The following is a 124,335-nucleotide window of genomic DNA, read 5'->3' on the forward strand; positions in this document are numbered from 1 at the left end:
GGGAAATTGGCTATAGAAGGTACCGACGGACGGGCCGAGTTATGCATTCCGTGCACGATCGTGCCCAGACCGCTCGATTACACTTTAATCCACGTTTGTCCGGATCGGTTACACTTGCGCAGCCGCTAGGGATCGACATTCTTCTCCACCGGTTTTGGGTGATTGATCCGGCAGTTTTGTTTCATCTTCGGCAAAGGTAATAATTCTGTGGCCCCCTTTAGCATCGAAGCGAGCGGACTGACGCTGACCGGATTCCATCCGGATCGGTCGGGTCCAATCGGCACCCCAGTGCTTATCATCGCCCGAAAAAGGGAAGGTGAAAACCCACATTATCATATCTGCTCTTAATTAATTACTTCAACCGACCGACCGATCGCACCGGCCTGATAATTACTGTCACGTACTTGGGCTGGAAGCGTTCCATTTATAGTAGTTGGGCCGCGTGTGCGCCAGCCATAGCCGGTGATTCGCACCACTCGGGCCCGGGTGTTCGGTACACTTGCTTTCCCGGGCTTCAATTAGCCTAGTGAGACGAAACCACAGTCCGCTACAGTTTGCCAGCAGTAACTTTGTTTTACTTTACTCTGCTGCTGGTGGAGTAGAGCGATGCGTGCCAATAATGCATACCTTGGAGGTAGAAGTGATCGGGGTGAATGCATGAGGCTTGATTATTGGTATTAGTTTCATGTTTGAGGACATCCAGGTCTTGTTGGATTTTTGGCACTACTCTTCAGGAACATTTTGTTTTTTATATTGATCAGTTTTAGGTTCAAATTTATTATCCCTTAAAGCAAAAAAATCATTTATCGCTTACCGTTTCCCCCAGATCAACTACACACCACAGAACTGCCATTAGCCGAAGGATTACCGAATGTGTTACACTATCTGTTTCGCGCTAAGTGCTTGTCTTTAATTTCTCCACCTGATCCGTTTAACGATCCAAGGCGAACGGCCCACATGCGTTCGGGGGCTTTTAGTTGCTATTGAACGGAATTGATTAAAATTAATGATATCTCCGCACCCGGTACGACTTAATTGGACCATTTTTGCTTAATCCCCCCGGGAGTAGACCAACCCACCGCGAGCAAAAAGGCAACCCATGCCGCCATAGAGAACTCATTCATTCGACCATTCGATCATTCCGCACACACACACACACACATGTACGAGAAGGCAGAGTTCTTCAGCAGAGCAGTTGGTTTGGTGGTTGGAAAACAAAACCTAAGAGGCAAATGGTTGGTGTTCTTTCTTTTAGCTGCAGCTTCGATGAGAGGGCAATTTTAAATTAAAACAAATTAAACATTTCTCGCGCGCAGACAAATACTGTTCATCACTTTCGTTTCCCGAGGCCGGTTCGCTTGTATTGAAGCTATTTTTTGTATTCCCATAACTGAGCATAAAGGGCACAAGATTCCACACCGCGTGCTGATGCATTTCCGGCAAGGAAGCACTAAGCACTACCATTTGGACAAAGAAAACATAAATCGAGCGTGGACACAAAATGCATCCGTTAGTGCGTTGGCCGTACCGAACCGTACCGAAAACTATTCCAAACTTCACGAACAAAATAGCTTCTTGAAGCCGAAGCCGTTCCAGTAGCCAAAAGTATTACGGGCGCGCCCGCCTTTGTATGGAGTTCATCCTTGGACAGGGAAAAGCCGTGGCCGATGCTTCCACGAAAAACTGCGCTTCATGTGCACATGCTTGCTCCGGCTGCACTCTTAGACAATTTATCGCCTGCAATTAGGTGCGTCGCGTTGTTTGGCTCGATAAGACAGTTAACGTGAAACGCGGCCGTTTATTGCTGGTCGCGATTTGAGCGCTAATGTTTGTTTGCTGTTTTTTCTTTGCTGCTGTTTTTCCTTTGGTCTTGCTTGCCTTGCCTTGCTGTGTTGTGCCAAGGAATGTTAGTGTGTTTCGATGAATAATGTGATGCACTTTCCGCTAGCAATGCCAATCGACGGTCGGCTTTTTGCTGTGTGCAAACTTTTTTTTTTTTGACTGGAATATATTGGCTAGAATTGGTTTTATTTTTGTATACGGACCTGAGTATGTGCAGTTTTATTTGCTTCTCTTGTATTCTATTTTATTCTATTCTTCTTTTCCATGAGCTTTTGAACTTGTATGTAAATTTGTTAAAATAGGTTATAAATTCTGCCTTTAATTCGTATTTGTTAATATTATTTCGATATTTTAAACCCTAACGCCTTATTTGTCGAAAAAACTGTCAGAGAAAATTTTAAAACTAGACTTCAATGATTGTCAATGGTTTGCATAAATTCTCTTAGCCGATACTAAAGCATCATCAATCAAATAAAATAGAATATAAAAAATATTATAAAAAGTGATTAAAGCAAAATTATGCAATTAATAAAACAAATGTTTAAAATTTAAAAAGCTAATGGCGATATAAAATATATTAATTCTTCTTCTTCATTGGCACTACAACCTCGAGGGGTCTCGACCTGCCATTTCTGGCTTTCTGTGACTTAATTTTACCCGTAGCAAAGTAGTCAGCCCTGCTTACGGGGAGGCGGTCTCGATGGAATTTGAACCCCGGTCCTGTCGTGTGAAGACCAGCGCTGCTATCCCCTCGGCCACCGGACCGCCCTAGAGTAGATTAATAGTTATTAAAAATCATAAAAATGTAAGAAAAGCGAAAAATGAATATCTATAATAGTTTACATCCAAACATTTAGATATACTTAATTTTTTTTATTCAACAAGAGACAGCCTTGCCGTAGGCGTCAAGTTGTAATGATAAATAAAATAATAATTAATATTTAAACAGTCAAATAGTAAAAAAATAAAAGTATAATTGAAATTGATTATTTTTTATATTTATTTATTTACTTACTGAATGGACCATTCCTGTGGACGAGAACCTATTGTGGTCTTCGAACCCAGACATTCTGTCGGCCATCACTGATGACCATCCCAGTGACGACATCAGCACGCAATCCGGAACAAACGGTTAGAAGATTCGAAGCTTCATCGAGGGAGTTCGACGCAGAGGACGATGTCATCAAACTCCCGAAGCGCAAAACCACAAAGGCGGCCTCCCGTCCCGAAAACACGTGATGACAACCTGACGACGCTCCCGATTCCCACTTTACCAGCGGAACTTCCCATCCTCTACCAAGTTCACCCGGGATAAGGTGCGTTTCAATGGCAGGAGAAGGAAATGTCTATTACCCAAATAGCATACATCCATGAATTATTTTCTTAGTATTTAGCATAGTCGATAAGATATACGGCTTGGCCGTCACCACGTGAAAAAATGGACCATTTATTTATTAATTAATTAATTAATTAATTTATTTATTTATTTATTTGTTTATTTTTTCATATATTTATTAATTTATCTACTTTTTCGTGTATTAATATCAAAGTAACAAGCCGCTATGGCTAGTGTTAAATAAGTTTAACTCTAAAGTTGCAATTTGCAGCATTTAAATATTATGAAAAACATAATAGAGGTATACCGAGATGAGAGGATAAATTTAATCAGTTTAAAAAAAATAACTCTTAAGGGATTACAATATGATGAGAAACTTTAATTGTTAATTGCAATAAATGTTAGTAAGACGTTAAATTTGTTTCCATAGTCCAGCAATGGGTAAATGTACTCCATTAAATCATTAGATTTATCAAGGACCTCCTTTAAACTCCCGCTTTACATAACAACCGGGAACCGTAAACCATTTACATAAACTCGCTGCCTCTAATCACAATAAAAACCCATCCAGAAATGTGTTGCACGATGCACATTCGGTGGCAACGAACGTCAGCACATTGAACTGTGGTTAAATCTGGGCCGGACCTCTGGCATACGTTCAGAGCGACCCGGTCAACATCTCCCTGTGCATAATGTGACCACTTCGCCACCCGGTTCGCCGCCACTTCCACTACCCTCCCCAGCGAGCTATCCACCGTGCGCGATCATTTTATCAGCCATCTCGAGAGCGTCAACCAACCAACCAAGCTCGTACGGATCGTACGATTGTGCGGATACCATGCCCTTACACAACATTCCACGCCGTGTCTACGGTGCGGGATTTGTTGATTCTAGCAGACTAAATAAAAGATAGCATCGTGCCCTCCCCTATCCCACCCTCAGTCGGTAGACGTGTCGTGAGGGCTCGAAAATCAACAACGACCACACACTCGTAAACATAGCAGAGCGTACGCTTACCATATCCCGTGCGACGCGGCAAGATCGGAAGCGAAAGCTTCAGCACCGTGCTCAAACCGTGCGAAACGCATGCGTCATGTCGGCAAGCTAGCTAGACGATCCATGCAAGCCAGCAAGAATGGGACAGGCCCCCTCTTGAACGCTTCAAGCCGGTCGTGACGGTAGGATGTCGGTATGGTTTCATCCTCACTGGGGCACCCGCAGGATGAAGATCACCGACTCTGCTTCACAGGTCAAACCACTTTCAAGTTCACGAACACGGGCCGAGACCACCACCAGATTGCCACCAGAAGCGGATGTCGTATGACGCGATGCTTGGGGTGTTTTGGTTGGGTTGGGTCCGCATAATGCGTGGAAGGAGGATATTTGATACAAAAAATGCCACCAGACAAAAACCAACTCGGAACGCTAGTCAGCTCGTGGAGGCTTGTCACTTTGGAAAAGGTTCCTGCACGTGCTGTTCTGGAGATACATTCGTGAAGTGTCGGGTGTCCGGTGGGAGAAAATCGTATCGTAGGACTTATGGGACAAATATCTTTACTGTAAGCGGTATATTAAATACTAACAGCACGCATGGATCTCGCACTTGACATTGTCAGCACATTGTATCCGGGGCTAGGTTAGTATTGCGTGCGGTCTACGCGAGACTCTACAACTATTATTTAAACAACCGTTGTGTTCTTCGTAGGGTTTTGCAGATTAGGTGTTTATACTGTCTGACTTGCTTCCTTTTTTTCTAATTTAATTTAGAAAAGTCTAGCACTACTTTCACGATGGTGTTAGGTCAGGTACAGATCGATGATGCCTGAACGCAACTTACTGATATGACTTCCAAACATAAGTTAAAATTTATTAGATTCATAAAACAAGAAGAAGCCTTAAGCATTGTCAAGAAGAACTAAAGCGATACTTCATTAATTGAATTAATTTAAAATTAATTAATTAATTTAAATAGAATTTTTGAAGTTCACTTAAGCTCACCTCCTTGTAACCTAAAGCTGAGGAGGTATACGGGGTGGAAATAGAGATAAAGTATCGTTATTCGAGAATCACTCCAATACAACAAAGTTCAAAAGGTCTAGCCATCTCCATATTTTCCACAAACACGACCACAATGTCTCAATGTCAATGTCATAATCCAGCTATGCCATTGCAGATGATTACCTTCACGGTACAGAGAAAGATCTAATAGGTCGTTAAACCAAAGAGTAGATTAACCTTTCCCTTCTTTGTTGCAATTTTGTTTTCCTCAAGCACTTTTGCTAAAAGAAAATGCATGTACATCCCTATTTATTCTGTGCACCAACCGGCAAACCTGTAAAGTACCGTCGAAGTACCGTTGCAGCCGCGTGAGGTCGCATAATTGCTTGAGGTGCGGACACATTCCTGCACTGTGCTGCAAATTTTGCAACCAAGAAAGGCAAACGAAAGGCAAATGATCGTTGAAGTTAGAGTTGACCACAGAGCGGTTGATCTGTACCGATGATGACGTGCGCGGAGAAATGCATCTTTCATCGTTTTATGCCTTCAACACGACCGTTCGGGATGAATATCTCAAAGATGTGCAAAAAGCAAAAACAATCATAAAAACCGGAAGTGATGTCTTTGAGGCGATCGTATCATGTTGGGGTGGGCAAAATCCACGGGAGTCTCGTTAATTGGGTTAAAAATAATTGGTTGGAGTTAGGAATTTGATCCACCAATAGGGTTGATAGGTTGATTTGGATAGGAAACTTGTGTATTTATTTATATAATCTGCTGCAATTTTTTTAAAGAATAAAAATGTACGAAATTATTTAATCATAGAAGTAATCAGTTTCTGATGCTTAAAAGTCTGTGTTCCGATCATGTTCGTACTGTCACATGGCAAGCGGCACACTTCTATAAGTGATTTGCTTTTTCTGCTTCTCGATTAATTTCCCTTTCCGGATAAACTTCCCTTCTTTTTTTTAACTCATTTTTGATTTAATCTCTCAGGAAGAAAATGATGCTTAGAGTAAAACCATTTTTTCTCATAAAAGCAACACTGCAACATCTCGCCTGGATCGCGATCGTACGTCGGTGCTCAAAGGAAAACGTCACACGACACACGTTTCTTCAAACCGATGGAAAAACTCGCTACGTTGCGTAGTGTAAGATGCATTTTTCCCCAGCAAATGCATCCATGCCGTGAGTGCACTTTGTTGCGTTGCATTCGTGCCGAAGAGTCCGACTCGCGCGCTGCATTCGGAAGTTTCGCAGAGAGTGTGGGCACTCACTTTTACACTGGCGGGTTACACACTGCTCACACCACAAGTTTTGTGGAGAGATATTTCAAAATAATATTAGCTATCGATTTAGGATTGCGATACAGCTCTATTTGAGATCTTATTTTACATTTAATATTAGAATCGATTTTAGACCGTTTCTCGCCAAAAACTTTATAAAAAATGAGTTATACATGTAATTTAATTCTATCCATCAATACGTTCCAACAGGCTATATAGGCAGTAGAACAGATTTGAAGAAGCTTTTTGAACGTTACAGTGTTATTACAACATATAAGAATTGCCCTCAAAATTATAATAAAACACCATACAGTCACGAATAAGTATAAGAGTGTAATACGTAATCCTAATGTCTAATTTCTTCGTGCAGCTTCTCGAATAGTTGCTTATTTCTAGTTTCTTTTCAACGTGCTCGCTTTCCAACGCTTGTCCAGAAAAAAAAAGTTAAACGATACAGCCTTGTGTTGCCAAACATTTCACGCCAAATGCTTCTGGTATTCCCTACACTAAAAATAAAAAAAACTTGATTTTGTGAAACCTTTTTTGCTGCTCCGTTCCTTCCCAAAGCTTTTCGTTACTCTTCTCAACTATTCACACCTTCAGCAAAGCTGTTAACTTGCTTCTGGCTGCAGTTCTTCAGCTACACCACACAACAGCCACCCTACAAGCATCGGACGGCGCCTTACGCTACGCCTCACAATGGGTCACTTTGTGCGAGCAAGCATGGTCACCGGATCGCATAGTCCACCGGTGAAGATGGCCCACACACATATGTTGCGCGAATTCGGGTGCGCTTAGCCGCGGCTGGAAACAGGTTTGGCCGGCAGAAAAAAAAAGACTTGCTAACGATCGTTAACACGGCTCGCACGTTATCGTACGGATGAGTCTCAACCCTCCCCGCCCGATGGGGGGGTGGGTGCTTAACCTTGTTCGTAACCTGTTTGCCTATGAACTAATGCTAAGGCGCTTTACTACGTTCTTCCTAGCGTTCCATGTGTGACAGGTTTAATAGGGCGGTTGGGGTGGTAAGGCACAAGAAGGAACAGCCTGTGGGAGCTTGGAACCGTGGGGACTGTTTTTGGGGGGTACGGCAAGGGAAGCTCTAGTTCAGTGAAGCTAGCAGGAACGCTTGAAGGCATTCCAATCGGTAGAGAAGTTGATATGCAAAATGCTAATGAAATACTGTTGAATGCTGTCACTTTCGTCGAATTTAAAAATTTATTCACAATTCCAAAAGTTTACTTTTGAAACTCCTTTTGATAAAAAAAAAACAAAATTTAAAAATAATATGTATTAATTTACAACACTAATTTAATTTTAATTTTCAAATAAAAAAAAATCATCAATTTTCAATCCTTTTCTTCCATTTCCGCACGTGACAAATGTCCGAAATTATAATCAAGTTATCAGATACCGGCGAAGCTGCTGATCAATCCGCGCACCCGGCTCCCATCAGAAGCAGGACGTCCATTTTGCCGCTATCGAGCTGCAGCATCCAGACGATCCTGCCGGGTTGCTCAGAGCGAGAGCCGTGTGGAAGGAGCTTCGTGTAACTGAGTGGCCTTTGGTTTTGGCCACTTCGGACCGTCACTCAACGTTGCACGACGCACAACGTGCGGTCAGCTGATGAGTGCTGCAGTGTGGACCGCGTAATTAGGGGAGCCAATGTATTTATTCGTTAGAAATGGAATTTTACTGTTTTGCATGTTGTATGGCAGGATGTTTAATGTTTGTGTTGTGTAATTAACTTATTACTTAAAGAAAGAACTATTTCATTTGAAAAATATAATCATGTTTTAAATTATTTATTCATTTTTCAGTTTTTTAACAATCACTTTCTTAATGCGAATTATAGTGTTCTTAATTAAGCGCATTTCATGGAATCCTAGGGAAACGAATAAGGTCGGAATGCATATCCTCATACGCATCTTATCTATATTACAATCAATTACTTGATGTACCAACATAACAATTCAATTCTCACGCACAAATTTATTCTCTAATAAATCAATTAAAACGAGCGAAAAGAAAAAAATACATAACTTAAACCAATCTTTCCTTTATATTTCATTTCCAATTAAGTCGCTGGATAATTAGCTGTTTTAATCATGTTTAGTGTTCTGGACTTACCTCTCAAATTTATTATTTTTTGATTTGATTATTATATTATAAAAGATTTCAACTTTATTTGCATTTCTAGTAGAACGGCCGCTGGAAATATTTTAAAGAAGATATGTTAAAACGTAAAAATGCATTAAATATCGAACGTTATCATTTTATGGGATAAGAGCCGGTCTTTACACGTCAGAACAGGAGAACTGATCAGGATTGCTAGAGGTAAAATCAAGCCAAGGAAAATCCGTTGTTAGTTTTTGACACTACCAAAAAATATATAAAAAAATTCACTCTAGACATTTCCATAAAAAAGATATTTTTTCATAAATTTTCTTTTTTTATAACTTTAAAATAGGAGATTTAATCAAGAAATAAACATTTTTTTAATCAATTTTGAATTCAATGTATAACTTGCCAGGTTTACCACGCAAAAACCAATGTTAAATTAGCAATACGGCCAGGCCGTTCTTTATGAATAAAAAAAAACAACCGATGTTAAATTCATGTGTTTAATCAAACAAATATTCAACAAAGCAACCATTGCCAAACCACCGACATCATCACGCTCTGACAACAATCCGCCCAGAAAACAGTTCCAACCGAAAGACCCACACTGTAGCACGTTTAGATCGTCTTCGCGTAAGCATTTACTTCGGCTTACTACGGCCCATCGTCGGGAGCCTTACTTCGGGCGACACTCAGCCGCGGACACTCAGCCGCGGACAGCTTCGAAAGCAAAACTCATCCCGTCCCTTCCCCATTGCGAGAGTGCATTTCCACACCTGCATCCCTGGTTTGCCGTGAATAAGCGGGGGTAGTTCCGTGTGGGGTGGGGTGTACCACCACGACACACACACGCACGTGCGCTCACAGAAAAAAGGGAAGTAAATGGTGTAGCGAGTGCTCGATCGGGAAGGAAGATCTCAGCCGACACACGGAGTCACACACGCAGCCAAAGGAGGAGACGACGCCGCGTCGAGAGCGCCAACCAGGGTCCCGGGGCAGGGTGTTGGCGAACACCTCCCCCCGTGCCTGTTGGAGGTGTGGTGGGGGGGGGACGAGCGGATGCGTTGCGGTGCAACAAGGGGATGCGGCAGAAGCGGCAGTCGGCACTGTTGATTCTTTTAGCGCGCTACCCTGGCAGTAATCGCACAGTTTTTCCTCGACCGTTCGTGTGTTAATCTCGCGCGCGCGCTCCCGCTACAGACAGTGAGCGTATTCTACTGGCGTCCACGCGTCCGTCAAGCGGTTTCGGTTTACGTGTGAGTGTGTGGTTGGTTTTAAATTCGCATCAAACAGGGAAGATATTACATTCGCGCTGTACCCCGGTGGGAGGGAAAATTCGCGACAACTCTTTGCCTGTTTCCTTCCTACTTCGTGCTTTCCTTCGTGCCGGCTCGTGCGGTTCGGGCATACAAGTGGTTGCCCCGTTTGTTTGGTACGAAATTCGGCGTTCCGATCGCCGATCCGCAGCTAGCGCATTCTGGACTTTGCTCGATCGGCAACGGGTTCGCGTCTCGTGCAACCTTGTCGCGTGTGTCCGCAAAACAGTGCGCGAGATCGACGTGTTAATATCGGAGCCCGGCCGCAACCGTGATCGTGACGTGGTGCACGCGTGGAAGAAGCTTTACCATAGGGCCTACTAAGGAGGGATGAAAGTTGTGGAAAAACCACGTGCTCGTGCAGGGAAGACGTGAAGCAAAACGGTTTTACTACAGCAATCAATCGACGGCACGGGAGAGAGCGAGAGAGCTCAAAGAAGAAGCGTAAGAAAACGGTGCAAGTTACAACACTTCTACAGTTCTGGAAAGCATAACCAGCTCTCGCAGTGTTGTTCGTGTGTGTGTGCGTGTGTGTAGATTGTACTGCGGCGGAAGTTTATCACCGTGTGAAAAGTGCCAGCAGACACGTGTGAGTGAAAGTGCATTGAAAAAGACGCCAAACAAAACGCATCACAGACCGAAACTCGTACAGGTTAGTGTTTGTTTTCGTTGTCGAGTATAGTAGTGTAGATTAAAAGTTTTTTTTCTTCTTCTTGGAGATGCTTAAATTTCATTGCTAACTTGTGCTGTGTTAAAAAAATGCCTACTCGAATATCGCAGCACTCTCGGGCTCATGGCCAACTTGTGTTTTGATAGGTCACGTATCAGTGTTTTGTTCGGGAGGTTTTTACTCTTTTTATTATCTGCATTTTTAGAGCACAATCAATTTATGAACAGAAAATTGATTTAAAGAATAAGCTATAATAAAAGATAAAAAATTGCATCATTTTAAAAAGCGATCAAAAATATAGGAAAAAAAAATCAAATAAATAGAACAAAAGCAACTCGGTTTTTGACGACTCTGCTTAGCTTGTTTTAAGCTGTTAGCTTGTTTTTTGAGTTCTTCTTTTTATTTGTAAATCGATTTATTTTTCTGATCAAATTTTATATGTTTTACAACAAGGCTGATTTTTTACATGTTTTTCCTCGATTTCCATTCCAGTTTTGAGTGTCTTTTTGCTTTTTTTGTGTCCATTGCTTTCTGTCTTACCTAAGTTAAATAGGCTTCCCCGTATACCAAAGGTGGGTGGATGTTATAGGGCATTGGAAAAAAAAACACACACTGTACGCATTCCACCCAATTCCGGACCCAGCTGAGGAATGTTCGGTGCGTTTGGCCAACTTCAGCATGTTTTTCGTAAACACCCCTTTCCGTATCTTTGGCTCACCGTGCAGCTGCAATTTTGTGCACATAACGCGGAAAGAAATAGCCACTCAGCAAGTGCCCCTATTGTGCCGTGACATGTCGACGCATTCGACCGCCAACATGCGGTTACATTTGTTTGCTGATCCGCTTTTTTTACGCCTCGATCGGTTTCTTTCGGGGGTTTATTTTTTTGGGGAGGAGGTTTATTTTTTGGGCATGTCTGCTTGCTCGCTTCGTGCTCCTTGTTTTTTCCCAACCCAAAACCAATTTTTTGGTTTCTTTTCACTTGTTGCAGTCTAACACTTGTCCTGTTGCCAGTTGATGCCTGTCGAGCTTTCTGCTGGGCTTACACTGGCCTTATAAACATAAGCGACAAACAGCAAAAAAAATAAATCGTCTCCGAAACACACCTATCATACGCACAAGTAAGCGCAAAAGGGATGGAAAACTATTAACAAGTGTCTAGCGCACATGTGTGGCAGACGTAAGGCTTTAGTCGAACCAACTGGCGCTGGAAGAAAAAAAAAACAACTTCACTAGCTAGCTTCCCCGTGACAAGACACGGCAAAGATGAGCTAAAAACCCCCACAACGGTCGCCACAAACCACTGGGTACATGTGTCGTTTGTGCTACGGCCTTTCTGTGTTTCCTTCATTAGCGAGGGCTTCTGGTGGGACAGTTTCGCGGCTTTCGGAAAAGAACGTTCATTCACCCTGCGTGTAAGTGCGTGAGTGGTTCGCTGATGGGTGAATTAAAATCAGACCCCCAAACAGGTTTAGGCAGACGTTACTAGAGTTTTTTGGGGGGAGGAACGACTCATCTTACTCAACACTCAGCCCCCAAAAAAGGGGAGATTCTGAGGCGAGAAACAAAAAAAAACCAGACAACCAAAACATAATTAGAAACAAATGTGTTGTCTCCTGCCGAGATCACAATCCGGTCGGGTTTTTGATGATTTTTTGTTTTCTTGAACGTTGAAATATTTTGTAGGACTTCCATGTGTCCTAAGGTAATCCCCCCCCCCCTCCCCAAATATTGCGCATTGCGTAGGTTAGGGCACGGGATGGAACATCTGGTGACATTCCGGCCGAGAGGCGTTACGCTAGATCGGAGATATTCACCAAGAGGGACGGAGGCTTATGCTGTTATTTATAAATATATGTGAACCATTTCCCTGTGTTTCCTACACGCTTCGCGTTCCATTTCATCCACCAGTCTTGTGGTGAGTTTTTTTTTCTCGGTTCGTTCGTGCTTCCATTTTTTTCTTCGTGTTCCTCTACTCACTTGTTTGTGGATTTGTGGATTTGAGTCGCATTCTATTCTTCTTACCGTTTAAAAAGCGCGAATGCTTTTGTTTTGCATTCCCAACTTTCCGTCGCCATGCAGTTTTGCTTTTCCGCCCCCATGTCTTCGGGACGCACACACACTCTCTGTGGGCTATGCTGGACGGAATGATCGAGCAATGCTGCGAAATTCCAAGGAGACAATCGGGAGCACAGCACACAAAACAAACAAACACACGAGTGATGCGTTTCTTCAGATACGATTACTCTCCGGTGGATCATATGCTGTGTGTGCAGGAAACGAGATGGGGAGATCATCAAAATTAAAAAAAAAAATGCGCGTGGCACCGAAGAATGTAGGCAAAAACGGTACAAGATAATTCCCTCGCAGGACTGACTCCGAGATTCCGATTCGACGTGGTCTGGGACGAAGAAATCCAGACTGAGCCTAGCGGATGTAGCGTGAATTATTACCTCCGATCTTGTGTGTGTGAATATTATTAATTTATGTTTCATTTAGATTGCTACCTAAAAATAAGCACACACCGTGATTGGGTTACACATAGAAGGAAACCCCCCCCCCCCCCCTGTGGAGAGTGCAAATAGACGGCTATTCCAATGTTTTTTAATGCTGCGTTCCTAAACACGCAAACCATACCGACGAAAAGTGCAGTGCCATTGCACTAAGTGCGTCAATAAATTATAATCGTTTAAAGTGCTATCTTACACCGGGCATACCGTTTTATCTGCTTAGATAAAACAACTTTTCTCGAAGACACACACACACACGCGTGCGCCATAAAAATGCAATGTATCATGAGCGGTCGCCAGCAGCAAAACCATCGTCTGCCATTTTTGCATATTTGCGGTGTAACGATCGTAACCGTCGTCGTCGCGGCTACTCTGCTCGAGTTGGTCAGTCAGGCAAGGACGGTTCACGCGACCCGATCTTGTCAAAAATGCATTCAGTTTGATTGAAGTTTTTAATTGAATTGCAAGTTGCAGTTTGTGTCGTGCCGGGTTGGGGCCTTCATCAAACGTGGTTTTGCTTTTGGATTTTTCGCTCGGTGGTTGCCGTCGTCTTCGTTTGCCGTCGTTCGGTTGCACTTTACGCGACACGGCTGATGCTCCGGTGGGAAGAAGGGCACAGTTTGGCGACCGGGTGCGACGTGCTGCGTTGTTTTGGGGGACATGAAACTGTCGCACGGTTCGGACAAAGTTTGTCTTACTTTAGCCTGCTTGTTTTGGTCGTTGCTCGTTGTCCAGAGTTTCAATCACTTTGGTATTTTGTTGAGCTTGCTAACGATAGACTCGTTTACTTTACAGGGGGAGGTTGTTATTTATTGTTACAGATACTTTAATCAGATGATCAACATTTTTATGGGTAAAAATTAAAATGAAAAATAAATTTATTTAAAATATAATTTAAATGAGTTTATCGATAAAAATGTTCAGCATAATGCTGGTATCTCGACCGCTGATTTCGAATGTAGGTCCTCAGGACAACGACTGCCATGTGCGTGATGCAAAAGTCATCCGAGTCTTCACTCCTGGGGGAAATGTGTTGTAGTTTTAGCCAAGAAGACTATTCCAAAGTGTTAATACCCACAATAATAGTTGGGTCACACATGTTGGTCTAAGGCTCGAGAAGCAAGGGAGTCGATTTCCATTTCGTTATTCATTTGAACATCAGTGTCATCACAAATGGACAACATTTTCAAAACAATTTGCTGTTATCTAGTCAAAAACCAGAAATTTGGTATTGTAAACTCAAACTTCACTTTCTCTGGGAAATGCTCAAGTTTGTCTGGTATCCCTGATGGATCGTACCGAGTGGATTTTTTTTCCTTGAACCTCAACTTCACGGCTCTTATACCTATGGACCTTCACGTAGAGATAATTTAATCCAATAGACTATGGCCAACCCTGGACCATCTTAAACAATAGGTAATATCTTTGATTAGGTGTTGGACGAGGACGGAACTTACTACCTCTTATTTAGTATGAATTATAAATTACTAATAACAATACTTAAATATATTGAGTACTAGAGGTGGTAAGGTTCTTATTATTCTTTCTTAGCCTAACGACCTTTTAGGTCATGCCTGCCGTTTCTGGCTTACTAGACTTATTGTTAACACATAGTTGGATAGTCAGTTCTCACTATAAGGGAACGGCTCAGATGAGATTTGAACCCCGGTCCTGCCCTATGAAACCAGCGCAGCTGTCGCATCTAACACTAGCCGAATGTAGAGTTATATGTAATGAAAGAGCAAAAATGTTGTCAAGTTTCATAATTTTCGCACTTTATTTTTTTTTGTCAAGCAACTTTGAAAATCAATGACTCGTTCGATAGAAAAATAAATAAATCACACCGCCTTATGATCACACCACAGTCACAATACCTTCCCTGGTGCAATAGTAGCATCGTTAGAACGGAACAGAACACACTGCCAAATGGCAACTGCAACACAAAAAAAAGACAACAACCCCATGCACTGCAACTCACAAATGTAGGTTTCTGGATTACGAGACCACCGTTCCGCGCTGGTTTGTTTTTGTCCCCCATTCTGTGTGGAGCCATTCTGAGGGGGTTCCCGAGCCGAGCAACACATGCACACACACACACACCGTTCGGGCTGGGTACGCACACTCGAGTACAACCAGCAAAAAAAAAACAACAAAACTCCAACCAGAATCAAAACAGCAGCGTGGCCCATAGATGGCATTCCGGGACCAATTTTCCAGCCGGGCTCAGTCGGCCGACGGGTGCAGTTGCAGGCCCGCGCTTAGAATGGTATTCGTATTTCGGAAGCGGGTCCCTCGTACCCCGGTTCCTACCCTATCCATTGCTTCCACTTGCAGTGTCGTGTATTAGATTACAGACTGCTTAGCCGTACCGTGCCGGTTGTAAACAAGCGCGATCGTACTGTCGCTGGGTCGTCTCAGTACGGCAAGCTCTGCGATGAATGGGTACGAACGTTATGAATGCCAAAGAACGAGACAACTTTAAACTAATCTGGTGAAGAGAAGAAAAAAGTACAAAACAAAAACAAAAAGCAGCGCTGCTAAGAAACCGGGAATAGAAAACGATGCTTATGAAAATATTTCAATCAAAAGTGCATCGCAAAATCCGGGCCAAGCTTCGGGATGGAGCGAGAAGCGATGATCGACCGCCTGGGCAAAAAAACCTCCGTTTTCTGCGGATCGGATTACATTAATCGAATGTTTGAGGGATAGAACGTTCGGTTCGGTTCTTTTCATAATTCTTTCGCTTATGGTTATTAAAAGTGTCATGAGTTAATTTTTAAATTTTAGGACTTTTTATGCATACATTTTTATTACTTCTGAGACGATTTATTACTAGAGTTCAATAATAATCGTTCGGTTCTATAGCCTGATTACTTTGTTGCAACAGGAATGCTTTGTAATGTTAGATTGTTTTGAAATCAAACAATTGTTATGCATGCTTCATCGTTTGATGGCGCTCCTTTAAATGTGATGATAAATTTACATTCGTTTGGCATAGCATGGGAGGTGCAAGAATATATTACGGATCGATTTGGTTTTTTATGACAACAAATGCATTAAAGGGCTTTTTGAATCACTCGGTAAAATGTTTCAACCAGGTACTGGAGTATTGCAATCATACAGTGGAATATTGCATTCAGTTAGGGGAAATTTGTGATTGGGCAAAGGAACTTTGTAATAAGCTCTGGATTTAAGAAGTAGCTATTGAAACTATATTTCCGACTAAGTAATATTTAATTTACCTATAACATGATAGTTCACCTTGCATTCATGGGTGAAAATGTCACTATTTAATAATTTCAACAGAGCCAAAACTCATGCGATCAAACATCGAAACAACCTGCTTTAGACGGGCCTGCCAATTCTAACGAAATCGGAAGCAAGCTGTAGCCTTTTGTGCTTAAGAAAATTCTCACAGTTTACATATCCTACAATCCCATCCTTTCATTCCAACAAGGGTTCAATGGTTGCACAGCGAGAATGTAACACATTGCAATGTTCACACCCTTGATCGTAAAACTGCACTTACGATGCACACCGAAGCAATACGATCCGCAATACAAACCTATGCGTTGGGGCCGTTTGCATTGGTTAGGAACCCGCGGCCACGATCGTTTATAATAAACACAAAAACTTACACACACACATACACATATTCAACGCATGGACACCTTCGGAAAAATTTGCACGGCAGTGAAATGATTTATGGCAGCGCTGAAACGTCGCGCTGAACGCGGGGCGCTGTATTGTCGCTTATTAACACACTTGTCAACCACTGCGGCCAGGCGCAAAGGCGGATTGTTTGGGCTGCGTGACTTATTTTTAGCCAAACTCGGTGGTGTTTGCGGCCGGTCCAAAAACATTGCGGTGCTTTACAACACTAAATTCAATAATTTAACAAGAGGAATGTGCGACCCGTGTTCGTGGCACCGGGGGAGAATCATTTTCGAAGAGAAATCATAATCAACGGGGCATAAGAAAGGTATGTTGCGGTTTTACGATGGGAAAAACACTTGCGAAACTCGGGATTGTGAGAAGGAGATTTTTTATGGGTTTTTCAAATTTGAGAAGAAACAATGTGAAAAGTGAAGCTAGCAAAAAATGCCGTGCAATTGCATTAATACTTGAAAAACAGTTTGTAACAATAGCATAAATTGAGAAAAAATCAGAATGCAAAAATCTGGCAACAGATGACAATGAAGTGGAAAAAAATAGTCAATTGTAAACGGGAGATGCAAAAACATAAATTTGTTTTGTTTTCCTTGCGCTTGATGCAACTGTGTATTTGCATTGAGGAGGTTACTTCTTTTTTGTTTTGGGAGAAGTATTGTTTTGACGTGGAACGCTTACTGTGGCAATAATAAAATGGCAAGTAAAAACTAGATCCAGCAAAACAAAACTTGTTTTGCTCGCTTCTGTATGCAAATCGAACATTAAAAAACGATGCTATTCTTCCTCATATCAGCAATGGCAGATTGAGAACGCCTTGACATAGCCTTGGACACATAAACGATTGATGTGCAACTGAACAATACTGAGCTATTGCCAATTTTATCTTGAAGTTTTTTTTTTCAAGTTGATGATATGGTTTTATTTTTTATGATGGTACCATCGATATGATTGCAAATAGCGTAGGAGATTTCAGCATATAGCCATTTTATTATTTTATGTGATTTTAAAGCCTGCTTGTAAGCAGATCCCGAGAGATCCCGCAAGTGTTTAGCTCTGGAAAAGATGAACCTGTATAAGTCTCTGAATTGTATTACACAATGTATTTCTTTCTTCTTTTTTAACCTAAAGACCTCATGGCTCATGTTTGACTTACTAGATTTAATAATTCCACGTAGTTGGATTGTAAGTCCTCACTACTGGGGAACGGTCCGGATGGGATTTTAACCCCGGTTCTGCCGTTTGAAGACCGACGCCATTGTCGCATTCACGACCTATGTCAAATTAACAATGTTTTAGGAACATCCAATAAGAGCATGCTTATTTGTATGCCCAATTACAAGACTTCCAAGTAGTGCCAAGTATTGAAATGAATGTGATTGTAATTTGTGCGCCGTAACCATGTTGTGTTGCATGTACAGTAGCTTTAGCTGTAGTTAACATTTTCGAAAAAAATGTTTCAATCTCAGTCTGTTGACTATTTAAAGAATTTATTGACCTTAGCATAAACAAACTTTTTTTTTAATTTTCTCCCGAAAAACCCAACCCACCCAAATTTCGATTTTGGTTATCGAGTGGTTATCGTCAAAAGAGCCAGGACACTGCAAAATAAGTTGTGCTTGTACTATGCTTTTAATCACTGAAGAGTTACTTGGAAATAGAGAAACACCTCCTGGCAACCAGTTATGATCGCACTTTTTTTCTCTAAAATCTTCGCACTTCCAAAGGAACATGAAAGCATTAAATAGGGAAGAGATTCCGGGTACGTCGAACTGTTGAAGAAATTTTCTGAGATTCTTCTGAGGAAAATATTGAAAAACATTATTCAAAAAGGGAATTTTCCGTCTAGAAGGCTTAGAACATTCTGGACAGGGCTTTCAAGGTTAAACAAAACTCATCTCCCATATCTAAGACGAAATAGTTTTATATACACTCAAAATATGCAGGAGATGACGCTGAGGTTCGTTGTTGTTTAAGTTTGTATTTTTACCGGTGAGCGCATCGTCGACCAGCGAGTCTCCTAACTGATATCAGCTGTTACCAATAGCTTGTTTGGGGTAAACCAATATCAGAAGACCTTATCCAACCAGTTTTTGGACAGGACAAAGTAGCAACAGATCATCAATATTCAGAAAAAAGATTGTGAAAAATACGAATATTTCTCTTTTTACGACTGCCACGGTCAAAGTCTCAGATAGCTTAGGTTCAAAAACCATAGAAGAAGGAATGTAAAAAAAAACTTTTTTTCAATTCAAGGAATTTGTTTCGCAGAAACATGCAGATTGAGGATTTTTTTGCATTTTAATGCATATTTTATTAGTTAGTTTCACTTGTAAATTTAAACAGAATAGTTTGTCTATTTTATGATGTTTATTAGTTTATAGGCTAATTTTATTGATTTTTTTGGATTATTTGAAGGAAGTTGCGTTACATATTCTATTATTTTTAGTATCTATCTTCTTCTTTTTTGGCTCTACAACCTCGAGAGGTCTCGACCTGCCATTTCTGGCTTTCTGTGACTTAATTTTACCCGTAGAAAAGTAGTCAGCCTTAAGTACGGGGAGGCGGTCTGGATGGGATTTGAACCCCGGCCCTGCCGTGTGAAGACCGGCGCCGCTGTCGCCTCGGCCACCGGACCGCCCCTTTTTTTACTATCTATAGTGTAGATAAATTCTTCTTCTTTTTTACTTAAATCTCTTCAGCATTAAACAATGAATACAACAATCAACAACTCAATATTTAAAGTTCATTTTTTTTTAAATTACCATATAATATTAATGCTCATTTTTCTTTTCTCTTTTCAGAACCCGTTAAATAATCCATTCCGGCTTGAATTGTTTCACCCGATGTAGTGTGTTTGTGTGTGTGTGTTTCCCCATGTAAGTGCAGTCTCGCTTCTCCGGCAAACCGTAAGCAAAGTGTCACCGCCAATGCAGCTGCAGTGTCGGTTGCGCGGCCGGCAGTAGTGATTCGCGACGAAAGATGCGCTTCCTCAAATCGGCACCAGTAAACAATGAGCATCCAATCGGCCGAAGTGCATCGAAAACCCGGCAGCGGTTCCGGCAGCGGCCATGCACCGATCTCACGCCCATCGCCTGCCACGATGGCGCCCGCACTAACGCCCAGCACCGTCCCTCGGCACAGTGACCGGCCGGTCGGTCGTGGTGCAACGGTGGCCGGTGGCAAAATGTTCCCGACCCTCGACGTGACGCTGGCGAAGCTGACGCTGCTGATTATGCTGCTAATTGCCGTTATTGACCACAGCGAAGGTAATTTATCTGCTTTTTCAGCGCTGCTCATATGCATCGGGGAAGAAAATATGGAAAGCGAAAAACACTCCATTCATTTGCGGATCAATTAGAGATCGTCGGGTAGGTCGCGAAAGTAATTTTCTCCCTGGTCCGGCCATTTTGTTTAGGTTCACGGCAAGCCTAATCTTTCCTATTCTTTCACTCGACCCTTTTGGAGTGGCGATGAGGCTCGCCGTAAGAAGCGGCCAAAGTCGTATGGCGACCCCAAAACCCCTTGCGAGACGGAACTTTGATTTATGGGTTTTTCGTCGGCGTCGGACCGATAATGGGTGCGACGGGTTTGCAGCAGCAGTAACTGCACTTGCAGAATGCATTCCAGGCTGGCGACAGGGTTGGGCTAACCGGCGGCTCGGCTCGGCTCCCAAAGGGTGTAAAGTAGTACCGTTGCCGTTAGATTTTTGTTTTTTTTTTTTTTGCGTGAGTTTTGTTTTTGCGCCATCCAGCCAGCCAGGTGCTGGTGTCGATCGAAGATTAATTAATTTCTGCTGCAATCGAACCGGGCGATCGATCGAGGGATGCAAAATTGATTCGTTGAGATTCGTTCAGAGGGTTTTGGATCGTGTGGGACACCATCATGGCCAGGCCGTCCATCATGTGTGTCTGTCATGTTTTTCATGCACAACGATAGGACGGGTGTTGCACAATCGAGGAAACACTTGTTTGTGGTTTTGTTTGTCTTTGACATGATCCAGTGAATGAGATGGGTAAAGAGTGATAGAAAATGGCGTAACGCAGCTATGTTTGTTTTTGTGTAGTTGTGTGTAGTTTATTATTTAATTTCCAAACATTGAATTTTCCATTTACGCTAGAAATGCCATATCAACTTGTTTTAGATGTTTCATCAAAGAAAACTATGTGTCAAGGAATGACGTTATGGTACAAAAGTTATCTGATAGTATCAACATTCAATTTAACTCCAACTGTTCTGTACCTTCTGGAATATACGAGAGTTATCTACGGAAAAAGAATAAAAAAGATCATTTAGGGCAATTATTTTTTTGTACAAAGGGTTCCTTATTGTGAAATAATTCCAAATACCCGACTTCGGCCTTGATAATGACCTTCATCCTGCTCCGGAGCTTGGAGCAAACCATGGTAACTTTGTCCCTGGGATTAATTACAATCTGGTGTTGCAGAATATTCTGTCGAAATTTAATTTTTAAAAAATAGTCCAAGGATCTCAGGTCGGCTGAGTTTGGAATATATTTTTCCGGAAAATTTGACGAGAACGTGTCGGTCGAACGCAATACGATCGTCTTCCTTTCTCAATACTCCTATCGCAGTTGTCTATATCATTTCGACTTGATTTCACGGTGTTCAAGGAAGATAGTGCAACCTTCATGAAGATTCAGTTCTTCTTTTGCGCGAGGATAATCATGCTGCACGTGATTTGTTTCAGCAGTTCGGGTGGGTTAAAGATTTGTGCAGAATTTCAACATTTATTCACCTTAAAATATACAACATTTGCTTTTGATTGGCATTTTTCTTGTGTTGACATGTCAAGGCAATCACGATTTTTTAACAGAACCGTTACAGTCAAATTTTCCATAAGCACACATGAGAACGTTGCACTAAATGTGATAGAATTGGGATATCCAATGAAGTTATTGTCCAATTTAAAACAATCTGCATCGATTTTTTCCATTCACTTGAAGAGCTTTTATACAAATTTCAAATGATCATTGTGGGATTTTTCTTTGGAGTTTTATAATTTAAACAAATTCTGTTTTTTATTTTTTTTCTCTATAAATTCTTAGAACTTTTGTTTCACTTATAAAAGCTACAGATAAAAAAGATTACTTTACTTATATTGCTTTATTTAATTTCTGCTAAACATTTCTAATTATAACCTCAAAATGTCTATCTTGTTTCATGTTTCTCGTCTTCATTTGGCACTTTCTTAATAGTAGTATAAATTTTTGATCTGATTTATTTTCACAGAGAACTTACATTTCAAAATAATCTTTTTACAATCTTCATTGAAGCTTTATTTCGTTGGTACAGCAACAGCAAAGTACTTTGTCACCTGATGTATCCAAGGATTTTATTTAAAATATTTGCTAAATTTGCCATGAAAAAATGCAATTTAAAGATAAAAAATCCCCTCTCAAAACTCGAATCCCTAGAAGCTAATCCAAGAACCATCCCAATCTCCTTATGACATCCAGACACGATCGTTTCACGTGCAATTTTGTTTTCAAGGCCACAACAATGTTTACACTCCATGTGTCCAACGCAACAGCCGAATTGAAGCAGCGGACAAGGTTCGCAAAAATACATACCCACCTCGCTCCGCTCGGACCCACCCGCGCACGCTACCCACAGCAGCACAGCAGCGAAAACAGCTGCATCCGCTGCAGTTACTTGCACGTCGACGGCAGCAATAATGCTTATTTTTAGAGTCCATAAGCAATCTAAGCTCGATACCAGCGTCCCTTTTGCTTCGAGCGAAGGGGTTTTAGCGGCTGCCTAAGCAAACAGCGCTCCATACAAAAACCGACAGCTGTGGGGAGCGAGCGTACACGGCCTAAGGCAATGTCCTGGCACGTACGCCTGTCTGCCGTCCTGCCCACATCCATGCTGCCGGCCCTACTGCCCTTTCGGGAAGCCTACGTTGGATGTTGGACTTGTCCAATGCAAACAAAACCGTAAGCCCATGGCCACATGGTCCGGATGGAGTGTAATCACCGGTGACCTTGACACTGTGCCAAACGTTTCGTTCTTGTTTCGGGGCAGCAGCATTTGCTCCAACCATCCGACCGGGGGAGACCAAGACAAAAACACCGGGTTTTAGCCTGGACGAGCTGATCGGTTTTACGTGTTCATATTTGTGTTTGCCATAAAGTGAACTGCAATTGCGTGCGTCCCGTGTCGCGATCGGCCCGAGACATGGCAGCGACAAATTGCTGACAAATGTTCAAGGCCCACGCGAATGGTCGGCCCGGTCGGATTACGTTTTTGGCAGTAACTGGATGCTGTGGGTGAGAGTGGGTTTACCGAGAGTTCCTAAAAGTTGCCTTCGTTCCCACCCATGCTGGTGGTGGGTTTTGAAGGAGGAAGACACAGGGCAGCAATCATCATTGCGTGACGGGATGGGTTTCGATTCGCGGCACAAACCTTGAACCGAATGGTCAAACGTACGCCAACGCCTGCAACCATTGCACAAGGGCAAGGGGTTTTAACTGTCAGTGTGCTTCCGTTCGCGTTCTGTTGCTTGTATGACGGTTGGGCGAGATGCAGTGATGTACACACATGTAGTGCAATCTTACTTGATCCGGGTGGATTTAAAGAGGTCTTGGTAAATGTTGTCATAATACTGTTTCAGTAAACGGCAATGGTTTGTGTAGCAAATGAATCAAGGGAGAAGTAAATTCATTGCAGGAGTTTCGAGAGGCAGTTCGTTGGATTCTCTGCTCAGGCTGAACATGAACTGCTTGATACTGCTCTAGAAGAAGTTGAATCGTTACAGACTTTTCTGGGCCCAAGAATTTCGGTCTTGTCATTACCACAGCGCCAATTTGAGAAAGTGTAACCGAGGTTATAATCTTGATTGTGATGCCCCAGTGCTAGGGGCGGCTAAAATCCCTTCCGGACCGTCCACACGTAATGAGGACTCACTGGCAGGGCATGGCATTATAGGTCGTTAGGTGAAGAAGAGAGAACAGCTCCTAATTGTGCCTACAAATATTCCACTTCGTCCTTTTCTAATTCATCCAAAATAAACTGAGAATTATGTATTTCGTCAAGAGATAAACTCTTCGTTGAAGAATCATATTGGATATTGGTTTTACTCACATGCTATAGCTAGAAACTTTCCAAACTTAGAAATTGGAGAAATAAGTTATCTGACCTGGGGTGATCTGGTGATAGAGTAGCGACGGTGGTGTCAGTCACGTCAGGACCGAGGTTCAAAAGCCATCCGGACCATTCCCTCGTAGTATCAATAAGTCTAGTAAGCTATTAGATGGTAAACATTACTTAGATGGGATGTTGAGGCAAGAAAAAGTTTTCTGACTCTTTTAAGATAGCCTCATTCCTGATTTACGAATGACGTTCATCAAACATTTAATCGTAACATTTTGTCTTGAAGGCACAGATGAGAAACTGTTTTTGTGATCCTAACCTTGAATTATACTTCGTTTAAATAATGGCAAACTCATTTTAATTCCATTCCATAACATTCAGTCAATCTCAGGCTGAGTTTCTCCCCAACGAGAAAGGTCAGCTTGGAATCTATTTTCCATTCAGTCCTTGAAGACTACATCAATATAGCAAATCAGCTTCCTTTTTTTTCGACTCCAACGCACGCAATCAACATACGAGATATTTTCCACAACGATTTGGCCATCAATATGCAACATTCTTCCAGCCACCAAACGTCAGCCGGGTTTTTTTTACACACCACAAAGCACAACCAAAAAGGAAGTGAAAGATCATCGAACTTGTATAAGCCGTCCGCTTCTCCGCTCGGTGGGCTAGAAAAACCGACGCTCATCAAACCTGCAATCAGTACTTGCAGCAGCACGGTTTGGCGGCTAGTTTTTCCTCGAGCACAGAGAGCAAGAACTTTACACTTTCCTTTGGCCCTCATCGTACACAGACTCTCCGCATGTAGATGAGGATGGAACGGAAGAAGTGCGCCACGAGGCCACCGGCCGACGAACACAAATTACTGCCGCGACGGCCACGGTCCTATCAAGATGTGGCTGGAAGATAGGTTGCTTCCACCATCAAAACCGGCGCGACGGACGCGCACACCATGCCGAGAGCCGTACGCGCACCGAGCGGTGATTTGCTCGTAAACAAAAAGAAAGCAAACCGCGTCTGCAGTGTGCTACCATCCCGTGAGGAGAAGCAAGTGAATGTTTTCATGCGCGATTTTGCGCAACATTAACGTGGTTGAGGGTCGTGCCATACCCTGGAGCATTATGCAATGGGCTGAGCGTCTCGGACGTCTGGCACAAGAAGATGGTTACCGTTGGAGGGATCTGTAAGGCGTGCAGTTCGCTTAAAGGTCTCTAGCCATATTTGTGAATCTTATAACAACTAAAATCTATTAAAGAGTGGATTACTTTCTTCAGTTATTAAAATTAGCTTAAAGGCCAAAGTTGTATTTTACAATTAATTCGTAAGCCAAGTCTCAAAACCTTGTACGATTTAAACCTGAGGAAGAATATATGTACTGAACTTCCGCTCTGCATGAACTAAATTTATTGCACCATCTCTCACATCATCTTCTTCTTCGCTACAACAAGCATGCTAAACATTTCGTACTGTTTTAAAATTATCATTCAACTGCAGCTAGCCCCCAGCTCGCAATGTGCCAAAATGGAACATTCCTGTGTGATGTACCTGTTGGAAGGTACCCTTCCAGCTTGCACTCGCACTCTGCCTACCGGGGATTGCGTTTCGAGTAGATGCGCTGGACGATGGTGTGCAAAATATAGGCCAACCCCGTGCTCGGGAGTCGGAAGTTTAATGGCATCATCCATCATGCGGTGTGCTGTGAGCATATAGCACCCCACCAGTAGAAGAGGATGAGCTGGCTCATGCGTCGTGGAGCACCTTTTGTAACTAGGTTAAATGCAGATCAACCAGCAGATTGTCAACATGTCAAGAGGCGGCCTTTCACCCACCGTTCACAAAACCCAAAACCCGGCCCGTGGTCGGATGTTTGGGGTCCCTGCTGGAAGTGGTAATGGTTAAGTACACTCGAGGAGCTAGCTCTAGGAAGGAATGGGCCGTAGGGAAGACGGCGTGGTAAGAGAGTTGTGGCAACAGTGGCACCACTCGCCAGGTACGGTACCGGTATCTGGTAGGTCTAACGGTTCCGTCTTTATTCCTCTGTTTCGTCACATTCGGTTAGTTTCCTTGGCATTTTCCTGTGCACTTTTATGGTGAAGAGCCGTACAAGGTGTTGCTGATTATTAAGTACTTTCGCCGTGGAACGTGAAGCATTGTTACAAGGAATCCATGGCGGGAATTGTTTTTTTTTTCTTTCTTTCAGATACGAATTCTTGAGAAGGAGAATATATGACGTTTTCTCACATTATAAAACTAGAATTTGAGTGAGTTTTCTGCCAAAATACTGTCAAAAAATGTGTATTGTACATTACCAAAATATGATCTTACAGGGTACTCTTCCAAGATATTGATAAAAACAGCTGACTTCTAACCCAAACTGGGGAAATTTTGAATGAATTTAAAGACCTTGTATCACTTCCAGAATGCTAGCTTAGCCAGTCAGAATATGGATGATCATGGAAGTTTGCATGTTTGAGTTAATTGTTACTTCATACTTAAAATCTGATCAGTAGTCGAGTTTTAGTTTCGAACACACAAACTAGACCGTGATTTAAAAAATCCCACCTACCTTCAAAAATCCTTCAAACGGCTTACAAATTTCAAATAAATCACCTCACAGTCAATGCAACCGATCGCTTTCGGATTCGGCACGCCAAATGTCACCATCATCCCCAGAGGCTAAATATTTAAAGAAGTCCAGTCTGAACGGGTCCACCACCGGGTCCGGTTCGTAAGTTCTAAACTCCATCCATTAGCCAACCACCCGAATCGTTCTCCTACTGTGTTTATAGCACTTGCTATTTTTTTCGCTTTGGTTTTCGTGTCTATCTTGTAAATAAAATGTCTGCTCTCGAAACACTAAACCTCGCGAGCGGACAAGGTCGTCAGGATGTTGAAATGCAGCCACGAAACGTACCTTCGCAACTCTCGTTCCATGTAAAGTGTGAACAGATGGACGATTGAGCCCGATTGAGTCGATGGATTGTGGAAAGCATCGTTTTGGCATCCATCGTTGACCACCTATTAAACCGCATCGAAACGGGTAACCGTTGTATTCGTGGCGTGTCAGAAGGATTAAACTCTAAGCTCCGATTAACGCTTAACGCAATTAAAATTTCAATGAACAAACCAAAAACAACAATCATTTATTCCCGGCTCTTCTGTGCCAGATTTAGGCGCGACATTATTAAAAGACAGTTTTTGTCATCCGTCTGGCCAAAGATTAGCCGGGACCTGTGCGTTAAGTGAATTAAACGTAGCGTTCAAAATTGGCCCCAAAATGATGTCGTAATGCGTGTGGAAACTCCAACGGTCTCGGTGAGCTTATACCAAACAAAAAAAAAGGCAACGCCGAACGACCCAGACTGAGGTGCAGACGGAGCTGGTTTGTTGGTTTTCGTTTTCACATCGGTTTTCCTGCCACGCGGGTTTGGTGCGTTACCTTTCCGAGGAAAAGCCGGTTGTAAAATCGGCTCTCCTACCGGGAAGGCGCTGCAGGGGGAAAAATCTGTTTTACTCGAGGAATCCCTCGAGGTGGTCCCTTACTTTTTTGCCTTCCGTCTCGTATACCGTAGCTGAACGTAATTTCTTGTATTTTCTTAATTTTTTTTCGGTGTGTGTGTGTGTTTCCTTTTGTTTTTTCGGCTACTACCTTCAAAAAGCTCTTCGTGAAGGATTTTCCTCAAAGTACAGAAATGCAGCCACAAAAAAACGGTGGAGCTTTATATAGGATGGAAGGCAAAAATATTTCCATCCTCCGAACTCCGCTGCTGCTGCTGCCCATAAAATTCCCGGACATATTTTCCTTCTGCTTTATTTGCCCTTACTTCAAGCACACTTGGCGGACGGTGGGAGATAAAAAAAAAACATGGAAAAAGGCACACAATCGCGTCAGGAAATCCGGTAACCGGTAAGGTTAGGCCCCGGGTGGTGACGATACCGGCGACTGATGATGACAGTCGCCCGTCAATCCCCGGGATCTCGTGGTCCGTGTGGCTCGGGCTAATACAATTACCCGCGCGGGCAACTGGAACACGTGAGGTACGTCACTGACTGGCGCGGAATCAAAAGGAAACAATGGGAAATGGGAAACGCGGTGGTGAGGAAAAGATGTTGAGGAAAACCCCAAAAATCCGCGCCTCTTTTTTTCCCCAGACAGTAGGGCAGAAACAGGACCGACGACGACGACGACGACGATGATGATGATGATGATGATGTGGATGATTTCACGGTCACTCGTCTGGGTGAAGGTTACGTACGCACGTACGTTTCAACCACCGTGGCCGTGGTGGTCTGGCCCCCCCTTTTCCCATGCTAGACATTTTCGGGACGGCGACTTTAATACACCGCCCGATCGCTTTTCCACGGACGAAACCCGTGTTGCGTATTTGTTGTTTGTTCTTCTGCACCTATTTTTTCCGTCCGGAGCTGGTCGGAGGGAAGACGGTACATTTTCGGCATTCTGGATTTATTTTTTCCCTTCCCTGCGTTCGTGGCTTTGACTTTGGCGTTAAAGCACCACCACCACCACCACCGCTACCACCCTTGTGTCTGTCTCAACCCCGGGCCCATGCATTCCGGGGCCGTTATCGGATATTACGGTACGCCCGGCTGTTTTAACACCGTCTGTCTGGCCGGCCTGGTGGTTGTGGATAAGCGGTAGCCACGTGAAGGTGCGGGAGAACTGGAGGCAAAAATCCCGAAAGACGTAATTTAAATATTTACTCCACCGTCTGGTATGTCGGCGTGCTTCGGAACCCCGAAGCGTATTATAAATATCGTGTTATTGATGAATATTTAATATTCGTTCAATCTCCGATTGGAGATGGTTGGCGTATACACGGGGTGTTTTTTTTTGTGCTAGTGTGCACTTTTGGCTGTATGGCTTAGGCAGAATGGTTAGTAAGAGATAGATACACAAAAAACTACACACACACAGAACAAATGTATCGTAGTGTGGAAGAATGCAATTGCATTCAGAGACACCCGAAGGCGTTGATGTTAGACCACCTGGACCAGTTGGGCTGGGGAGTTGATTTTATATTTATGAATATTTGTGCGCCACCTCCGTTTTGGCGAAGCTAGAACTACCTTGGTAATGTGATTGCGAAATCGAGAGTGCAGCAATAGTTATGTAAGAGTTGCCGGGTGTGATTGCGAATCGCCCGGACTATTGTTTATTGGACGCTGAAGGTTACGATTCCTTTCTTTATTACAATGAATTATTTATAGCGATTGCATAAGCGTATCGATAACATTTTATTGGCAAAAAGTAATTGTAGCATAAAGAATTAATTAAATTAGCAAGGGCCAAGTCGCTATTCAATAAAAAAATTTGTTCATTATTTAAGGAATATTTTTAGGGAATATTTACCATAACAATAATAATTCATTTTTGAAATTCTTTTCATTGCGTGATGAAAACAGTTGCATGATGATTTAACAACCGAAAATTCGTTTTTTAAGTTTTGGGGAAAGGAGATATTTTCTCAACTAATATTCTTTTTTCTCTTCGATTGTACGAATTGCTTCATATAGAACAGTGATGGGGAAAATAAATCACAGAGGGGATTCGAATCTCAGACAGTCCTTAACGGAAGTATACAAACACCTTTTTTCGATTTAAAAAAAATACTCGAAGGGATAGCTGAAATCAATCTTGAAGGAAAATTTCAAACACAACATAAGTCTTAAAAAAAAATTACTATCACTTCAATAATTTTTTTCTCCGTTTTTTCATTGATTTAAAAGTCGTTTAGAAATACACGCAGCTTAAAACTTTCTTTACCAACGTAATATAAGAGACGAAAGAAGTCAACGGACCCAAAGTATAAAATATAAAAAAATATATTAACGTAAATATATTTTTGCATAATTTGTTTAAACGATTCCTGTTCACTGCCATGAAATTTGGAGGGAAAGATACTTTCTTTTATATTTAAATTAAAATTATTTTTGATACTGCATGTATTAAGATATTTATTTTATAACACACGACATTTTCAAAAAACTTTCAAAATATGTATTTGTATTGAAGAAGTGACTCCCATCAGCTGTGCTAGAAATGAATAAACTGAGATCCGGCCCTATAGTGTGAAAGTCTAGCCACGCTTCTGTTTTTTCCACCGATCCGCCATCTGATTCAGAATTATCATGGATAACTTTATTATATTACAGGCACGGTCCGGTGGCCGAGGCAATAACGGCGCCGATCTGCACACGGCAGGATTGCAGATTCAAATCCGTGATTCAAATCCAATCCCGACCGCTTCCCCGTACGTTGGGCTGACTACTTTACTACGAGTAAAATTAAGTCACAGAAAACCACAAATGGCTGGCCAAGACCTCATAGAAACGATGGACAATCTTTCGAGCGATGTACAATTTTAGCATTATTATTCCTTTAAATTTTTTCGCGACTCTTTCGTGAGGATTAAATGTTTAAAAAAGTATTTTTTTTAAATCAAATAATAAATTAAATAAATTATTATGCCACCTTTGTGTTTTAAGCTCGTAAATGTTAACTGCTCGAAGTAAATGTGAATTGAACATAAAAAAGTGTTGAAAAAGAAAAAGAGTGTTAAATCGCTACACAAAGCCATGACACGGAGATTTTATTTATTGAATTTAAATGTAAATGTTAACAACAAGAAACTCATTTCTACTGGCACAGCTTAACGTTCTGCCTTGCATCTCCCAACAACACCTGTGATAAATTTACAATACACAAAATGATTCATCAAGAATGAATAATGTTCCTCGGGCCGAAAATACGCGCCACTCGCCAACAGAACCGTGACCGTTTCGAGAAATCGTGCTTCGTAGTTGCAGCGTGTCGCGGCGTTGCTTGCATCGTTGCACCATTCATTACCGAAGTTAGCCCCCAGCTTCTTCCCCTTTTTTTCTCCACCCAGCCCATTCCGTGGCCACACACACCGATTATGATATTAATTATTTCTGTTGTCCTCTTACGACCGCTACTTTCGGTGTGTGTGGCGCGTGTGGTTGCACATCGGTTTTACACCGCACGGAGAAGAAACGCACGCTGAGAGCCGAAGCAGGCAAGCTCGAGTCCCATCTCGAAAACAAGCGGACACGCTGTTGCACAAAAGTGCATCGACATTGGACGAGGCGCCGGCGAGATGGTGTGTGTCCGCCGACCATGATACAATGCGGCACGCGCCCTATCGGTGTCGCTCGTTTGCACTCCATCCCGAAAGGCGCATGTGATGCAAGCGCATCGTTAGTGGACACACTTTCCTTCGCAGCTACTATTGCTCTTTTTAGGGAAGCGAACTGACGACGTTGTTGGGCCTGTTGGTGTGTGCGCGATGTTTGGTGGGGATTTTTTATTATGATTATTTGCCGTTGTACGTACAAGATGTTTTGCATGGTATTATTTAGTGTCAACGTGCGCCGGTGGAATGCAGCACTATTTACCGGTTGATGCGATGCAACCGTGCACCGGGATGCACGACCGGCACCGCAAGCTCGTAAAACCCGACCGTGCCGCAGGAGGTACGCTGTCAGTGGGGCCATTTTTTAGCACATTTTACTAGCGTGTCATTTTGAAGCTTTGTTTCAGTTTTGGCCAGTGGGATACCGATGGGCAACGAGGGGATTAATAGTTTGGATGGTTGTATTGAATAGTTTTTGGAGGGTTTGTACAAAAGGATTTCATTTTTTTCTTTGTGCTTTGCAATTTCTGCTAAGGATACATCAGCACACAACCGAAACAGTCAAAGCAGCAAATGACAGCTCAATGTAACGCTTCGTAACGCTTCAATTTAACGGCAAACTTGTTTCGGTTGAACCTTGCGAGCTTGACGAAATGAACCGTGAGTTTATGTCTACTTTTTGCAAGAAATTTGTACAATTTCATAAATTCTTAAATATGTTTAATTACTAAAAATATACTTAAATAATTTATTACTTAACTTCTACAGAAGGCGTTACTTTTGGCCAACATTTGCTAGCCGAACCCTTAAATCTTTTTGTAAAACATTTCGCAAGAGATTTTTTTTATCAAACGCCACAACCCCCTGCTCCTTATTGGAGTTGATGCATCCAACCAGAGGGAACACTTCCCGGTTTAAAACACCCGACCGGCCGGCTCGAGTGCCATCCACCCCAACGATACTTGACTGGTGATCGCACTGCGCGGACCCAAAGTTTCCTTTCCACGTGGCACACGAGGGAATCGGCGTGATTTCAACACTTAGACACGCAGCCAGAACCTACCCCAAGAATAAAATCGACCTGCACGTATCAAGCGGAGCGAGCGCGCGCCCCAATGTCCCCGAAGCAACACAGTGAAATATTGCCCTAATTTCTGCATTCTCACATATCGCCAGCATCATTAGTAGTTCCGCTAGGGATGAAAAGGAAAAGCGAACGGCTAGGGAAATGCTCCGATCGGGAAAACGGGTTGGTGGGTGGGGGGGTGGGGGAGACGAGCGTCACAAGCTGAGAAAACTAGTTCAGTGGGGAAAAACGATAAGCGTTTGTAGAGGATGGCCCAGGTTGGAGATTGGCGCAAAAGGATGTAGCACATGTAGCTTAAATGCAGATTGAAAAACGACCCGCTCCTTCAACACCTTCGTCCCGCTTTTCCACGTCCTTTACCGATTGAGCTAAAGGGGCGAAAAACACAAGATGGCACCGGAAATGAAAACCCATCCTCCCGAACAATTTCCAGCACGAGCATGACGTCGTTAACTTCCTCGCGGCGATTCGACATCTTTTGGCGTTCGGCGAGGACACAGCCGGCCGAGGAAGTGTTTCATTCACACGACACGGAGAGAAAATGTGCTTTGTGAGATAGGAAGGGTGGATGGGGAGGGAAAAATACAAACAAACGGAAACACCGAACACTGCCAGCAGCGTTCGTGCCGTACGTCGTTTCCATTTCGAAGACAGAATTCACAGCGTGCGACACACCGTTTAGCCGTGACGGTGGAGGCGTCTTACCGGCGTCTGTCCACGCCGGGGATGGCTTTTTTTTCTGTCTTCTTTCGTGTAACTTCCGCATCGGTATGTTCGCCTTAATCGCTTTCCATTGAGCTTCGGGTGGGATTGCATCTTCTGGCGGTGGTTTCTTACCGGTTTTGTGTTTCATCTTTGCGAGCAAAAAAAAAACGTACACTTCCAGGAATGATATTGCATATGCACACGTTAGAAGTTGCATCTGTAGACAGGTGGTACCTACTATTTCTTATTGCAAATTTTAAGCTATTCGTTTCCTTTGGCCACTGTTGCTGTCAGCAGTGTCGCGGGACTAGCCCGGTGGAAGCTGCTATTTGTAGAGATTGCTGCAAATCCTTAGCGCTCTGAAAAGGCAACAGAGAGCTCAATCACATTTTGTGTCAGTGCTTTTAGCATAGTTATTACTTTGGTCGTGTGTTTGATGGTTATGAACATGGGGATATTCTTTTTCAGGGTATTTTATTTTATAAAATCTAAATATTTTTTTTTCGATTTATTAGATAACTTTTGTTATATTAATCCTAGTTCTTTGGCTAAAGACTTTGGAGTTTCGTAGTTAATAAATTATTATATTAATTTTTAGTCTTTTTTGTTGATGCCAATCGCTGTCAAAAAATTCGTTAAATTATTCCGTTGAGCGTTGTTCAATCGAAAGTCTCTTAAGGATATTCTTGGGCTTGGTCCAATTTAATATATGTTTCAGTTCAGATTTTTCAAGTGTGTTCAGAGTTCATGGCGATCAAATCCTATATGGACTGTTCCCATGTAAAGAGGACTGACTATCTAGCTACGTAGCTATCATTTTTGTCTATTCTACCATTATATGGTCGGAGAGATAGGTGTAATTAAGTGCGATAAATGTGTAAATAAATCTATTTTAAAGTCAGCCAGTATGTCATGATGTGAGTTTTATGGTGGCATAATTTTTTCAATCTATTGGGGCGATTCGGGTATCAAATCAAATCCTGACACAGGACTTACTATCCTGGAACGGGTAAAATCTAATCACGAAAAATCTGAAATGCCAGGCCAAGACCTCTCGACATTGTAAAGTTATTTAAGAAGAAGAGCTTTCCCAATCTTAGATGATCAGCTCCTCTGCGGGTATCTTATATTAGATACTAGTGTCTTGCATTTTTAATTAAGGTTGAGATAAATATTTAGGCGATTGCTTATGATCGCCTGTTTGTCTATCGTATCCGAATAATTCTGAAAATATTTTTTAGAAGAGTTCATGTCTCTATATTCATTCAGAATAGCTATGCCTCAAGAGTTTGAAATACCTCCCCTATTTCCAATTATTGAGAGTCGGTCAAGAAAAATCAATAAGTCTTATCTCTGTAGCGAAGACTCTGGGACATCTTCATTCGTCTTTTCAGAAATGTCGATGCAGTGATTATTTGGTCCCAATTTCTAACTGCCAAGGTTCAAGCGTCCGGGAGAATATATACAGTCTCCACTAAAATACTCATGCTATAGCAATTAAACCAACTTTCTTTCTTACACTTAAGCAATATGTTGCTAACATTCTAGCTAAACCAAACCATATAATTTAAATAGGCTTCAACCTTCAATTTACTCGGCTACTATTCCATTCTAATCTTCACTGCTGAAACCACGGGGCCTTCAACAATTGTGTCACTTACTTAGATCCTCCCTTCCTTCAAAGCAGAAGATGCTAATCCGTTATGCATTCACTGTCATAAACACAAGCGCCACAGCAACACAGCATTAGCAACACCCTTCAAGCAAGCGCTGATCCGATTGTGTAATTTCACGGCTCGGTTCGGTGATGATGCTGCAGCCAAAAACCGATCATTCTGCATACCCAGCCTAACCCAAACAACTAACCGAAACTGTCTGGCAAGCTGCTTAAAAATACTCACCCAGCGAGAAACACACACACAAACTATGGTCTCAATAAACTCCATCCTTCCGTCCAGTGACTTGGAATACGGTAAAAAGAGCCAAAATAAAACCTAAAAAAAAACACCCCGAACGCACAATTTCGGGTCGACTCACCCGACTCAGTCTGTACTCGCGATCGGCCAGACATCATTCGAACCGTGGTTTACTAATTCTGTCCAGTTTTCGACCGTTTTTTTTTGCTTGTATGCCAATCCCGTGTTTGCTTCCGCCCTCGTGTGCGTCGTTTGCATCATCACGTCAGTGTTATGACTGGCTTTAGGTTTTGCTTCTCGCACGGACAGCCACACGCCACGATCCCTGCCGGCTGGTTCCAAGTCGAACGATTGAAATGGTGTTGCTCTAAGCGGGGGGGGGGGGGGGGGGCGGTGGTTTTTTTTTTGCTTATTTCGTCTTTGCTCTGTTACTTCTGTTAATCAGTCGCAAAGAATTCACGGATCAACACCAGCGAGCGAGCGGTTCGGGACATCGAATGGCTGCCGCTGCACTGGTGCAGTTCGATTTGATCGTGCTGTCAAAGCGATTTGGCACGTTGCATATTGAGTGGCAAAGCGTGATACTTTCCTGTTACTTCCTTACTGAGGAGGAAGAGAGGGAGAGAGAGATGGAAGAGATAGCAAGACGAATAAAACGTTACTAAAAGTCCGTGGATCGATTTTTATTCGCACCTTTCGCTTTTTCGTACTACTATTGTTTCTAGTTGTCTGCTCTTCTACACTCTTACTTACTCTTCGTGCTGTTTCTTTTTTATAGTACACATTTCGTGAGGGTGGATTTTTTCTTTTGCACGTTTGGCATCTTTTGGCAGACCTGGAACGCCTACGCCACGAAGGGTGAATTCGACGCGAACCGTGTATTTGCTCGCTTGTTATACGGTTTATTGTTATGAGTGTGGCGTGGAGGATTTTTGTTGCCTTTCTGGAGGCCCTGGTGTCACTTTATTTGTTTTATTTTTGGTGGCAGATGAGAGCAGCATGCAGAGCGTGCGTTTTTTTTTTCTCTCCACACAGTTGACTCTGTCTCTGTTAACGTTTTTTTTTTTTTGGGGAGAGTCTGTGTTTTGCTTACTACTGCCCATCGGATTACGATGCTTCGGTAGACGGCGTACGCTCGTGGTGTTTATTCGTTCTTTTTTTTTGTGCTGTTGCAAATTTTGCAACGTGTCGATTGCATCGTGTAATGCACCGGCGGTTAAACAGGGGTGGTTGAGTTACAGGAGGTGAGAGGGTGAGGAAGGAAGCGGGAGAGAAAGAGGTGGGAGTGTCTGGGAAGACGTGCAGTGAACGTGTTGGATGGTTGCAGTTTCAAGGTCGCCACGGTTTATCTCGCGGAATATACATAGACCCGTTTGTGCGATGATGATGACGATGATGATGATGATGTGATTCGTGTGATGAGTGAAGGGGCATATAAGTGAAGCGTTAGCTGCTGGAGAGCTTTATGGAGGATGGTGTTTTTTTCTTTTAATATCCATTATAGCATTGCTTTTCGGTTGATGACGTTTGTTCTGGTTTGAGTACGGTCTGTTAATATTATACGAAGACTTACGGGTTGCATAATCATTATTAAATTGTATTAGGATGCGGATTTTTTTTTGCTGCATTTTGAGTGATTTTTTTATGAATCAATCATCGTTGCTTACATCACTTTTCTACTTTAACATACTAAATGCGGGATTGTTTAAAACAAAATACTTTTAATCTTTTTCGGGACATAACAACAAGTGTGGGGGAATTGAAAAGTAGATTATTATTTTAAATATTTTAACAATCTGTTGCTGTTGATACAGGGTGCCTCGAAAATTATTGACTCTCTCCTATGGTTTTGGTGACAGTAGTTTAAAGTTTTCTCTCAAGTTTTTTTAAATTTTTTATTTTATTTTTGGGGTATTCAAGAAGTTTTTAAAGTAACCCAGACAGGCAAGTTTTCGTTCGATGACTTAAGCGATAACGACACCAGTCTTCACAGCATCGCCTCCCCGTACGAAGGGCTAATTACTTTGCTAGGAGTAATTACCACATACAAGTTACGAGTCGGAATGGTTTTGCTCGGTGAAAAATATTTAATAAATTTTGCTTAATTTATTTGAAACAATGATCTATTCTATTTAAGTAATTTTATTTTCATTAACTTATCAAGTTAAAGCAATAGGTCCAAGTCGTTCCTCATGAATAGAAAAAAACTGTCAAAGTTATTGCATTGTTGCTGTTCTACAGGCGTTTCGAAAAATATTAACACGAATTAAAAAAAATTAGGGAAACGCTCCAAAATCTCGGGAAGAAAACAAAAATATCTGAAAACTGCTACAATTTTTTTTGGGAAGTCGTCAAAACGAAAACGGAAACGTTGGAATACCTTGTATATCTCAAAGTTGTATTTTATTGAGGCATTTGTTTCAAGGCCGGAGAAATACTATAATAAATAGCTTATAATATTGTTTCATAAAAAAAGATTTTGCATTTTTCTAAAAAACAATTATTATAATGTTATTTGACTTCTAAATTATTTTAATATAAAACCTTCAAAAATTAAATATTTATTTTTTATTTTTTCGATATTCATTTCCTTCGTTGCCTTTACACTGCCCACATGAATAAATCTCAAACATCAATCATGCATTACTCAGTTTGGTCACGTAAGATGCTTTAATTACGACAAAACAACACTTCAGTTTCTCCGGTGACACCTAGCTGATTCTGTTATAGCCATGCCATTTAATAAGCTACCGATTTTGGTCAACTTCAACGGTGAAGCCTACGACGGGGAAACATTTACCTTCATTAGCTCACAAAAAAACGACAGAAAAAAAACAAGCTAAAGCAGATAGTTTGGCTCGTGAGCAGAGTTTTGTTCATTAATTAATTATCAACAACGCGCGTGTGCGTTAAAAACTGTTTAGCATCACGCTTTAGCCATAAATCATTGCACCGGTTTCCCCTTTTTGTTTTTTTTTTTGCTTCATCTTCGACTGCCAAGCCGTCAATTGATTTCTGTTTCTTCACCAGCACCGAAACACCCTCAAAACTGTAAGGTTGGCCCACATCGCCAAGTCTCGCATTCGTATTCTGGCAGAGTGTTTGGCGTCAGCTTAAGGTGTGTGCCTTGTCGGGCCGCTCCGCCTTCGGTGGAATGTGCAGAAAATGATTCAAAATTCGAACACTCGATAAAGATGTCTCCATTGAATTCGTTGGAAATTTTCAAGCTCTTTTATTTTATTTTAAGAGCTAATTTCATTTACTTTTCCTCCGAACACAGGAACGCAATTTAGGCTAGATATAGGCCACCGAACGTGTTCGGCAATGTTCGATACAATTTATTTAAAAGCAATGACTTCTGCTGCCCCCGTCCGAGAAAGCAAAGTATTTTTAATTGTACCTTTTTTGTGCTTCTCGCTATTTTTAAGTCACTCAGTTTGCCCTTATTTTCGCGTATCCTCCATTCGGGTTGACCTTGAAATGTTTTGCTCCATTTGTCCTCTTTGGTGGCGGGCTGTTTTTGGGGGGGGGCAGAGGTAAAGATCGACTCCCAAAAGTGGGAAGCGCTACAGACAGTGACGTGACATGGTTTACTCTTGCGGACGCGGATCGTATCGACCGATTTTGTGTGTGTGTCGATGCACCAAGCTCGTTCGATGATGGGAAAGCAAGGACCGAGATTTGGGGTGGGAATGGTGACAGCCGCGACGATGGTGGAAGTTTTATTTATTTGATGATTGAATTTGCATCGGCGGAAGTTTGACGGTCGCGAAAGGATATTTGTCTGGCGGTTTTGGAATTTGTTTGACGGGGTTCGATTGGGTGTTTTTTTTTTGTTGGTTTTGGTTTTCTTTTTTCGTTTGCATTTTTGGAACTGTGAATGCTAAGCTGAGGTAGGATCAATATTTGTTCATGGCTCTGTTTTTTTTTTGTTGCGTTTCACGTAAGCGAGACGCTTATTAGCTGGAATAACGATGAAGTTTTTGTCAGCATTTTGTTCGGTTGCATAACGTTCGAAATATTATTTGTGGTTATTTAAATGCTAAAAGTTGGTGAAATAAATTAACGTAAATAGGATAAACAGGTTTAATTTTGGATGTATTGTATATCCAAGGGACATGATACAAAAATATTGACATCTTTTCCCGGCAGTTATCATGGACCTAAGCCCTTGATTGTCTGAACCTTGAGCAGTTGGCATGGACCTTTGACCGTAGCTATTCCGCCTTGGCTTCAGAATCGTTGGATAGGGTCCTCCGGTAAAGGATTACAGGTCGAGGATGAGATCAGGTAGGAGTCTCTACGATCGCAGGCACTCCTATCGAATATAGAATTTTTTTAACAAGGTTCAGGCCCGGTAGCTGCTCGTTTTGAATGATTGTCACTTAGATGACTTTGTCTCAGAGATGAACGGTGCGTTTTGTTTAACTATATCCTTCTTGTCCTGGTATATTCTTCGTCGCTTATAAGATTCAGGAACTCCTGGGTTCCTTCCTTGTAATTATTTCCCTGCCTTCAGTTGGGTTTTTCGAAAAAGAATTGAACTGCCGAATTGAAGAACTGGTCATCAACCAATGCCTCACAAATTTCCACATTTTTACTCAAGACTCATTGTGTGGCAGCATTTTCATTTGCAAATCCTAGATCATCCTCGACGTGAAAATCAATCTCTAGGCCAAATGCTTTTGCTGAGTGTTTTTCGATACGCTGCCCAAAGACTAAGACCATATGTATCCGTAGCTATGTCCATCACCTTACCATTCATTCCTTACGCCAAGCACAGGCCGGCCAGATACGGATCGAGCCCATGGAGAAGTGGGAGGTGTACTGTTGCTGACAGCAAATGAAACTCCCGCCACCCCCCCATAATTAAAATTTTAATTGAATTTAAAAACGCTTACCTTTGAAGGAAACCAATCGAATGCCAGCAACGTGCTGTTGGATCGCAGATAATAGTAACCGATTTATTCGTACCTGCTCATACCCCGGGTTGAGTAATTACGGTCAATTAATTTCCTTCTCAACGAGACTAATTTGCCTGGTTAGAAACAAACCTTCCCAGTTTGTCATTTCATTACGGCGTTTGTCAACCAGTTTGTCACTTCTGGTCGGGCGATCGTGGCGATATGCGCGGACCTGCGATACCCCTGAACGTGACGCGGGGCCGGGAGTATGGAAAACTGCTCGGTGCCGATAGGTCAGATACCGAAGTACATATGTTATGTAATTACTGCAGAATGCTACCCTATCAATTATCGGCTGGAATGTGTTTGCTCTGGGATTTGCGTGAAAGAAAAAAACAAATGGTGACTTAAAATGCAACTCTTCTCAGCCAGATACCGGTTCGGGTGGTGGGAACACGAAGCTAAGCTATTATTCTAGCCCGCTAACTGCGGCGCACCAGGTGAACTGGAAGTGTTTATTTGCATCGATGATTAACGCTTGATTAAATCACCTTCTGGCGCTAGAGTGGATTGACTAAAGGGTAAAGGGTTTTCTGAGAAAAGATCTTATCCGAGAGACTCAAGAGGCAAAAAAACTGGATTGAAATAGCTATAATTTTGATAATAATTTGTTTTCAGCTGTAATTGCACATCGAGCAATAACTCACAGGTTAATTAAAACTGAACAAAAAACAACCATGTTATGTGTCCAGGCAGTTTAAGCAAACATAGTTAGGGCACGCGCACGTCTTGCTAACATGTTCAGCATGCGCCTGTCACAAACCTGTCTGCGCAAAAACCCGTCATTATCGCGATGTACCTTCGCCAAGGACAGATTGCCGCCAGGTCACCTAAACCCGCGCAAGGAAGTCGTTAATCACAACCGATAAACATCTTTATTTTGCTGCGTTTTCGTCCCGTACACGACTTTTCTGTGCCCGTCCATACCGTGCTGCTGTCGAAAATGTGGCGATCAACGACTAAATTAATACTCCCATCTCTCCCAGCTAGCAATGAGCGGAAGCTGAGCGCAGCGCGAAAGATGGCCGAACCGTTAATGTCAGTAAAGAACGTCACAACGAACGGGAGGGGTGATGCTACTGTCGCTCACTAAGGCTAATGGTTGCAAATAAAACAGAAACACAGGGAACATAAAAAAAACAGCACCAAATAGTGTATAACGACGATGCTCAGACACTGGTCGTTCGTGATGGGACGTCGAAACGAAAGCTTCAAAAGGCGCCATTAAACATTCAAGCCTTCTGTGGAGAACAAATTGTTGTGACATGATCATTGCTACTGGTTTTACAGCAAAGAATGGCAGGTCTAAGGAATGTCGTGTTGCTCTATCACCGGTAGCATCAATTTTGCATGCGCATTAATTTAGTCGGCGCATATTTATGATTTTATACTGGCGATTGTGTTGTTGAGTTGCTTATTTTAGAAGTGATTAAAATAATTCGTGTTCGTTTTTGTATTGTCCTCATTATATTACTTAGTTAATTACTTACTTACTTACTTACTTACTTACTTACTTACTTACTTACTTACTTACTTACTTACTTTCTTACTTACTTACTTACTTACTTACTTACTTACTTACTTACTTACTGTTAGAAAGGACTGTTAGAAAAATGCGATTGGCTCTGTCCTTTTTACTGCCTTTTTAGAGTCTCTAAGCATCACTTTCAGGCATTGACTCCACCTCGGTTTGGGCCTACTTTTTTGGACACTACGGTATAAAACATTTTATTTACGCCGTTTGAGTCGTTCGATATCATTATCGTTATGTTACCAGCTAACCATTATGGCTGCACATTTGTAGGTCATTGCGGTCAATTAAATCGTACGGATTGCTTTGGACATTCCAAGCAACAGAGATCCTATCACTTCCTTTGTTGAAGTTACTTTACACACGTGCATGCGTATTACTAAATGCGTTCCAATCAATCGTTTGATGCACATCTCTGTAAAATCCATTTTCTGTCAGCCGTAACACAAAAGCACACGTGATTTTCGCTTTCCACAGAAAATCGTTGCTTGTTAAACGTGTTACAATGCCAACCAGAAAGCGGCACCAAGAATATGGAGTACGGTTACCAGGCCACCTGTTGCTAGCGGCGTAGTAATGCCGACGAAGTAAATTTACTACGAATCGATTCGACGAACCATCGTGGCTGTGTGTGTGTATGTTTGTTTGTAAATCAATCTTTGCCCAGTCAATAGGCTAACGAACATTGCACCAACCCGATGGTAGTCCCGTCCCGACCACCGATAGATGGGTCGGTAGGATCTGGGCTAAACGAACCATGGGGTTGCGTGGTGATGAGTACGGAGGAGATAGAATCATTGATTTAGACTTCTCGCACAACTTTGTACAACTTGGCCTGTACCGACTTCGGCGGTGACTGCGTACACCGAAACAGCGTACGATGATGTATCGATTTTTCCTACCATCCCCGGGAGCACCGACACGTGGATGCACGAGTGAAAGTTACCTTCTGCCAGGCTGCTGTAAACTCAATTTACGTTCGTTCAAACGCGTTCGTTCAACTTTTACGATCGTCCTCCGTGGGCGAGTGGGTGGGACCCCCTCCTTGCTGCTTCTCGGTCGATTGCACAAAATCCATCTCACCTGCAGTCCTGGTTGTGTGGATCCTAACCTAACCCTGATTGCATTACGGGAGCTCGTTTGCATCAGTTTCAATCCCTGTGACCTGGCGGCAGGGAATGAGAATGGCGAGAGGCTTGTGGAAGAGGGTGCAAATGCATCTGCTCGGTCACATTTGCATCCAGATCGGATTGACACTCCATACCGCCGGGCGGTGTAAGATGTCGGGAACATGTCTTTCGTGCAGGAATAATTTGTGTGTGCTTTGCGCACTATGGGTCAGGATAGTTAAGGATTCTCGAGTTTTTTAATCTTTTAATTTTTTAATTTACATTAATGTTTGCAAATACATCTATCAAAGTTTCAAATTACTTCTTGTTTATCGTCAGATTTGAAAGATTCCAACAAATAATTGCAAGTGTGTTTCAAATGATTTAATGTGTGTAATTTGCTCTTGAATAATCAATTTCATATTTAATTGATTCCAATAAAATTGGTTGTCAATGTTAATCCTGTTCAAAGCGCTAACCATTTCTGAACGAAACATTGCTATATGCTCTCCCTGTCACATCGTTTTAAAGATTGATTTCAAACTCCGATACCGACAACCGTTACGTTGTGGTTTTGGCACACCATCCACACCCGATCGAAACAGCTGACGGAGCAACGACCACCGTTCCGCCGATTGCAATCGAACCAGAACCGTTATGTGATTGAAACCGAAATCTGGGACAGAATAAACCATTAGTCAATTTAGTGCAGCAAGGTAGGTTCGGGGCTGCTGCTACCGAATCGAACCAATGTCTGGAGAATGTTTTGCGAGTGTAGCTAGAGCGATCGAAGCTAATGCAATATTGTGTAAGCTTTCATTCGAAATTTTTGTCGTATTGTAAACTGCAAGGTACCTTTCTCCTCGGGTTGTACTTCTAAATGCGTTTCGCTGGGAATGCGACCGAAGGTATTGATGCTACAGTCGGTTAAAGTTCGATTTCGTTTGCCCAGCGTTACCGTGACCGAGGGTTGTTTGGTGTAGAAGCAGGATCATGTAGTTGCTAATGTACAATTGAAAGGTTGGACGTGCCGTATGGGTTTGAATTATTTATTAGCTGTTATAGTGCTTGATGGGTTCAAAATAGATGTTGCAAATTAATAATTCGGGAGGGTTTGTAGACATTTCATTCAATACAAGAAAGATTCTTAATAGCAATTCGACCTAGCTATTCTATATTAATTCGTATCAACACAGCTTCTAAATCTGATTAATCGAATAAAACATTTTTATGTTCTCGTTATTTTCTTAGTTAATGTTGTTAGTAAACTAACACGAAAAATAAATGTCATTTTTCAAAAAATATGTAGAATCTAACTTTGGACAGCGTATGAAAGTAAACTCAGATATCTTCTTCTCTGAAAAATAATCCACCGGTACGACTAGAAAATCTAGGAAGATTGCTCAAAATTGCTAATCAAATTTTGGGGACCGGCAACTAATGGCCAAATGTCCGAAAACTCAGATGTCACAAAATAAATTAATTTTTGTCCGAATTTTATTTGCTGCACTTGCAGTTCAGGTTCTCGAAGCATTCGACTTAACAAGTGCTATCTGGTCGATTGCGGCATTCAGGCAAATGCTTGAAAACTTGTTAATGTGTGTCTTTTAAATAATTATTCACAGATATATTATATATTTTAATAAGCCTTACAGATGTTAGCTATTATGTGTTTTAAGTTTAGAATAAATGAATAATGTCCAATGAAAAAAGGCTTCTCATTTTGAGTTATTGTGGCATGGACTTTGACTTTGTCTCAGTCATGAACGGCGAGTTTAATACATCACTGTTCCTCGTATTCAGAATGTTTTTCATCTTTTAGACGGATTCTCTGACTCTTGCATCCAAGATTCACACCCATATTGCAACCAATCTATAAATCCATGGTTTTTGCCATGAAACATTCCTGTGATTATTTTCTCAATTTACTCTGCAGGGTACTTGGCACCTGTCTCTCATTAGACGATTTCAGCTAAGTCCGAATGTCACAAAAACTCGATGGTTAGGGCATACTACACTATTCCCTGGGATCAAGCTCATAATATTGGGACGATATAATCTTGGAAGCATCGCCAAGATTTAAAGTGATTTCATAAAATAAATCCTTATTTTCTTTAATTTGTGTGATAATTGGTATATTTAATTTAAATTAAGGATGAAAAAGTTTTCAAAAAATTCTACATTATGATTCATATAAAAACATTCTTAAAATGATTATCATAAAATTAAGCTAAGTGATATAGCACTTCTGGCTGCCTTTTGTGCATTCGTTCAACAAACAGGAGGAAAAGCTTAACTAGGCTCTCTCTGGTAAGATGCGAAATACAAAGGACAAATGCTGCATCCACTAGAATCGTTTTGCTAGTTAATAGCAACCATCCCGTGCTAGACGCTTTCCATCAACAATAGCAAGCAACCAACCGACCACCACTTACTGGCACCTCAGAAATGCAGTTACACTAGCACACCCTGCCAGCAGCTGTTGCTGCTGTAAATGCAACTCCACTCATCTCGCCGTTGCACCAGCTGAGATGATCATGCCACCACTGCAGGAGACAATTTAGAGTGCACTCGACGACAGCAGCGAAGCGGTGCGCACTTGCCATGTGCTGTGTGGATTGCAAAAAAACAAGCACGAAGAATTGTGTTTATGATCCATGTGCCCCGTTACACGCCACGGTGCTGGAAGTTACTCGCCTGGTGTGGAATTTGTCTTCGACGATCGCTTGATTATTATTGAGTTGTACTTTTTCAATTATGATGTCTATAATAACCAACAAAAGGGGATGCGGTAACGCGTTCTCGGGCTGCCGGTTTCCTGTCTTGCCCATTCGGATGACAATACTACAATGACGATCATCATGCCGATGCCGATGATAATGATTATGTTGTTGATGTTGATTACACTGATTGGATGTGAACCCTTCGCATTCCTCCGGCATCCTAGGCACCCCGGCCGCCTGCCTGTGGCCAAGGGAATGCCAAAGGGCTCGGTATCAGTTTACATCATTGTCGAGCAATTGGTGGAACTTAATTAAAACCAATTTCTCTGGCCGCGGCTGTGCCGCCCTTAACGGGGGAAAGCGATACCTTTGGTGGGCTTGGCAATTCTACGGCATCAAACAGACACTGGCTGGAAGCTTGGTGGGCCAGCTGGTCGACAAAAAACGCCGGCCGCGTCTAGTCGGTCATCAAGGGTCGAGTGAAATTAGTGCAATTTAAGATTTATTTTCCTAGCATTTTCTTCCCGGTTCGGTTGAATACTCAACGGGGTGGAGGTTTTGTAAAGAGATGTGGCTTAAGATATTTTGAAATCTCTTTCAAGGGCTTTAATTAGTAATGCTAAGGAAAGGCGTTGTTAAATACAATTTTGATATTATAAGCAATGATTCAAGATGTCGTTCAGGAAGAGAGATATGCAATAATAGTATATACTTTATGATTACTGTTATTGTCATGATGATTGATTTTGATGTCCCAGATTTTAGTGCATCAGAAAAACTGTTTAATGTACACGCTTTTCTATAAATGAGCCCTATCACCTGGTTCATAAAAATCGCAAACCCATCAGAAGTCTCCATATCCCGTGCTCAATTAACATACTCCAATCCGTGCTTCTCACGTACCAGACATGATCGGCAATCGAGTGCGATTGGGTTTTATTGATCATAAACCCCCGATGTTTATGCTTCCACGCGATGTCAGCGACCTGCACGCCGGTGGCATACCAATAAACCTCACCACACCGGGCCGGGCTGTTGTTACATGCAATTTAATTTATAATTTTAAATTTCTTTCCTGCAAATCGTTTATTCCGTGTCGGTTGATTTTGGTGTTATCTCAGCTTTTATGACATTAAAATGCCCAACCCATCGATCGATTAGAACGGAACTCTTGCAGCGGCACAATTCTATTCGTCAACATCAAAGCGTAAGCTGCGCACCTTGCAGTTCGCGGAAAGGCAATCCACCGATTGTTCTGGACAAATTGGTCTCCCTTCCAATTAACGGGCCCCGAGTGGCATGAAATGATCGTAGGCATCGCTGTCCGTACGCATCCGCAAGCTGCAACGCGCGGTAAGTGCAATTTGTCAGTCAAGTCGCGGTCTCGGCTTACGGTTGCCGCTGTTGCCTTTTCTGATTGGTCGATTGACCGCATCGCCATTTTCTTGCAACCTGCTGCTGCTGGGTGCGTCCTCCAGAAGATCTCTCGGTCTCCGAGATCGAGGTCTCTGCCCACCAAACACCAAAAATGTGACCCAAACGGACGGCGGACTTAATTTATTTAGTTCTTTTTTTATCGTGTTCATCCCTCACCGTGGCATCGAAGTTGGTTTAAAACGATTAGGTAGCATAAACATCACACTTTACGGCTTAGCTTGCATCGTAAAGCCAATCCATGAGGTTGGGAAGCCGAAGAAGTTCAGCCCGCCCTCCAGTGGCTTCGACGGAATACGGGACTGCATTCAATTAATTTATGACGCAGCACGGTCAACCGTAAATGTTGTGATGATGAATTTAAATTTCATTTTAATGAATTTGTGTTGTAAAGCAACAGGCACGGCACGAAGGAAAGAGATTTAAAGTGGGGAGCAAAAACCAAACCAAAAACAAAAAAATGAAGAAGCACATAAACGCACTCCAAAAATTCGAAATCACCAATGGCAAAGGCACACGGAGCAAGTATAGTGCATTGAAATGGCGAAAGCTACGGTCACAAAATGCATCATAATAATGTGCATAAAAGTTTCATTGCATCCAGACGGGCAACGATACTGCCCACAGCAAAAACGGTCAAGTCTTGCCTCGTTCACCATCGAAAACACACACGGTTGTAGGATTTTGGTAGCCCATCGCTCAAACTTTCAACATGCTCAGCCCACCTGTACACCTCGACTACCACCCCGATGAAAGATGAATGAAATGGGAATGAAACGGCCACAGAAAGCGAGCGCTGGACCGTTCACACACTCATTTGCGTATTGAAACGTGACTGGAATTGGCAGTGATTGATGATTTTTGTTTCGGCCCAGGCCTAGCACCATAAGCGTCGGGTAGATGATCGGCTCGAATGAATCATTATAACGCAGTTGTCAATGCGTGGAAAGAAAGAAAATGGAAATGGGCAGCAAATGGTGGCTGACTTATGCGTTATGCTTCTTTTTCAGTTTGGATTATCTCGTTCAATGTTTGTTGCATTATGACTCTCGAGCAGCTCAAGTTCAGTTGAGCAATAACAATGCTCTTCTAAAATCCGAAACTTCAGTCACATCCGAAAAACATGTGACTTAATCTTAAACATCTACTTCTTCCTTGGCACTTCAATCTCGAGAGGTCTCGTCCTTCTGGCTTTCTGTGACTTAATTTTATCCGTAGTAAGGTAGTCAGCCCTACGAACGGGGAGGCGGTCTGGATGGGATTTGAACCTCGCTCCTGCCGTCTGAAGACCGGACCGCCTCGTCTTAAACAGAGTCATTAAATTGCTGTAGCTTTGAACTACCGTAAATCGAAACTATGTTTAATAATTTTATATCGCTCTGATTTTTTTCTGTATTCTGGAGCTAATTTATGTCATATTTTGTTTTGGTGAGAAAGGTGTTTCAAATCCATTTTAATTTTATTCTCCCTCTCATTTTCCTTTTTTCCCTAACGATACCCAGTTCCTTATCACTGAAGTTCATTTTTTAAAGTGCGTGAAGGATTGAATTTGACAATTTTTCCTTTCAAATTATTAAATTAAAGATAAAAAACTTTTGAAAACTCCTAGCGATTATCTTGATGTATGTTTTATCCTATCACTCGAGCCCTTCTCATACAGGTATTGAAAATTGCCAGGCGTCTCCATTAAGAGAATTACGAAGCAAAATTGAACCGCCATTTTTAATAAAGTTTCGATTATACATTGAAAAGAAACAAAAGCTTTAGCTCTACCACACAATTAAACAAGTAGTTAAAAACTCTTACAACAAAACACTTACATCACAACCGTCTAGTCTTGGTACATAAACTTTTCACCCAAACTTGCAGTGTTTTTCTTTTCTTTTCACGTACCACCCAACAGTGGCGGCACACGTGATGGTAATGAAATATTCCGGTCAGTCAAAACTGCTGGCCACCACGCTCGTAAGGGATGACCGCAAGTGCTCCATGTTTCCCTGAACGTCTGCAAAGTTTTTGGTCATACAATCGCTCGGCTTCTTATTGAAATGGTACGCTCTGTGGTGATTTACCAACCGACAAGCAAGCCGGAGCCAGCACGCCAGCATGAGACAGAGAATGACAAGTCGAGAAGATTTCTGCAGGAAATACATGCTAATACGGCTGCTCATGGGTACACGGTACACCGCATTGGTGAGACTTTACATCATACCTTCATTGCTAGCTCCCGAAAGCTTGTGACCAGTTTCGTTCACTTTTTTAATGAATTAGAATGTTTTGAATAAAGTTTTTTTCCACTGAAGGTTTTAACAATCTGCATAAGAAAAAGTTTCCTTGCCTGCTTGTTCCTCCAACAACAATGTCATGAGCAAAGACGCTCGTGAATCTTTTCATGCTGTTATTTTAAAATGGCTTCATCTCAATAAGCATCGCTTAAACGCTCGTCGTTGTTGTATAAACCCCTTTCACTTTGTGTCTTTCAATCTCACTGTTTTAAACGTCTATCATTATTTTTATCATTTCATCATCATTCTGTACGCAATTCTGTTCAGCTTAGGATTTGATGTACACTTAAGCAAACTTACAAAAAATCGGAAACAATTCAAGTCATTAATTTGAATTCTGAAGATGTGGTTTACCAACTGCTGTGATTCGATGCCATGCAAAAATAATCGCGACTTCTCACTGTTTTTGTCATTTATTTTTCTTGCGGTTGCGGTAGGTTTTGTTTTAAAATTTTTGCTTTCTCTGCAGACGTCATAAAACGAGATGCGTAAGCTAAGCGAGAATGAGCGACGTTGGGTAACGACACTAACCATGATTGATGACGCACTACGCACTATGCGCTTGGCAGAGAAGAGCGATCAGGCAAACGATGCAAAACCCATGGAAAATGCTTAAATATACATCACTGCCACCACATTACGGTGTTCGCCCATTAGCATGCATTAACTATGAAAATAGCTGCCAATTGCAATCAGGCGTAGGGGAACCATGCTTCAAATCTTGTTGGTTTTCTAGTAATTGAAAGAGTTGAGTTGAAATAAATAAAAAAGCATGTTATACATCAACTTATCGTCTTTGTTTACCAATAAATAACTGCTTAGTTTGTTCCTTCGATGAACTTTATTTCTCCGTAAGAGGTGTATTTTTTTATTCTACTAGAACGGCCTGGCCGTATTGCTTAAGACTAATTTACAAATAATTCTCACTTCCCTATGGTTGGGAGGGACACTTAGGCCGTATTTGCTTGATTTGTTTCGTTGAGTAGTGTCCTGTCATCCAAAGACAAAGTCGTGTTCTTAGCGGAGGCCTATATTGTGAGGGTAACACCTAATCCTGGGTGCGTTCGGATGGTTCGTTGACAAGTGTTCCGATATCCATTTTCGAGGCTCATAGGTAATCCTCATCTTCGTCTCCAAGCTGGTCTGAATGGGAATGTTTGGCAATTTTCTAGTACTGGACTGCGTCAAACATGGCGAGATAAGAAGCAACGAAGTCCATGTCCATTGAAGATGATATATCTCATGGCAACCGAGACTGCTAACACATGCTTTGGAGTCGACCTGTCTTATTCGCTCGAGACACGAAAAATCTTCTGAGATAATATGAAACTAAGCCTTAAAGGATGCTTGGGTAGTGATTGAATATAAAAACCTCCCAAGTTCATATATGTTCTGTTATACGTTGCCACCAAGCGATGTAGGAAACTCTAGGACATGCATGTGCTCGTGAGGTAGGCTATCAAAAAGAAACCCATTCAAAGCGCCCTTTTTGGTCAATTGATCTACCATTTCATTGCCTAGAATACCTCATTGAGCGGGCAGGCAAACAACACATATTTGGAAAGATGTTTCTTATAAAGTATTTGAATTAGTTTATTTTCAGCTATTTTTTTGGCTTAAAAATAAAATGTTACTGGTTCGGAAATCTTGCAAACAATTTCATTTTCAATCAAACAAGCAACTTGCTATTCGCTCAACGATTCATGGGGAATTCGTTGAAGTCGATCCTTTCAATTAAAACATCTCTATTTAAAGAGTTTTCATTGAATCTTGCGATCAGTACATCTCAAAGGAGAAAGCTAATCACATCTCCTAAAAGATTTTACCCACGCTAGAAACCTTAAATGGAACCCTCAACCCTTAATGCTGTGCGCCAATATCACCGCTCAATTGACATACGATGCACGCCCGCAGATTATAGGGCAAACATTATTACATTAATCAGCGCGTGTGTGCTGAAATCCGAACAAAAAGTGAAAACTCGATTAATGAGATACGTTAACAGGCATGTTTTAAATTTTACCGACAAAGCAAAGCATAACAAACTCTAATCACGTACGATCAAACACACGCACACAGGTGCGCGCGACAGCCAATCCAATGGCTCGGTAAATAGATCCATTCGTTTCATTGATGTATCGATCAGTCGGCAGGTGTACCAGCGGTGCACATGAAACAATAATGAGGCGGTTAACTTAAGTAGCGGTAGCACACACAAAAAAAAAAATTGATCGCTCTACTAATGGAGACAACTTTAATGAAATAATTAATACGGTATCGCGCAATCACGCCGACCAAATGCCGAACATTGCGAGGCAATGTTGTGCATTCCAAACAGTCGTAAAATTGTAAAACAGGTCCATTTGGTACACTACACCGGAGCCGCATTCCCTGCGCCGCTCGCATACAAAGTTGAAATACGATCTAGTTTATGTTTTCCTTTGCTATTTGCTTTGCCTTCTACTGCCACATTCCCCTTCCCATCTTTCGCCAATCCCCCTGCAACACAGCATCTTCCCACTGTTCGGCTGAATCTCAGATACCGATCACAAAAATCAAGTGTCTACCCGTGTGTGTGTGTGTGTGTGTGTGTGTGTGTGTGTGTGTGTGTGTGTGTGTGTGTGTGTCTTTTGAACGTTCTGCGAAAAACCCTCCCCAGCTTTGCGCAACTGAATCGGATTTCGCTTCCTTTCGTGTGCAACACCCCCACGTCCCTGTGCCAACCTGTGCCGGTTAATTGAATGCGCGGTACCCGGTCCTAACGCCCGACCTCCTCGGCGTTATACGGTTGCGGTTAGCTGTCAAAGACATCAAAGTGGTCTCGGGTGCAGCGTGGCCCCGGCCGCACCACTAAACCCCCGGACACTGTCCAACGGTCATCATTAGTTTACCGTTAATTGACACCGTTCCGGGGATAAAAATGCATTTTTCAAACAATTAACCTTGGCGGACCGTGCGCCTCCATCGGGCGCCACGCGACGTTCGGGGTGGAAATGTCGGGGTGAGCTGGCGGTGCGATATCCCATTCGATGATTCACTAAACTTTAGTGCGTGTGTGGTACGATCGAGTATGATGATATTAATTGAATATGAAATGCTGCAGCTCCTTTGAGCTTGGCGAAGATCAGGTTTCTCAGGCTGCTAAGGACGATGGGTGGTCGAACGGTGCTATGCTCCAGTTCCATTTGCTCAGCTGCCAGCTGCCTTGCTTCGGCTGCTGGCAAAAACCTTCTACCAAAGTGAGCAAACGAGTGAGCAAATCGAGCGCCTTGCTAGCTTAAGCTATTTAAATGTTTCAACTTTTTGTTCACACGATCGTTCAATTTACTACTTGTGCAACATAAATTACAGACCAAACTGCTTGTTGAGTGAAGTTCTCGCCTCTGTGTGTGAGGAGAGAAAAAAGTGGTAGGTTGCTCTGCACCTACAGATGTGCAATGCTGTAAAACAATCGGTGTATGCTCCTCGGACGTGCATTAACTATCCTAGCTAGACGGACATTTCTCTAACGAACGTTCCCCATTCAAAGCGCGACGATGCTTATAAATTGAAACCGAAGCTACTTCACCACAGTCTCGCAATCTCTCGCTCTCTCTCTTCATCATGCAGCTCACTGGAGCTACAAAAACCGAACCAAATCATTAAAATACCACCGGCGATCCCTTTATCTCTGGCGCTACATGTACCTACTGCTTTCCTCTATCAAACGGCATGTCGCAAGATTAATGAGCCATTGTGAGCCATCGAAAAGCACAACAAAAAAGCAGCAACCCTGACGGATGCTTGATCAAACAAGACATTTCAAATCCTCTATGCTCACGGTAATTGGTGTTTGTGTGCGCCAGCGATCAGAATCCGCGCGCCATGATCCCGCCCGCAGGAGGCCTGACCTCCCGTTATGATCATGGCCTAATGATGGTGACTCGGGATGAATGCAGTTCAGGTACGGTTGGGTGCTGAGGAGATGGGCTTTTTTTATGCTGTACTCTCTTTGACCATCTCATTTCCCATTCCCAACACGCCGAGTTGGTAGAAAATGAATGTGTTGCCATCGATGGAAATGGGTGCACGCGCGTGCATGGAATTGTAGGTACGGAAAATCGCCTTGATATGGCCGCGCCGATTACCGCTGGGTAACGATCACGGTGGGAAAGTTTCTCGCGTGAGTTTCCGAACCCCATTCGGGCTTTTCATTCGCAATCGGACGATTAATGGTTTATTGTCCTTCGCTGTGTGCTGAATACTGAGCAGTGATTGGCGGTAGAGCCAAGACAAAGGAGGCCTCCATTAAGCGGCGCTCAATCCTTTTGTATATAACAGGCAGTTTTTTATTTGTTGTTGCTTTCTATAGTTTTGTATCTTTTATCTGAAGTGACTCTTTAGATAAAACATTGATATTTTTTCTTTTTTATTGCTGTGGGCTTATATGGCCTTTACAATGTATTTTTATTTTGATTTCTCACATTTCTCAAAATTGTTATTTGACCAATATTTGATATTCAGCATTTGCTTACAAACAATATATCCTTTCAATCAGTTTTGGATTATAAACCACTTTCAGTGTGACGTTTGGGCCGTTATATTTGTATAAGAAATAATAGTCTACTGAATGTTGTAAAAGTGAGGTTATGGGCTCAATGTTCGACGTCGACGAGTTCTTGGAAACACGAGTATATCATTGAATGTACTACTAGAGTGTGTACTAGACTTAATGGACCAGACACGACCGGGGTTCAAATCCCATCCATACCGCCTCTGCGGGCCGAGACCTTTTGCGGTTGTAGTGCAAAGGAAGAAGAAGGCTTATTGGATCCTGATCCTGATTGGGAAACGATCCTGATGGGATTTCAACCTTGGTTTTCACCCAAGGTTTAAATGGGTGCCCCAAATCCACCCATGTATTTTACTTGAAAAATAGAGAATTGTAGTTCTCTAAGGACTCTACTTCCCTGTACTGCTTTTCATTCAGTAGATATATTGATATTTCAAAAACATAAAACTCGAATGTTTTAAGACAGAGTTTATAAATATTGTTGAGAAACACAAAGCTCTAAACTGTACAAAATCGTCCAAGATATTTATTACAGTAGACAGGAATAATTATCGAAATTCTAAACCGTGACGGATTCAAAACCGACCTCGAATGAGATAAACCACACATCAAACCCGATACCTGTCAGCCGTTGATCGATATTTAAACCAACAGATCCAACGAAACCCCAAACCCAACCGTTATGCCGTACCGTGGCGCAATGCTGTGGAACCGTGTGGGATGGATCTTCGGTTTCAATCAAAGAGACCGCAGCCTCACACTGCACCACGTTGCACCGTGTTAGGTGTAACACGTGCGTCGCTGTGACATGTTCGCTCTCTATCATCTGACCGCGGCCACGAGCTGGTTCACACGAAGCAAAACCAACGGCGGTGGTCCCGGGTATCGTCACATCTCGTTACCAAGCGGTGCACGATCCGTTGCAGCTGCATCGCAACCGTCTATGGGCCCGTTCGCTTGGTCGCCACCCAGCTACGTTCGCTCTGGCTAATTGATCGCGGCATCTATTATATTGAATTTATGATTTCACTATTTGCAATCAAGAGCGTCCCATCCGACGCCCTCGTTACCGTGTGAACCGCGAGTGTGCCGTGAGCGGTGCAACTTCTCCAGCCGTTCGGACTGGCGACCTGTTGCACCATCCAATATCGGCGATCTTTGACCACGGACGGGTGGGTATTGGCCTTAGCGACCAACCGTGTGGCGTTATTGATGATTGCATTTCAGGGTTTCTAGTTTCCGGCATGTTCCCACTAGAATCGTTAGTTGATGTATCTTTATAATTTTTTCCTCTGCTTTCTTCCAGCGGGTACCTGTTGGTTGCGGCGGTACGAATCGTCGGGAAAGTGCAGTCAGCTGTTCGCGCGGAATGTGACGCGGGAGAGTTGCTGCGGGGCAGGCGCTAACGGTGGGAAGGGTTTCAGCGAGCGGGACGTGCCGGATGTTAGTCTGTTCTTCATCAACGCGTTCAACGACGGGATGGAGTGCACATCGTGTTTAGGTAAGTGTAATGCACTTTCTAACCCTTTTTGGATGAATGTTGTGTTCTTTGGCATATGAGACTGATAATAAAAAATATCTTTATACATTACATGTTTTTTTTTACTTTTGCATATAAAATACAATATTCTTTAAAGTTTGTACTGTTCTCTATAGCACTCAAGGACACACTTCTGTTTGTGTTTTTCATTGATGATATTATGAAGACACTGCCAGGTGCACACAAACTGTCTAGCAGAATATACTCCTTGGCGTGACTACAATGTTCTACTTACTTACATTATGAGGACCATCAAACGATGAATATTCAAAAAAATCGTAAAAGTCGTTGTTAATTGTGGAACAAATTATTTATGATGGAATGAGAGGATGAATCAAAAATACATAAACTAAGCATTTATAATCCAATATTCAACCGAAAAATTGATTATACAACTGAAATTTATTTATCCCACAGATACCTGCGATCGGGCAAAATGTGGCCCAAACAAACGGTGTGTGATGCGCCGCAATCGTCCCAAATGCATTTGTGCACCGACGTGCAGCGGTGGCAGCAACAAGCGTCGCCCCCAGTCGCCCAGACGCAACAACCGGCTGCATCAGCTGCATCACCAGCAGCATCACCCCGAACAGCAACCACGCTTTCACCAGCAAAACATTAAGGTGATCAATCTGAGCGAAAGCCAGCGAAACCACCGACAGTATTTCGCCGACACCGGACGGCAACCGAGACCGCGCCAACTGCGGTACACCGGCCCAGACACGGCCGAGGGACGTGGAGGCGGCGGCGGTGGCAGGAGTGTAAAAAAGTCTAGCCTAAGTGAAAACCGATCACCCGGTGGTAGCCAAAGAGCAGCGAGCGCGAAACACAGCGCTAAGGATAACGCTAAGGATAAGAAGCATAATTTATTGGAATCTGTGACATTAGTGAGTAGTAGTAGTCGGGGTGGCAGTAGTAGTAATAGCAGTAAGAACAGTAGAAGTAGTGGCACCAGCACGTCCAAAGGTACCCGCCACCCGCCCCGCAACTGTACCGCGCCCAGCTTCGGTCCCGTACCGCCCGGCTGCAACCCGTCCGGGCGCGACTGGACCGGTGGCGAACGGATCGTTCTGCAGCAGAACGGGCTAGCTTTAAATTCACATCCCACCGGCGGCAAGGGCCCGGCTGTGGCCAAGGCCAAAGGGCACACCTCTGCATCGACATTTATCCCACCCACAACGCGACACCACCACCGGAAGGATGTGCCGGTGCGTGGCAATCAGACGATGAACGAACAAACCCACCGAAAGCCGTCCACCGCGGCACCGTTCGTCGCGTTCGGGAAGCCAAAGTTGCTGCGTGTTCCGCGGGTCGGTCGCAAGCAGAACGGCACGGCGGTACGGGTACCGCGCCGTGAGCCAAACTATCTGGACGACGTGTTCTTCATCGAGAACTATCATCATCAGCAGCAGCGAAGGAATCGCAAGCACCAGGAGCCGATGGAGGATTTCTGGGGCAACGAAATAATGGTAAGATGATGATCTTACGCGGGTTACACTTGATTTATTGTTTTATATAAACCAGTGACGCGGTTTTGATTTAACGTGCCTTACAACTAATTAAGAGTTTGTGGTTAATTTCAAACTTGATTTTATGTGTTACAGTTTTTATTATTTTTTCTCACACATCAGCTTTTTACATTAATTCTCTTCTCTCATTCATGTATCCACTAGCATCAGACCAATTTCTACAATCCAGTTTGCGGCACTGACGGTAGAACGTACAAAACTGAATGTCAGTTGAAGAAACGTGCTTGCAGACAAGAGATTACATCCCTACTGGTCGCCTACAAAGGACACTGTCAAAGTAAGTGTCTTATCACTAAATATTAGATTTCCTTTTTTAACGTCTGGCCTGGTTCAGTAGACTATTATACAGCTCTTCTTCGTTTAAACGCTGATCTGACTGCCTTGCGATGGGAAAATAATAAATAAGGAAGTCGGTAATAGCAATCCTAGTGCTCCCGACTAGGGAGGGGGGCGGTCCGTTGGCAGGGGCTACAACGGCGCCGATCTTTACACGGCAAGCGAGGGGTTCAAATCGCATCCGGACCGTCACCCCCGTAGTGAGGTCTGAGTCTCCAACTACGTGGAATCACTAAGTCTAGTAAGCCAGAAATGATAGCCGTGACCTATAAGAGGTCGTTAAGCCAAGAAGAGAGTCCTCCCGAATCTGTTATATCATAGAGGCAATTTTTGAAGTTCTGTGCATAGTATGTAGGACTGCTTATCCTGCATCTGGTACTCTGAGTCAAGAAAGCCAATAGTTAATGGGCGAGACCTTTCAAGCTTGTAGGGAAGAAGAAGTCTACTATAGAACGTTATTGAAATGCGTCATGTCGTTGACGATGAAGACCTTTGAACTGTCAATTTAAGCATAGGCTTCAGTAGTCGCTTGTTCTATCCTAGGAGCACACATCCGGTGCTATATTTAAGCTGCTGGTTTTACTTGAAGTTAAGCAGAACTTCATATACTCTCTCATCAGGGAATATCATGATATCATTGAACGTTCTCCACCAAGGACTACACGAATTTCAGAGAAAAAAATCGCAATATAGCCAAGGAATACTGATCGTTATGTATCCATCGGGACTGCTAAAAAGTCCTCAAGTTATCTCTCACATGGTCAAAATTGACGAGACTATGCCTACCACTGAGATCTTAGAAAGAGATGAGGACGGAGATGAGTACTCTATGAGGTTCAAGCCTGGTGTGAAGACGTTTCAGCTGACTTCCTGGACTAAACATCTTCTCAGCGTGTTGATGGTACCTACACGTATGATGTCCAAGCAGAATCAGTTCAAGGTGACAGTTCTCTAATTCTGGGACGAATTTCTCATGTAGCTCGTACATGTTACACGCCTTACGTATTGTTTTCGATTGATGAATTCAAACAACCCATCAACAACTTCTGAAATCATTTTTCACACGCCATTTATTCAGCTCAGTAACAGAGCCCAGGTTCTTTATGACATCACTCATCCGCACCAAACATTCCTAGCGCTCGGAATCCCGTCGTAAAACATATTCTAATTTTAATAATGCCCAGATAACATACATTGAAATTGGCTATAAACCGTTGAAAAGCGATACTGCCGCAGCTAATTAGAGCACCTCCCTCGCACGGTCGAGTGTGGCCAGCCGAACATGACTTCCTGCAACGGCCAAGCACACGTTCGCTCAATCCGTCGCACGGCTCGCGCAAGCAACTGTCAGCGGCAGCATCTGCCGAGCCAAACCAAACATCAAACAACCTTCCCCATACCACCCGAGGTTTCATCTACCCACCTTCACCCCTTCCGTGCACAGCCACTTTGATGACAGAATGCTTCAGCACTTCGCGCAACACTCGAACCACTAGATCAAACTGTTCTGCTCCATCACTGTCCATCGCCACACAGCTTCCCATTGCCCGAGCCGAGGTCGCGAGGAATTTTAAAGCGGAAGACGACCGTCGTCACGGGGCCGCTACGCTGGCGGTCGTAAATTTTACTCTGATTTATTTTCATCTGCCCCCCCCCCCCCCCCCCCCCGGCTTTTCCCGACAGTCTTCGGTGACTGGCGATTACCTCGACGGGGGGACGCGATTAACGATGCGATCGGGGCACTGCAGAGACTGATGCTGGTGCATCTTGAATGCTTTGAAGATGATTCGCGTACAGCGCTCGCCGATGCTCGATTTCGTTTGTTTGTCGAGGCGCAGGAAATTAACCAATCCTTGGTACGTGCAAGCGTATGAGTCCATGTGTGTATGTGTATGTAGTTAGTGCACCCTGGAAATGGTGATCATCATCTGCGGAATTCAGTAAAAGATTATTGTTCTTTCGCTGGAGGATCACGGTAATCAACGGTCTGGGGTGTATCAGAAGTTGAAGTATTTACGACGCTGCCGTTGATCACCGGCTTTCCTACTGGGTCTACTGATGGGTTGTAATTGCACACCACCATTGTGGGTAGGTTTAACGATCGCTAACGATCGTCGGACACGGTGTCGGTTTGTTTTTCTCTGTTCGTGGGTGAATTATTCGCTACGATGTGTACGATGTGCACTACGGGAAAACACGGTCTGTAGGGGCGAAAATCCAGTAGTTTCCTACTGGATACTGATGGGGATCATAAATCGTCCAGAGGCTTTAATTGCAAAAGATCCAAAACTCACAATAAATCAATTTAATCAAAGCGGTCGCAGTAGATATCGCCTGAAGCTGATCATTCATCTCACCAGCTAATATGCACCTTAACCTCAATTTGTACTCGAAATTGACATTTGCAAAACCCCTTATAAGTTGGTTACACAACCTCTTTAAAATGTCATACACAGCATTGAAGTTCTTATCTTAATTGTTTCTTAAGAATTGATCAACATTCACCATGCCGACTCTTAACATCAAAACTTGTTTCTTAGCGGTCCATACCTTGCACCGCGTCGAATTCGGTTGAAACCCAGCCAAAAACCTCCGACCAATAAACGATTCATAATTATCTGAAAACATATGACAACATTGAAGCTCCTTTCACAAGTACCCACACCAATCAGTGCGCTTGATGAACGAAACGAGAAATAGCAGGACTCTCGATTCGACTCATTGCCATCCACACCATTTCCGATCCGCGTACGGCACCGAGCTGAAAAAGCGGTTTGATGATTTTTCATTCCCACTTGCGTGAAGTAGCACCGGCGCGCGTGTGTGTTTGCTTGCATTTTGGCTTCTTTATTTCTGTCACTGCCCATGCAGCCCTGCAAAGCCCTGCGGCTGCTCATGCGGCCCGCCACTCATCAGCGAATCGGTGTGGCATGTCGACTTTTGGCACACGCCCGCCCAAAGGTGGCCTCCGGAGGCCAGGTGATTAACAGTGGCGAGAAAATTAAATCAACAAAAAAAAACACACACACATACACACATAAAACAAGTAACTGCTGCCGCAAGTGCACGGCCCTGCGAAGTGTGAAGTGGGAGGCTGGACCAAGCACACACTTAACCGCTATCTTTCACCCGAGAAGCGTGGCACACAGCGGGACCCGGCAAGCATAAAAAAAAACTGGTGTACCGTGGGGCAAGAAGCTGCCACTCGAGGGGATGCTTACGACCGGCGAGAAGGTGTGTTTCTCGTCACGGGTTGGAATCGACCCGTGCCAATGTGGGGGACAGTGGGCAGCTCGTGCTGTGTTTAAAACGCTCTCACTACATGTACACCGCAAGGTAACACGTCAAAGTGTGCTAATACTGTGTTTTTTTTTGTGTATTTCTTTCTCCACGTCTTAGCATCATGTAAGTTTGTCCAGTGTCCGAATGGGAAGCGGTGCATCGAGGATCAGAATGCAACGCCACACTGTGTGTCCTGCGGTGGTACCGAGTGCCGGGCCGATCGATCGCCCAAATCCGTTGTTTGCGGTACGGACGGGAACACCTATCCGAGCATCTGTGAGCTAAAGCGACAGGCATGTCTGACTGGACGAGCCATCCCGGTTGCTTACCGGGGACGTTGTGTCGGTAAGTTTATCTTTAGTTTTAACTTCACTGTTCATCACATAATTTTTCAAAATGGACATAAGTAATGATTAATGCTATATTGATTTATTACACAAATTTTAAAGTTAAAGAGAAATTTAAAGAAAACGCACGAGCTGGTCTGTTTTCTATTTGATAAAATAACACTGAAAATTGGAAGCTGTTGCTATGCATATTGCAAAAAACTGATGATATCAAATTTGCATTCAGGAAACACAATCATGGGATATTTAACACAAACAGCTGATGAAGTATCAAAGCTCTGAATCGGGATAATACAAGACTTAAAAGGTTCTATGAGTTTATTGAATATTTTATATTTTTCCATAACCAGCAAATAACACAACGTAAGCATAAACAAAGCATATTTGCCTGTTTTCATACGACGTTCCAAAGTCTCAAAAATGTCCAACTTTCCATACACAATAGGCTTTATAGTAGACGAGAGATTTTATAGAATTATAAGTCAACTATAAGCATGACCAAAGCAGACTTGTAACAACATTCGAGAAGTTTAGTTCTCAAATCTAGGAGTAGGATTACGCGTTGACTAAGAGACCTTGGCAAAATGTCTTCTCCAAACAGACTTCATCAAAGTGATCTTGCCTAAGAGTCCTTGCCGGACTGAGAGTTCAACCTCACCAAATGGGCTCTGGCACAGGGTTCTCGCCAAAAAGGCTTTTCCAAATAGGTCTTGCGAAAGAGGTTTTGCTTCCCAACTTCGACAAAACCTCACAAAAATTCCCTCGAAAAAATGGTCTTTCCGAAAGAGCTCAGACGAAGAACCGATCCTAGTAGCAAAAAAACTTGAAATATTATTGCTGAAAAAAACAGCTGATCGTCATGGCTCAGAATGAGTTAAGAACATTTGGACATTTATTCTTACACCAGCCCTGGTATAGGAATTTGCTGACTAACTTATGGTCGCTCGGGGAATCAATTATTAAAACTTGAATTATTTTTAAATTGCAAATAATCTTAAACCTTAAAACTTTGTCACTGATTTAAAGTACTTTACGATCAAACCAAACCTGGCGACCTCAAATCAAACCTTAGCACACCTGTTCGGCGATTCTTTCTCGGCCGAGAACAACACCAATGATTCCTTACCTGCAGGCATTCAATAATAACCATACGATACCTTGACCGATGTTGCTCATCAATTTTCCGCCCAACGTGCCTTCCGTGAGATGGGATGGCCAAATAGGCGTCGTCAATAAATAAACCCGCGCCAGTTTACGGTTCGTTCCGGATGGCTTCAAAATTGTCCCATCTCGGTTGCGGCCCACCGTGTACCGACCCTGATGCGACCCATTTAAAATGTCCACGCGTCCAACGCACGTCCCGGTTATTCTTCGCTTAAGAAGAGCTGCAGAGAAAAGAAGAGGAACAACGGAGATACAAATAAATAAAAAAGCAGCACACACTCAGTATAACCACACATAACTACCCCCGAAGGCGCTCTGGGAAGCAATCGGCTTAAAGGCAAACACTTCTTCTTAATGGGCAGCACACGCAAAGCGCAAAGTGTCAAAACAAGATTTTAAATTACTCCAACGACCCGGGCACCCTTCCCCGGGCACGCGTGCGTGTGTGCGTGGTGCATCGCGTGCATCGTGTCGGCGGCGCAACAACCGGGCACGGTAAAGGACGAAGATGAAAAACGCACGCAACACCGCGACTTCGGTTGACCCGCTTGTCCGATTCCATTTATCTGCCTCTGTCTTAACGCGTACGGGCGCGTGCGTGTGTGTGTGTGTGTGTGTGTGTGTGTGTGTGGTTTTATGTGTGCGAGAGGTGCACTTTTATCGGTGAGTCACTTACGCCCTCGGATGCACCCTCGGATATTTGCCGCACGCACCACAAGTGCAACGCATTAATAAGTGCACCACCTCTCAACGCATTTATGGTGAAAAAATGTAAATAAAATAAAATAAACAAAAAAGAAATAAAAAACGCTGTCAACTCGCGAACGTCTTGTGGAGCTGATTTGGACGGGCGTACCCAAAGCGCAAGGACTATTAATGCAACACAGTTTGGGGAGTTGAAAGTTGTGTAATTGGGTTGTTTACTGCTTCTGGTTGGTGGGTTATTTGCGGAGGTTATTATGGAACGGTAGCATATGCAGTGTAAACGAAGATGTAAATATTTGTTTGACGAGAAAAGCTGCTGAGAGCGTTATTATTTGAAGTGACTACAAATTTAACACCATGTTAAATAAACCAAATAAATCTTGAAAATTTGATACCAGAAAAATTAAGCTGCTCAATTACTGTTAATGTTTCACAATAACGTTTGATTGAATTTCATTGAGCCACTAAATTAAAACTTTTTATAAAACATATTAAATCAAATGCCGTTGTTCAGTATAAATTTTATTTTTTGAGATTATTTTCTCAATAATCAAACAGCCTTCTATTCGCTTTATTTTCGTTTTGTAATTTGGATCTAAGCACAACGGCCAGGACGTCCGTTGGACATTAATAAAAAAAAATTCCCAAGCCTCGAAAGGCATATGCAACAACAACATAGATAAAAACTGAAATTAAACCCAAGGATCAAATGAAGAGATATCCAATTTGTTTCCAGATGAGCTAGTTAGACTTTGAAGACTACAGAGACTATATACAGAGAAACAGATATTGTTCAGAGATATCAATGTTCATAGCAAAATTTAATCGATTGGATAGGAAAAATCATCCAGAATGTTTCAACAAAGCCGTCTTCTGCTTCCTTGGCACTAAAACTTTAAAAGGTACCCGTAACTCGATTTTAACCGTAGCTGGATAGTTTGTTACACGTACGGGGAGCTATGGAAATCCAGGATGGAATTTGAACACCGGGCCTGCCTTGTGCAGACCGTCCCCGTTATCACTTCTGTTACTGACAACCTGTGGTCTTGTTTCAGCCATTTGATTTAATATTGGACTTTATTTATGATTTTAAAAAACCATGTGCTCTTTCCAGCGTAGCGTTTGGAGACCTTGGAATTGGGTATGAAGATAATCAATCATTATTTGATTTATTATAAGTTATTCGAGCTAGAATAAATTTTAATAACATACTAGTTATGTGATTTAGGACAGGCAATTCCTCAAGAATAAAAAAGTTGTGTGATTTTATTTGTTTTCACCACCTCTTAAGTCCTGCTTTTAACTAGTACATCTAGCTGCTGGAGTGAAAAATGTCTAAAGCACAAGAACTCACGACCTAGAGCAATTTGACCCAAGAAGACGTTACGAAACTTATACCATAACAACCAATTCAGTTCACCAGAAAGAGTGATCTAAATTTTCTCCCTCATGACTGTGATTTATATTTTCATGCTTGGAAGCCCCATTGAAAGGGCTTTCAGCAAATCGGTTCTCTAATCGTTCAGTGGCGGTAGCTTAAAAGTACTGGATTGTATCATCCTGTTGCCCCAAGATCTCAGAGAATAGGGTCATTTCCTCAATAAATTTAAAGCTCCTTTTACAAACCAAACCTATCCAGAAACGAATGGAAAAGCTAAGCAAAGCGGAAAAACAGCATGAAAACACTACAAACTCAATTCTCCAGCTTGAGTAGATAGAATCCCTTTCTGTGTTTTGCTCTGTAAATGGAGTTAATTACGTTCGAACGCTTGGCTCCAGAATTTCCGCCAAAAGTGTTGGAAGCTTTTTCAAAGCATCGCTTTTTTATTTCGTACTATTTGTACGACCTCAACCTACTGAACAGTAAGGTGTATTTTGCTCCAGAACACACACACACACACAGGTTTGCTTAAGCTTCGCCACTCGCCAAATCGTTCCCATCTGTGTTCCAGAATCGTGCACGGTGAACAGCTGCATGTGTCGTGTTTTGCAACCAGCAAAAATATTACATATCGTACCCGTACTGCACACGAGGAATGCTTCCAGTTATGAATGGGCTGTCCGGCAAAGGCATTTCCTCTACGAAGGGAAGGAAATACTCCATCGCTAGTGTACGCCTGACGTTCCTATTAACTCTGCTCGATGCAGCCAGTTTGCACCACACGCTGCTATCTGAAATGTGATCTTCTTCACGTCAATGTTACACACATCGCTTCTTACTTCCGATCGAATTGCACGCGGGAACGAAGCAAAAACGAAAAACGCAGTGCATCATGCAAAGTGGGAGTGGTAACACGGCCCCTCGATCGCCAACGGGGTTTTTCTCAGCTATCAATTAGAACCGATTGCGTTTCAAAATGCAATCAAACTTTGATCACTGGTATCGGGCAGTAGGTGCTTCATCGGGTCCGACCGACCGCGTTCCGTCAGCGTTCGTGATACTGCCTACCAGTGGAGTGCGGCAATTGACGTAAACTTAGACGGACAGAATTGGGTCGATCGGTGAGCTGCTGTTGGTAGGCCGACCGACGATGGGAAGACCACGTGCAGCGGGCTCGGTTTCAGTTCCAGCCTGTTCAGGCCGTGACTGATGATGGGGTTAGGAATATGGGTTGCTGGAGCGAGTTGGGATGGGGTTTGATGTTGGGCAGTAAGCTGGAAACACATCTTTTTCACTCAATTTTGCAAGGAAAATTATGTTCGAACTAGCTTCTTTATTTGATTTCTGATTTTATACACAATTTCGTTACAGATGAAGAGAAGCGTTGTTTTGATTTCTCTACTGTTTTTAATTCCGTTTGGAGTATCTTTAGTGAATTTGGCAGATGAAAAATGAACTACAATTTGATAAACATAATAGAAGAAGCGGGGCGGTTCGGTGGCCGAGGCATTGTCCTGTCTCCACACGGCAAGGCCGAAGTTCAAATCCCATCCAGATCGCCTCCCCGTACGTAGGGCTGACTATTTTACTACGGTTAAAATTAAGACACAGAAAGCCAGAAATGGCAGGCCGAGACCTCTCGAGGTTGTAGTGCCGCGGAAGAAGAAAGAGATCTTCAAACGACAGGATCTTGGTTCAAATCTCATTCGGATCGTTCCCCCACAATGAGGACAACTGTGTGATGTCAATAAAGTCTAATAAGCAAAACATGGCAAGATTGACCTTAGAAGTAGTCAAGCCAAAAAGAAGCAATACGGCCAGGCCTTTCCTTTTAAGAATAAAAAAAAAAGAAGAATAAGGACAGAAAAAGCTTTTTATTGTTATAAATTCAAAACAAATTTAAAAAAAAATTCCTTGTTAAGAAAAGTCGACACAATAAAAGATATTATTTTCATTAAAAAATGTAATGCATAAATACACGTTAAGGTTATTTATCATGCATTGCCAATACGACGAAGAAAATCTAAACCCCATTCGCCCAGTGAAAACCCCCAGCAGTACAGATGGAACGGAACGGTTTTCAATCGGTAAACCTGTTCCGTAACCCTTAATACAAACCCCATTATTGCAAAAGCACCCCATGTATGTAGCCGGTGATGTTCGTCCATTTTCATTAGTACGCGAACATGATGTGAATTTATTCATGATTTGCGCTCAAGCTGTTTCCAATTACAAAACCATTCTAAGACGACGGCTCGATTCGATGCTCAAAACCCTATCCACCCCTAGATTGAAACCCATCGCTTAATCGCTTATGGCAAGCACGCAGACGCCGAATGATAAAAGCTACACATTTAATTGTTACATCAAAAGCTATGTCTCCCGCTTTTCCCCCGCTTGCCCCCTTCCCTTCCGTTTATCGCACGGTGCATCCAGCACAGCAAAGTGCATCTCCGTGTCCGTTGCGTTCATCCATGAACGTGCAAGATTCTTCCGTTTGCCGTACGGGCACGGTCAAACTCTCGCCGCGCTCTTCCCCACCGGTGGAGCTCGCTCTGGAGTCCCTTTCGAAATTCCACCCCGTACGAACGGCCGGCGTATGCGGCGGGCGCAGAATTGCATCTGCAATCACTTCCCACGTGCTGCACACGAGCCCGAAACGAATGGCTGGCGGCCGCGTGCAGTAGCTCCAAACGAAACGCTCTCCCGGAACGAAGCGGAAAGGAAAGTTCCCCGTGCTTGTGTGAGTGTGTGTGTGCCGGTCATGCGATGCAACTTTGGGGTATGAACAAATTGTTTTCGATAGCCCGGGAGTTTTGTGTGTAATAACAAAAATTATATAACAACAACGAAATCATTAAGAAGTCTAGACGGTTTGCATGTCTTGTTTTTGCTGCTGCTGCTGCTGCTGTCGGTTTTTTGTGCACTGCTTTTCTCCTGCTTTATCTCGCTGCGAGCTTTCCCTGTGCGCTCGCTCGCGTTTCTTCGCCGGCCTGCTGCCATAAGGTGCATTCGGGCGAGCTTGGTGCACGTCGTGCAGGCTCAAACGCTTTCCCGAATCGTGGCGAAGGGGAACACCGGGCGAGAATGGGAAGCGGTCAGGGAAAACAACAATGATGGATCGTTCTGCTGTGGGGTTTTAATTGCAAACCGGGATCCCTCGTGGTGTTCCAGGCTTCGGGCTGCCAGGCGGCGTGCAGCAAAGTGCATCTTCGGGTGACCTTCGCGTTGTGGCTGTAACCTCCACAACCTTGCTCTTTTATGTGATTCTTTCTTCTTTTGCGCGTTTCGTTTTTTCTTTCCGCTTTTCTGACCGATGGTACCGTAAAGATGGTCAGATTCACCGTTTCCGGACGGCTGTGGATGAGCGCACGGGATGGGCGAGATATTCTGGGAGGGAGGCTAAGGTAAGAAGACGTTCAAATGATCATCAGGGACAGGCTTACCAACGCTTGTTGTGTAAGGGAGTAGTAGAAACGAAATTATCCTTTCTGACTCACAATTCACCCTCAAGAAAGGCGAAATAGAGACAGACTTACATTGAAGCGTGACAGATATTATGCAGCTGCAGGGCATTTGAGAGCATTGTGGTGCAGTGGTTTGTTTTTCTCGCTTTGCCTACTTTTCTGTCCGGGCACTTGGACGTCCATCTTGGGCGAATTGCGGGCCAGCATCCGAATTCAATTATCCTTCCAAATAAAACAAAAACCCCCGTATAACCCACCAGACAAAACGTGAGCGATTACAATGCCCTCTGTGCGTGGTGTGCTTTTCCCACCGTCATCCTGTCCGTACGCCGTGCGTCCTCAACCGAGGTCAGCTACACCCACTCGCCGGCGGCAGTCGGGATGCAATAAAAAGTAATACAAATTTGCAACGAAATTGCGCTCCAGCGTACGAAACGAGGCATAATTTTCGTTGTGCCGGTTCTGTCTCGATTTGCTATAAAGCCCCATCCCGATCCCCAGTCTCTGGCTGGTTAAGATGGAGACGATTAAGATAGCATCGGTACGATAAGTTGTGTGGTCGCTTTTCTTCCGCACCGTCTGCCGCGTTGCGAAATGTAGCGAGGATCACGCCACGATCGACTACAAAAAAGCTTAAGCGGCAGCACCAACTTTCAACTTTAAGACCCCGAGGGACCCTTCGGAACTAGACGTCTTGACGCGCGTGCTTTGAATGGCATGGGGCCGTAATTGGTTTCCTTTCTGCTGCACAACGGCATCAACAATGAGCCCGAATGGCAATCAATCGGAGCGACATTGTGTGTGAGGAAATGCAACAATGAGCTGAGGTACAGAACAGATGGTACAAACAGTGCAATGTAATGACACGAATCAATGTGCAGCGGGGTGAGGAGCAATAGAGTGATTTGATGGGTAAATTATAGATTTCATAAATTGTGTCTTAATACTGCTTTTATGGACTAGGAAATTATAAGATAAATTGCTGAATCAACCGATTCAAGGTATGTTATCAGAGACTAATACTCTATTCTTCCTTCAGTACGGCCATGGTGAATGGTTATTGTGGCTAATCTTCTTACACTATTTATATCTATTAGCTATACTGGAATATTAAAAATTGTTGCAATACTGTCATTAAAACTTACCACCTAAACCGTAGCAACTTCTGATATCATAAATGTTTTAGTTTACTTATTCACTTAAGTGTGACGGATCTAGAAATCGCATTGTAGTATCGCAAAACTGTAATTGTCTTAAACTTGTCGATGCTTTAAGACTGCGAGAAGTGCATTAAGTGTTACGTTGAAGGTTATATTACTGGTAAAAATCCTCAATTCAGTTTTATATTGTTAACTTGAGCTACTGATGCCAGTTCACCATATTTAAACTGGATTATATCCTTCAAACCAAAGGGCTAGCCGACAATCTTTCGTACAGCAAGACCGTGTGTAGAATTCCGTACAGATCATGTGAAAAATTCTAACTATCCACCTACGGGTACAACAAATCAAGGAAGGCAGGAAGGCAAGAAAACTGACCTGAAGGAATTGGCCGGTCTTGCCCGGTCTTGTCTTGTGAAAATCAGCTCCACTACTTCCTCGGTTACCTCGGTCCAAAATACATAAATTATAAAATGTTCTAAGCTATTTAATCATTCAGAACTCAACTCAAAAAGTTCTCAACTGGTACATATAACAGATTTCCTTAGAAAAAAAAATTAATGAGGTCCAACGAGCAATCGCAATTGCTGCCTCAAATGCCATTTGCCAGTCAAAGAAACTCTGTCTAGTTATTTTCTACCATTCAAAGTATCCTTCCATTATTGCAAGGCAACGAGTAGATGAACCAGAACTACCTACTTTGTATGTTAATGGCTCTGGAAACCTACCAATTATGTCCTATTCCACAGTTTGTTCAACTGTATTTAAACTCACATCAAAAAGATTTCCTCATTTCGTTTGCATGTTACAGTTTCTATTATTCAAATGGACTATACCTCTCTCAAACGATGTCCATTCAACTGTAGGTAATTCAAGTCATTGACATCTAGCTCTTGGGCATGATCAGGCCTATATCCAGAAAGGTCATAAAGCTAACTAGCAGCAACGAGGCATAATTGTTAGACTCACGTAGCAAACCGAGCGTGTTGCAGTTGATCTTTCCAGTGCCCTAAAATTATGTGCCCTTTAGGTAATATATTTTTTAATGTTGCAATTTTAATTACTACCTGTACATATATACAATGTACACAATAAAAAACGTGCGATCCTACAGTTTCCGATCGCCCACAAAACTCGGTGTTGCCGTTTGGCAGAAATCGTAATTATCTTAGACAGTCCAACCTTCGCCAGAAACACGAAAGGTTAGGTCGAACGCAAATTTCTAGCCTTTATTAGCCACGATTTAGATGAGACTTGTTCTGGGCCGCGCACAAAGTATGCTGCAAAACAACATCAAAGTTCCGTTCCTTACAGCGCAAAACCCCTCTCGCATGGATCCCTTTTGCTCTAATCCCTTTCCGTTCGATGTCCTACTCCGCACCTCGTAGCCGGATCTATTCCTGGCCTCACGATTTACCCTCATCAGCAACCAACGATAATAACAGTAATTGCAGAACTGTATCCGCATATCGAGAGTGGCGTAGCATTTCTTCTATGGGATGCACGCAGCTGCAACTATATTGCACTTGCAACAGGATGCAGCAATATGCTGAGCGAACGAAAATGAACTTTCCGATACAAATTGCAATTTTTCTGTAGTTCTGTTGCAGATGCTGCTGGTCCGACTGCATCATGCTAGCCACCACCAGGATTTCGCAGGCTCTCTATTTCAACACCTTGCCCGTGTGCGTTAATGATATTGCCAGTGCAAGCGTTCCTAACCTGTACGGACGTGTACAGGATGATCCCAACGACGTCCAACGATTTGCGTGACGCGCATTTTTTCTTCCCTTCCTTTCGGTGAACTAAATGTGTGTGAATTAATTGCACTTATTAGGAAACAAATTACCCGGACCACGGGCTGGAGGCCGTAATAATAATGGTCGGCACTCATAAATCCACAATTAGCCCGCGCGCGCGTATCCCTTACGGCAGGTCGGGTCGATGCATTGGCTCCGGTCGCTACTACAAATTGCACCTCTACCGCCGCGATCCGCCGTAACCTGTTGCGGATTGGATTACGCAGCCGATGGAATGAAAATGACCGTGATGTGTCGTGGCAGGATTCTTGTGCCCCTTTTGGGGTGCCAGTGTGCACGGTTGCATGTGGTTGCCAATCGTCGCCTTCGCTTTGCTCGCAGGGCCAGAATCCGGTGTGTGGTTGTCCCTTGGGGAATCATCTTGCGATCAATCATTTGCTAATGTTTTTCTTCACGCTTTCCACGGTTCGAGCGCGCGTTCGGTCGAAGGATTTCTAGCTTGCTGCTGCTTCTGTCGCCTTCCGATTCAAACAATCCCACAGCGCGATGAAGGCTGATTCTGTGCTGCATTCTGCGCGCTAGAGCATCGTATGATTATGGAGGCGACAGTTAGGTGCTATTAGACACCGGGCTATAATTTACACCTCATCAAAACCCCCTTCGGACAGAACATCTCTTGGCGTCGGATCAGCGTTCTGAAGCTTTTTTCCCGTTTAATAAGCAAGGCCGTACGGGGCTCGAAGCTCCGGAGGCTAAGCGAACTTATCATTATTATCATTATTTTTATTGCAAATCGACTCATTATCATAAAGATGCGCATCGGGCTCCGTTCGATCGATCGACCGGCGCACATCTGACGCTTCGTTTCTTTCCACTTTTAATGTTTGTTCCTGTTTTTGTTTTCTCGCATGCATCTCGATGTTGCGATTGTTGCTGCATTTCGACTCAAGACGTCATCCGTTGCGTCAACAGAGGTGGTACGCGAGCATGATGTTTGCTTGATGAGCGATTGCATTTTTATGGAAATTTTCCCTGCAACCTAGCCAGCCCGTTCCCAGGCTGATACGATCAAAATGATACAGTGCGGCTCTAGAAGCCCTGTGATTTGTTAGCATTGGGCTGGCATTATTGAAGGGAAAAATGATTTCCGAACAGTGAATCGCCAATGCTATAAATCTCTTTACCGGAGACTTACTTTATCAAATAAATATCAATCTTTTCACCCATTAAATGTCAGCCAGTATTGATTATTGAAGACAATAGACTAAGACACTGTAGTTCGTTCTCACTGCCTATTCATGCTGACCTTTCTTTTCCTGCTGTAGAGACAAAAACGGACCCCTCTGTGCTTGCTGAGTGCCTGTCTGGGAAATGCAAACGATTTTCATCAATTTCATAACCTCAACACACTCGATCGAAAGTTCAGACAATAAATCAAATACAATTGTTTTGCCATTGTTGCCTACGTGTAGCCATTTGATCCCCAAGCCCCCATTGCTTCCTTCCCTTGCTGCCCTTCCACACAACCCCTTCAACCAACACGCCCATCTTCCGAGGACGACGACATTGTCCTCTTATCGGTGTCTGTGTGCGTGTGCCGGGCACTGAGTTCCAAGTTTAGTTACCCAGCCATTAAATCATCCGGAGGTCCCTCCAGGGTTCGGGTTTTGCAATTCGAATTCAAGACCGAAACCTCCTGAATAATGCATCAAACCCTGACGATGGCCGGCAGCATCCGCACCGTGCATGCAGCAAATGCATCCGCCGGCCCTCGTTTCGCTCCGAGACAAAACCATGGCCACAGTCAATGCATTTCATGTTGGGTGGTGTATCTCCGCCCGTCGCCAGTGCGGTAAAGGGCAATCAAGGATTGTCCCAGCGGTACGAGGTGCGATGGAGGTGATGAGAAGGGAGGGAAGCTTGAGCTTTCCGGAACATAAACCGTAAAGTTACTGCCATCCGGTTGGGCTTGCCTCGGTCTTTGATGGGAAAAGGGAGTCGAGATGGGTCAAATTGCTCCATTACAATGCATTTTGCTTGATTTAAATGCAACCCTTCCTGGGCGCTGCGGAGAGTAGTTTCTGCATTGTATTTGTTCGATTGTCTGGTCTCGTTTGGCACAAGGGGGTTTGTAATTGAAATACTTCAAAGTTGCTTTCAAATCAATACTGAAACGATTATGTTGGGATTTATGTTATTAATCAACTACTTACGAGTGCAAACAATTCGCCGGATGTGCTTTTAGCTGTTGTTGCGCTGCTAACCTTAAAGCTGTGGTTACATTTGAAAGCATCCAGCCAGTAATGAAACCTCGAACGGGTTCGGTACATTGAGCCACCAAAGCGGACAACAGTAGCACTGGCACTGCGCAGATTTGCATAATTGATTTCACTCTCAGTTCACTCACCTGAAGCGCCGGCAAGTTGCACTTGTGTTTTCCACTCCCTCGGTGGACACCTTTTCAAATTGATTTACAGCTGGGTAATTATTCACGCTTCATCCTGCTACGGCTGCTCCGGGCAACGGGCGAAGCGCCACCGGAAAGCTCTCACCTTCACAAGCAAACCGGGTCAGTTGCACCGGATGAGGCGGCTGAGTTGTGGTGCTGGGAATCGGTCTGTTTGAAACGACCAAACATACAACAATTCATCTGTAACTGTAGATGGTCGGCAGGATGGAGTCGGCAGGAGTGCATCCGGATGGGTGCATTAACAGTTCGCAAGCATAGGTTTGCTGAGGTTGTTGATCACAGAAACAAGATTTGTTTGTAAGATATTGAAGGCGACAGTAAAAGATCAATATAAATCTAATCTTCATACGGTTTTTTTTTGTGGTAAATGTGATTCATTAAGCAAGTTATAGTGTTTGAATCAGTTACAAGTTCTGGATAATCAGCCTTCGTACGTTTTATTGCATCAGAATACTCAAATTATTTCAATTCAAATTTGAGACAATACATAATGGTAACTACAAGTTTGTCACTAGCCCATAACATACTCAGGTAGATCGGCTTTTGTATAGGAAGTCTGACAGTCGATCAAAATTTATCGGACCGAAAAGTATTTACGGGATAGGTTCAAGATCCGAACGTACACCAAACGTCGCAACTCAATACGGTCCAACGAGAAAATTGTCGAAGAAGTAAACGCATCGTTTACATTTCACCATTGAGAGCCGAAGCTTTCAAAATTATTTCTGCCAAACAAATGTTTCCTTTGTTGGAGTTCTTAGGGTTCAGATAGCAGCATCTCCACACGTTTTCATGTATCAGGGATCGTTACGGGTAAAACCAAGCAAGAGAAGTCAGAACTGGTGGGGCGAGACCCTTACAACTGGTGGGGCGAGACGTCTTAGTGTCAGATCGAACAATTTCACCAGGCGCAGTAACTAGAGGATACTCTGGAAAAGTTATTGTTGAAGTTTCAAACCAACAATCTTTCTCGTGTATTCCTGTTTTCTCTTTTCAATCGGCAGTGTAACGATTTGATATCGATTTCTGTTTTGAACGTCCAAAAGCCTGGGCGAGTTTCATCGTAGTGTGAAGACTCGAAATTCCCTTCTGAAAGAGCTGTTGCCCCTTCAGCTACTTTCATCATTCTTATAATAATATTGATAAAAACGGAGCACATATAGAGTTCAAAGGATCTCGTAAATATACTTTGATAAGCCCATTATATTACAACACTATAGCCCATACCGGAGGACCGTGTCTGAAGCTACTTGCGTTGTCATTAGAATAACTGTGATAAAAATGGAGGACACATAGAGTTAAAGGACCTTGCACCTAGATAAGCTCCTTGCTCACGTTATGAAACGTTGTTCGAATGGAGGAATGTCTTTCTCCATTCAATTCCCTCACAGTGCTTCCAGCCACACCTTCCAGCAGCAGCAAGTATAGTGCACCTCACCCGAGTAACAGCTTTATTTGACAACCTATGATAATCGTTACACCCTTACATTGTGTCATTAATTATTTGTACAATGAATAACACAAAAAAAAAATCCACCCCGATCTTCTCATTACCGACTACGTACCGATCACACCCCGGTACGACACATTAAAAGCCATGCCTCATAAAAGAAATGATGAAATGACAACAATTTGTGTTAATGAACTTGTTATAAGAAATGATCCGCTATCATCATTAAAACTATACCTACGGGAGTGTGAAAAAGGTAGGCAAAAAAAAAGCATATCTCAATCCACCGGCAAACAGCATAACCACCCCACACGCTTCCGATCCTACCTCATCAACCCTAGTACTACTGCCAACCCAGTGGTGACACTTTTAGCGTGACAATTTTTTTTCCGCCTGAGCCGCGCTCGGAAAATTAGTGTCACTTTCAGTTGCTGATAACTACTACTGGCGGGGCACCCGCGCGGCTGACGATCATCAACAGTGACAGCTTACGGAATAGCTTAGCATAACTTAGCGGCCGTCTATCTACGGCCGCCTATGCCCGACGCCCGGCCATCCAATCGTTGCGCCTGACACTGATTATCATTTCGCCCGCCGGTTGCCCAAGCTGTTGCCCAGGATGCAATCGGGGCTGCGAAACGGTGTCGATGGTGTGGCAAATAAAAGGAGTGATAATTAGTTGGGTGTGTGTGCGTGTGTGTGTGTCTGGCTATTTTTTTTCTTCTTCTTATCTTCACCACACTTGTCCCTTTTTTTTATTTGCTCGTTGTTCACACATCGAGAACAAGCGGCGGTGAGGGCTTGCTCAGTCGGCCACCTTCTATTGGGTTTGGTTCCAAAATAAATAAAAAGAAGAAAAAAAACACAGCAAAAGGAGTAAAACATGCCAGCAGCCAGCCAACGCAAACGATCCGAGCGCGAATGATCGTTAACATAATTATGCTAATTAAGTTTGCACTTTGCAAAGCAAAAAAACAACAGCCTACAACAGCAGCAACAACCGGAGCAGTATTTGCTACCGCTGGTGTAAAACATACATCGTCAATCGAGTGTATCAAACGTCTTGATGGAATGCATTTTTGATGTGATAACAACTAATCAGGCTGATACTGTAATTAGCGCGGCTATGGCGAATTAATTACCGCTGCGCGAGGTGACTTTACATGTTTTTCACTTTGCTGCTGGTAAACGTAATTGATGCTATTAGATTGCTTATAAATATATTTATAGATTTGGTGACGGCGAAAAAAAAACAGCACCGTAAACCACGCCAATTTCATCCTTCAACCGTAGGTACTGCCAGAACAAAGAAACATTTTTGCGAACGTGCGTTTTGCGCCAGTTGCCGGACCGTATTGCTAGCTCTTGATTGATCTGTTGCGAATCATGCGATTTGGTGACAGCGCCGCGTATCACGCACCGGTGCCAGCGTGACAGGCCGGACAGCTTTATTGACGGGCTTTTTCGCATCGACACCGCAACGGCACGTTTGCGTGTTCGTCCGGGTTCGTCGCCTGTCACCGTTGAGATCGCCCGGGTGTCAGCGGCTCACGGACGGCCGTTTGTACAGGTGTCGCTCGCAGTTTCCCCGCGGCGCTTGCCTTTATATTAACACGTCCATCGCAAGTGCGTCCGTGTCGGTGAGCAAAGCCTGCTGTAGTACAAAAGTCATAAAAATGCAGTACATAGTAATGTAATTTTATAGCAGGTATCGTGTTTTGGCTAGAAGAGAGTCATTGATAATCCTTACTTGAACGTCTTTTGTTATTATGTATTAAGAGAGTTTATCTGTATCTTGAATTCACTTAATTAATTAACTGATTTTTGTTAATTGATTCCTGGGGCATTTGCCTGCATGAATAACTTAAAGTTATCCTTGTTTCTATATAAAAAAACGGAAACGCTTACAAAATGCGGACTCAGACACCTTAACGTCGAATAATTCGGAATCTTCATTAAACGAAACTCAGCTGTTATTGATTGGATAGCTTTGCCCGCAATTATTCCGATAACGCATAACATGTAGTAATATATCTGGTCTAAGGGATCTCGTTGGTGCTGTAATATTTACGAATCTGATTATTTTTGGAGCAAGAATAGAATTGTCGAGAAAGCCGGATACATGGAAACTTTACGACAAACTAGCATTGCTGGACGCGTGAGAGTGAGAGAGTGAGGCTTCGTTAAGTTGCTTCCACCCGTGCTGACCATAGTTCTGCGGTAGGGCTCCAGACTATACTAGCATTCTCAAGTACAGATAGAGCTAGGGACCAATAGAGAGCTTTTATCATCACAGGGTTGTGAAACACAATTCTTGTATGTTGTAGTAGACCAAACATTTAGTTTGCACTGGAAATTTCTGATTCAACTAGGACAGCTATCGAGTAAGATACCCAAATCACTAACACATTCGGTTATAACAGGAAGACCGTTTAAGACATTTTTGATGCGGGCTTTTTTTAGTTCTCTCATGTTTAAAATAGAAAAGAACTATCTGTGAATACTGGTTAAAGTAGTTTCTAAGTTAAAAAAAAATCCTTCCGATCATCAAGACACGATTAAATGCAACTGCTTTTTCCAATCAGCATGCTACCCTTACAAGAAAATCAATAAGAAAAACCAAGTATTGATCAGAACAAAAAAATCCCACAACACTGTCCGCTCATCGTTCAGATGCCGCAATCCTCATCAATAGCTCCCGTTGAAAGTGATCTGTGTGAGAGAATTACAAAATCGATCCATTGCAAGCTGGAATGAAGTTTTACCCCCTGGACGACGCTACCCTACGGGAATAAGAAATCCATTCCATGGTCAGCAGATTGTGCCACTCATGCTCACCACTAGATAGCGATCTAGTTTTTTTTTATCTACTTACTGAGTTGAGTGGGGAAATGGTAAAGAAAAACCAGAATACCTTCGCCAACACTGTTAAGCCGGAAGCAAAAAAGAAGCGTAAAATCATAAGCCTATCCCACCGGTATAGGCATGGATTTATACTTTTTTCTTTTGCTATGTTTGCTTTTTCTTGTCGAAGAAAAATCAGCGACATGTCATTCGGGGCACGGTTCACGATTAAACGTACGTAGCATTCCCTGTGTTCGTTAGTCATTGTCGGAGAAGAATGTAATCGGACAACAACAAGGAATTTCATTTTCCCTGGAGTCTGTGAGTTATGTTGTTGTTTTTTTTTCAGCTCAACAGGTTCTATATACCCTTTTAATGTGAAGAGAACTTTGATGTTGTTGTTCCCCGGCTGAGACACATCTTGTCGGAAGAATTACGAATCCGCATTGAACTGCTCGAATGTTCCAGCAGTTAGAACTCACAATTCCAACATCCGCCTGGTACCAGATCCTTTTTCTCAACCGGACGATAAATAAACACTCAGATAAGGATAAGCAAATGACATATTTATTAACCGCATAAAGCAGCGAACATTTTTACAACAACACTCGCTCCAGCACTCAGCGCAACATTGTATGGCGAGTTCGGTTCGCGTGTTCTGGCAACACGACAAGCGGAACAACGCAACGTTAAGCTCATTGCGCACAAGTTATTATCCTTCGGATGGACATCTGTCCCGTTTGGGGAGAGACACCACCGCACCCGCTACGGTTAACTGGCTGGCTGGCGAACTGTCTGCCGTAGTTTCTGCCTCTGCCTTCTTCAGATATTTATGAGCTCAATTTGACGGTACTCGGCGCTCGTCAGCGGGCGGATTGTGAAATCATGCACATAATTCGCTGTCAAAATGCACTGGCAACATTGTTGCACCGGTCGACCGCACGGTCGGTATGGTTAAAATTCCTTGGATGCGGATCAGGGATTGGTAGGATTGGATGGGACAGCGGGAAACCGACGGGTTGTAAATATGTTTCGATTTAACTTTTGGCAATGACAAAACGGGCTATGACAAACCGGGGTACGCAAAACGTTTGCCAAGCATTCCATCGACCCTGGTTGACTGGCTGGTGGTTGTAGGATATGGTGCCAAGAATGTTTTTGCTGTAACATTTGCTTCCCGTTGACCGATATTGGTGGATGGTTTTTTGTTCGGTGTGTTTGTGGTGTAGCATAGTTTAAGTTAACATTGTGCCATGAAGAATTCTGGATGAAGTTGCTTCATTAATCCTGATATTTTATGTTCGTTCTTTAATAGAAAGGAATAAATGCTGAGCAATAAAATATATTTGAAATAGCTACAAGTACTAATCAATTCTCACAAATGATTTAAAAGCAAACTGTACTGAGCAAAAGGCCCTTATAATGCAGACGTGATTTTTGTACTATTGTAAATGTTGTATTTTTAAGATAAAAAAGGAATTTAAAAAGAACCTTGACTATAGTACAAATAGAATTGGCCTAACAAGATAGCAACAATAGCCTTTGACAGATTGTACTTATTTGAATTGTGAACATGATGCGAGGCTATTTTAGTCTGTTAACACTACAAAGAAACATTTCCGTTACCGGACATAATGTAAAACATCAAATAACTCCATGGACATGGGATGGTTTAGTTGTTCAGGCTATAGCGGAATCGATCTTCACATGGCACGACTCAGAACCGAATTTCGTTCAGACCATCTATCTGCAGCAAGATCTAGAGGCTCTTCAGCTACAGATAAAACCAAGTCAAATAAGCCAACGGCAAGTCAGACCTCAGGAAGTTATAGAACCAAACACTGCAGATGAATACATGGACTTCATTCTTCGGGGTGAAGGAGGACACAATTTACTGTAGTAAAATAGGTATTTTACATCGTCTATCCTACGTGCTGTGAAGGTGTAAATTGGCCATAATTAAGGTACAAACTGCCTTGGGCTTATAACAATGGCCTGCGCATGGTTTAATGTTTTGGCAATGGTGTACTCGATATTCGTGTACTGAAATATTCCGACACTAAAACATGATATTTATTGAAGCTGTCGGTTAAAAATACTTCGTTTAGCTTTTAAAAGACCTTGCGTTGAACGTGGTTTGATGTACAAAAATTGTGTTTGGATTTATTTGGACAAATGTTTATCAGAAGCTTTTTGACGATGGTGGTCCGGTAGTAGAGGCGACAATGATGCATGCTAGAGCCAGGGTTAAAATCCCATCTAGACCTTCCTCTCGCAGTGAGGACTGACTATCCAACTACGTAGTCTAATGAGCCAACAGATGGTTGCCATGCCCAAAGAGGTCGTTAGGCCAAGAAGAGTGAGATCTCTACCACTTGTTGATAAAATAATGGTATAAAAGATGTTGTCGAAAGATTTATTTGGATGTTTTAAACTTCTTTCAATAATAATAGGTACATCCAAACAATATAAAGTATTAAAAAATATTCAGTATATTGTTGGTTGAAGGACCGTAACATTAAACTATATTACATTATACTATATTATTTTATAACAACCAGAAAGATAAAAACGCATATAAAATTAAATTTATTAAATTTTCGTTTTTTATTTTAAATTCATTTTAAGAACACAAGGAAAAAATCTAAAACAAAAAATTTTATATAAATAAAAAATAAAAATACCCATAAAAAACGCCTTACCTATGAACGATCCTCTTCATTTACTTGGTAAAACTTGGATGGTTAACACAGCCTAAAAAGATTGTCTAAGGATAAGGATTTCATGATTTCTTGCAAAACCGTTACCATCAAGTGTGTGAGTTTTCCAGCGGCTTTTTGTAAAATACGGCAGCCATTTATTGCCTAATGAACAACGTATGTAAATCTTCTTGTCAACCATAACACTTATGCGCCGCTACAGCAATGACTAACTATTCACATTTTCAAATTAAATTTGATTTTAATTTGCGTCCCATAAATCCGTCCTGAAAACCACCAACGCACGATCATGAGATGAGGTATTTAAATTGAATTTTACACTCCTTGCCGTGGCCCCAGATCATGGCAGCTGAAGAATATTAATCTTGCGGAATAAAATACAACCTACAGCGTAACGGGCAGGCGATAAAATGTGATATAAAATATAATTTTGTCAAAATAAAAAAGATCGGTTGCGCAGAAAGGGTAAAAATTGCTGGCCTGTTGAAAGCGGAACACAGTAAAACAAAAACCAGAAAATCTGCAACCGAAGGCAACAACCAACAAACAACAACAAAAACCTCACATACTCGCCAAAAACGCCATTAAAACCATTTTAATGACCACGACTACGTTCTAAGGTAAAAATAAAATTCGGTCGTAAAAATATTGACAGCAATCGCAGAAGTATAATAGCGAGTAGCTTTATACCGGGCAACAGGGACCGAAATATCCGATTCTAAGACGGCGACTCAGACACGGCGCACTGCAGACGGATTGGTTTTGCACCTTTATCTTCGCTTTACCTTCCGTTCGCGTTCCGTTCCGTGGAACCGTTTTGACCGGATGGTCAAAAGGGCTGGCCGGATGGTGCGCACAAAATTATGTCTACAATCTACAGTCCGAGCATAAATTAAATGATCGTGCCGTAAAATTTGTGTGCCCCAGTGCAGTTCCCTGTGCCGGTCGTCAAGCTTCGCGGGGGGAGGCCAAGAGAGAGATAGGGTAATGCGGGGTAGCCTCCGCAATCGCAGGATGCGCCATAAACTTTCAACCACCAACCAAATTGCCTTTTAATTGGGATCTCTTCCTCGCTTGCTACCACCTTTTCGGCGTGTGTGTGTGCACCCGCTTCAGTTCTTGGATGCAATTTCTCGACTACTCGGGTGTGTGTGTGCCCGGATGCTTCCACAACAGCCAACCCAGACGGAGAACCGCAGACCGGAGAAGGAAAAATATTAAGAAAACCCCCTTCTTAAAAGAATACTTGCTAAAATGTCTCTTCTGTTGCTTATTCTTCTTGTTCTCTCTCTCTCTTTCTATCTCTCTACAGAAGCCGCCACATGCGAGACGATCAAGTGCAAGGATCGGCAGCACTGTCTAACGGATCTGAAAACGCATAAACCGCGGTGTGTCAGCTGCAGCTACAAATGTCCCCGCACAAAACGCCAGCAGGTAAGTGTCGCCCGCTTGTGCCTGGTTCGACTTCTACTTTCGTTTTTGTTTTCTGCCCGTTTTCTGGCCCGATCGTCTCCTGGCCACGGTTCTGGCATTGGTTTTGCCGCGATCGATGAAATTGCAACCGTGATTGATGCATTCTGTCTGCCGTCGATTCGAATTCCCGACGAAGTTCCGTGTCCGTAGCGTCCAGGCGATAAAAAGGCTCGAGCTTGAGGCTGGAACGTTCGACCCGAAGCGAAACACACAATCATTCAGGCTGCTCTGACCCACCTTTCCCCATCATTCCTCCCCACTCTCAGTCAGAACGCCTAAGTCGATTGTAAACAAAAATGCAAATTTTATCTGCACCTCCGTCCACACATGCTAATCCCCTGACTGTGTAACAGAGGGAACGCGGGAATCGTGGCTCGATTGCCTAATGCATCGGCTGCCCGATCGTATCGATCGCTCGACGATTCACCCGAAACGGAACCCCGATTATTCCCACCGGCCGGCTCGCATCGATTTGTCGATTGCTTTTCAATGAGCGTCCATTATGCTTTCAATCGAATTCGGGACGTTTGGCGTGGCTGCGATCGTCTTACCGTTGCGGCTTCGTCCGAGATTCGCCCGATGCAGCTCAAGACGAAACATGTAAAGTGCGCACAATCGAAGAGGCGCTTCGAAAGCGTTAGCAAAGATCCTTGTCAATGCAATTGGGCGTGATCATAATTCATGGCTCCTTCCAACCCCCCTGGACTTCCTCTGTGATCTCTGGCAACGTGCTTTCCGTATTTGCATTCCACCAAAAACGGGAAATGCACGTTTCGGCGGGCGCTACGACGTTTCCATCACACAATCGAAGTGTAGTTCCTTCCCCATTGGATGTTCGACGTCCTCAACTCACTTGCCACACTGCAGAGCGAGAGATAGGGAGTGACAGGGCAAGCCAAAAACTCCTCACGATCTTCCCGTAAAGTATGCGCGGATTTCAAGTTTTTCCACCGCCTCCGTGGGTTCTTAGCCTGCCAGCGAGTTGGCGAAGCATGTCATTTATTTTAACCTAACCCGTCTCGATTCGCCTGCGCTAGGCCCCGGGCGAGGGCAATAAAAGAAAAACACTGGCCAAATACACATACCTACACACACACACACACGCACGTTCGTTCAAGGAGCTCAGTATTTATGGGCCAAAATATGCGCGGCAAAACCACACACAAAAAAAAATCACTTGGGCAGTGTAGACACCTGCTGCGCCGGTCGGTCGGCCGATTGATTGCATCGCAGATGCATCACGATTCCGTCGTTGGCTTTGGCCACGCTGATAGACGGCGACATTGATGGAAATATTGGAAAGTATGTGGTGTTCTTTTCGAATTTTTACTTTTTGCTTTTTCGAGGTTGAGATTTATGTTATTTTTTTGGGAACTTGGGCGGGTTGCTTTGGTTGCTTCGACGGCTTTGAATTGTATGGGAAAATGTTTCCAAGACGGTGACGAGATTTATTGCTGCTGGCTTCAGTTTTTGCTTTCGTGTATAACTGTTTCAACTATGCAACTATTTTCATTCAATTTTTTCAGCGTGAAATGTATTAACAAAACCACGGTTTTTATTTCCAAATACTTATGCTACTTGGTGTTGGCGCTGTTCATGAATCGCAGGATCATAACTTCAAGCATCAAACCAAGTATTCTGCTAAGTGTTCCTTCTTCTGTTTGTAACGAGATTTACGAACTAGATCTGCATAGTTAGTCAGGGACATATGATATCCTCGTCGCGTGACCCAACGTTTCCTTCTCGATTTGGTCAAAGTCAGCCATATTAAAATCATTCTCTTATTCTACACGCTCTTGTCACACATACTGCCAAACATAATCCTCAACAACCGCTGCCCGAAGATGCCGAGAGCTTTTGGGTCCTCTCTCAGCATAGTATAAAACTCGTGCCGCTTAGAGCACCAGAGAAGGTTGTGGAGCCCATACTAGTAGGTCCGAATCGAATAATGATGATGACGAATACAAAGAATTGTATTAAGGGTATTGAGGAGTTAGCTGCGACTAGTATCTTCCGATTTCAATGCTTAAAGATCTGTTTATTAACTCATAATCGAAATTTGATTTATGGCGCCTAAAGTTCCTTTATTCATTCCACGCAAGACCGTCTCATAAGCTACTTGGTAACTGATATAACTTTACCCTCGTCTTTGCCTCTTTTGCAGGGCTATGGAAAATCGTATCGTGATGCCAAAAATTTCCCCTTCAACGATCACAACATCAAGCTGTGCGGTACCAACAATCGTACATATCACTCCTGGTGCCACATGCAGAAGGATTCCTGCACGACAGGATTTTACATCGACGTCCAGCACAGCGGCTCATGCGCCTTTGGAAGGTAATTACTACAACGAACAACAATCGAAAGACCATTTGAACTAGCCAGCTACAAATTTTCTCCTTTATTTTCCAGATAAAGAAAAACCCACCAAAAGGATCGGAATGGTCCTTAAGCCCAAAAGAAAAGAAAAAAAAACTGTCGAAAGCAAATCGTTCCGGTACGGTAAAGTGCCCGTTGCTCAATTGATGGCTAAAGTAACGGACAAATAAGATAGAAGCAAGCAAGCGCAAAACAATGTTTAGACAGCGCTGTAAAGAAATACTTATCAAAGGTACATATTTATCTGTAAATTCATAACAATCGCAAGAGAAGCACACACAACAAACATTACCGAGCATTCTTGTTTATCTTCTCTCTTTTAATTTATAAACCAATTCTGTCTCTTTGTTAAGTTATTTATTTTTGTTTGCAAAATCACAACCAAGAAACAGTAGCGTAAATAATGCTGGTATCTTCTTAACGCAAAAGCAAAAGCTATTTAGCTGGTTGTAAATAGTTGGAAAAGTAAGAGTGTGTAACTGTGTAGTTTACATATTTTAGCAAAGGAAAACCGAAACAGCTACAAACAGAACGGTGAACGCGTAGATATATTTAACACAGAATCCTTTCAGCCCACCCCACCCCCTTCCCCATCACCCCACGCCTCCCATCCGCCCCCTCTAGAAGGTTATGATTTTATGAATAGCTTTAGCAACCGTTGTTGTTGTTTTTTTTTCGTTCTTCAAATTTTGAGCACTATTTATTGTACCTTATACGCGTCTAAGCGAACCAACCGAAGCCGAAGGTGTTTGGTGGAGTAGTGGATGTGAGGTAGTGAAAATCACTGATCGATTTTCGATAGGATTTCCTAGGAATCGAAACCAAAAACAAACAAAAAACCGAGAGAGAAAGAGAGCGAGATCGAGGGAGAGAAAACAAACACACACACAAACGATGTACTTTAATTCGCTATCTAATGAGATAAATGTAATCAGCTATAAAAGAAGTTTTAAACCATTTAAATTAAACTAAATCCAAAAAAAAGAACAAAAATTGTGAATAGAAACGGTCAAAAGATTAAAGGAAAAGGTGAAAATTAGAAAGTGACAAGCAGAAGAAAAAAAAAACTGATGATGATCGAACCCTACTCCGTGGAACAGTTTCAACCCCGATTCCGATGTAGAACAAATAACCAATGGTGCTCCGCAACGCTTGTTTGCGAGCGAATCGTTACGTATACACTAAAAGACAAATCAATACCGCACCGTAGCACCCTTTCTATCCCTTGTGCCACACCGATCAAACAATCAAACTGTACAAGGAACGTAGCAGACTTTTTTAAGGTGTGAATCGTAGTCGGTTTCTTGAGCGCAGGAACAACAAAGAGCCTGGAAGGGTCCCACCCGACAGTATTGGACAGTGCCGGACAAAATAAAGTATGACAAATTTTAAACAATTATAAATGAAAGCTCACCCTTTACCGTAGACAATTCTTTGCAGTGTCAATCACACTAGTAGTGCGCGTGGTGAGTGGAAGAAGAAACAGCCAACTAAATTTGGGTTCCCAGCAGAGGCAAGGGGAAAGATTAATTGTTTGTCCTAGGTAAAGGATGTAAGTACGTTGTAAGCATCAAAGCGGTATTAAAATTTGACTGATTTTTAGACAAAAACCAAGATTGACGAAGCAACTCTTTAACCCCTAGCGCATAGTATAAGAAGGCAAAAAACAAAAACTTTAGGCCCACAACCGGTAGGCGCGAAAATGGTTCTCTTGTAAATCTAAACAAAGATGGTGCATCTGTTGTTGGGTTCTCTAGCGAATGTGAAACACTTTATGGACAACCGAAATGCAAAAAAGAAAACATATATGGCAACTTACACACACCATTACACATCCACCTTGTTGGTAGACAAATATTTAGCAAAACGGATCCGTTGAAAAGCGTTCAATGTTTCACCTTGAGTAGAATAATTCGTCCCCAACGCAATTCTTACCCTTTTTAACCAACCAAGCATTCGACCAAATGACCGGATGTTAAGTATTGAAACCAAACCAAACTTTGAAGCAACAAAACAAAAGCAAACGTAAATTAATTGCCCAACAAGAAAAAAAAACAACCGCACTGATATACAAACTGGGTACATATACTTATTGACATTGGAACTTATTGCAAGATGGAAAGCAAGCAAACAAACAAACAAACAATTATAATAATAAACAAAAGTCAATTTTAAATTTCAACACACTAAGTAGAAGAAAACAAAACAACAAAAGAAAACAGGCAATGTCAAAGCAGTATGAAACGTAGAAATCGTATGCAATGGAAGCAAAAACAAAAGAAAACCGAACAAAAAGTCTAGTAAAATAAATGTTTATTCATGTTGATAAAAGAACCAGCAAGTTTTGTTTTTGTACCGTGGGTTTTAGTTTAGTTTAGGGAAAAGCTTAATTTTCTCGATTGACTTATTGAATGAAAGAATTCCGCTACGCTGATCTTCAAGTTCAATATTCAAATTATTGATAATGATCTTAACTTATCAGTTTTGTTTCGATTATTTTTATTTATTCGAGAAATTCTGACGTTATCCAAGAACTCTTTCGATTCCAAAAAGACTCTCCAAAATTATCCTATTACCCTTCGTTAGTCATCGAATGTAATCTTAACTTCCACTTTTGCATACCTTCAGGCGTACGATTAATGAATTCTGGCCCTATCTTACTCACGATGACAATAAATAGTTAGTCAATAAATATATAAATTACGTCCCAGCTTGGCACACTCTCCCCCATTCACTCGCTGTCTACACCATCTTTCAGTGTCATCTCGGTAACCGGTTCCGGTGTTGTAGCAGTTCCGCCACTGTACATCACCTGTCGCTTACGATTCTCCAGGAAATCATCAAACCAATCCATACCATCCCGAGTCTTTAGCTTGTTCCGTTTCTTTGTCGTACCGGTAATCTTCCTGCGTCTCGTAGTCGGCACATACTGTCCATTCATCATCATCGATCCCATCGATCCGGGTCCACTCATCGGCATATCGCCCAACACGTTCGTCGGTCTGTTTGATGTCAGAATCTGTTGGTGAGGCATCTGTTGCTGAAATGCATATCCTCCCGGCAGAAACTGTTGCTGACCGGGCACGGGCACCCGGTTCTGCCCGATCCAGTTACCAAACCCTTGTGGCACAAACTGTTGGAAAGAGTTCTGAGCGCCGGTTAAGAAATTTCCAAACCCAGAACCCGCTTGCTGTGGGAAGCTGCCCTGTATGCTATTGGCTAGCTGGTCGAGTGGGTTCTGCTGTGGTAGTACCTGCGGAAAAGAGGACTGCAGATTTTGGTATAGATTGTACGGATTCAGATTGGCCGGCAGTTGACCGATAAAGTTGGAAAACCCATTCTGTGGTGCGTCGTACAATGGTGCATGCGGCGGGTGCTGAGGACGGTGCTGATGCGGATGTGGTGCAAACGGTGCATTCGGCATACCGTACGGATACTGTACTAAACCTTGCCCGGGACTGTACTGCTGATCGCGTATGTGTCCCATGATTGCCGCTGCATACTGGGGATCGATAACGCCTGGATCGAGGATTGGGTTGTACGTGGGATTCAGGTTGATGTGTTGCTGCTGTAGTGCAGCTGCAACGGCTGGATTAATTGTGCTCGCCTGTTGATCGTACGCCGGAAAGTACCGATCGTGCGACCCGGGACCGGTGGAGGGTGCAGGCGCAGGGAAGGATGCTACCGTTTGTCCGTTAGCGCGCTTGATCTCCGTTTTCGCCCTATAGCCACCCTCATCTGCCACGAAACTAGTGATTATTACCGACCCATCCGGTTGCATGTAACCATACGAACCACGCACAGTACCATTCTTCAGCTTCTCTTCATCGCGGAACTGTACGTTGCCGCTTGCCGGATCCTCGATCTCGTACCCAAACGCGTACGTTCCTGGACCTACGACGAGAAACGTAATAAAATTGATTTATTTTAGATCGAGGATTTATTTTGGGTTAGATTTACTAACCGTAAGGGTCAATAAAGTTGTACATCGGACTCTCCAACGACTGGACGCGCTGTGTGATCGGTCCGTAATCGGGATAGTTGCGTATGAGCTTCGCTGTCCGCTGTCGCTGTTTGGGCGGTGTGTCGTCAATTGCATAAGCGCAGGCGTATACCGCTAGCAACATCAGCGCCTGGAAGGTAGATAATGTTGAAACGTTGTCATTTTTAAAACATGAAATATTTCGAAGCAATTCAACGCGGAGTTCGTTTATTTCAAACAGATTGTGTTAAGTGCTTATTTTTTTAAGATTGTTTTAATATTTTTTTATTTGTTTTGAGCTGCAATAGAACAGTGACAAACAGGTAGAATGTTCTGTTATAGATTTTTTAAATATTTTCTTCAAACTTACTTATTATACTATTAAAACACTTAATGTCTTCCCGGTTATAGACTTGTTTTTGTTTATTAAAAACCCTAAGAAATCAATGAATTATGCATAATATATTATTGAACTACTAATATGATCATGAATATAACAGATGTAATCTAGCTCTAAGCAATACAGTCAGGCCATTCTTGATGATTAATTAAATATATTTTAAAGGGATTTATCGGTATGCCCTATCATTTTGAGATACAACAGATGAGATTGATTCAAACATTAGATGAATCAAACCATTTCAACAACATCCAAATTTACATATTTTTGTCATATGTGCAATGCCAAAACAGACATCAATAATGCAAAATTATTTGCTTGCCATACAACATGCTGTTTAATTTACTAACGAAGCTATATAATTTAAATTAATGAGTTTATCTGTTTGAATTTTTCATTTTAAAACTATCACATTTTATCTCAATTGACTATATCACACCATGAGTTAATATACCACCTTCATTTGGAGTAATTATTGTTTGCAGTTCGAAGTATAATTGCTCATAAATTTTACTTCAATCTTTAGTTCCTGCGATAAAGATAAATATATTTTATTCTGGCACTCAAAAATAACGGTCCAAGCGTTACTTTCAACGTTCAAACTGTTTCGTCTTCTCGGTGCAGTCCTGATTAATTGAGCGACTGACCGCTATCATTCAAGACGTAAAACGAATTCGTAAATCTTCCCTGAATTGATGACATTGGCATCATATTCCAATTAAAGTATCGCTTGATCTGACACGCTGACGATGATCTGATGCAGAGTGCGCACTCAACGGTCGGTGGAGATTTAAAAAATGAACAGTTCAAAGCGCCATACGAGAACAGACAAATAAGACACACTCGAGAGTCAATTCGCAAACATCTCATCTGCCGCTCAAGTGATCGCGGTCGCGTGTAGGCTGACGCTGCGCCTGCTGCTGCTTCCCAATACCATCGAATCCAGTCCCAGATTCTACTCAATCCACCCACTGCACACATTGACCCGGGGACCCAGTGTCGTTCCGGTGGTTACCTTTTTCTCACACCCAAATCTTACCCATCGCGGCATCTGCTTTGGAAGCTTTTTATTTATTAATTTTTTTTTTTTTTTGGTGGAGACCGCTAAACCAAACGCGACCAACCAGAAAGCCAATGTAACGGGTTGAGACAGGACGTTCACAGGTAACTGTTAGAATTGCATCCACACACCCATTCACGGGAACACTTTCACAGCGGGTTGCAACTGCACCCGCAAGAATCTGCAGACGGGTGTTGTGTGTTGATCGCTCAATTCTTAATTAAATTTTGTACGTATCGTTCCGTCGCCAAACTGACAGATGCTGGCAGGGAAAAAAAAGGTCAATGAACCGTACTAATGAAGTAAGGAAGTGTGATCAGCGCGGACGCTCAATCGTGATTCTTTTCATCTCAAACGATCCGGGACGGTTCAGTTGCGAGTTGCGAGTTGCTGACCAGTGAGCGTCGTAGTAAAGCAAACCTGTTCTAGGGGGATAAATATAGGCCAGGGTCCAAAAATGGACACCCGACCAATTCGAGAGCGCCCCCTTTCGGAGCCAATGTTCGCTAGACAAGCTTCCCCCAAGAATTGGACCCCCTGCACAGGTCGGTAAAGATTTAGAACCTGAGCGAAGCTATTGATGGCCGGCAAGAACAGCATCATCTGTCGTCAGCCTATGGAATAAACCCGATCATAATGCAATTTGCCACGCTCATTAAGATGTTCTAATCCGCAATTATATTCGACTTAGAGCTGTTCGCGTCGTTACAGTCGAAATTTTGCCGTAAATTTGGAATATTCTATCCGGATATGAAGCATCTATTTTTTTTTCTTCCAGTTTCTTTTTTACCAGCTTCTTCCAGCCAAAGAGCGATGATCATTTATCTTATCGAAGAAATTTAACTTTTATGATGTATTATATTGCTACTTCAGCAAACGAACAGGATTGCTTTCTTTTATCTAGAGTTGCTTTGCATAAAGTCGTCGTTACGGGTTAGGTTGATTGATTTTGGATTGAGTGTGAAACATTATATTGATAAACCTGTCGTTGTTTGTTGTTGCAGATTGTTTTGAGTTTTATTCATGGTGTTTCTGGGCAGTTTAGATAGTTTTTTTTTCTATTGCCACTAACGATGGAAAAATTATTCTGTTACAGTTTTTATAATTCGTAAATATAAATATCGTCTTATAAGAAGGGTTTATACATTGAAACAAAGAAGCAAAACTGGTGATTCTGAGGTGAGGTACAATAAACCCGATAAATTGCTTATTATATATGAACATTGTGACATTTTTCACATATTTTATTTTCTTCTTCTTCTGTGGCACTACAACCTCGAGAGGTCTCGGCCTGCCATTTCTGGCTTTCTGTGACTTAATTTTACCCGTAGAAAAGTAGTCAGCCTATCGTACGGGGAGGCGGTCTGGATGGGATGGGACATATTTTATCATTCAGTTACATTTCTGTCGTAAAACACATTATCTTTTTGTGGTTTAATAAACTTCATGTTAATATTTTTTGATCCTGTGAAAATAGCAGCAATTACCCCTACTTCATGCAGAGGGTGGAAATGAAAAAATATTTTGAACTTACTTTAAACAAAAATATATGTTGTCGAATATTATGAGATTATTAACATGCAAAATCCAATCATCTTTGAAAAATCTGATAAAAACCTTGTCAAGTATTTATCAAGGAAAATATCATCTCGAAATGTAAATTACAGAGTATAATGGAGTTGTTTATACTCTGTTTACAGAGTATTGGAGTTGAGAGCATAATCTCTCAGACATGTTTAGGGCCGTCCGGGGGCAGAGGCGACAGCGGTGCCGGTCGAATTTCCGGTCGAAGACGGTACAAATTCACACGACAGGATCAGGGCTCAAATCCCATCTGGGCCGTTCTTCCATAAAGAAAACTGACTATCCAACTATGCATAATTAATAAATCTATTAAGCCAGAAATGGCAAACTTGACCTAAGAATTCATTGGACCAATAAAGAAGAAGAAGAAATATTTTTAACATTCATCTAGAGGTGTTTTAACGGTTACCCAACTTAGTTTTTTTTCTCATCTCAAGATTTTTTCTGGTTTCTTATACATTTTCAATTGCATCTCATAGTTTTTCTGGCTTGTTTTAAAACTATTTGGGTAGTTGTCTTTATATTTCCCAAAACATCTATGTGTTTACAACAAACTCTCAAGGAGATGGCTAAAATATTGCTACAATAATTTAAAACGAATATATTTAAACGTCCGTCTATTATTTTGTATATTTTTAACATACAATAAATATAACTTTAAACAAAAAAATTAAGTTTTTAAAATATGATGCAATCATATAAGCGATTGGGAAAGTTTTTCATTGTTTATCGGAGCAAAAATGCTGTCTGAAGTCTAAAACAAATCAGGTATAAAATCATAACATTATACATTATAATAAAGATTCAAAAATGATTGAGAAACCGTCAAAAAACTTGGAGATAAAATAAAACACATTAAAAAAACTTTCAAAAAACGTTGGAAAATTGTCAAGAATCTTCACGATGCCCTGTTATCCGCAAGCAAGTAAGCTTGCTGTAAGCAAGAGATTCAGAACTGTTCCATAAATCCTAAAACATTTTCTATTTATTCAAGAAAAATTCAACAAACTAGAGTACGTTACCTATAATCTCGCTGGAATAAATTTCACTGTAAACAGATTTAATTTAAACATAGCTAGTTTCTAGATCTATTCGGAGACTAAAGTTCAACAAAAAATTATTGATTCGAATATTCGAGCCCTCCCTATCTTTAATTCCAAAACATAACCACACTCACTACATCTCCCTCATCGCTCACTACAGCATCAATAGTTCAGATTCTATCCAACAAACAGCAAATCACTCGTCCATGACTCACCTGACATTTCCAACTCATCATGCTTGCCACCTTACTATAGGCTTTATTGTGTATGAAAATTATGTCCACTCGGTGCACAACACTTCCTCCCGCTTTGCTTATCGCTCACTTATCAAAATAGCTACAAAAAAAAGATCACAATTTCAACACTGTTTCACATCCCTCAATTCCACCATCACGAACCACACTGAGCTTTTGTTTATGCGGAAGCTGCCAGTTCCTGTCGGATGATCGCCCTCAGCCAGACTGATCGCTGGCAAACGTTCGGTGTGTGTATTTATAAAAATATTTGGCAGTCCGTCAACTGGCCGCGCACTTACATCCACCCAGCAAACGCACAACGTTTGCTCATGTCACCGTTGCCCCTAACAAAAAAGCGCCTTTTTGTAAACCGAATGGAGAGTTTAGGTGCGGTGGCGTCGTATATTCGTAACAAGCGAAAGCGAACAGCATCATGAGCTCTTCATTCATACCAAGCTGTGTTGCTCTCTCTCTTTTTAGCGTTGTGTGTTCGCGATCAAAGGAAAGCATTCTTTGCAGATCACATACGCCAGAAAATCTTAACGCTCTTTGACAAATTGCAAAACTTTCCGAGAAATGCGTACAAATGGCATGCCAAATGTCCGTTAGTTTGGGGGGTAGTGTGAGAACAATTCGTAAAAGTGGCACGCCATCCATCTCCTCCCTTAGGGTTAAAGGTGTTTTATCTAAGCTTACCGAACGGTGACAAGAATTTTATTTTTATGTGGTCATGGAGATCGCTACGATCGTTAACTTTTTTTTTTATTACCCTTACTGTAGTGTCCAAAACCATCTGCAACTTGCTCTTGAGATTATGTCATTTAAAAGTTTAAGAAAGTTCTTTTCTCACGAGTGTGGCGCTTTGGCGATGCTTCTTCGCTTGCCTTTGATCCACCCTCGAAGCCACATTTGTCAACCCGATCGCTCGATCGTCGAAACCAATACCGTGGTGGGCGGAACGCCGTTCGGTCATAACGTGCCTCGGGCATTGGAAGCCTGCAACTCGCTCAACTGCATCGGAAGCTGGGAAAGAGCCGCATCCTACCAAGACGGTGCCGCCTATTCCCGTTCCCGGTACCGTTTTAAGCGACAGTATGACAAATGTAAACGATGCGTGTGCCTTTTCTTCTGCCGTCCAGCACAATACGGGTAGAACAATGCTAAGTGATGAGTACGCTAAGCGGTGGAAAGATTTAGTGCAAAATTAATGAGACAAAATCGGCGTCAGCTTTACGCCTCGCAGCTTATTTTCCGTTTTTTTCTCTCCTGAGTGACTCACGGCTGAGCGGTTAAAAATGAGCACACACTTTGTTTATGATCCTGCTGGGATGTAAACGTCAAACAATGCTAGCATTATTGTGCGGTTGCAATTAAACTTTTTTACTTCCTGGAAGGGTTGGAAGTCTGTTCCACGCTTATAGCCAAATCTAAGACAAATGGCACCGTGTTACGATATCTGTCAACGGGACGAGATAACTTTCATCTCGAGCGAATGATTCATAGCTTGTTCTTGCCCGTTGCTGGAAAAGGTGTGGTCTCGCAGCTTCTGTGCTGCGCCTAAATGGTTTAACTGTGGTGGAGGAACAAATAAACCAAAAATTCCGCCCGGATTTCATGCTGTGCATAACACTTTCGCTAGTTTTTTGCGTGTTTAAGGGTGCTACCGTTAAGCACCGGTTAACTTTCTCTACCAAACTGTTTGTTTGAGGTAGTTAAAAATGTAATTAGTTTTGTGAGTAATTGCCTAACTGAAAGAAATTTTAAAAATAAAGATATATGGATGAACTTTTGTGGTTAATGGTACACTCTCTCTCTCCCCTTGGCCTAACGATTTCTCTTAGGTCACAGGCATGGCTGAATGATACTACGAAGTTGGATAGTTAGTCCTCACTACAGGGGAACGATCCGTATGGGAACCCCGTCATTTACAATTTTTCGTATATTTCCTTTCATTAATTTTTGTAGAGTCTAAAGATGAGGATGATTCCAAAGAACATCTGGCTAAAGTTTGAAATAAGACCCTCTTTCGCGCTCATTTTTCACTACTGCGATACCTTAAATTTAGGTAAAAGTTAGGGAAAAATGTTAAAAATAGTTGTCATAATTCATAATAAATATAAATAATAAATAAATATATAATTATAGTAAAAAATCTGATAAAGATAGCTCTTTGCGTAACTCAGCAACAAAAATGAGTGCCCATGAGTGGGGGAGATCTTGTTTCAGTCTTAATTTGAACATTTTTAGAAAATTGAGTGATATTAAACGATCCTTTATGCTTTCTTTACTGCATGATGTAATTAATGTATTTGACTGATAATTATTTATGTGTCTTGTTGATGGAACACGGCACTTAAGCCTACGCTCTAGGCCAGAGAATCTGCTTTTTAGTTTGATATGTTGGGTTCAAGAACTGAAGGAATTCCAGTTCAGGAACATGTTATACAGACGTCTTTGTAGGTTTATAAAAAGAAGCGATTTATTTATATCAAAACTGCCTTATATATCTTAAATTGCATCTCACCATGAAAGTGATTCCCAGTAATAACGACCGACTATCCTGCTAAGGGTACAATCATGCCAAGGAACATAGCAATAGCAGGCTATGGTGTCTTGAGGTTATAGAAACTACGAAGAAGAAAAAATGGCGTTTTAAAGGCTCAATCGAAAGGTTATATTGCAGTAGGTGGAGAATTTACAACGGACCAAAGAGACTTCCGACTGCGATAGGAAACAGTTGTGCTTTTGGACTTAGTTGACGGTCTCTACTTTGTCGTGATTGAGTGTCCTCAAGCAGTGGTGGGTCAAGATATTTAGAGGCCGCGAGCGGAATGGCAGTTGAGGCCCCTCTAATTGTGATGTTAGAGGGAAACAACAGGAATTCCCTCACTGATGATTTCCCCCCTGACCGACGAGGCCACGAGCGGCTGCGCGTTCCGCTCCTAGGTTGATCCGCCACTGTCCACAGTTCTCAAAACACTTGGATTTGTAGATGGCCATACAAGAACCAAAGCAGTATCTCATAGACCAAGAATAAAGATAACGAATCAGCTGTATGAATTGATCGCTGGGTAGTATGAGTCGTTTTGATGTTGTATCAATATAATAAGGAAATTTTTAAGCAACGAAGGCAGATAGACAGACATAGTGAGCAATCTTATGTATTCCACCAGACAAGATTCGTTTGTGATCATTTTGAATGGATGAAACTGAATTTAATAACTCATTGATCACGTGGAGTTAGAGCTTTCAGACTTCAGATAATGATTTTTGATGCATTGTGTCTTGTATAGTTACAAATTTACAAATCTTAGCGCAAGTTTTTTTTTGTAAAAAAGGCCAAAAAGACTTCAAAACCTATTTTACTCATCAACAGGAAAGTGAAGTTAAATACAACCCTAAATAAATTACGCCATATTTACTTTTTCCTAAAGGCTATCTAAACATTTCTTTCATATTCAATGGTAATAGAGGATTAAAACTCCCATTTTTTATATAAAAAAACATTGATTGGTTTTTATTCATTATTTACAGTGTTCGATACTTGCAACTGGGTTTTCACATGGATGTAAATGTTTGCTTCGCGTTTGTTGTTCTTTTTGCTTTTTTTTTTGGCTCTGCACTCCTTTCCCCACTCTCCGGCATGGTGTACCGTAGGCCACCACGAACGGAAGCATAGGATACGGAGTAACACGACTTTTCTCGTGCAGTACGCTGCCGAACGGGTTATGGGAAAGCGCCTGACACTATAAGGACGGTGCCCCTGCAGCCAGCGCAGCAAACAATAGTAGCAAAAATAGTAACAATTGGTAGTAAGTAAGTGTTTAAGTAAGTTATAGTAGCAGTAACAGATCACAGAGAGAGATAGAGTGTGTAATATCGAGTTGCCGGACACGCGCGTGCGAAGGTACGCGTGTGCGCTGCATGAGGAAGTTCACATTACAGCACCCCGTCGGGGGCAGAAGATCATTGGAAATCGTCATTTGGCAGCTCCAACTCACCTCGCGGTGGAACAGGAGTCAACCCAGGAAGACCCTGACGGAAAGGAAGAAAAGGGAAGGATGGAAACAAGACGGAGGAGGGGACTTCATCCCATTCGTGTGCACAGGGTTGATCGCGCTGGCAATCCGATGCAGAAAGCTTCACCACAAGGTGTGTGTGTGGCTAATTGCATAGCTTTAGGCGCACTGGCGCGTATTCACCACAGGCAGCCACATGTTGCACAGCGTGAATCGGTGCGTTGGAAGCGCGAATGGGAACACCGTTGCACACAGGTGTGAAGCAAAAACTGGGCGAGCTATACTTATATCCATATTGGTTCCATCGATCGCAAAAATCAAATTGAACAAATGCTCGAGTACGTCATTGCTTGGATCGGTTACGATTCCGGCCTGGGTGGTCAGAAAGTACCGAGGTTTTTCTTTTAAAGAGTGCCCCGGTACCATATCGGTCCGGGTGTGAGTCGCTACGTTACATCCTTCCTTCGTTAACCTGCTTTCGTTAGGTCTTCGTTCTACGCGGAGACAGTGAGAGAGAGTGTGTGTGTTGTGACTACGATTTCTAGCTGAAGTGGAGATAAATTGGCTTGAGTTGATGAGTGTGGATGGTGGTGCCGTGGGAGCTGGCATGCTGCCCCACGAACCGGGTTCGTCGCTTAGTGCACGTAGTGGCTCAGGACGGGGGCCGGAGCGTAGTGGGCAACCGGGGCAGCGATCACCTTCTGGACGGCCGGGGCAGACTTGTGGACGACCGCGTTGAATCCGTTGTGGTCATCGGCGGTGTAGTCGACGGTGCGCACCGAACCATCGGGCTCAACCAGCGAGTACTGGCCCTTGACGACATCGCCGTCGCGTTCCTCGGCCTGCGACTTGATGTCACCGGTATGCGGGTCCTTAATGCCGTAGTTGAACGAGTACTTCGGGTAGGCCTGTGGCATATCACGAAATCACACGTGCACGGTTAGGCTTGCTACTCGCTCGTTTGCCCTCATTTCGGCGCAAAAAAATACTTACCACAGGTTCGGCAACGACGTGCTTCACGACTGGAGCATGGACTGCGAGCGGGGCGTGGACCAGAGCGGGGGCACCATAGTGTCCGTACTCGACGGGCGATGCACTGACGGCAACGGCGAGCAGAGCAATGGCAACGAAGCACTACAAGTAGAACAAAACGAACGAATTTAGCATACAGTCCGGGCATACGGCACTGAGTCACATGATCTTAAGAGCAAAAGCACTTTATCCTCTCCTTCGAAAGAAGATCACTTTCGATGCGAAATGCTTCCGAAAAATGCATCCGATGCTGAACGAATTTAATGGTCAATTAAAAGAACTTGCTCTTTTCTTCACTCAAGCACACTTATGACTATTAACTTTTCAATCCACACCGGCCCGTTTTCCGTACCTTCATTGTTGGATGTGAGTGTTGTACTGTAAACTGTACTGTTTGAAGAAGGTGAAGGAATGATCGTGTCTGTGTCTGTACCGCGTACTTGTTGTGACACTTCGGTGAGAACCAAAACTGAACTGATGCCGACTGCTATGGCCAAAACGTCTTTTATACCGAAATTCAACACCCCATTGCACCAAGAATGACTGCACAGTGCCATGCCATGTGCCATACTGCAAAGGGGACGCGAACCCGGCGCGGGTGCAACGTGCGACGGGGGAGATCTTCGCTCATGTTGCTCGATCGAACATGTCGCATAAACCGCCGGGAGGCTGTACGACTACTCCTACCTCGTTTGGGTGAAAAATCGCTTCTACGCGCGGAGCGGGAGAGAGGCAGGGAGAAAGAGGTGGGGTAGTGCAGGGGACCATTGGGCAAACAACATCCAAACACTCCCACGAGCCATCAGCCAGCCGCACGGCTTCTGAACCGAACTAATGCGAAAGGGTAGGGAAAATCGGTGAGTTGAGCGAAGGATGGGTTGGCAGGGTGGAGGAGGTCGCACCGGGGAGCGGGGGGGGGGGGTTTAGAGATCGCGAAAAAAGGAACTCCGGTCGGTACAAGTTTTCATTGAAAAAGTTCCAAAAGCCCCGGAGGAGGTCGGCCGAGTCCATTCCTTCATCTTCTGGCACGACGTTCTATGCACGCGATGCACAAGAAAGCGAGAGTGAGATCGAAAGCGAAAGTATGATCAGGTAGGTGGGGGGGGGGGTTGGGGGTGAAGGGAGCAACACATAAGAGGCAGAGAGAAATAAAAGGAGAGTGGACAGAGAGAGAGCAATCAAAATGGTCGACCAAGTCAAAGAGCGCCGGCATACGCGCGATTAAAAGTGAGAGTAATGAGTAGGACACTTGGCGCACCATCCTGCTAGGAAGGGAGATCACGCTTAACCCCATCGACATCACCCTGGTCGAGCTGCAGCAACCACACAGTACGAGCGCTCTCACTCTCTCTCTCTCTCTCTCTCCGGTGGCAGGAGGGTAGAACAGCCCAATCTTCGGTACGCGCGAATGGTGTTGATGCCCCCACTACAAGGTGGATCGCGACGAGATCGCATTAGGTGGAGGATTTCTTCTCAATCCATCTCCATCCTCGAGGCTTCCCAGGGCTCCGTTTTTGCCCTTGTCTCTGCGGCGGCTTGCGTGCGGTTTGAGCGTAGCGCGTTAATGCTTCCTAGCCGTCGGAGTGCATACTTCGTTCTGGACCGTTTGACCGCATGGCAGGCGATCGTTTCGATCGATCGAGCGTATCGCGAATGATTGTGTTTTAACTTCCAAACGAGATGTGATCTTTGATGTGATTTGTGTAAATGGTGTGCAGTGTGAAGTTGATAGAAGTTGCGTATTATTTTTATGAATATAACATCAACTATTCAAGTTTTTAGATGACTTGTTAAAAAAATGATTAGTGTTTTTGAAATCGCCGTTAATCAGTTCGATTCAAAGTTTTTACGAATTAAATAATTTTTGAGTTTGTAGTATCATAGTGAACTTCTACTTCATAGTGAATTTATAAATATGTTATAAGTATCAAGTGTTGAAGAAATCAACGCCCTTTGCTTAAGAGAAATGAAATATTTTAAAAATCTATAAATCTGTACCGTCTATGAATACTTGTCAAATGAGTGTAAATATGTTTTAGCATTTCTTAACATTACTTAAGATTGTACAATAAAATTCGTTATAAATTTTTTAGTTCAACGCTTAAGTTTGTCATGGTTTCCAAACCCCTATAAGACGTTAAACTATTTGTGAGAAATTAAAGATCGATTGCAGCCTTACGGCCAGGCCGTTACTTATAAATTAAAAAATAATTAATTCGATTGCAATGTTACAGAAGTTTTAAAATTCTTGTGAATCAGAGAAAAAGTGAATCAGACATAAAAATTTGATATTTATTTATTTATTTATATGTTTAGTATGACGGCTTGAAACCGTATTGTCAAAATGTGATATTTCATAAACATATTTTTTAAATGAAGCAATAAAAGGTTTTGACATAACCAATAAACATTACAAAATCACACAAGCTTTTGTAATTAAAATTTTCCGAAATTTCTTCTTCGACAAATAATTTAACAGGGTCGTATTGAGAGGCGCTTACTTATGAATATCTTCTTCTTCCTTGGCACTGCAACCTCGAGAGGCCTCGGCGTCCTGGGTGCAATTTTTGGGTTTCTGTGACTTAATTTTACCCGTAGCAAAGTAGTCAGCCCTACGCTACGCGGTATGGATGGAATTTGAACCCCTGTCCTGCCGTGTGAAGACCGACGCCGTTGCATATTGGTTGGGAAATATTTCGTCTATCGTGACTGTGAGTTCTATCGTTTGCGCAGTAGTTTAATTGCTACTCAGCAGCTTAAGTGCTCCATGGTCCAAAACAAAACCCAGTTCCTAGCCGGGCTCAGCATGCTTAAACCAGGTCTAAACGAAGCGTAAATCACAGCACAAAATTGGTTTTACGGCAAAATACTGTCAGTTATAAAATATTTCCAAACAAAAGTCAAAACATTTTCTCGCAAAATCTTTGTTGCTCTTGAAGTTGCACTCTGTGTGGACCAGGTTTAAGAGAGCACCTAATCCCAGGTATTCTTGGATGCGTGGTTATTACTCTGAAAGCCATATGTGAAATTCCCAACCGTAACGACAATCGTTTACGTTTTTCTAGTTCCAAGTATGTTCAGATGTTTTGGATCTTGAAGCTCTGTGCTGTGTGCGTACATGGCCGTTTATTCTACCTTCTCGCTGACTGGTTTGAGATGGTGTGAAATAAATATTAAAATAGCATCAAAATGTTTTTATGACAACAAATAAAAACACTTCTCTTGTATTTTCTTGCGAATTAGATTTATTTTCCTATCGAAAAATATTGTTTAAACACAGAATATTATCCTGAAGACAAAAAAATCGTTTTCGTGTTTTAGCATACAAGGAAATAACTAATAAAAATTAAAATGAATAACTATAAAGGATCAATATGAAGGAAGGAAGGTTAGTCAAACGAGGTAACTAATTTTTAGAACGGTTTGACAAAAGAGCTGTCTTATAAAATAACCAATCAAATAAAATGCCATAACGAAGTTAAATTCAAATCCTAATGCAATAGATGACTTCGTATGCTAAATTATTTTTAATGACTAAAATATATTCAACTACAATCCAAAACTCATATTAGTTAAACGGCAAAGTCTTTTTCTCGAAAAAAATATACAAGACAAAAGTTCTTCAAACATCACGCAAGAAGATAAATTAAATACAAATTCAGCATTATAGCCTACACAAAATACGTCTTTACTTTATATCAGTTCTTTGTTAATTTTAATACGCTCTGGTGATGCAGTTTCATTAGGTTTTGCTACGGATATACTGATTGTAGCAGTCTTAGGCGATAAATTATTTTACAGAATCATTCATTTAATTTATGTTCAAGGACACACCAAGCTCCATCATTCCAGAAATAATATAAATAAAAACCAAACTCACCATATTTCAATCGAAAATCACAGCGCTTTATTAACCTTTTGTAACCAATCTTCCGCCCAGCTCAATAAGGCTTGCCGTGTGATCTCTTCATCATCTAACGAACGCATAATTGATGAACAGTTAAACGAACCCGCAAAAACGGAAACCATTTTGCCGATTTCATGCGGTTCGTTTTTTTTTTGCACACACACACACATCAGTTTTGCCCACTTTACCTTTACCGGGCCAGTAGCCGAGTAGTAGAGGTAGCAGTGGAGCGAAAAAAATAGACACGGAAAGACAGCACTTCCTCCCTTCATTCTCCGCACTCTCATATAACGCTGCAGGTCGCGATTCGTTTACCACACACTTTACAAGGTTTCAATTACCACGCGTGAACAGCACCGCGCCACTAGAACCACTCATAATTGTGCCCAAAACCACGAAACCGTACCCAGCCAAACGCCGGCCTAGCATGATGATTGCCCAAGACCGCCCGCTGGCCGGCGATGAATGTTTTCCCGTATAGTAGAGTGAGAGAGAGATGAAAAAACGCATCACGGCCAAAGGCCATATGTGTGAGAACTTCATTCAGCAGCTGACCGAAGCTGACCGTTGTGACTACAAAAAAAATATTCGTGGCACTACTCCGGGTGCTCCCTCACGAGCCTATGTTTATGTCACGCTAGTTTCTTCCGATTGAGTTTGGTGCGTGTGCCAAGGGTAAGGGTGCAAACCTCATAAACGAAACCGTATCTCGCGGATGATGCAAAACCGATCCAACGGCACGGCCATACGTCATTCCGGCTTCAGTAATTACTGTAGCGTTCGGGAAGCGTTCGGCCAGGGACGCATCACAGTGACATTGGACAGCTGAACCGAGCGTTCGGAAATTGATTAGAAACGCGAAAACGATGTGTCCAAACACAAAGCCACGATCGGACGTCCAAAGTCTGCGAGACGCGATAGGGGTTGAGGATCGCCGAATCAATCTTTAACAACAACAAACGAAATAAAAACAGACAGGCGCGCGTACGTCTCCCATAGAGGGATGCGGCGGAGATTGATCGATACCCCTCTTCCCCAACTCCTTTGGCATCTCACCCGGCGCTAGCGTGGCGATTGATCTTGATCTTGATGAGCCCGAATGGCCCGAGGAAATGGCATTCGCTTTTCGAATTCAACGTCAACGGCAAGGGCGCGTGGCGCTCCAGCTCGATTGGGCATGTAAAGATGGCGGAATGGGTTTGCTGCATTTCAAACACAAGAATCGACCATAATTTCAGTCACGATCTATTGATGCCTCTTTTTTTACGGCGCATCTTGAGCTGCGTAGTTTCGGGCCTGGGTCTTGGACCGTTCGCTCGCTCACACAGAAAACACTATCGGGCGTGCTGTAATCGTTTCGCTTCGGCGGTGGTTGGTGTATGAAACAGTTTAGCTCGCGTTCGATCTAAAATAAGGCTACAGTTAAATGCGTTTGACATCATCTGGTACATAATTTGTGGCATTAATTAAGACGCTAACAATAAAGTGCCTATTGTAAGGACGGTGCTTTGAATTCGCTGAGGAACGCTTGGAAACGAATGACATTCCACAGGGTAATTAAATGAAATCGAGGGGTAATCGACATTTTGTAGCCCTTTTTAAGCCCAAAAGGTCTGATAAACATGGACCTTATGTAGGATGCATTGTTGTTTGTTGATATGAATATTTTACCCTTAGCTTTGAACGCATTATTTCACAATTTTACCAATGCACTTGCAACGCTCTTTTAAACCAAACACGTCTCCCATTTTTGTCAACTAAGCCCTAACAGATAATATGCTCAGTCTTAGACATCGACTGCAGCGTGTGTGTGTGTGTCATAAAAGTCTTCAGTAACTTCACGCTTCAGAAAAATGTTGCACGTGATTACTGTAATCATTCATTAAGTTAGGGTAATGTTACCCTCAGTGAAACCTTCTTTTATTTCACGATGTCATCTTGGATGTTCATTTAAGCATCAGTTAAATGAGACCACAGATCACATTTGCCGGTGGTCCATTGGCAGAGGCTACATTAGTACAGCTCAGCGGATCAAATCCTGTCCAGACCATCTTTCCCTTATGTAGGCCCGACTGTTCGGCTGTGGGTAAAATCAAGTTAAGCAAAGCCAGACATGCTAGCCCAAGAGCTCTAGAGATTGGAGAGTCGTCAATCAAGAAGACGATCAAGATCATATTTCCAATACCATCGGATACCCCAATGCAAAATATCATGCCACGAGATAGAGGCTTGACACGAAACTTCAACTTAAACTCATGCAGCAGGTGACGATTGAAATTGAATAATTATTTGCCGGAGAACAGGATTCAAGTAATTCCGTCAAACCAGTCACTTGCTAATCCTGAGGAGGTTTTATATTTTGTAAACTTTCCCTCTATGCCTAGGAGTTGCGTGATAGTCTTTTTAGATAACTCTTCGCATGGATACTTCACTTCAGATACATTTTACTTCTTGGTAAGCTTCCTCAAAGATCATGCTGGACGGAGAGAAACCTTCATATGGATTTATTTCATTGAATAGTGGTCCTGATGTTGATTGCTGCTGTTAAGAATGGCCACTTACTATAGACACGCTCAATCATTTTCTTTTGCCCAAGTTTTCTCAATATTCCAATTTCATCATTTTCTCACGATTTCCTATAGCTCCCTAAGCTTTAGTAGATCTATTTTTTGTTGGTTTTAACACATTATTTTACAAAGCAAGCGTTTTAACTTTTTTTCGAAATTCTCCTACCAGAAGCTTCTAAAACAAACCCAATCATCCGTGGATTTCACCGAGCTCCATCCATCTTCACCGTCTTCGCACACAGCTCCACCATGTCATCACTTTAATGAGCTTTTAATCGACGGATCATCAAATTCACACATAAACGCCCGACAGCGGTTGCCATCCGCACACATCCGAAGCGAAGATAAATCATCAGGCCGCCAAAGACCTCTGCGCCCGGCCCCTGGTGGTTGTGGCAACGATGTGGCAACGATTCTACCCAGTAGCACCCGGGCGCAGCGCGTTGCGTTGAGTGGGTTTTAAGATTTAAAAAATAATTAATCGTACAACCAACCACGATAACAGCCACCGATCGTATCGTAAAACAAGGGGGGGGGGGGGGGGGGGCTTGTCGCCATGGTACCATTTCTTCCCTTGGCAGTCAGCGATGCCAGTGGTGTGCCCTTTTTTGGAGCGGGAATAGTATAGTGACGGGAAGGCGTTCGGATGGGAGCGGAAAAGGGGGCAGTAAACAAAAACATGCACCCAAACCCATCGATTAACCATGGACGCACGCCGTATACGGCCGACACAACACCTCCATTGTTGCAATCGATTTCGGAGAAGGAAACAAGAACGAAAGACTTGTGCGTTAGAGAGCACAAGCGACGAACCCTTTTTGTGGTGGTGCGTTTTGTGTTTTTTTTTTCGTTTGAATCGTTCGATCTGTTGGAAAGATTTGTACGCTTTTTGGGTCAAGGGCTGTGGGAGGAGCAAAAACAAATGAAAATAAAACCCGAAGCACACACACACACACTTGCACGTGGCACACATTAGGGTAGAGCGTTACAACGAGGAAGCTCAATCAAAACGCACTCGAGCCCTTCGGGTTGGGTGCAATGCTTCGGGCAAACACACCGAACGGATGCATTGCATCTAGAGCCCGCCGGCTCGCTTCTGACACTCTGTCTGCTCCATCGAACAATCAAGCCTACACACACACACACACACACACGTGCACCGAGTGGTAGATATTGGAGATTTATTTATGTCCCCAGAGGCAATCGTCCCGCGGTCGCCTCCTGGAACATGGGCCGAGAAGAACACGAGCGGTACTGCTCGTACCGCTCTTAGCGGAATTTCCCAATCCATATGAAACTGCGACTGCGCCACCGTCATATTGCCGAGGCCTTTACTACTACTGCACGACCGTTTCGTCTACCAGGCGGACACCGGCACACACACCGCAGTCACTCGTAACGCCGTTAAACCCATGCGCTCTTACCTTGCACCGTTATTGAAATGAAAGATGCGAAGCGAAGGAATGAACGAAAAAAAGGCGGCCAATTTCGTAATCAGTTCTCATTTGCCGTGTGCATTTCGTTCTGTTTTTTTTCTTTGTTGCTGGTGGTTGTCTTGATTCCTCCTGCAAAAGCAACCCTCATCTTCATCTGCCATCCAACCCCGTATTCCACTCACTCGCGTACGATCGGATTGATTTCGGCAACTGTGCCAAATTTCGGTGACGATCGGTCTAATAATCGTCGTACTTACCTGGCGGTATAAGCTCGCAACGCAAGCGGAGGTCCATTTTCCAGCCGTTTTTTTCAGTCATCTCACAAACGGCCAGGGTCATCGGGGGTCGATCGACTCGAGCGCGCTACTCGAATTTTTACGACCCTATACGCCGCGCAAATATTGCATTTTAGCAAACCATTTAGCACCGTTACATATGGATGGAGGAAGCCAAAATAATCCTCACCCGAAATCGATGCCAGATGAACAGATTTTGGTCCATGAACATGAACACTTATTTTTACCGGGGCACATCTTAGCCTTTCTCGTTTGCAAAATAGCAACCTCGTCGTACGAACCAGGCTACAAAAAGTAGTCGGTCGTGGTCGGCCATGATGGTGTTACCATTTGATATCTTAATGTGTTGGAGATATTGCTTTGCATTAGCCTGTCGCTGTCAATCGGTGCAGGTCACAGGTGTGGGACATAAACCTACTTTGCCGTAGCAATTTCCACCGATGGTTTCGTGTTGGCGAAGGTTGCCTCGCGACGGGTCATATGGTCCGACCACTGTTTTTCGGACACGCTAGCTCGTGGGGCTGTGCTGTGGTACCGGGAGACGTGTGAAAAAATTGCGAACCGAAGGATTTAATCTCCAGAACGAGTTTTTGTTGTTGCTACATTAGGTCTAATGAGTTCTAAGATCTTGTGCATAAGAATTTCCATTTTAAGGCAAGATTTGTACTAGCTAGGTTAAGGATAACGCATACAGAATTGAACAAAAATTACAGAACGGCTGATCTGTTCCATTTCTCAATCCTCTAGAATATATCCTGCTATACTCTTCTCGTCATATGCGGAACTCCCTTAGCTCTGTTTATGGCCACTCGTAAAAGCTTTGCATCATCATTCCACAATGCCTACACTCGCTCTTCATAAATCCACCTTTACTGCACCCTTGTTTAGATAACTCATAAAAGATTTTATGGAACTATTAAACCGTGCTTGTTGATGCAGAATAGAAAAAAGCTATAAAATCTGATTCGCAAAATAATCGCAACATTTAACCTGGTATCCTTGAGAACATGGCCAACCTTTAGCTTGATCCTCATCCGCCTATGGCCGATCGATCATAATCAGCCAGCCACGAATGCAGCGAAACAGGGAAACTAATTAAAGCATAAAGTTTTATCTCGCAAAAACTGATGCATCGACCGTGTTTCCTGGTTTGCTGCAATGTCACGCTAGAACATATAAAACTTTAATAGCTCTCTTTTGATAGCCATTTAGGAGGCATAACAAATAGCTTCCAGATGGCGGAATCACCTTAAAAATATCTTCCAACGTTGTATTTAAGACACTGTAGAGTTCTTCGTTATGCATATATCTTCAAGCATTTTAACGGTTAGATGAGGCCTTAAAGTCTTGCAGATTTTGCCTATCATAGCCTTTGTCCAAGGGGTGGACCGTACAGGCAACAACAACCGGGGATCAAATTCCATCCGGAGGCTATATTAGGCATGACTTAAAAGGTTGTTAGGCCAAGAAGAAAGATAGCTAATCAAGTTCAGGTTTTCTCAATATTTTTAATAGCAATACGGCTAGGCCGTTCTTTTTGAGTCTTTCAAAAAACACTAAATCTTTTAAGGTTGTCAGTTAAGTTTATCAAATAAAAGCTACAGGGAGTAAAATTCATTTCAACAATATCTTTCTGATAAAAAGTATACCACAACAGGATGGTACAATCAAAACTAAATCCCAGCCAAAAGCAACGACCAAACAATAAGGACAACTTGTCGAAACCGACAATAGCTACTACCATTTACATCGCACCCGCCACCGACTGAGCTCGGTAAATTTGACCACATTTTCAGCCACTGGTCCCCCTATTTTTTCAATCATTACCGGCTACCCGCAAACGAACGGCAATGGGGTCATCACGATCACGCTACCTGTCGCCTGTCATCATCGGCTTCTAAACTTCCCCTTTCGATCCGAATTTCGGCTGATTTATGATTGTGCAAAACCGTGATTCGTAGAGAAGAGAGACAAAAAAAATCATAATAATATCTTTCACATCGTCCTTATCCCGCAATAACGCACCGCCGAGGAATCAGCTTTTGGCTCAGAGTTTGTTGCGGGGGTGGTCCGCATCCACGAAGAAAAAGGTGCGTGCAATGAAAGCAGGCGTAAGACAACAACAACAAACAGACAATTCTGGCATTGGCGCATTCGATTGACAGACGGATTAAGTACCCAAGGTTTCTGTGTGGTGTGGTGCGTTCCTGCTAATCTACTTTGGCCCCCTTTCGTAGGCCAATCAGTGGACTTCTTCAGCTGGAACCGGAGTGGAGATTACGGTTGTTGGATGGTGGTTTTTTTTTGGTGTTGGCGTGTCTTTCTTACATTTTTTTGGCTTGACACCGGTGAAAGGCATGCTTCGGCTGACTGTCGCATTGTGCTTTACAAAGTGTAATCTCCCAAGTAATCTCTAGCTATAATTCAGGCCCAAAATGGTAATCGGTTTTATCTGTTTTATCGGGATTTAGCTTGTTATTTTATGATATATCGCAAATTTTGTTACTATATCTCTAACTTGGAAGTAATAGTTTTGTTGAATAGGCTGAACATTCTGAAAAAGATCTCGAAATAATTCTTATTCATATAATAATTCTTATTATAGTATCTGCGAACGGGAAATATCCCAATAAGACCCCTCAGACCCTCAAGCTGGCCAAGATAAATGTCGGGTAAACTAGCAACCTCGGAACGGTCTGGTGGTGGGTGCGTCGTCACACTTGAGGACCGGGGTTCAAATCCCATCTGGGTTGTTCCCTCATAGTGAGGACTGACTATCCAGCTATGTCTAGTAAGCCAGAAATGGCCAAGAACAGGCCTTTTTCATGAAATGACCAGCCAACCGGAACCAGGCGTTGGTAAAATAATCGTACGGCTCGTAGATCATCGTACGGCGCTCGTCATTGTAGTGAATTTTCCATTGTGCTTCGATACATATCAAGCCAAAAACATTCTGAGCATCTTCCTGCCGAACGCGGCTATGAAGGTCACGTCAGGATTGGACAAATTCCATGTCTCAGAAGTGTTTGTTCTATACAGTCCGAGACAACTCCAGATAGGTCTTCACCCGGCAAGATCAGGAATCGAATTCCTCTACGGGTAAAATCATGTCAGAGAAAGCCAGAAACGGTAGGCCAAGACCCTTCGAGGTTGTAGTGCCAAAGAAGGAGAGCAAGAATCCCAGATATGTAGTCCCGGACCGTAAATAACTGAAGTTAGGGTTAGGGAAGTTAGAGGATAGGGTTAACCATGACCTATTAAATAAGTATTTTACCAGTCGAAGAACTACAATTGTTATCCCTGAACGAATTTTTTGGAAAACTGTTTAACATTTCCTGCAGACCGATTATAACTGCATCAAATCTTACAACGTCTTATTAATTTTGAAACTACACGAAAGCATCTTATAGGTAATAGATTTGGGTCAACCGAGAGTGTTACAACCCTTTTTATGCAGTAGAAAATTACGAAAAAACTAAGGTCTTATTGTCGGACGGTATTTTTCCTTAAGACAGTGGGATGCAGGAGCCACAGGCATTCTTCTACACGGTTCCAAATATCCTGAAAAGGATCAACGTTGTAAGCCAGCCTAAACGTATGAAACTGAACCATCCATTAGACAATTACTGCAAAAGTATGAACATTTTGGCTTCCGATAAATAACTGCACCGCGATGGGCGCGTTGAACATACAAAAAAACTCCCAACTTAAAACAGAAGAGATCAAGATACTCTAGTGGAGGAATTTTGAGATTCTCTATAGGAAGACCTTATCCAAACCTTCTGAGGTAAAAGCTGAAAAAACTTTGCAGGGCAATCCTAGTTAACGTATCATAAAATTGATGTAAATCCTCACGATATTTTTGGAGAATGCTTCTTGAACGTTCAATTCGACCAGATTCTAATTCATTGAGTCCTTTCTCTTATAGTTTAAGTTTCATCCCAATCCAAAGTTAGAATATTATTTTAATAAAAATGTTATAATACTACTCAAATACAATTAGCTTTGACATGGAGAATAGCAGAAGTTATACCAATCTTTCAAAAATAACTAGAAGTGCCACTAAATTCAATTTAATTGGACAATTTAATTTCGTGACTGAAGATCACTCGTCACAATTTAGAACGATTGATAATAAGTAAACTTTAAACAATCTAAGAATCACACCTGGACACCTAGGATCACTTCACGTGACTCTGAAAGCACCAACTGATTGACAATTTGCATAATCTCCACAGCAATGCACGGGTCCGATTCGAACCTCACCACAACAGACACTACAAAACAGGCCACTCAATTACACCCTTATCGCCTTTGACTGCTACACGAAAACGAACCCTAAGAAGGAACGGAGCGTTCGCTGCAGAGAGATCTCTCGGCATTATGATGGAAGTCTTTCATTCCCCGTTGTGATGCACGTATACTAAAACTCTAACCCATCGAGAAATTCGTTGCAGGGTGAATACGTCCAAACGCTTGCGAAAAAAAGTATTACACACACATCGATCGAACCGCGGATCGATCGGCGGAATCGGCCTGAATCGGGTCAGTGATCGCGTATGCAAATTCTGAACCATTTGAACTACGTGCACAATTAAACGGATTACATAATGCACGGGGGGTCCTGCTGTTTCGCTCGTCCCTTGCTGAATCGGCTCGCACGAAAGAGTCCCTCCAAACAATCAAGGGTGGTAGGGTGCGCCTGTTTTCCCAACTCCACGCTCCACAGAGACCCAGCAACACGTGTTGAGGTTTTCTTTTCCCTCAGGCCGCGTTGCAATGCCTGATGTCCCTTTGGCTGGTGGTACGCTGGTACGTTCGTTGCTTTCGGTGCAAATTTTTCTAGCAGGACTGCACACAACACAGTCGGCGTGCTGGAGATGAAAAGACAAAGAGGACAACATCTAACCTATCCTTCAAACGGCTCGTCTCCTGCGAACCAGCTGACTCGCGTTTCGCTCCGTAATGAAGGTACCGTGTAGGGCCAGTGCAAAATCAATAACGTCTGGTGCTGCTGCTGCTGCTGCTGCTGCCGGTGCTCAAAACGATTCGTGCGATCCGAGCAAAAGGTTAACGCCGTGACGCTGCGAACGGTTCAGTCGATACCGATCTTAGCCGGTGTTGTTTCTGCCCCACTGCCCGATGATGCGGGGAATCATGGATGATTCGCAGGTTCCCAGATCGACGCGCTTACAAACCACCACCCCATCCACCCCCTGGTAGGGCACCCACCAGGGATGCAGGAGGCCTCTAACCTTAGCGCTGCGGCTGCCTCGGCCTACAAATGAATGATCGCTTTCGACGATAGTTAATGTATCGGCACTATTAACATTGCAACCTTCCCGTCCGCCGTACCATGAGCGTCAACATTAATCGTCCGGCCGACACCGGTTGACCCCCAGGACTACTAACGGGGAAACCTAGGGATCATGGGGTTTCGGTTGAATATTCTATATCAACGTACGTGGCTGTTTGCTATGTGTGTTTGGTAATGAATCAAGGGCCGTTATAATTACATTCATGTTTCATTTTAAGTTACACAAAACGTATTTTTATTAGCTATCGTGAGAATATTATCATAAAAATAAAACAAATTCAGAGAGCTCTTCGCTTGGAAATACAAAACACTAAACCAATGGATTGCCTTATTTGCTCATCGCTTTCGAAAGATTCCACTTATTAAAAATATTCATTGGTCATCACAACTAAACAGCCTCCTGGCTCTAAGACAGCTGTGAAACTTTTTCGGCACTCACTTTAGCTCTAAACGCTCGTAATCTTCTAACGTTTAGCTCTAATGAATTCGTCTCTGGCTTTCTGTGACTTAATTTTACCGGTAGTGAAGTAGTCAGCCCTACATACGGGGAGGCGATCTGGATGGGATTTGAACCTCGGTCCTGCCGTGTGAAGACCGGCGCCGTTATCGCATCGGCCACCGGACAGGAATCAAAGGGTTTAAGCATTAAAAATTGAAAATAAACGTTAATTCGATACGACAAACTGAAAGGTAATATCTTCCCATAAAAATCCCAATGCTTGTGTGAATTTAGATTTAAAATTTCGAACCAAAATAACTCGCACCCCCTAGGTATTAATATCCTACTAAGAGCCGGAGGTGATTTATGCTGTCTTTTGTTGTGTTGATGGGTTTCCCACAAATTTTCTGATTTTTTTTCTAGATTTTAAAACTAATATTTAAGAATAAAAAAAGGAACTAGAGCATATAGCTAAAATTGAGGTTTTTTTTTGTAACGTGTACAAAATAACAAAACACACATTTTCTTCTTAAAACTGTATGGCAAGGAGGCAAAACCGTTTAGTAAATTACCTCAGAAATATGTTTACGTTTAAAAAGATAGTCTTAAGCTGCATGCAATTTTCAATAATTGTTCCAGCCATTACAAAACCGGAGCAAAATATTTTCACTGAGTGTTCTTATAGTTACGTTATATGGAGGAATTTGGCAGGTACCCAAAACTTTTTAAAGTAGTATGTTTGGCCTGATTCTTGAATATTCGATTTTTTAACGTTTTAACGTTCGAATTTTTAATGTCTTTTTTAATAATTGAATTACATTTGAAAATTATTAAACATTACACACAATAAACAGAGATAAATAAAATTATTTATTATTTTATTTTTTAATTTTGATGGCTTGAAGCCGTATTATCCTAAATAAAATTATGTTAACTGTTTTATTATTAAATATTCGTGCTTTAAGCATAACATTCATGTTTATCACATAATTACACAAATTTTCTGTTTTCAAAGAAATTTGAAACGTATCTTTTAATTTATGTTAGCTAACTAGAATATCAACCCTACAGACCTCATCAAGTTTTCTTTCCAGAAAATAGTCACAACTCAAAACTGTTTTCACATGAATCCTTAAATGTTAAGGAAATTATTAAATAATTGTGGGACAAATCCAATCGTATCTGGAAAAGTGTTAAAAAAACTCCATAACTTGCAAGAAATCTAGGGAAAAAAGTTATCCAATTCTGAATACAATATTTGGAAATACATGTTGTTGTGAGTAGATTGATAAGTTTGCTCTATTACAGAGACTTTTAGTATTTAAACTTCAATCGTCGCAAAAAAAAATCCCTAGAAAACGACAAAAAAACGTTCAAATTATTATTGCAACCGAAAATAAGCATTTCTTACCGTCCAACCAGCTCATTGCGCCACCGGCCCACTTAAACTAATCCTTAAGAAGTACACTCACTGCTCACATTTGGCCCTGACACGTTGTTTATTAGGTGTACGGGCATTTTTACCGCATGTCAGTGGGTCATCAGGTTTGTGGCGTTCGTTCGCATTGATTGAAATGGCATCTTGTCCAATCAATAGACGATCGATCGCGAGCACCATTGCAGCTCTACAGCGCTGCGTGCGTGTGTGCTTTTGCTTCCAAAGCTTCACCAAACCAAACTACATTTCGCTCACCTCAACGGCAGCCTGTCGTCGCCGTTCGTCGATGGAGAAATGGAACTCATAAACATTGTCACCAAATCCGACCAGCTCGAACGACTGCAACCACACTGACACACGCCTGTACCGCGATCGCGATTGCAACATTCTGCTCTATAAAGCCATACAGGCCACCGAGAGCCGTCCGGGCTCTTTCTCTTCCTAGACGCACCGCTCTAATCTGGTCCGGCGGACGCGAAACAAACCTGTTATCCGATGTGACGGACGCTGCAGGAACGAACGCTGCCCGAGAACGCTTGTTAGGTTGCTGTGGTCTGCTGCACCGAACTCGAAAAATCGGCCCCCAGCTTGCATCGTCTGCGTGCAGAGAAAGAAGGAGAGAGAGAGTGAGTGCCACCCTGGTCCATTTTGCAAAGAAAAAACTCAAGGGGAAAAAGTTGGGTGCAAAGATTATTAAACTGAACCCCCGACGGTGCCTGGGACTGGGTGAACGAATGTACGTACGCAATTATCAAATGGCTAATGCCATAATTTTATGTAATCATAAACGTATCGCTCCTGTCAATTAGCGAACCGATTTTAGTCATTTCTAACGAGATCACAGGCCACAAATCGTGCTTTCCAGAGGGTGGCGTAGGGTGGCGTTTTTAATTTTCACACCGGTGAAGAAATATTACCCTTCATCATTTACGTTTTGTAAGCTTATCGTAGTAAAGGGTAGAGACAAGCTTTACTCAACGGACACCGTTATGTCCTGTCAATGTGAACTTGTGTAAATGGAAATAATTTTGGCTGCACACTCGAAACAAACGACTCATGCCTCACAAACGCTTGAAGATTTTTGGATGAGCCTATTCACCTAGAACACAGAGATTATATTGTCATTGCCTATAACTTGGCATGTTAGCCGTCTATCTCTATCCAACTATCACAACAGCCCGGAGTATGTCTATGTTGAATATTTTGCTTTACAATTTTTTATATTCAATATTAAACACCGTATTGCTTTAAAATAGGTTGCAAAATAGAATTGCAAACTAAGTTACGATTCATGTTGATTTGAAGACATTGTCTTCTCTAAAACGTGACAGGGCACCTTATCCCGAGTGAGCCCGATCTGTTGATTGTAGTTCCTTCACCCAAACTCGTAGTCCTTTTTTTAGCGAGAGTCTGTATCATGTATCAGTGTCTACATTAGTGGACATCATACCCCTTCCGAGCTTGGAGCATTTTCTTTTTGTGTTCCTCTATTATTAGTAGAGCCTGTGATCCTTTCGCACTCTAATTTTAAACTTCTTCGCTTTGTCTTTGCTATGGATCCTTTAGGAAATTTTGCCTAAGCCGTCTCTATCATCTATTCATTCATTAACCCAATCATTCATCGTCATACAAGTGATATACAATACATTATACAGACAAACAGTAGGAGTGGAAGGAAGAAAGGAAGGAAGGAAAAGTACTATGCCACCATTTCTTTCGTTCGGTAGAACTCAACAATGTACGACAGGTAGTCATCATCTTCGCCCCCTAGAAGAATCCGAATAGGAACGCTAGTCGATCTGGCAATGTCCCGAACTGCATCCGATAAGGCGGGTCGAGCAGTCTCATATAAGATGAGCTATGTCATGGTATCCGAGGCCCCAGCCACAGGAGTCTTCAAGTCCTATACGCTGGAGATGCGAGCTCATTATGAAATGATTAAACCGAGGTCTATGCCAAGACTTCATTCGAATGAACGAACGATCTCCTGAGATGCCATGGTAGCAGGGCTAACGTGCAACTCTTTATGTTTGCCGAATTTCCGAGATGACGGGATCAAGTTGTGCCTTCAAAAAGTTGATAACAACTTCATTAGAATCCAATTATGATAATCTTAATTAATTCTTTAAGGTTGCCCAAACGAACATCTTGATACCTCCACTTTGGCATCCCATATTAGCACATACCATCCCCCTTTCGGCACTGATATCAGTTCCAACCGTCCACGGTTTTTTCTTTCGCCATCACATAACTCACCGATCAATCAATCACAGTTCCGATCATCCTCTCCATACAAAACCCTATTCCACAATCACATCGATTCATCATCCCTTCGCAAGAAACTCCTTATCACGCCGACTGCAATTATTGAAAGCGACTCCCGTGCGCCACAAACAACTCAGTCACCTGATGCTCACGATCCACACAGTCGTCCGTCCGTCTAACTACATAAAATATAGATATCAAACCGTTTGGAAGTGTCTCTTAATCACTTTCCAAGCTTCTTGTCACCCGACGCTCAGGTGGGTGAGCAGTGGGCAAGCTTCATCACGTACACGCCGCTTTTTTTTTTTTGTTGCACTGCCTGCAATTTTCTTTCTGCCTACACGCTTCCAGTTGACATTATGCTTGACGAACGCTTGACTGACGAACATCATCGAACCACCAGCGTCCGAGCGCTTGTCAACACGCCAACAGCTGCTGTCGTAACTTATGCCGGTGAAATGCCGTCTCGATGCAACTTCAATTCCACTACAAAGTTGCGCTCGAGTGGGTTCGAGTTCGAGTGCACGAATGCTACCGGGGTGCGAATATTGTGGCATTAGAAAGCATTGTTTAGTATTCCGTTCGGGAAAAGTTTTTTCTCAGGAAATAAACGGAGTCCCCATTTAAATGGTTGCACTGTCGGGCAATATATCGCTCACCTTCCGTCAGCATTATTGAGGACGCTACGTTCTTTCGATTATTCCACTCCATTTGATTGTAATTAATTCGACCTAAATGAAGCTTTGGTTGCAGATTTTTGTTGTGTCTTTACGTTGAAAGATGGTTGCATGAGAGCATACGCGCATGCTGTTGATCAACAAAATTGCGTTAAAAACAATTCTTCATGTCCTTCATCGAAACGGTCGCTCGATCAACTCGGCTTCACATGGAGCATACACCACCAAATTGTGTGCCATGCACAATTGTGTCCCAAATCTGTCCCTCAAATCGTCATTCTTTTCCAGCCCCAAACAGTGTCCTTGTCCATAAAATGCTCACCGCCTCACATTGAAAGCCAACACGCGCAACACAAAGCCCCGAGTAACGCTGTGAACCGTTTTGCACACGGTGACCCCATTGTTTAGGCGAACCAACAATTAGCTTTTGCCGAACCTTTTTGCAATCCCACCAGAAGAAGCCCAACACGACGATGAAAACTTTTTTCTCGTACGGATTGTCACAGGTGCAGCAGCAGCAGCAGCAGTTGGTTGAACAAGCTGCACCGTGTCTGGTCGTGTAAGCGCCCAATAACTGGAAAGGTGGGATCAGGCGGGAGTAAATTACCCTACAGAGACGACAAGCGATCGATCCTTTCCGTGCAGCACGAACCCGTCCGGCAGCCCTCCGGGTGACCTATGGCGAACGGTATACCCAGCCTGGTCACCAATCCGCTACAAATTGCTACGAATCGAAACACTTACGTGTAACTTCATCTCATTGACCCTTGCCTTTGTGGTGGTCAGCTCAGCCACAGTGTTGGTGGCGGGAGTGTTGATTTGCTTCACCGTCCTGTGAAACACGAGTGCACGAGACGGCTTGAAGTAATTGTTTTCGGCTTACCATTGTGATATGAAGCACGGGTTGTATATTACTTAATTTAGTTCATCTTGTGTACGTATTAATAACACGCCGAGTGCATCGTTAATGGTGACATAATTAAAATTCATTTAATCTCCTCTGGTCAGTATTTCACATTTTTCAACTCGGTAAATCAACCCTCCAGTGCGAAGGAATGTAATTTATGGACCAACGAGCCAGTGCGGGTAAAGCATTCTGGCAGTAATTGCTCAGTTGTAGCATATTAGCACATTTAAATTTTATTTAAATGCTGCACTAGCGTTTAACCCCTTTTTCGATCGCTTGCTCACTACCGCTCTGCTCCATTCCACGGGCAAGCTCGTACCGGCCAAATCACTCGGTCAGCGGTTAAACCGAAATCTGTTTTGCACCGCTTAAAATGAGTACTTCATGAGCCTCCCTATGTCCCCTTAGAGAGATCGCTTTTCCGCGAAACCAACAGCACCCCCCTCACCGGAGGGCACATGTGCAGTCTTCGCGCTCCGGTTGCATGTGCAGCCGTGCCGTGTGACACACTACTGGCACAAGATTTATGGTGTTTCGAAATTTTGCGCTCACACTCTCCACACTCTCCACAGCCGATCGATGTCCACCGGCTGGATGGGAGATATTTGCATTTAAAGGTAGCTTGTACAAGGGCTAGAGCTGCACTCACTCACTCGCTCAACTATTTGTCCTCGAGTGTGTTTTTGCGTCTCAAAAATCGGCCCGAACGGAGATTTGCACCTCGAAACAGCTTACCACGCGTCTAGATTCCAAGCGATTTGCTTAGCCGGGCCCATCCTCCAAGCTTTGGTATGGGTTTACCGCTAATAGTTAGCTGCTAAACGTTTGCAAATGCATGACAAATGCCATGGAAGGTAAGAACAAATAACGCGCATAACAAAAGACTTCAACGAGCAGGGGTGTTGTATTGGAAGCGACGAACCCGCTTTTTGGGAGCAGATAAATCATTTCGATTTTTTATAATGTTTTTTCTTTAAATCAAAAAGTTTGAAAAAAATAACCTGTATGAATTGTAACATTGAAATTAGACAAACTAATTTTTACTAATCATTTTTTTCTTATTAATACCTCGTTTCTTACTACTAACCAAAAGTAAAACAATCGCACAAACCCACCTACCAGAGCAATAATGCATCGATTTGCCATCTGTCTGGTTCGAATTAGCATCGATGCCGACCAATTTACTCCCACCACGAATGTCATTCATCCACCTCAACAATGCTGATGATTCATCGGTTAAAGATGCCTCCAGTAAAGTACCACCGCATCCATCAACCATCAGCTGTCGTTCGCTTCCCTGACAGTATAAAATAATTGATCACCGATCGAGGCAGCGCGGGTGAAGCCGGAGTGCCGGTGTGGAGCCGCTGCTATGGCCTATGTACACCGGTAAATGTTGGTTATTTATTTTGACCCACCACCACCACCACCTCCCGCATTCAAGGCTCCTCCGGGTGACATAATTACCCTTTTGCTTGAGAGCACGAGATCCACACTCGCAGCGGACCGGCGGTTCAACGGTAATTTCGAGGGACCTGCGCCACAAGAACCAAGCACGATCGCGTTCTGTTCGAGAGCCGACAATCGCGCACCATGTCATGCCCGATCTTAGGGACGCTCAACCACTCGAAATAATCATAATCGTGACTGCATTACGGACGCTGCTTATTAATCACCAGCGCCTGAACCTAAGCTGTGTGTGTGAAGATTCGGTAAGGGTGACCGATCGCTAGCTTCTACCGCCGCTAAGCCGACCAAGCCTCCCTGTGGCCTTTTGCGAGTGCGAAAACTCTGCTCGGAGCGAATCTTTACCAGTCAATCCGTTGGCCAGCCCACTCCGTCGTTCGGTTCGGTTGGGTCAAGCGATGCAAAATTAAACACCCCGAACGGGCACCCTCCAGCGGTTTGGACGCCGGAAACGTACGGATGTGATGCAATTTGCATCTGCCATCGTGCGAATGACAACTACGAGCGTCCCTCCCCCCGCAGGGGTTTGTGAGTTTTTCCCGGCCGGAGTGAGGTTTCTTCGTATCCTTGAACTAACGAGCGGTGATCGTGAATTAGTGCGATGCAATTTTATTGCATCCCGAGCGCACCACACGCGCCCGCTTTCGACAAGGTTACTTATCAATATTGGACAGTGGCAGTCAAGCGGCGACGTGTCAAAACAGCGCTCCGTGTGCAATTATTTTCGCTCGGAAACCACTCGGTGATGGCTGGTAGCCGTTTCCGTTCGTACGGCTTTGCCCCTCGGAAGGATGGAAATAGAAAATTGACATTTGGTTGCGAAAATCTAGCACGGCTCGGTAACACCTTGCTGTGGCTGTGGATTAAATTACTGTAATTACATGAACTTTTCGCAGTGTATTCTAGGCGGTACGGTTTGTGTGAGTGTGTGGCATGTTTGTAAATGTTAGAGGTGAACTATTGGATGTTCTTTTATGCTATACAATTACAATAAAAAAGGCCTAAGAAACTGAGCACAAGGCATTAAATGATCGCCCTGGACGTTTCGATATTGTATGTATGTAAAAATACAATGCGTGAGTCAGCAAACAGTCTCAAGAAGAACACACAGATTTTCGACTGTAAAGTATTATGCTTTTAAAATTTAAGTGAATAACATTGTACACTATTGACGTCGTTGAGCCACGGTCGTCCAGCAGAAATTGATGCACAAGCGAGACTGACACTGAGTGCAAATGCTGGACAGACCGTTTCTGACTGACTGGCTGATCCTCACAGACTGGCCGATCTCTACCGTATGACTAACTTAGGTTGGTTATTTTTATAACAAAGTTTCGAGAGAGTTTGTAAGGAAACATCCATTTAACTATCATTCTTGGAGGTATTGTATGTAATATCTTTGTTTAACGCAGTTCTGATGGGTTCTAAAGAGAGATTTAGCTTCTATTGTAGATCAACTTGTTTACTTCCCTTTGATTGGTTATTGGCGTATGCGTGAGTCTAGTTTAAACTTACTGTCCTGAAAATTCTTTTACCTTGATTGCCTTTAGCTCTGATCATGATTGCGCATGATTTTTTTTATCTAATTGGGTTAACTCAAAGTGGCATATTAGTTGTTTCCTTGGTGTCGGAATATTTAAAGTTTGTGAGAACGTCAGAAGCAAATTCCAAAAATACAAAGGTTAAAAATATTGAAGTATCTTTCTTGTGATGAATGTGCCATCACTCAAAACGACTCTTGATTGCGATTGATGTCTGCAGCGACAAATACATTTTTTAGGAACATTTATTGGAAGTCTTTGTTCAATCGCTCTGTATACATAACAACGGGCATGAAATAAAGCATACAAAGCAAGTAAGGTCTAATGTCTCAGATAACTGCTCAAAGGCTACCAGACATGGAATGCAATATTTTGGGAAAAAAAAACCATTATTCCTGTTCACAAATTTTGTGCATCTACCATCATCTTGCCCTCATACTTGCGGCAGGAAAATACCCTTTCCACACTATAAAAGCACACATATTAAATCAGACCACCGGTTCGAACGCGGTTTGCCGTTTGTGGTCTTGGGCAACAACGTCCGATCAATCCGCCGCGATCAATCTTTTGCCCGCTCGAAACATTGACAGTCGTGACGGTACGAGTTTGCCAGTTTCATACCACTGTCCCCTTAGATTGGGAATGGGAATGAACCTCAAAAACTTCGCCCCACTTTTCCGCTCGCTCCCTTCCGTATACTCTCCCGGACACCCTATACTCCTCCAGTCATATGATCTACCTATCGACTTCTAATATTTACAACCACAAACACACTGCTGAACACTATCGAGGCTGGCCGGTCGAAAGAATGAAGTCATTTAAAAGTGGTCGAAGGGTCTCCGAGGGTGAACAAAATTTATCGATTTATTCATAGCAAGCGACGAACCGAGTTTCAACCGTTTGGCCCTGTCGTAATGCCGGAGCTGCATCATTTGCATCTCGCCGCACCGGCTAACGACAACATGACGTTCTGTTTCAGGTGCACTCGTTGGGGGGGTGGGAAAACAATCGATCCATTACGCTGCACCGATGTGATGCGATCGTGTGGTGTGGTGGTAGCAACCCGCTGCCGTCCTTAAGTGAGCGATCGGAATGAAATACGGGCTAGAATAATCGAAACATAAATTAGCATTAAAGAGTAGAGTTCATTAGTCGCATAGCAGGCAGCAGGTTGGTAGGGCAGGTTGCAGATTTATTTTCAACAAATTTTGTTGGGCAAAATACAATCCGTGGAAAATAATCATTACAAAATGAGCTGATGGTTTAATCAAATTTTCTTTAATAATTTTCTGTTTTCTATTACATAGCTCATAGAATAGCCTACATGCTTCATCATTATTTCAGTTCATCCAACGTGCCTCTGAACCTGTTCTAGCCTCTTCCTTACTACTTCACCTTCCCGCGCAAAAAAAGAGGCCCCTATTACGGTTGCAAACGATGCTTTTGAACGATCGAAATTCCCTCGCGGCATCGACACTTCACCAAACCCGGCATTTGCGCCGCGTCTCTTAGAACGTCGTCCGGTTGATTGATGTTTATTATGAGATCGACGAGGGGGGTGATTTCTTTCCCATTCGACCGTTCGAACCGGCGACGTTCGGTCCGATTTCGATCGGTCACGTTTCCCACCGCACGCATCCTCGAGTGCCCCTAAGGAAGCCTCATTACGCAACGACGGACCCGACGGACGGACGGTGCAATGTTAACAAGGTCCCTTTGCGCAAGCGCACGAAAAAAATAAATATTAGACCGTGTACCGTTCGGACGTGGGACTATGGGAAAATTGGGTGGCATTAAGGGACGTGAAGTGGAAGGAAAAAAAATAATAACACAACATAACGACACCGGCTCAACCAATTCTGTAATCATCATCGGGGTCGGGTTGTGCTGCGTGAGCTGTCGCTGCTCTTTGCCGCAGAATGTGGGTCTCCGGCGATGGGTCTTGGTCTCGAAATGCCCGTGAACGACTAACCTTGGCCAGCGTGGCCTGCTGTCCGTACCCGCCATTGCGGTGCGGTATGATGCTCTTGAACGCGTGATTAGATGTAATGCAGTGCATTAGTTTGCCGTTTGCAGAATTATGGACAATTGACCTTCTTCTTCAAACGACACTGATGCCGAGCATTACATTTAAATTCCACAGGTCAGCTTAAAGACGCCAAAAGAACCTTTGAAGCTACGTAATGCTTACCATACTCACAGTTTACTTTTCGCACCTTTCGTAACGCTTCAATAACAGTTTCATCAGCTCGCTGCTATCAACAAGTTATCACTTCATCAACGCCGGTCGGTTGAAACGAAACGAACTTCAACTCTGCAGCATCATAAAACACCTGACACCTGCAGGCTACACACCTACCGCCGTGTGCACGATGCACATTTCCAACCCTACAATCGATCGTATAAAGCGCCTAATTACTTCGTTGCCAACGTTAAATTCATCCGCAACCACTCGGTGCAACAAACTTCGCAAGTGCATCAGCATAATGGTTGATGAAAAACGAACTTCACATCCACATCACATCGACGATCCATGCCCGTACGGCCGAATGCAAAAGGGCACAGCCGTACGGAAAATCGTGACTCATGTTGTCTGCCGGTAGGAAATATGATGATCTGGGAGTGAGTTTGCTTTTCATTATTCGTCCCAATATCGTGTTACGGTGGTAAGTCTTATGTCGGTACGAAGCAAAGTATCTCTTTTGGAGGTAATCAAATGAACAGAAAACGGTGTTTGAGAGTCCTATGAACTATTGGCTGTGAACAAAAATTTTCTTAGTTACAGACTGGTAGCGCAGAATAGACTCCTTTAAAATTTTACTGCAATCTAGACTCATTTGATTCATCAAAATGACAACATAAAGGTCTTACAAATTTTAGCGATAGGACTGTCGACTCTGGACGAAGGTAGATTTTTAACGGAACATGGTCACATATATCGAGAGCGGCTTAAAGAGGTGCAAAACTAAAGCCAACAATAGATTTGTATCAAGTTTAAGGTCAACAAGGTCTAGATGAACCGAATACACCGAAAGGCTAGCCAAAATTTAAGAAATCATACCAAGAAGCCATGGAAATTTTCATTTCCGCCTAAGAAAATCTCTACCAGTTGCACCTTGCTAGGATAGTTAGGAGATGCAATGAAGAAGATAAGTTCAAAACTTAAGTGAATGCTATAAATAATTTATAAATGAATATTAAGGCTGCAGCAATACGGCCAGGTCATTCTATTATAGCATGTGGACGACTTAAATAATTTTACTTATAATTCTCTTCACATTAACAAACCCAAGCCTGCCGATATTAATTTTTTGCACGATGCTGAGTCCAAAATTCTTCTAAGCGTCTTTCTCTTGAACGTGGCCGTCAGTTTCGTCAGTTTTGGACAGAGTCCATATCTCAAAGGCGTATGTGAGAACAGGGAGTTTAAATTTTCTATACCATACTAGTTTTGACCGTCGCAACAGGACTTCCGGCTGTCCTGAGTTTACTTGAAGCAAGGTGACCAGTCCTGTGCATAAGCCCTTAGGTACCTCTGGAGAACCTCGTGGCGGTTCAGTTTATCGTCTGGTTATGAACAACAATATTATCTGCTAGGCTTTAGGCTGATTTATGTGAGTCCTTCTATTGCTAAACTCTTCGCTAGGAAGAAGCAAGGAAACAATGCTTTCGGGAACCTGTACAATTAAAGGATGATCTGTAGGTGTTATATCTTTCGGAAGACAGAAGTTAGATCAAGAACCGCAACCTACAAACAACTAAAAACCTTCTTAAGGATCTATAAAAAGACAGTTTTGTTGAGTTTTTGGTAACTACTACTTTATTCTTCAGCTTGGAAGCCGTTATCTTAAACCCTTAAATTATCCTCAAAACCTAGCAATGCCACGATAACCTCAGCAAGCCTGTCACTTCCCGAGTCCTAACGATTTAACTTATGGGTTTGATTAAGTCATAGAGTGCGTCGTCTATCGGAAAACCTCTAAACAGATGTCTCTTTTTGATGGATAATTGTTGGGTATAAGCATCGAGAAATTTTCCTTTGAGTATTCTGGTTGTTCACATTTACAATAATTTAAAGCAGAAGAAAGATATACTTCATGTGACCAAGACAATTCTCACCAATATCTAAACCTCTCCAAAGCTATCACTCCACAGCCAATCAGCTGCATCAAAATTGCCCTTTAAAACTCATCAACCGTAATTATTGCAATTAAATAATAAACGTTAAACCAATGTTCGGAACTCGCTTCACCATCCAGTGACAGCAAAAGGCGCAGCAGTAGCAGGCATCAACCGGGCCGGAGTAAGATGTGGCAATCGTCCGCACCGCACCGAAACGGTATCGTGCGTCAGGCAATGTGTCCCAAAAGCACCAATTCACCACCGACCGACCGTTTCGCGCACTCGGTGTCCCCGAGATGATCTATAATTTTCGATTTTATGACAATTCGAACTCGAGTTTTCGAATAGGTCCGATCAGACCCAGCCGAAACCCGCTCGAACACGCGATCAAACTTCTTGGATACTCCGCCATGGCAGACAAACAGCTGATTACTGCTGGCAGTTGAAAGCGGTAGCTACCCTCGGAGAACAGCCAGACAGATCGATGTGAAAAAAGGCTCGATCCCGTCTGTTTGTTTCATTTTCATTACAAAAATCCATTCACAGACATGGCTGACCCATGTGGTTGGGGTAGCAAAGCGAAAAGGGCCTGCAGGCGCACTACCACCTCATCCACTTACACGTGCAGTCAGTCACACATACGCACACACACACACACACAAACGCCGGTAAACGTAGGTCGTGGTGACAGTGTCACGCGGGCGGACGTTGCATAATCCGTATCCGCGTGTCTCGCAGGGCTCGTTGTTCGTGGAGTTTTCTTCACCACTTTCCACACGACCGTTTCTACCGGGGCTGGAAAATGGGTCAGGTTACTCGTGCAGTCGGCCAGTAGGGTAGCCACGCTGCGGACCACGGTGAGCGCACGTGAGTGTGTGACAGTTCCACGCGATCACGCTCGCTAGTGATTGCTCTTATACAGCCCTTAAGCAGGGCACGACGGACCGCACGGTCGCCTTTTGGCTCTTCTTTCCATGCTCTTTGGAGCGTTGACATGGTTGCTGAGCTGGGGGAAGTTTACAGGCAATCGAAAGTGAAAACACACACACACACACGTGCGGTGCTGAAACGAGCACGAGAAATCAGGTTAATGAATCGGTAAATGGAAATCGATCGATCACCGGCAGCTGATTGAGGTGCGAATCGGAGTTTCCGATTCATCACCATCAACCATCCGCCGGCAGAATGGACACGCAAGGCAGCACCAGCAACCGTAGCACCACCAAAAAAAGGAATCTCCATCGCG

General features: G+C 42.9%; 3 protein-coding genes across 6 annotated transcripts; 1 reads left to right on the top strand and 2 right to left on the bottom strand.

Annotated features, from left to right (window-relative positions):
* The first annotated feature begins 9,715 nt into the window (after window positions 1–9,715).
* On the top strand, window positions 9,716–85,567 carry LOC118509494. Its single transcript, XM_036050149.1, has 9 exons — window positions 9,716–10,551; window positions 19,553–20,017; window positions 54,654–54,848; window positions 55,305–56,356; window positions 56,561–56,693; window positions 60,152–60,379; window positions 80,815–80,936; window positions 83,140–83,312; window positions 83,388–85,567. Exons 2-9 carry the CDS (start codon window positions 19,762–19,764, stop codon window positions 83,389–83,391), a joined length of 2,163 nt encoding a protein of 720 aa, XP_035906042.1. The 5' UTR covers window positions 9,716–10,551; window positions 19,553–19,761; the 3' UTR covers window positions 83,392–85,567.
* A 120-nt stretch (window positions 85,568–85,687) lies between these two features.
* LOC118509496 lies at window positions 85,688–91,874 on the bottom strand. Of its 4 annotated transcripts, none has more exons than XM_036050151.1 (4): window positions 91,822–91,874; window positions 91,639–91,759; window positions 87,319–87,487; window positions 85,688–87,248 (listed from the first exon to the last, which is right to left on the bottom strand). In XM_036050151.1, exons 2-4 carry the CDS (start codon window positions 91,657–91,659, stop codon window positions 86,086–86,088), a joined length of 1,353 nt encoding a protein of 450 aa, XP_035906044.1. In that variant the 5' UTR covers window positions 91,660–91,759; window positions 91,822–91,874; the 3' UTR covers window positions 85,688–86,085. The 4 variants fall into 4 exon arrangements, with proteins under 4 accessions (XP_035906044.1, XP_035906046.1, XP_035906045.1 ...); XM_036050153.1 differs by having other exon boundaries at window positions 85,688–87,092; window positions 87,162–87,248; window positions 91,639–91,871; XM_036050152.1 differs by having other exon boundaries at window positions 85,688–87,092; window positions 87,150–87,248; window positions 91,639–91,871.
* Window positions 91,875–95,151: 3,277 nt separating this feature from the next.
* On the bottom strand, window positions 95,152–97,182 carry LOC118509498 (cuticle protein 8-like). Its single transcript, XM_036050156.1, has 3 exons — window positions 97,063–97,182; window positions 96,672–96,812; window positions 95,152–96,586 (listed from the first exon to the last, which is right to left on the bottom strand). The coding sequence occupies exons 1-3, from the start codon at window positions 97,066–97,068 to the stop codon at window positions 96,314–96,316; spliced, it is 420 nt and encodes a 139-aa protein (XP_035906049.1). The 5' UTR covers window positions 97,069–97,182; the 3' UTR covers window positions 95,152–96,313.
* Window positions 97,183–124,335: the final 27,153 nt, after the last annotated feature.

This window comes from Anopheles stephensi, chromosome 3 (assembly GCF_013141755.1).
Source record: "Anopheles stephensi strain Indian chromosome 3, UCI_ANSTEP_V1.0, whole genome shotgun sequence".
Classification (NCBI taxonomy): Eukaryota; Metazoa; Arthropoda; class Insecta; order Diptera; family Culicidae; genus Anopheles; species Anopheles stephensi.

Excerpts from the sequence above, each read along its gene's own strand:
- LOC118509494 (XM_036050149.1), top strand. The coding sequence starts at position 19,762 with ATGAGCATCCAATCGGCCGAAGTGCATCGAAAACCCGGCAGCGGTTCC. Across the intron at positions 56,357-56,560 it reads TCTGGGGCAACGAAATAATG|CATCAGACCAATTTCTACAA; the intron begins GTAAGATGATGA and ends TGTATCCACTAG. Across the intron at positions 56,694-60,151 it reads CTACAAAGGACACTGTCAAA|CATCATGTAAGTTTGTCCAG; the intron begins GTAAGTGTCTTA and ends TCCACGTCTTAG.
- LOC118509496 (XM_036050151.1), bottom strand. The coding sequence starts at position 91,659 with ATGATGAGTTGGAAATGTCAG. Across the intron at positions 87,488-91,638 it reads TGATGAGTTGGAAATGTCAG|GCGCTGATGTTGCTAGCGGT; the intron begins GTGAGTCATGGA and ends TCTACCTTCCAG. Across the intron at positions 87,249-87,318 it reads CAACTTTATTGACCCTTACG|GTCCAGGAACGTACGCGTTT; the intron begins GTTAGTAAATCT and ends TTCTCGTCGTAG.
- LOC118509498 (XM_036050156.1), bottom strand. Across the intron at positions 96,587-96,671 it reads ACGTCGTTGCCGAACCTGTG|GCCTACCCGAAGTACTCGTT; the intron begins GTAAGTATTTTT and ends GATATGCCACAG.